Below are 144,179 nucleotides of genomic sequence, written 5' to 3' on the forward strand. Positions count from 1 at the left end.
CACACTATTTTTTGGGGCGATTCTAATTAAGGTTGTGGGATAGACGCATTTCTGGTCCACGTTACCCTGATAAGACCTAGATGCTACCACCATTGAGACTTGAGTTCAATAAATAATGCGACCGTAGGAAACCGTCACATCTTGTCCACGTATCTGTGTATCTCTGAAGGTCACGCCTGACACTGTGCATGGTTCCCCCAAGCCCCCAGAGCCACGGTAGAGCATTGAAGCAGCCATTAGCCTAGTGGTTAAACATGGAACTGCAGTTTAACCGAGTTAAACGCTACTGCGCGTGCGTATGCTAACGTTAAGGCTACTGTTTACCCTAGTGCGCCTGCTCAGGCCTCGGCCAGTCAAACATTTGGTTCTTAGAACCGCACGTGATCCGCACCTACCAATCAGGGCGCTGTATTTAGGTTCCAAAACGGCTCCTCCTGTAGTCTTCCGGGTGCTTCAAACGCCACTGAGCCTGAGCAACTTGCATTGAAATGATAGCTGGGGGCAGGGCTGGTCCGCTCTCTATTATATATACTAGAAGCTGGGCCGCCCTTCGGGCGGCCCAGCGTCTAGTCGGCGACCTGGCCAACTCGGAACAATGTAAATAGGGAATGAATGCCCCGCCCTTTAATGCAAACCCCATTATACCTGTTTTCATAGGACCCGTTTTGACCATTTGTCTGCCTGTGTCCATTTTTGCCCATATATGGAGATATCTGTATCTGTCTGTCGGTGTCCATTTTATGTCCATATATGGAGATCACTGCAGTTATAGTTCTGGGTCCATTTTATGCCCATATATGCCCATATATGGAGATATCTGTCTATCTGCATCCATTTTATGCCCATATATGGAGATCTCTGTATCTGTCTGTCTGTGTCCCTTTTATGCCCGTATATGGAGATCTTTGTGATTCTGCATCCATTGTATGCCCATATATGCCATATATGGAGATATCTGTTTATCTGCGTCCATTTTATGCCCATATATGAGATTTCTGTCGCTTTTTCAAACAATCGTGGGTCGGGTCGGGTCGAGGCCGAGCACTGCACTACCTGCTGCGGTGGGGAACGCACGTGCCGAATTTGAAATAGGGAATGAATGCCCCACCCTTTAATGCAAACCCCATGAATGCCCCACCCTTTAATGCAAACCCCAATATACCTGTTGTCATAGGACCCGTTTTGACCATCTGTTTGTCTTTGTCCACTTATGCCCATATATGAAGATCTCTGCACACACAGTACCGGTTGCGGAAAACTCTGATGTCAGACTTTATGCCCATATCTGGAGAACGCGCGTGCCGGTGGGAAGAAGGGTTCTCGAGATACGCGGATTACATACATACACATTCACAGAGATTTTGTGTTGACTCATGTGGCGTACGTGATGTCAGAGCCTTTTATGAAGTGATGTCACAATGACTCAGCGCTTGCGCCGATTTCCTCCGGAACAGCCTGATGTCAACAATCAGCTCCGCATAAGGAGATTCCGAACGTTTCGCGCCGGTTTCGGAAAACCGCGAGTCGGGTCGGGTCGAGGCCTGGCACTGCACTCCGCGCGGCGGCGGGGAACGCGCGTGCCGAATCTGAAGCCGGTGGGACGAACGGTTCTCGAGATACGCGGATTACAAACAAACAAACAAACAGACAGACAGAGATTTGTCGCATTTATAGATAGATATATACTATATATACTCTATGGGTTCCCCTGACACATCACTGTGACATCACAGGTGATATCACAGGTGACATCACCTATGTAAAAGTCCATGTATAGGTATTCCCAGAATCCCTGTTATGCCCAAATATATGAAGATCCCTGATGTCATCGATATACATCACTGGCCAGATGGCCAAGACATGGCCCATATGTGTGGCTGTTTCAGATAGGGATCTCCATGTATGGGCATGAAAGGGATTGTATGTTGTGATGTCATGGGAACCACTCTAACAGAATCACGTTTATGCCCATATATGGAGATCCCTGATGTCATCAATATTAAACCCATATCTAACAGGACTTCATATGAGAATGCCCATATGGAGGAAGACAGCCCATATCTGTGTTGCTGGTTCAGACAGGGATCTCCATGTATGGGCATAAAGGGGATGTGGGTCAGTGACGTGACGCCCCAAAAAATGTGTTTTTAAAAAAACTTTAAATTGCAGGCATAAAAGTTATTTACTTTTGTTCTACTCACTCTCAACCTTATGGAAATACATTTTGTTTTTAGATATTTTATTGGAATCAGACTTTATTCAGCAGTTTGTTGTACTTGTGCCTAAAATCGTCATATGGTGTGACATGAAAATAATTGTTCATAAAATGAAAATGGAGTACATCTTTCTTAAGTTACTCACTTTATCAAAGTCCTTTATCATAACTAACCAGTGATCCACTATAGTTTTTTGAAAATTAATTATATCTGTATATTTTTTTCATAATCGACACTCTGTGTGAGGCCCATGTTCATGATCTTACAACATATTTTAAATGTATTCTGTCAAAACTTTCTCTAAAATTACACAAATATTTGTGACTTCCTGATAATATTCTCTATGTAATCCATAAACATTTGTTTGGTTTAATCATTAATAAAGGTATGATTTTTCACTATTTGGAATGTCACACCAAATGATTTAGTGTCACACCGTATGATCATATCTTCATGTGTCAAAGCAAACTGTGTTTTAACCTACCTATTAGTGAGTACTGAACTTTACTGATTGATTAAACAATTACCCAGGATAACATGGCCTTAATATTTCTGAACAGGATATTATTGTAGGGATAAGAAAGAATTGTAGTAGTAGATGGATGATGAGGATGTGCACAGGAATGCTACGCACACCTAAGTCTTCTGCCGGCCCACGGCAGAAGGATCCTAAAGAGACAATAAGGCGCATAGCCACACTTGGAGCCAAGGCAACATTTTATTAACACCAATTAGTGGAAACAGAACTCAGCATTCAGGTAAATTGCTTTTTTCCGAAGTCTCCTGAACTTGAACACAGCATTTTGTGTTGAACAAATGTAATTAGGAATCATGACATTACACCACATCTCCACTAGCTAAAGAGTGCTGGGTTGCGTAACTCCGAAAATAGCTGATCTACAAGCTCTCGCAGCACAACGTGTTGAGAGCTTGTAGATCAGCTATTTTCGCTAGTTTTGTCTCGGGTCCTACCTTAACACTGTCCACTGTCCAGTCCAGTGAGTGAAAGTACAAAAGTATTAGATCAGATTAGATTATACATTTAGACTGTATTGTACATCAGCCAGTCGTATTTGGTGAGGGTAGCAAACCGGCTGCCTTGTTGCGGTTCTGCTATGCCACAGACAACCTCCTGCTCTTCGTAGAAAATGCAGTCTCGCCCCTTTGGCTCCTCTCTCCTTGCTGGGTCATTGTTTAGTTTCTCCCTGTACTTTCTCGTTCTCTCAGCACTTGTCATTTTCCAGCTGACAAAAGAAAATGGAATGTATAGTTTAAGACAAAGAGAAAATATTGTTTAGATTGAAACAATATGTTAAGGTTTCTGTGAAGGGGTTTCTGCTCTGTCTGATGAATTTGAAGTATCACTGAATGAAGCTAAATTACATTTTATGTAAAAATGTTTAAAACAAATGTTTAAATGTACAAAAGAAACATGGAACTTTGTTATTTATTGTTATATCTGTAGTTAAATACAGTATAAATCATATGGTGTGACAATCAAGTCATATGGCGTGACAAGCAGACATGTCACACCATTATGATTAAGTGTCACACCATATTACGTTCTCTGCATTTAGGTTTACCTTGAGGCTACTATGTACACATTAGCATGCTAACAGCCTGCTAGCTATAACAAAGCAACCTAGATCTACATGGAAATATGACCAAAACATCAAATAACTTAAGCTTTTTTTAATGAAAAGGTGTCACACCAACAGACATCCAAAGTGGTGAGTTTGTCAAAGTTTCAACAAGATGGCATTTCATGAAAATGTTAAAATCATAACTCACCTCAGACACCTGTCTTGCAGTTGTGCTGGGAGTGCTGAATAGCCTTACAGAAGAAGGACCTCTCTAGCCAATAGGTGTCCAAATAATTGCCTGTTTAATTTGTCCAAACTAGTGTCACACCAAATGATTTTGGTTTGGGGGACAAAATGTTTTTGATCAGAAATGACTGAAAACATTATGCTTTGACTTTGAAAAGATATAGGCTCACAAATAGACATTTTTTTAGCCTAAATTAATTTTCGAATGATTTTTAGCAATTCTTTTTCTTAGTTTTATTCAAGTTCCCACTTTGAGAAACAAGGTCAGGACAGTCACACCATATGAGTTTTGCCATGTTTGGTTGAAAATTCTGAAGAAATGAGGAATGAAATGTTTTAATCTTGAGTAAGTTCACATAAAGCTTAATGTCCTGCACAATATTCAGAAGGTTTTTGACAAATATATGTTTTATTTATACATGTTTGACACCGAGGACAGCGAAAACGTTACGTCACGTCACCCACTCATGTACCATATCATGGATCTCCATACATGGGTACCAGGGGTCTCCATATGGGTAACTGGTCCGATATGCATCACTGGCCAGATGGCCAAGAATTGTCGCCGTGAGGCGACTTACTCACAAATATTATTGAACTCAGGTCTCCATAGAGTGAGTAATCAATAGGGGGAAAAAAATTATATTATAGGACGACTCTGTAAAGTCCAGAGTAAAAGCCCAAAAGTTGAAAGGAGGCTACTCATTATGTCCCATTTCAAATGTGTGAAATGTATAAAAAGAAAAAAAATGAAAATCAGCAGATCTACAAGCTCACAATGGCTGACCTAAATGTATAACAAGGATGAGGTCGTTAATGTTTTTGTTTTTTTCCGCAAATGGCAGCAAACCGCTCCATTCCCATTGGCAGAATCCACCCTCATAATTATGTAGAATAAAAGTGCGATGTGATCCCTGTCAAGTCAAGTCACCTTATTTGTATAGCACATTTAAAAACAAAAAACACATATTTAAACAACAAAAAAACTATAAAATAATAACAAAGTACAAGAATCATAGCAAAAAAGGTTCAAAGAGATGTAGCCTATAGTCGCTTATTTTGGGCTTGTTTTCTGGCAACGTATGCTAATCTGGCAACACTGATAGCCTACTGCCGACACGAGCGCGCGCGCACACACACACACACACACACACACACACACACGCACACACGCACGCACGCACGCACACACACACACACACACACACACACACACGCACACGCTGGAGCTACACGAAGAGAACTTTCGCTGGACATTAGGAGGAGGACGCGTGGCTCTCCTCTCCTGATGCGCAAACCAACCGCGCAAAAACCCCGAAACAATCCATGTCCTCTCTTTGAATGAAGAAAGTCATGGAATTCTGAATGGAAAAGAAGGGATTTCCAGTGGTCATTCTTTCTATGTCAGTGATGGTGGTGACGTTCATATTCAATACAGGATATTTCTGTGTCGTAGCCTAATTACAAATTACAAAACTATAATAATCGGCGCCGTTACATCGCGTGGAGTGTAAATTGACAGTGCTCCTTCGTTGTATCGACACGAGACATGGATCTGTGGGGAGTTTATTTGTTTCATCTCGTAACTTCAGGTACGTAAGCCTGCTATAAAAAAAAACTCTTTTGTTTTCACATGTCTAAAAAGTCTAAGCCTGCTGCCTGATGTGTGTTTGTGTGTGTAGGCTAATTATCCACGATCCACCACTATCACAGTAGCCTACAAGACCGCAAGCTTTCAAAAAGCTATTCTTGCTCAATTTGAATTACATTATCCCAACAAAATATTTCATCCCTTTAGTCCCTTATCTTCAATCTTTAGTCCCTAGACAGATTTAGCTTTGCCTTAAATTTGGGTCAAGACTATGATATCAGAGGTGATTTTGACATTTGCTATGTGAAGTAAAAGTCAAGACTTGATAAAATGCATAGCCTTCTTGATTGAATAAGGTGAATTGATAATTATGAAGTGTCATTAATTAAACCAGTACTGTTTCCGATCTATCAATTATGAGTTATTCTACGCGTGTAGCCTATAGCAGCCCATATTACTTACACGCACGGCCTCGTGCACAGTTGTAGCCTAAGTAATAGCCTAATCCCATTATTGGCAATTTGGCATTATTGGTTGTGCGTGCCTTTCGTGTTCATTTGTGTGTGTGTGTGTGTGTGTGTGTGTGTGTGTGTGTGTGTGTGTGGGTGTGGGTGTGGGTGTGGGTGTGGGTGTGTGTGTGTGTGTGTGTGTGTGTGTGTGTGTGTGTGTGTGTGTGTGTACGAGCGCGCGCGTGCGTGCGTGGTGAGACACGCGCGGTGTGTCTGAGCGTGACACGTTCACGCTCAGACACACGCAGTTATTGCTGCCATTACAATATAATCTCATTTTCTACACACACACACACACACACACGCACACACACACACACACACACACACACACACACACACACACACACACACACACACACACACACACACACACACACACACACACACACACACACACACAGGCTACCTGCTGTATAGTTTTATTTATTAACCTTTAGCCTCCTATAGAACTAGCAAACTGTTGCACTTGCAGATCGTTCTAATCATTCTGCCATTATTTTTGCACATCATTATCAGTCTCATTTGTATCCACCAACTTCTTGTTTATGCCCCAACATGACTGGATATAGGCCTAAAGGTTTTGTACAATTTGTAGCAATATTGTAGAAATATGACACCTTAAAATTGTCGAATGGTGCCCATATGTCCCTATATTGTGCCCACCTGTTATCCAGAGCCGATTCTGGGCCCACGGGGGCCCTAAGCATGATTTTGCTATGGGGCCTTCCTGCGGGCGCGAGCGTAGCGAGAGCCCCTCGAAAAAATAATATAATTTTTTATTGTTTTTTAATCAATTTTATAATGGGTTTAATTCTGGGTTTTGTATATAAATAGGCCAAATTGCAGAATCGTCATTCTAAGTTATTAACTCGGTTAAACAGTGACTTACACATACAATACATGCAGCAAAATTGGACTTGTTGCCTACCACGGCACCGATTGTTCTAGATATAATGAAGAAAATTAAATCTACAATAAAAATATAATATATCCTATAGATATAGTTATATGAATATAATAATATTTAGGGACTTGTATTTAATATATAGGCCACAGGCATAGACAGAGACAATGCATGCTGTGAGCTTGTAGATCGGCTATTTATTTTTTTACACACAGTAAAAGATTTTGCTTAAAATGAAAGGGTTAAATTGGAGTGGTTACCATGGTTACTGTGTGTCTAGTGCACGGGCAGTGCTGTAAAGTAACTAAGTAGGCTACACTTACTCAAGTACTGTATTTAAGCACAATTCATTTTCAGGTTCTTTTACTTATACTGGAGTATTTCCACATCTCAGCGGCAAATATTGTACTTTTACTCTGGACTTTTACTTGTAACAGAGTATTTCTGCATTGCAGTATTGATACTTTTACTAAGTAAAACATGTGAGTACTTTTTCCATTACTAGTAGTCTACATGGACACGGGAGAGAGAACGTGCAGAACCCTGCGGTCATAAACCGATTCTCCGCTTTGAAAACTGCGCTTTTTATGACTTAATTACTTTATGACCAGCCTTACACAGAGGCGGAGAAGCCAGAACAGCAGCAGCAACGTGGCTACATCGTACAACACGTGGCTACATCGTACAACACAAGTTACAACTGACAGGGCAATTTGAATGTGTGTTTCTGTTTACCTGATCGCTGTTGCTGCAGTTCCGTTTGACGCTTTTTCTTTCTCTCATATCCAGAAAGATAAACGTGCATTGTCAAAGCGAAAGTAAACAAACACTAGACTCTGAAAGGGGGGCGGGGCGGAAACTCCCAAAGATTTCCAGAGTCAAGAAATGTGGTCTCCTTTTTCTTTGTGGCCAATGGGACAATGGCAAAGAGCCGTGACAGCCAATCAGGGACATGGTTAATCAGAGATGTGTCATTCAGGCTAAGATGGCAGTAGCGCTGGTGTCAAAAGACAGTTTGGTGCGTTCTTTTCTGCAGAGAGGAGGGGGGCGGTGGGGGCCTTTTTGGTCGGGGGCCCTACGCAGACTGCGTAGTCTGCCTATAGGGGGCGCCGGCGCTGCCTGTTACCATCATTTCAATCAATTGCAGCTCTGCTACATTGGGTGGCATCTGCATGGTTTGTTCCTTAATGGCAGCAGTGAATGAAGTTGGGGTATTGATTTAGTGTCTTTTATTCTATTGATTTAGTGTCCAGGCAGGGCATCCAAGTGGAAAAGTCTTGAGCTCTCTCTCATATTGAAGCCCTCAGTCCCGAGTCTTGAGCTCTCTCTCATATTGAAGCTCTCTCTCATATGAAGCCCTGCTTCATCTATACAAGGCAGTCGCACAAAAGTAGTGAAAACAGCAGATCTACAAGCACACAACGCCTCGCCGTGCGAGGCGTTGTGTGCTCGTAGATCGGCTGTTTTCACTAGTTTAAATCATTTTTAAAATGGTTTTGGACAAGGTTTCCACCCAACAATGTAATGTTACTCATGTAATTGGCCCACTGGCTTGTCACTTTGTCACAAATCTTTAAGTAGCAGCAGCGCTATAGAGAGAGATCTCTCTCTATAGCGCGCAATGAGGGCCTCTCAAACTCTTTTTCCCGGGCTGAATCAGGGGCCCAGCACGTCCCTGTCTGACACATACTGTAGGGCTGGTCGCTATGAATTCTAATCAGTATCACGATTATTTCAAACTTTTGCCTCGATTAGCCTACTAATAATGAGAACCGTCTCTAATATAGTGAGAATAGCAGTTACCAAATTTGTACACTCTCAGAGTTACAGATCTGTAAGGGTCCATCGGGAACCCCCTCGAGGAAACCTGAGGGTCCCTGCGTGGACCCCACTTTGAGAAACACTGTCCTAGATTTTCTGAGAGGTGCCAGCCGCGCCAACAAGTGACCGAGTGTGTATGAGCAGGGCAGCAACAGCTGCAGCCACCCAGCATGAGATGAGATTTAGCCCACTCAGACCCAAAACATTGAGTAGTTGGTTGTCATTGGATAAGATTTTGTGTGTGTGTGTGTGTGTGTGTGTGTGTGTGTGTGTGTGTGTGTGTGTGTGTGTGTGTGTGTGTGTGTGTTAGTGATGCGCGGTGCGGCCCGCGACCGCGGTCCCCCGCGGTCAGCCCGCGGGCCGGGTTGAGCTGGGCCAGGAAATGTACACTTTATTGGCAGGGCGGGTTGAGGCGGTCTCGTTCGGTCTATAATGCGCACCAAGTGTCCTTCTATGCTCGTCAGCCAAACTGGTCCGTGTCATGTAATTCTAATTAAGTCCATTACTTCCTGTAAGTAGACTTGAAAATAAAACCGTTGCCTAATCATATTATGGGAGTTTAACTATCTTATTTTGAAATCCACCGACCACCGCTTGGGAGGAAGTGCTTCTGCTTTGTTTGTTTTTGGCTACTTGACACAGCCTATCTTCAGCTTAATGTAAACAGAAGACAGAACCCAGAACAACTCACGTGTGGACCAGTTTGGATTGTACAAGCTTTTGACTAAACTAAAGTTCATATTATGATATGAAAACAATGCTCCTTTGACTTAAACAACGTAGGCCTACACCCTTTGAAAGTTTGATAAACTTTGCACCTCCGCAGCAGATATAGGTAAGGAGCTGGTTAATTACCTTTTGCAGGTTGGATGCTGTCGTGCTGCGGTGAGAGCATAGATTGTAGGAAATAATATTTTCTCAACAAATTATGTTGAGAGGCGTAGAGCTGTTGCTTTGGTGTCTCGGCGCGGTGCGCCAGTGACTAATAGGCTTGTGACTCGATCCTCATCTCTCTGTGATACAGTAGTTGTGTTCCGTGTGTATAGTCATACTCATACAGGAGTGTTATCAATTAAAATAAGCATGCATGTCGTCACTCGTCATGCCGTCATGTAGCTAATTAACGGTTCATTGCTTTTAAATGTTCGAACGATATTTTTGCATGGCTCTCTTGCACTGCACTGTTAGGCTATGTGCTCTAAATCAATGCTCAACGTTTCTCCTTTCTGTTTTTGCACAGCTGCCTTAAAAATCCACATTCAAAGACGTATTTGACATGTATTTAATGACAGCGGGCCGCGGGCTGAGCTGGGCTGTGAAAATTCATGCGTTGTTGCGGGTTGGGCTGGGCTGGGTCAGATAATTAAAATTGCGGGTGTTACTTGTGTTGGTACCATAGGAGACGGGCAAAACGTTGACCAAAATAACAATTCTTCTACATTCTCTAATTGTGTAGACTTGTGATAAAGTAAGAAATGCAGATGTTTAACAATAATGTGACTGTTGAGGGTGTAAAATTAAAATGAAACCAACTCTGGGGTCCATTTGGTTACCAACTCTCCATCATTTAGCTGGGGACCACCTGGAACACCCTCAAGGACCACTGGTGGTCCCCGGACCACTGGTTGAAAACCACTGCTCTAGTTCATATAGCTTAATGAAAGTAACTCAAGGCACCGCTCATTTTGTGATATTTTTAATTACTGTACACACACAGGTATACTCATACCGTCGCAAGTTACTATGAAAAGCTCCACCGGCTGTCCCTCCATCAGTCAGTCCCTCCGTCTGTCCGTCACGTCACGTCACGTCACGTCACGTCACGTCACATCACGTCACGTCACGTCACACTTTTGCACTACTCTTATCTCCGCCACCGTTGTCCCTATCCATGCTTTGCACGCACACTCCTTGGCTGGCAAATCACAACCTCCGCCCCTCATGGCCCTCTTCTAGCACCACCATCAGGCAGATTTTGGCAAAACATATTTTTGGACACTGCTCCTACTGATTTTGGCCTAAAATCACACAAAGCGGCATCAACATGGATTTGTCCCATTTCCCATATTCCCTCCTGATTGGCTATGATTGCCTTCTGTGTATGCGACTGACGGTCGCTTATCTCCCGATTGGGGAATCTTACTGGTTATGCAAGTTATGGCATCGGAATCGGTACCAGGAAAGGAATACAATGTACATCTCGATGAGAAATGAGCCAATATTGATTTGAAGTCATAATATGTCTGCCAGCCGTGTAACCATATGGCCCAGTTTGCAGTGTGATAACGTCCTTTTGGTTGTTGATGTGGGCAGGGATGTCGCACCAAATTCTGGGCCCTGGGTACAAGGATTCACTCACATTTTATGCTTTAACTATTGAAAAATAGCAGATCTGCAAGCTCACAGCGCGGCACCGAGTGCCGCGCTGCAAGCCTGTAGATCTGCTATTTTTGAAAAATCGTGAAAATGTATGCAAGTCTTTGAATATTGCAAATCCTTCTAAGGTTTTTTAAAAAACCTGTTTCTATGTCAGTGGAGCTCAAACCTTTTCATGTGAAGGACCCCCAACATGAAATGTATTTGGCCATGGACCCCCATCTCAAAATATTTAGTTCCAGGGACCCCCCAGAAGCTGTTACAAATGTTCGCTTAAAAAATACATATATTCAAAGATTTGCACACATTTTCACGACTTTTCAAAAATAGCAGATCTACAAGCTCGCTTTGAGCTTGTATATCTGCTATTTTTCAATAGCTAAAGTATAAACTAATTAAGGCCCCTCCACCTTGGGCCCTTGTAACTCAGTCCCACTTTTCCCCCACCTTGTGACGCCCTATAGATGTGGGTCATGACAGCTGGCCACAGGCTACCTGCTCAACAGAAGCACGCAGGCGGCAGCAGGCTGTGTGTGTTGTTGCACATACCGGTAACCTTCCTTTCATTCACTGCCCTCCCTTGTCAGAGCAATGAAAGACGCGCAACACACTGAGTGGATGGACATGAACGTGGATTTTGCTTTGCCAATCACCTCTCTCTTTCTCTCTCTCTTTGCTGTTCACACACACACGCACGCACGCACGCACGCACGCACGCACGCACGCACGCACGCACGCACGCACGCACACACACACACACACACACACACACACACACACACACACACACACACTCATTTTAGGTTAATCAGGCACGTGCACACATAGACATCAAAGGGGGCTTGAGCCCCTGCCCTTTTATCCGTCTGTAAAAAAGTGCCCTCTCAGGACCATGAATGCAGTTTTTACTCTGGTGAAAGAAATGTATATGCCCTCTTTACATGCCATACCTGAAGGCAGCATTCAAGAGAATTTGCCTTGTCCAAACTCTCCTGAACTTGAATGCAGCATCTTATGTTGAAAGAATTGCCCTCTTTGTGTAGAAATTATGCCTTTCTCCAGTATTGGCTTGATTATGGTAGATTATGTGGTATCGCCGAAAATAGCCGACCTCCAAGCTCACAACGCGCCGCAGCTTGGAGGTCTGCTATTTTCTATATTTTCACCAAAACGCCCTTTTAGCAATTTCAGCCCCTACCTCGCCAACATTCTCTGCATGTCCCTGAGGTTGATAATGATGGATGTTCTGAAATGGATTGGCAGCATAATAGGCCCATACTGTTTCTCAATGTAAGGGTCTGGGTCCCACTCTCAGAGTTAAAGACCCTGTAAGGAAGTACGCTAACTCTGTATGAGTTGTAAATCACCCAGCCAAATTAGGCGGGGACCTCTGAACGCAGTGAAATAATTATTCTAGACAAAAGATGGTGGTGCACTCTAGGGTATACGCAGCATGGGGGGCGCTCTCCATTCCGACATGCTGCCATTCGGCACTTCCATAGAGGTTAGGGTTAGGGTTAGGTATAGGGTTAGTGTCGGAATGGGGGGATGTCGGAATGGCAGCATGTCGGAATGGGGGGATGCAATTCAATTCAATTAAATTTTCATGCATAAAGGTTACGTGCAGGCAGAGCAGGGATATGTACAATGGTTTTTAAGGTGGTTGGGTTCCGATATCCTTCTCCTATCACAGCAGCTCACAAGTCTTGCTGCTGTGTTTGCACTTCACCCATGGGGGTTTTTCATCATTGGTCATGTTTTCAAACTCTCCTTGGGTGCTTATGATCTGTGGGAAGTATGTGTCTCTGATGTCTTGGTACAGTGGACAGGTGGTTAGGAAGTGTAGCTCAGTTTCCACATTTTGTGTGCAGTGGGTGCAAAGTCTGTTTTCTCTAGGGAGCCAGGTATGCCTATGACGTCCTTTCTCGATATGTGGGGATGCACCCACGTAGCATGACACACTTGCCAAAATATGTTGAAGGTGAAAAAAAGAAAAACTAGAAGCAGTGCTCTTCCGAGCACAGGTCTCCACCAGGCCAGGTGTCCTGGTGGTGCTACTGTATAATAGGCCAATGTAAAAAGGGTGGCATATGTTCTTCACCTTAGATCTTTCATGGCAATCGGACGCTGCATGCATGATTTGAAGCATTGTGTTCCAAAAATGTGTTTTGCTAAAGTCTACCTGCTGGTGGCGTTATAACAGGCCAATGTTAAAAAGGTAGCATTTGTTCCTTGACCTAGTGGGAATATGTGTGGCAAATGTCACGGTAATCGCAAGCTGCGTTGATGATTTGAGGCATTTTGTTCAAAAACGGAGCAATCCTGCAAACTTTGGAAGCTAATATTAGCTACCTTCGGAATCTCAAGTTTCGCCACTAAAGACGAACAAACTGGGGAAGAAAAAAATAAATACAAATAAAAACGAAAGAACTTCATGCCTTCGTTGCACAATAACATTTAAGTCCAAATATATATGGTTGTGTTGTTGCCCTCATGTAGACGTGTCAGCGTGAGCCCCTGGTGCACATTTATCATGCAGATAAGATCAATGCTTGCTTGGGCTCTGTGTGTCTACCCTTGCCTGGGATTCGTTTTGCTTTCTCATAAAGGTGGGACATGAAATGGATTCAGAATGTGACTCCCCCCCCCTGCCCCTCCTCCTCCTCCTCCTCCTCGTCTGACTGAATGCATAATCTAGCGTTCTGTTAGATTAATGTCTTCCTTAAGACCTCCAGGCCCAGATAGCAGATCACCCATAGCTCATTGTCTCTAAACCAACATGCCGTAGGAAAATGACCTGAGACGCACGGTGCATGGGTTCTCAAACTCCTCCATGTCAAGAACCCCCAACTTATGTATTTGACCCTATCTGAAAAGGCTTTGTGCCAGGGACGACCCCCCCCCCCCCCCCCCCAGAAGAGAAGAAAATGATTTCGATATATAATTCTAAAATTCAAAAATAGTAGATCTGCAATTTTTTTTAAATAGCCAGGATAAAAATGGATAAAGTGGTTGAAATGATTGTGATGCTAACAGCACATTTAGCCGGGGACCCCCTGGAATCCCCTCCCTTTTGACTCATTGTGAGCTTGTAGATCTGCTAATTCAGTTTTATTCACTAATTCTTTATTCATTTATTTGTACAATCTTTGGGAAATTTGGGGTAGGCAATTCTTTCACCTTTAATGGCATGCCCAGAATAGGGATGCCATTACATTTTCCATGCAGTCTCTCTATGTCATGATCAAAACATTTTACAGACGAGTAAACCCACTCATATGTCACTAGCATGATCATTATATTCACATGATGGAACTGCCAAAGAAGGGACAGATGCATGATGGACACTTAATGACGCAATTATTTCCCGCGGGGTTGACAATATCTCTGAAGTCCCATCGTTGTGTACGCCCCATGTGCACAACTTGTGTACCGCTTTGAATTGGAACTGATGCACGGATTGGTTGCCACGTTCCGGGTAGGCCTACACTAGGATGTGAGCCCCTAGCGCTGTTCTTATTAGCATATAGTAGGCCTAACTCTTCAAGAAAGAAAGAAAGAAAGAAAGAAAGAAAGAAAGAAACGCCTGAATACCAGACTCCTTTGACGCCATAAAGCCCACATCAATTAAAAACATTATAAGCATGTGTTTCCAGAAGCATGAGGAATACCTTGTATCACTCTGTGTGATCCCTGTTAAGGCCATAATAAATTATATGTACAGTGCAGAACAGTAAGGAAAGAAAGAAAGGAAAAAAATGAAAAGAGAAAGTAACTCAATCAAAGGCAGCGGCAAACAGACAGGTCTTTAGTTGTGTTTTAAAATAAATAAGAGTGGCAGCAGACTCAGGAGGTTTCTGGGAGCTTGTTCCAGATACGGTGCATGAAACCAAATGCTGCTACCCCATGTTTATTTTTGGTTTTAGGGACAGAAACCAGGGCTTTCCCAGATGGCCTGAGAGGTCTGGATGGTTCATGATATCGTAACAAGATCAGAAATGTATTTTGGCCCTGAACCATTCAAAGCTTTACAGACCAACAGTAGCATTTTGAAAACAATTCTTTGACTAACAGGGAGCCGGTGTAATTGTGCATTCAAACCTGAAGAGATTTGTTTCTAGTCGCTTCAATCGCTTCACTTGGTCGCGGTCATCATTGAAAAAATTATGTCCTGTTAGAAACGAGGCTAAACACCTGGAAAGAATGGAGTCCCAAAACCAAACACCCAAAACATTTCCATGTCTGCGGACAACATCAACGCTGATTGGATGTCAGGACGCGATGGGTGGAGTGGAGGGGAAGCAAAGGTCACTTCAGTTGGAATTTTCCAGCTGGGGCGAAGATACCGAGGCGACCGTTAGCGGCGTTCGTGTCGCCACGCTTCGTTTGTTCGCGCCGCGGGTCATCTCGTCTTTGCATTGACTTGATATGTAATCACGCCGCTTGAACTATCCAGGTTTTAACACACCAATATTAAATGTATGAAAATATTATTTTTTACTTGAGTTGTGAACCATAATAATTGTTACGTGACCCACAAGTGGGTCCCGACCCACTGTTTGGGAACCACTGGTATAGTCTACTGATGATGAATGAACAGGTGAAGTTTCTTTGTGGAAGCATACGCCTTTTAAAGAACCATTTAAGAACCCATTATTTTGTCTGTGTGTAACCGTATCAATATTATGTGAATGGGAGTACCATTACCTCCCTGGAAGTGCTGTGGGGTTAAAAGCTTTACAGACAGATAACATGGCTTCTAGGCCTAGATTCCCTTCCTGCCGTCTGCTTCTGTCTCTTCTCCAAGGGCTGGAAGATGTACTTGATTTTATACCTAACCACTTAAACCCCAGCATCCGTATTGTGGTGAAAGCTTTAGCTGAAAATAGCAGATCGACAAGCTCACAATGCGTTGTGTTGCGACGCGTTATAAGCTCTTGTCGATCGGCAAAAGCTTCCCCCGCAATAACAGGAAACAGAAAATACACTCGGAGGGACTCTGCTCAACCATATAGGGTTTAAGTGGTTAAAACTTTGACTCGATTACGATTAACAAACAATATTTTTGTGGAAATGGTGAAAATAGCAGATCTAATAGCTTGTAGATCGGCTATTTATATTATGCATTTGTGTACGCCATCATTGTTTAACAGACTAATTGAGTTAAAAAAAAATTAAGTGGGTTATTAGTTCTAAATCTCAGTTTTGATATTGTCTGTCGGGTTCATCATAATGTCCAAAACTGTGATTTTCAAGGATTCAATTAAAAAAAATTGCAAAAGTAGCAGATCTAAATGTTCAAAACGTGCCAAGTTTAGACATAGATCTTCTGCCACTTTTGATGCTTTTGTGTGCGTGATCAAGTACGACATTCATTTACAGGGGGGACGACAAAAAGTTAGAACACGGAGATAGGAGTTTTCTGCCCGGCAATAGCTAGATATTTTTGGTCAATTTTATTTCCCGCAGTGCTGCTACTGTAACAACAATTTACTACTGACTATAGGTGCTGCCTGGGGAGCCTCCAGTGGTCACTATTAGTTCCTACAGTACTTTATGCTGTGTTTGGGGCTTTTATGTTTTAGCATTAGGCTATTAGGCAGATGATTATTATTGAATCATGTCACAATGAAAGGTCAGAGCCATCAAATTGACTGACATTTTAGATGAATGGCAATCTGCCAGCTGAACAGCAAGCCTTAAACCTCAATAATTAAAATCAAAGGCATTTTTAAGAGCCTCCGACACTGGTGGAAAATAAGTAACCAAGTACAGTACATTTACTCAAGTGGTGCACTTCAAACTGCACTGTGTAACTTAAAGCTGCACTGTGTAACGCAAGCTTGTCGATCTGCTATTGTCTGCGAAAGCTTTCCCCACAATACGGATGCTGGGGTTTAAGTAGCTAAATAATTGTGAGTCAGTAGTCACTGAGTTGTTGTTCCAGTTATGGTGCAGTTAGAGACAGCTGAGGTAACAGTGATTTATTGAGTGAATGGACCACCCAAGTTCTGAAGTTAAAGACCCAACGCATGACCGTACCATATACTGCCCCCTGTTGAAACATTGTCATCAGGTTTACCCTATAGTCTACTACACAGTACCCAATATTTGTGTTGATTAAGACACTCACTGTATGATGGAAACTGAAGATAGGTATACCAAAGAATGATCGAGTTTGACAATTGACTATTTTGGACAAAAATATAAGGAAAGGAAGGGAAAGGAAAGGAAAGGAAAGGAAAGGAAAGGAAAGGCTAAGAAAGTACAATCCCAAATCTTCAGGATACTGCATTATTCATCCATCTAGCTGAATACATTCTGGTATGGACCTTGTTCTCAAAAGACCAGACACTGACTTAATCAATTTCTACAACTGAAATCCAGCTTGGGGAAAGGTATTCATTTTGAGAATTTATTGCTTTCCTGAGCATTAATTATTAACTTAGTTATGTTGAAAACATCTATATTGTCCATTTATTCAGACCATTATGACGGTAGACTGTACCAAATACTTTACCCCCACTCTTTTTAGAGCATATCTGTGGGGAGAAAAAGTGTATTTTTATACCAAAAGGCCAATCTTAATTACTTCCTATGTACTGCAATGTACCGCATGATGACATAGGCAGAGACTTCCCCCCTCAAGTGTTAGAAGGACAATATCAGTCACCAGAACTGAGGGTGTTTTTATAATCTATCATGGTTAAAATGGCGTTTGAAGTTACGATGGGTTTGTATAGGAAGGGGGCGTGTCTGAAATGCATATGAAATATGTTAATACTGTATGGGGTGCTCACAAAAGTCTTAGATGTTAAAATAACCACACACACACACACACACACACACACACACACACACACACACACACACACACACACACACACACACACACACACACACACACACACACACACACACACACTGACTCAATAAGAGAGTTGCTACTATTGTTAACCCTTCTGTGGGATATATAGACTAATTCCATTTGTGATACTGTCGTTAGTAACTGACAATTTTGTGATTTGGAGGGCGATCGCGTACTCTCAGTTTGCTAAGGTTGATAGGTAGGCTGGTACACTGTCAGACACCACATCACAAATGGATCTCCGTCCAACATCAGATAAAAAACGTGATACGACACGAGGAGGACGAGGTAGGACAAAGATGAGACACACAGCTGGCTGTTGGGAATATTGAAGTGGCTGATCTGATCTGATCACAAGTGGGCAGCTTAAGTGGACAGCTGCGTCCCGGAAACGTCTCGGGATCCGATCATTCAGACCAGTCAGAGGTGGTCAGGGACACACGGCGCAGTTTTTGTACACCGGCGTTGTAATGTACAACAAAGTATAATACAGTAGCAGCCTAATGCAGTGTTTCTCAACCACCTTTGGTGTGCCCCTGAGAAGAGTCAAGTGTGTCCCTTGAAACTGCCTGAAAGCCAGTATTGTATTTATCATTTAAAAATCACACTCGTGTGAACTGAGCGGTGGTGTGTGTGTGTGTGTGTGTGTGTGTGTGTGTGTGTGTGTGTGTGTGTGTGTGTGTGTGTGTGTGTGTGTGTGTGTGTGTGTGTGTGTGTGTGTGTGTGTGTGTGTGTGCCCCCTGTGTGTGCCCCCTGTGTGTGTTTGTGTGTGAGTGTGCCTGGCCTATGCCTGGCCTATCCTGAACAACAGCGCCCCTCCCTTAACATGTGTGGTCAGAAAAGGTTACTGCAGGGCCAGGCTACATACCCGGAGACAGACAGACATACAGACAGACAAACAGACAAACAGACAGACAGACAGACAGACCCACACACACGGCCACGTATAGGAGCGTTGTGACCACCGCTCAAAAATTAAACTAGTGAAAACAGCCGATCTACAGCCGATCTACAAGCACGTAGATCTGCTGTTTTCACTACTGTTGTGCGACAGCTTTGTATGATGAAGCAGGGCTTTACTTTGCGAAGAAGCGTACACATTTGAAACTTGGAGATACAAGGTTTCTCCCCGACAGTGGCGATATTTAAACCCTTGTGTTATGTTGGGACATGAAAAGTGTGCCCATGCAGAAAAAAGGTTGAGAAACACTGGCCTAATGTAGATGGTATTTAGAACAGATGCCAGGTTCATTTGTTGACCTATACTTGCATCCTATAGTTTTATAGTTTCAATTACAGATTATGATATTATAATGTTTAGACCGATGATATTCGGTCTATTCACCTATGATCCTAGATTATGTTTTCCTTGCTTACTGTAAATCGCTCTGGATTAAGAGTGTCTGCTAAATGCCTACATTGTAAATGCAATTGGTTCAGTGGTTAATCGATTTTGTAGATTTAATAAAGAAAGAAAACCTTCATTCTTTGATATGAGAAAAAAGAAACCTGCTTTTAGATGAATCGATTAACCATTACGGGGAAAGATGAAGTCAGTTATTGGTTCTAAATATGGGTTTCGCTATATTTTCGTTTTGACCACTTAAAACCCAGTAACCGTATCGTGGGAAAGGCTTTTGCAGGAAAAAAGGAGATTGGCTATTTTCGGTGAAAGCTTTCCCCACAAATAACAAAAGACAAGGGCCAACGCAGCCACATAAACACTGTTATTTGTCGATGTCAGGCAGAAACCTCGTAGTTCTATACTTTAACTTTATTAATGTTTTTCCTAATATAATACAAAGGAACCGTTTGGGACATAATATTCAACCTGACATCCAAGGATTTGTTGAAACGACTGTGTTTCTTGGCCTATAACTTTGGTGCTTCTTTGAAGTCCCTCACGCAGAGAGACCCTTAAAGGGGAAGACCACCCATTTTCAATATTGAACTATGTCATATAACTTAGAGGAGTGGTGTGGAAATAGAAAACAAGTTCCCCCCCTTCTGTGTTGCCTAGAACTGGAATATTGATTGCGACCGTAGGTCGCATCTTACTACAGAAAGCTGCTCGAGGTGTCCGTGCGTCCGTCAGTCACACCTCACACGTCACACTTTTGGCCTGCTCATATCTCGGCCACCGTTGGCCCGATCCATGCCAAAATTTCCACACAAACTCCTTGCCTGCCAAACTACAACCCCAAATGACCACCCCAACGGAGCTGCTCACGGGCAATTCCTGGGGACCACCCACTCCTGGTGCTCCAGAACGGATGCAAAAGTGGTGGCGCCCCCAGTGGAGGACCCCCTGCCACTGCAGCTCACATAAAATGCCGTAACTCAGGCTAGGAGCGTCCGGGAGAGCCGGGGCCAGTACCTATTCCTCCGCCAAGGCAACGCGGACAGCCCACCCCTCATTTCTCACATGGCCCTCTTCTAGCGCCACCTACAGGCCGATTTTTAAAACACATTTTTGCCCACTGCTCCTACAGTTTTGGCCCGAAAATCACTACACAGTATGTCTACACTCATGTCATCAACATGGATCAGGAAGTTTATGGAATAAAAAATGTTTGCCCTATTTGTGGAGATAAGTGACCTACGGTCGCTTATCTCCCGATTAGGGAGTCTTACTGGTTTTGGGGTTTGTATTGTAAAGTACAATGGTGTGATGTCATCAAGTTGTACTTTACAATACAAACCCCAAAATCAATCCTCCAGTTCTAGGCAACACAAAAGGGGGGGAACTTTTTTTCTATTTCCACACAACTCCTCTAAGGTATATTAATGACATAGTTCAATATTGAAAATGGGTGGTCTTCCCCTTTAATGAGCAGTGGGCAGTAACTAAGTATATTTACTTAAGTAATGTACTTAGCACAATGTTGGGGTATTTGTACTTTACTTGAGTATTTCCAATTTCCAATACTTTTACTTCTACTCTACTACATCTCGGATCCAAATATTGTACTTTTACTCCTTTACATTTATTTGAAAACTTTGGTTACTAATTACTTTGCAGATAAAACAGACATAAACCATTTTAGCCCTATTTTATACTTTGGCTATTTGAAAATAGCCGATCTACAAGCTCACAACGCGCCGCAATGTGACGCGTTGTGAGCTTGTAGATCTGCTATGTTTTCAAACATTTGGTACTTTTACTTTTGGTATACTTTAAGCACATTTTGATGCCAACACTTTCATACTTTTACTCAAGTACATTTTGAATTCCAGACTTTTACTTGTAACAGAGTATTTCTATATTGATACTGTTACAAGCGAGTACTTTTTCCAATGGCGTCACAAGAGGGGGAAAGTGGGACTGAGTTAATAGGGCCCAAGGTGGAGGGGCCTTAGTAACTTTAGCTATTGAAAAATAGCAGATATACAAGCTCACAGCGCGGCACTCGAGCTTGTATATCTGCAAAAGTCGTGGAAATTTGTAAAAATCTTTGAATATATGTATTTTTTAAGCGAACATTTGTAACTCAAAGTTTGCCCCTGGGGGTCCCTGGAACTAAATATTTTGATATGGGGGTCCGTGGCCAAATACATATCATCTTGGGGGTCCTTCACATGAAAAACTTTGAGCACCACTGACATGGAAACATGTCTTTCAAGCATTTTCACGATTTTTCAAAAATAGCAGATATACAAGCTCGAAGCTTGTATATCTGCTATTTTTCAATAGTTAACATTCATGGGGGGCCCGCAGTGAATCCTTGTACCCAGGGTCCATAATTTGGTGTGACGCCCCTGACTTTTTCCACCACTGGTTGAAAGAACTGTGTTTCTAGGCCTATAACTTTGGTGCTTCTTTGAAGTCCCTCACCCAGAGGGACCCGGCCTTCTGATGAGCATGCAGCGGTCATGTGATGGTGTGATGTGGCAGCAGGACAACACAAACTAACTTCCTTTAGTATGCAAAAACTGTTTCCTCTTCTGCTTGCCTCAGGAACATTTCAATTGGATACAATTGTGTGTGTGTGTGTGTGTGTGTGTGTGTGTGTGTGTGTGTGTGTGTGTGTGTGTGTGTGTGTGTGTGTGTGTGTGTGTGTGTGCGTGTGTGTGTGCGTGTGCGTGTTCAAATACCGTATGTTTATTTTGGGGGTCAGGGGGACTTTGATATTCGAATATTCGAATATTCGAATATTTGGTGAATGCCCTAGTGTGTGTTTGTGTTTATGAGAGGACGGAGGCCTGTCAAGTTCGGTCTCAATGTCACACAACAACAAAGATTGCGACTGTTATCTCCGGACGGAAACAAGTGACATTAGCACACCGTTGATGATCAGCTTCTTTGTAATGGCATGCAATCTACTTATCGGCACATCGTCCTTGTCTCACTGAGGGCGGGTGAGAGAGTGACGCGTCCCATCCGCTTCCTCTCCTCTACCTCTAAACGTGCTGGCTGAGCACCTTGCTGCTGACCACCAGGGTCCTGACGTCCACTGGTGTGTCCAGCCAAAAGGACATTACAGTATGTTGTTCTACTGCAGTGGTGCTCAACCTTTTCAGGCCGCGACCCCCCCCCCCCCCCAATAATCATATTTTAACTGGGGACCCCCTCACCCTGAAGAGCACTAAGAGTTGAAGCATTGCTTTTTGTATAACACGGTTCTATTGTGAAAATAGCAGATCTACATGCTCACAGCGCCTCGCATGAGCATGTAGATCGGCTATTTCACAATTTCTTCCTCTAATATTTGACAATTTGGCCAATGTTTAATTTGTCATTTTAGAGGTATTAAAAAGTCCTTAAATTGTCATTTAGAAATGTGCAGACACCCTCTATTCACTTAAACTTTATGTTGGTTTGTTTACTGTTGAGTGAGAAAACAATGTTGCGCATTAAGTTAATCATCTGGGGTCCCTACCCACAGGTTGAGAACCACTGTTCTACTGGACTGTACAGTGGTGTACAATGCATTAAAAAAACTGAAGAAAACATATAATAATAATTATAATAATAATTATTGCACTGGTTCTCTATGTGTGTGTATGTGTACAATGAAAAGAGAAAGCCTATATCTATATCGTACATCTATCTATAGAGCCCATATCTCCTGAGAGGGTTTTGTTTCTCTCTGCCTTTTATCGTACCGTATAAATATAATATTTATTCAATCAAAATTCAATGAAGATATTTAAATGGCACAGGATTGCATCATGCACAACTCCCCCCTTTCCCAAGGGGTGAAACAAAAAACTGTCTTTCTTTCTTTCTTGTCATTTTTGAAGCATATATGCACAGTGAAGCACAGGAGAAATAATTGATTAAAAAAGCGGACGCAAACATTGATGTTGATGTCATAACAACATACATACCGTATCGATGACGGGACCTGTCTTGTACAGTGGCAGCTACTGTATAGTAATGTTAAAGAAACAATGCAAATATAATTGCTCTTCACACCATGATGGCTGTCGGGAAGAAACCTCGTACCTCCATATTACTTCCTTTTTTTATATATACTCGTTGTACATGGCCATATATGGGCATATCGGGGGAACTAGCTGTTCTGGAAAGTCCTTGTGCAACTGTCTGTGGAGAATGTGTGGAGAAAGAGTGCAAACTGACTGTGAAAAGTGGACTGAGTAACAAATCAAATGGCAGGTGAGGGGAATTTGGTAGTAGAATTTGCCAAATCAAACTAAGGCTGGGGTTACGATGGCAATCAATTGACTCATTAGGGCCACGGCCAGAGCCTTTTCTGACGGTTCTGGACAACCGCCTAGCCCAGTGGTTCTCAACCTTTTCAGGCCGTAACCACCAAAAAGAGAAAATAAATGAATGAAAAAAGACCATTACAGTATCAAAAGGGTGATACTGTCAAACAGGGTGGGGGGGGGGGGGGGTCTCCAGTTCAAATATGTTTATTTTAAGGGTTGCCCAGTTTAAATATGAGTATATTTTAAGAATACATCAAAATAGCATTAAAAAAACCACAATAATACATGCCTTCAACACATAAAATACAAAGGAGACAAAGGAAAAACGGCGGCAGTGAATGACACCTCAAATTCGATGGGGAATTCATTTAAATGTACCTCACACTGTCACAGCAAAACAAAAACAAAGGAAAACGGGAGCTGTGTTCGTCAAACGACAAGTTGTGGTAAATTGAATGTAAGAAACAGGCTTTGAAATGTGACAGGGAACGGGCGCTGTGAACCGCCGGCAGGGTACTCTCTCTCTCTCTCTCTCTCTCTCTCTCTCTCTCTCTCTCTCTCTCTCTCTCTCTCTCTCTCTCTCTCTCTCTCTCTCTCATTAGCATAGTGATGAAGTGCTAACCCTTCCACAGGGGTCCCGTCCCCCCGCCACCCCCCCATGTCACACTGAGGACATAACGTGTCCTCCCAGCTGAGCCACTCAAGGGCCATTCCAGTGTTGGGGGGGGGGGGGGGGGGGGGTCTGTGACAATGACTGACGGGCACTTTCACTGATGACACTCTCTCAGTGGTGGACCCCCCCTCCTCCCCCCCTACTGAGGTGAAAGTATTCAAATGTTACAAAGTATTCCAATATTACAGACATTATTTAATGGCAGATCTACACGCTCACAAGAAAAATAAACGGTGTGAAAAGTTACACATTTTTTTGGAAGAACACAAAATCTTGTAACGTAATATTTTCAGAGGGGTCCGCGGACAAATACATATTAATGAAGGCAGTCCTAGACATGAAAATGTTTGACAAGCACGGGTTTAAACAACGTCAGGAGGCAATCCCAAATATGCAACTACGCTTACTTTACACAAACAAGCCCCCCCCCCCCCCACACACACACAAAGGAAAAAAAATACTACCAATATTACCAATACTACTAGCTGCACTATCACTTTCAAAATGATAGCATTGTGAGCTTGTATATTGACTATTTTCATAACTTTTGCGTGACTACCGCAAACTGGAGGAAGCACTCGTTTACAGAAAAGAAGAAGGGGGAAAAAAAGAATGTTGAAAGTTGAATCGTGGAGATAACAGTTTCTACAGTGCATGACAGCTCCCCGAGTGACACTGAATCGGAGCCAATAGGCAACTACCAATATTTACATGTGATTTTTACTGAAAAATAACGAAATAAATGTAATAAAAACAATGGAGGAGTTTCATCTTTGAGACAAAGGACCTTTCAGCTGATTGCCTCCACAATTTGCTTCCATGTAGGTAAACAGGTCGCAACATGGCAATTCCCATAATGTGTGTTGTGGTAGAGGTGATAAATCTGGAAGGCAATTGAGTTGATTTGTTGGCTTTATGGATTCCCAGAAGCATTCCTGCACTTAATTGAGTGTAGTGTATAGTCAACGTGTGCCCTTATAGATTGTTTTAGTTGCCTTTTCCTGTGGATTTTACTGTGTCTCATTTTGTTTTGTTTAATAAAGCAAAAGGGAAATGTAAAAAAATAAAAAGGCAGTGGATCGGGCAAAACAGTGAGGACATGAATAACAAAACAGAGCTTTAAAAATCAACTAAAAGCAAGAGTGAAGAAATAGGTCTTGAGCTGTGTTTTGAAGCTATCTTCAGAAAACCTTAAAGCATAAAGTGGATAACTTAGATTGAAATCCACAGACAAACGCTATTTTCTGGCGTGTCATGTTGTGAGCTTGTTGAGCTATTCTCACCAAAGATATTCAGTAAAACAGGGGGCCAGTTGTCTGGATATAAAATGAAGCAAACACGGAACTAAACATTCCTATGATTGACCGCTAGTTGCGCTGTTATGGTACCAAAAGCAACATGTTCTCCATAGGATTTCATTAATTTCCCCCGAACTTTCCTTACCTTAATAAACATTGTCATACATACTTTATGGTTCCTGTCGCTAGTTTAAAGCCTCGTTTCAATCACCATGATATGCGTTTTGTGAAAATATGGTCCAATTTATGTTATAATTGATGTAGGGTATGCTGTAGGAGTGGCTTGTGATCATAGGCTTGTGATGATTATTCTTTGTGTGCTTTATTTTCGGCAAGCTCAAGACAACGTCCCACGTATCCCTACGGTTGCACGTGACCGGTGGCAGCCAATAGCATTCCTTGGGTAGTAATGGGTACCATGATGGCGACACCCATACAAGGGCAAAAAAGCGTAATTTTCGCAGCATAGAAACCAATGGGTTCCCACCGTCCGTATTTTTTACAGTCTATGGTAGGCTATAGAATAGAAGACATGCTGGCTTCTATGGAATCCCAATGAGTCAAATCAGTCGTGTCGACGGAGAACTTTAATCCACAAGGCTAGTGTGTGTGTGGTCATCATGTGGCCAGTGGTGTGTTCTAGGCTTTTTGGAGGGTCCCTCCGCAGGCTCCGGCTCCCACACACACGCACAATGTCACTGAATGAAAAAAACTGCTAAATGTGAATTACTTCGAAACTCCAATGGCCAGCGGTCATTATCACCTCAAGAAGACAATAGCCACACATAAACCTTCACCTCAGACGCCACATTATCACAAAAAAAGGCTATTTGAACCTAAAAGTTTACATTCTTGCTGCCCCCAGCCCCATCTCATGCGTATCAGATATGCTTCCTCGGATGGTTACTGGGGGTTATACGATTTTTGTAAAAGTTCTTTGACGGCATAATACGTATAGCCTATAGTATAGTCATAGTGTAACACAGAACACACCACGTGCTCCCCATGTAGAGGTCACACACACGCGCACACACACACACCAACCAGAGAGGAGCCTGTCAATCATGCTGCCACACAGGGAGGACATGCTGATCTGCAGCGGATCAATTACATGCCGTCATGCTGTCAGCCGGGAAACCTTGTATGTCCAAAACCGATAGTTATCAGGAAGAAAAGGGGGAGAAAACGAGACTGCGTGCCAATGTATCGAGTGTAGTCATTATTATCATGGATTATAGCAACGTAAAGTCTCACCACAGAAAAATCTGTTCAATGTGTGATTTGTGAAAGTGTGAAAGGAGCCCCCCACACTAGCGTGTTACCTAAACAATTAACACAGGCTATGTGAAATGAGGATGTTTTAGTACTATTGTGCCTGCTGTTCTATACATACTGCCAACCAGGCGAAGAAATCACAGACTGGGGCTTTAAAATGTGGCTTTTATAAAGCATGGTCTGGGACCACGTTGGGGTTTTATGGAAGATGCTTCGGCACACATTGCCAGATTGACCACTTCAAATGCTCCGACCTTAAAATATTAACAGAAAGTAGCCTATCTACAAGTAGGGATGGGACGATATGATAATTTCATATCAGGATTATTGTGACCAAAGAAACCGCGATTTACGATATTATCGCGATAATCAAAATATCCTCAACATCCATCATCCTGTGGCGGAACATTTGCCAAAAAACAGCAGATCTACAAGCTCACAACGCGTTGCAATGCGACGCGTTGTGAGCTTGTAGATCGGCTATTTTTTGACCAAGAGATTTGGTAGAGAGTGAAAAAAGACCAGTACGTATATTATAAGTACCTTTTACTAATTTTAGAGGGTTTAAGTGGTGAATTGATCCCAGGGCATGATGGAGGACGATATCACGATAAATTAAATCTCCACAATACGATTATCGTATTCCTATCTACAAGCCGACACACTGAGAACTTGTAGGTCCAGCTACCGGTATGTTCGCTGTGCAACAACAGCAACAACATGCTTCCATAGCAGACATGATGAACTTGAAGTGACTTGATATGGAAAACTAAATAAAATGACTGAAATCAGTCTGAGAACTGACAACTTTAATACATATATTATTTAGTCCCCAGCTCTTTTTAATACATTTTGGTCACTGGTTCAATATTTATAACCCACAGACACACTTATAAACACTTTCAATGCAGAAAATATTTTAGAAAATTGATAAAAAAAATTAAAAAAAATGAATAAGACCGAATGCAGGCAGACACACGTAGCCAGATTCACCATCACTTTCAAAATGATAGCGTGTGAGTTGGTATATTGGCTATTTATTATTGACTCTCTTTCACTACAGCAAAGTAGGAAGCGTTCATTTACAAAAAAAAAAAAAAAAAGAACAGACAGACCAACAAACACAAAAAAGTTTAATTGTGGAGATAAGAGGTTTCTACATGACAGCAATGATGAGCTCCAGCTGAGTGACGCTGAATCAGAGCATCACAAGAAAGGTCAAGCCGTGACCAGAGAGATTTACTACACTTGGATGAGAGGCAGAGAGAGATGTTTAAGCAGCGGATCTCAAACATTTTCATGTTTGAGGAAAAAAAAAAAAGAAAAAAAAAAAAATCCAGGGACCCCCATAAAGGAAAATGTGCGGCATTAACCATCAACACGTTTTCCACAATTTTTCCACAATTTTTCAGGATTTCTTTTTTTTTTTTTAAGTTTCCAAAATAGCTGGATTCGTCAATATGTAAGCTCACAGCTTGAGCTTGCCAGATCAGCAAATTAGGTGATAAGTATCAAATCGGGTCAAAGTGGTTAAACTGTTCCTCATTTTTGCTAGGGACCCCCTAGAGTCCCCGTAAGGACCCCACCATAGAGTCCCTGGACCCTTCTTTGAGCGCCACTGGGCTGGCAGAGTGACCTTGAGTTACTACTGTCTGAGTAATGAAAAACGATCGCATGTTAACACAACTACAGTACTAACATGAGTACTGGCTTTAAGAGCCTTCTCCATTATATTGATTCTTTGGAAACAAGAAGGTCTTGGCACTGGATAGCTATGTCTAATTGACTATTCAATTTCCTGACAGGCCCCAGACCGTGACAATATAGGACATATACACACACACGCACGCGCGCGCGCACACTCACACGCACGCACACACACACTGGGTCTTACAAAGGACCGGCACACATCAGGGCTGCTGTCTCAGTCCCCGATTAGATAGATGTAGATACCTTTATTGATCCCACGGGGGGAAGTCAGGCAGTAAAAGGTGCAGATACAGGGCACAGAAGTGCAGTAGTTGCAGAAGAATAACATCACAATAAAGACACGCTCAGAGTATTAATACAAGTATACAGACCTATACGATTCAATTCAATCTTTATTTCAGACTCAAGGTCCATATGACAGGCTACCGAATAAAAAAATAAACAACCAATAAATAAGATAAAAAACAAAACGAAAAACATAAAATCAGTCCAACCTACGGCTAGCACACATGTCGCGCCAACGTCTCCAAATCATGGAAGAGAACACAATAACATTGTAGTCAGACCTCGTATCTCCAAGTTTCAAATGTGCATGTTTTTTTGTAAATTAAACTTCATTATACAAAAGTGCTGCACAAAAATAGTGAAAATATCAGAAAATATCAGATAATATATTCACAATTATTAATCGTTTTCAAAATAATAACAGGAAAAGGAAGGTTTGGGATGTACAAGGTTTCCACCCGGCAACGACGTTTTCTTTCTTTCTTTTTTTTTGTTTGCTGAGGGCTTTCCAAAATGGACCCTTACAGGTCTGTAACTCCAGCGAGTGTACAAATGAAACCAAATGGACCCTTATGGGTCCATTTGGTTCCATAACTCAGAGTTATGGTGGTCCTTGAAATAAATGAAAAGTTTGAGAACCACTGGTATTGTGGTTGATATTTCTCTCAACTTTTCCTTGTGACATAGTGTATCTTGGGGAAAGATTTACTGTACCTACCTATACGTGCGCCCTCCCGCTACGTAGCGAATTCTCTCTTCCTACCTGACTGGGGATGTCAGCGAGTATAGGCTACATGAAAGGGAGATAGGGATAGGTTTCCTAAGAGAAGTTAAGCAGAAACATGTGACAAATATAAGGTGCTAGAGACAACAGTGACAATGTAATTTATATAGGGCCGAATTCACCAAGCAATTTACGTTCAAATTGTCAACCAAAATATCCATTCTTTGACCCCTTCAGAATGAGACAACAGGGAACAAATTATACCATCAAATATCCTTGTTTGACAGTGCTGGTGGGTGGTTTATGGTACAATTTAGGAATGAAGCCGCGGGCCGTATATCATTTCTCATGGGGCCGCATTTGGCCCCCGGGCCGCACTTTGGACACCCCTGGCTTAGGGTTAGGGTTAGCATGAGGTTAGGGTTGGGGTTAAAGTTAGGGTTAGGTACCGTCGGACAATGGGACGTCGGAACAATGACGCCATGATAACAACCTCTCTCTGAGTCTAAATGTTGTTAAGACAAGATAAATCATTGCTGATTTCTTCAAAGATAAAACTGAGGAAATCACATTCTATTTCCAACTGTTGAAATATTTGACAGTTTTATATTTCTTGCTATAATTCCTACGTCTAAATCACCCTCACATGGTCTGTGAACACCAACTGCCCTCTCTCACCCCCACGACCCGGGCATCAATATGCCGATAGGCCGGTATTCCGACACTAAAACTAACTCTAACCCTAACCCTAAACCTAACCTCAGTAACCGTGACGAGTAACTAACCTGCCGACGCTAGTCGGAACAGTGGCCCGTCGGCATATTGAGCGGACCCCCACCATCCTCTCTTCTCTGTAAAATCAGGATTGGCATCAGACCCACACATTCTGGCATTGGTCAGGCTCTAAAAAAACGGACATTCACTGAACAGATGACACAACTATATGTACATTGCTATTGTTTAATATGTAATGTAATCCTGTACCACACACTGTTTTATGTCTGAGTGCATTGTGTACACAGAGTCTATGTACAGTTTAGGTCTGTAGTGTTTGTCTTTTGTGGTTTTGTTTTCAGATGGGTGTGTGTGCTTTATGTAAAGGACGGAGACGGGCCAGAGGACAAGTAGTTCAGTGTATTATAATCACTTTACAATACAACTGAACCTGAACTGGATCATATCGTGGGATAAAACTAATATTTATATATCCCACAATTTTTGTAACCCATTATTTTCACCCGGTGTCAATTGTCTATTGTAATCCTGGGCGCTACACTTCCTCTGCCAACCTGGGGAGAGCAACAGACTGACCTCATGCTTCTATGCGTGAGGAGTCTAAGCTGCTTCTTTTCACCTGACATGGGGGAGTTTCCCCGGTTGGACGTAGCGCGTGGAAAGAACACGTTATTCCAGCCAGTTCCTTTCCCCTCCATCAGGCGCCCTGGCTGGCCAGGGAGAGGCAGTATAGGTACACGTGGGACACATGCAAACTACACACAGAAAGGCCCTTTTGCCAACCCCACCTATGGGGTATGGGCACTGATGACTTATTCTAGCTAGGTGGCAGTGCCACCGACTGCGCCACCGTGCCCGCAATAACATATTATCTCCATATTATTCTGTTTGTGTTATTTCGTAATTAATAACTACTTGATCATACAACAGCGATATCAAAAGTGGCAGATCCACAAGCTGGACTTTGGCGTTTTTGGCATGTAGATCCGCTACCTTTGCCATGTTTGAATTGGAATCCTGAAAAGTAACCATATGAGGTTAACGCCCGACAGAGACAATATGCATTTTTAATGGCTGTTTGTGTAGATAGATAGCCATGATTAAATTAAATTAAATAATTGGCCAATGAATCCCGAAGCAAGCCAAACAAGCCAATGCATTCTCCTCGGTTTCTCAGGACCTTAAAGCAGTGTCATTCTTATACAATTAACAAAGTTGTCTTTGCTGCTATACACTGGCAACAAACCATGGCAATGGCCTAATTAATCTCTGCTGTAAAATGCAACGCACGTCCTCTCCAAACAAAGGCAGCGCTTTGAGCCAGACATAACTGAAAGCTGAACAATAATGAGATAAGTGGCTTCAAATAAAGGTGATGATAAGACATCTGAAAACACTCGGTGGCAGACCAATTATCCTTGGCAACGGCCGACGGGCAGAAACCGGCTATCTCCATTATGTAAACTTTTGTCTGTATTCTATGGCAGTGGTTCCCAACCTGTGGGTCGGGATCCACATGATTGGGGGGAGAGGGGGGGGGGTTTCCTAGATGACAATTTAAGGTCTTTTCAATACCTCAAAATAATAATTGCGACCGTAAATCACAGTTTACTATCAGAACTGCCACAGCTTGTCCATATCCGTCCGTCCGTCCGTCCATCCGTCCGGACGGACGTGTACACTTTTTTACGGTCTATGTTTGCCGCTCTGACATCATGTGGCTGGCTTCACTGTGATGTCGCACTAAAGGAATAATCTATGCCCATATATCTAACAGGACTTCATATGGGAATGCCGATATATGGAGGCCATATCGGCCACATACCACACTAACGGAATCCATATATGGCCAAGACAGATGGCCAAGACAGCCCATATCTGTGGTTCTACAGACGGGGATCTCCATGTATGGGCATAAAAGGGTATGATGTCAGATGTCATAGACATCATAGGACTTTCACTTAATGAATAGGTACAAAAAGGAGTTCCTAGAAAAGACTACGCTTATTTCCACAGGAAACCATTTAAGTATCTCATATAACATTGAATGACAGACGAATAGAACACAGTACTATGCAGTAGATATGTAAATAAAATAAAATGAAAGAACAAAAAAAAAAAGAAAACAGTAAGTAAGAGCTTGGGACTAAATAATAACTCCATTGGATCCATTGGAACACACATTATTTTTTTGTCCATTTCCTGAAAAAGTAATGGTTTTGGACATACAAGTTTTACAGTCGTCAATATACAGCCTGTGTTTCCAGAGTGACTCAATGCACTGGTTGAACTCTGTGGAAACCCAGAGGATGACACGTTTAAATGAGAGCTGCCATAATTAAACAGCAGCAGTGTCAGAGTCAGCTTTCATAACAAGCGTTATATACAGTTCACGCCCCCGTCTTCCTTTGTCTGTGTCTCTGGCATCCATGAGAACTGGCTTGATGATGATGATGATGATGTTTTTTCTCAGTACTTTTTCTCTCCGAGGAGGGTTGTGGTTAGAAGACAAGAGACCAAGACATAGAGTCGGGACAATGCCAGGAGAACCAGTCAGGGAAAGCACATTTACAATACTAACTATAGTCTATAGTATATGTATAGTATTATAGTACAGTAAGCCTATATTTAATCAATAATTGTATACAAAAACAAAGTCCTTCAATAACATAATAGTCTCTGTTGGGTTGAAACCTCATATGTCCCAAACTGTTACTTTTCAGGATTCAAGTTCATAAACAGCAAAAGCAGCAGATCTAAAAGCTCGAAATGTGTTGCTTTGCACGGCATTTCGAGCTTGCAGAGCTTCTACTTGTGATACTTTCGGGTGATGGTGTAGATTAAATTGGCCATTAATTACAAAAAAATAACAAACAAACAAAGTCAGAATTTGGAGATTAAGTATACAGTAGCAATGATAAATAAAACTAAGACTAAATATATCAACAATTTCTTCAATAAATATAAACTAGACTAAAATGTTAGGGAATAAAGAGATCCAGTAGAATGAAACACTAAGACATTTTATTTTTGGTTGCGCTCAGATGTTGCTCTTTGAAAATAGCAGATCTATAAGCTCAGCTGCGACATGTTGTGAGCTTGTAGATCGGCTTTTTTCAGCATGAAATCAAGTGTAAAATCAGCCATTAAGGCGACATCAAGGCATGCCAAAATACATGTTTGTAGTCAAAATCAACTGTAGATTTAGTTGACAAAATTTTCATGATATTTATTCGACTAAAACCAGTAAGACTCCCTAATCGGGAGATAAGCGACCGCCAGGTCACATACACCGCTTTGTGTGATTATAGGGCAAAATCTGTAGGAGCAGGTGTCCACAAATGTGTTTGAAAAAATCGGCCTGATGGTGGCGCTAAATGGGACAGATCCATGTTGATGCCAGGACTCTAGACATACTGTGTACCGCTTGCGTGATTCAAAATAACGGCGCAGTTCGGCCAGTGGAGACGCCCCTCTCGTTCCGCTTGCCTCTGATTGGCCCGTGGCGGCACCCGGGTGGGGACGCTGTCATCTCTGTCAGGCACGTAGCGCGTTACTTTATTAACCCGACACGTTATAAGTTATCTTGAGTATGACAGTAGTTCGGGTTTTAATGTTAAAGTAAAGGCGAATTCGAATAAGCTTTAAGGAAATGCTGAGTATGAACGTTAATTCACATTTTATGGTTTCCTTAATTGTTTCCTACAGCCCATGTTTTACAACTGTATTACATTTTTGGCTTTTGTAAATAAACAGTTATATCTTCTAAGTTATGTCTGCATTTTCTAGTGGTGAACAAAACAAGACATGCAGTATATTTTTATCTTTTCAAAGTGTGTTGTGAGCCGTTTTCACTAATTCTAATTTCTCTTTTGTACCATGCCAACCCATTAAAAAACACCCAGCACAGAAGATAAATAAAATGAGAGGCCTTTCAAAGTACAAGTGTCAAGTTTATTTTGAGCACAGCACAAAAGTGTCAAGTGCAGGCTTAGTTATATGCGTGCGTGTAGTTAAGCTCTATAGAGTATAGGGGCGTCTCCACTGGCCGAACTGCGCCGTTATTTTGAATCACGCTTACCGCTTTGCGTGATTTTTGGGCAAAATCTGTAGGAGCAGGGTCCAAAAATGTGTTTTGCAAGAAATCGGCCTCATGGTTGCGCTAGAAGAGGGGCATGTGATAAATGAGGCAGCCAAGGAGTGTGTGTGCGAAGTTTGGCATGGATAGGGGCAACGGTGGCGGAGATATTAGGGGAAAAGTGTGACGTGACTGACAGACAGACAGACAGACAGACAGACAGACAGACAGACAGACAGACAGACAGACAGACAGACAGACAGACAGACTGACTGACTGACTGACTGACTGACAGCCGGTGGAGGTTTTGATAGTAACTGCGACCTGACGGTCGCAACTAGACTAAAACTAAAACCTTTCAGAGGACTAAAATATGACTAAGACTAAATGAAATGTTATTCAAAAGACTATGAATGAACTGAATCAAAATGTGCTGTCAAAATTAACACTGCTTAGTTCTACCAGCACCGGTCAGAAGCATGCAGGTGGGATGGGGAGCAGAGCTGGTTGCAGATATGATCTGGTGCATGATTTAATAACAAATCATAAAACTCTTTGTTCTTTATCCATTATGTCATTATGTGGTCTGGCCTCTATATAGTGCCAGTCAGTAGCCTATCAGCCAGACAGTACCCACTTAAACCCTAAATATAGGCCTACTTTGATGACTGGTGTCCCCAGGCGTCCATTTCTTCCCCCTTTTTCCAAGCTTTGTGAGATCAGCCATTTTTGGACAAATGTTCACTTGTTTTGGCCCAATTTTCATCTCCTCCCTTTTTTTCTGCCGATTTCCAAGCTCTGTGAGCTCGCAGATCGGCAATTTCTTTGGACAATGTTCAATTGTTTTGGCTGAATGTTTGTCTGTTTACAGTGGTTTTCCAAAGTGGGGGTGGTGACTGCCAGGGTTCTTTAATGGAGTTCCAAATGGAGGTCAGGTGAGGTCTGTAATTCTGGGCTGTGTTTTGATTGTCTTAAGTACCAGCTCTTATGCCTTAACTTAAAGGAGTAGTTCATCCCAAAATGACTTTTTTTTCCTATCGATTATTCAAGCCGTGGAGATTTGAGTTCAATAATATGTTTTGCTGTTTATCGCATTCCTAAGACAAAAATGTTACTATAGTATTTCCCCCCATTGATTCCGGATGGGGACCCAAATGCATTCGGGTCCCCATCCGGAATCTTATGATTGTTTTAGGAATGCGACAAATACAAACAAATATTTGAACTCAAGTCTCCATGGCTTGAGTAATCAATAGAAAAAAAGTCATTTTGGTGGTGAACTACTCCTTTAAAGGCCTGTCCGTACTGTCTCCGACCACCAAACTTTTCGTCTGAGACTTCGGACTTTCCGACGTGCAGCTTTCCGAACTCTTTTCAGAAGATGCGAGTGACGTCATTTTGTAGTAGAACCGGACCTTTCTGTCGAAAACTTTGGTGGTCGGAGACAGTGTGGACAGGCCTTTAAGTTAAGGAATAAGAGCTGGTAATTAAGAAAATCTAAATACAGTTCAAATGGAACCTCATGGGTCCATTTGTACGTTCTCAAAGTTATGGGGGTAGCTCCTACTTGAAATGAAAAGGTTTTGAGAACATAGGGATTCTATGGGTTTATGTTGCTAGATGTACTAGACTGACACTCCACCTTGTACAGGGAACTGGAACAGTAAATACAGGCATGTGAAAGTCATGTTGAATGTGATGATGTGAATGTGGTCAAGCTTCTTCAAACAGCAGGTTAGTTTCATTGAATTGCACAACATGATAATCACATGCTGTCAGTTGTGAAAAGTACATTTAGCAATTTTGAGGTAGCCTACTTTTACTTTACTGGAATATTTCAAATTTTCAGTAGTTTCACTATACTTTTAGAGTGGAAGAAAGTGAGACAAGAACTATATTCACATCACACTAATTGTACTCAAAAGACTAAAACGTAAAATCATGTGCTGTCAAAATTAACACTGGTTGAGCAGCACTGCTATGATACCAAAGCTAGCTCATAGCCTGAATGCAAGGCACGTCCCTTCCCTGTGCAATGTGTGCATGCAGCCTTTCAGAAGGATCCTTGGTGTGACCACATATTTTAAAATGAATGCCTGCTATCAACACTTACAGTACGTGGAATTACCTCGATAAGAATCAAACTGCAACGCAATGCGCGTGAATTGTGCCTTTCCTCGCCACACTCGTCCTCGGCTTTCAAGAGCAAATGCTACAGGAGAAATAGATGCACGAGATAGCCTTGAATTTAGACTCAAAGTATGACAAGTCAAGTATGCCCATTTAGCCAAGCACCCCACTGGAGGTTTGGAACACATCATTGTTGTCCAGGTGGAAACCTTGTGTGTACAAAACCGTTTGTTTTGTATTTATCATTTTAAAATGATTTAGTGAAATTATGCACACACACAGCGCCTCGCAACGCGAGGTGTTGTGCGCTTGTAGATCAGCTATTTTCACTCGTTTTGTGCGTTGTGTAAGTTACGAAAAAACATGCACATTTGAAACTTGGAGATACGAGGTTTCTGCCCCACATTGATGGTGAGTGCTGGGTGCTGGGGGAGCTATTTATGATGAGAAAAAGAGAAGTGGGAATATAAACAACAACAAAAACAACAACAACAAAAAAATCTTCTTGGATTGGAAAAATTGATTCTTGGTGGATTTCTTAGTAAGCCCACAGCACCATTGACGGATATTTGATTATTATTATTATTATTATTATTTTTTTGCATTTTTCACAAGTTAGCAACAGCCCCATCTGGTGTAAAAAACAAATGAATCACGGCAGAAGCGGAAATTGTGAATTTACGTCATCGGAAAACCGCCGCTCCATCCGGTTCCTGATTATCTTTTTCATAGAATCACCTATTTCTCCGCTTCCGTGTCTCAAACGGCGATAACTATGGATTGCAATGGGCAAAATCTTATCCAACAATAAGAAAAAATGTGGGTCTGAGAGGCTAAATCTCATCAATGAAATACAGGTATAATTGTCATAAATATGCTATTGATTGCCACGGATCTGAAAAATGCAGTGGGCCATCCCTCATCCATGTCTTATTATGGTGCCCTGCACCTTACACGTTTGGGAAAATGTATAGGTTGTAAACAATGGCAAGGAATTCATGAAGATGGTTTATTCGATGTGAATGACCTTGCCATCTGCCACAGACAAAGTCTTATGGCTAAGTAATTACAGAGTGAGCAGTACATCAGCGTGTGCGTGACCTTTTGTTCCGTGCAGCATCACCATATGTTACCGCTGTAACCTCAAACAGGTGTTGCTGGCAGGGTTAGAGGGCATGTTGGAGAGTACTGAGGCAAGTAATCTCAGCTAGCAGCCCCACCACTAGGGATGTAACGATATAGTAACTGTATCGAAATATTGTTTTTAACATAAAAAATCGAAGTATATCGAAATGAAAACAGCTAAAATCGAATCGTATCATTTTATTTCGTATCGAATCGGCAGTGCAAAGAATCGATTGTATCGATACTACCTACTTGGGCATTGTATTTAGCATTTTTAAGAGGACATTTACATTTTTAAAAGGAGGGGTTTAATTACTTTTCCTTTCCATATAGCTACACTGGTCTATCGATAAATGTGTGTAATCTCTGGGTTCATGTCAAGGTGCAGGTTTGTCAGTATACAATGTCCATGTATTTGGCAGATAATCACTGTGTTTACTTATTTATATCCCTAATAATACACGTTTCCCTTAAAAACCTGCACTATCCACACCTTTCACACAGATTTAATTTCTTTGCTAAATAGTTACTATATCGATTTTAAATCACTGAATCGAATCGTATCGTATCGCCATGAATGAACCAAAATCGTCCATGTATCGTATCGTCAACCATGTATCGTGATATGTATCGAATCGCTATTACAATGCATCGTTACACCCCTACCCACCACCTCGCTCATATGCTGCGCTCATGTCTCCGAGCCAGGGGGAGGACTGGGGTATCTGTCATACCGGTCATATTCCTGGTGGGCCGATCATTAGTGGGGAAAATTAATACAAAAATAATAATAATAATGAATACAAGCTTGTAGATATGCTAGTTTTGATAAATCGTCAACATTGGCACAAATCTTTGAATATAGCTTTAAAGCGAACATTTTTACTAAAATCTTTGCTTCTCGGGACAACATATCGTCGTTGTCGGGCGGAAACCTTGTATCTCCAAGTTTCAAATGTGTACGTTCTTTTGCAAAGTAAAGCCCTGCTTCATCATACAAGGCCGTCGCACAAAAGAAGTGAAAACAGCTGATCTACAAGCACACAATGCCTCGCGGTGCGAGGCGTTGTGTGCTTGTAGATCGGCTGTTTTCACTAGTATAAATCATTTTTAAAATGAAAAATGCAAAACAAACTGTTTTGGACATACAAGGTTTTCACCAGACAACGACCATATATTGAGATGGGGTCAACGACAGCCAAATACAGATCATAGAAACATAAGATTTCCAGAAAACTGAAGACATTTGTAGAATCAACCTCACTTCTAAGCATTTAGAGGTTTAGGACTTCGGGTTGAAGCGATGCCTGATTTACAGGCTACTATAGTTGCACACCAGTGTCACACACTGAAAATAACCGATCTGTAAGCACATTCCAGCGCGAAACATTGTAAGCTTGTAGAATGGCTATTTTCGGCATTGTTGGGGTAAAAAAAATGGTTGTCCTAAAATGTTGATGTTCTCAAAATTATAGTAACTAGCCCTTACCCGTTCAAAGATATGAGCTCCAAAATGATGTGCAGTGTGTGGGTTATGGGATGTGCACTGTGCACACAGTATATGAGGGATGGAAAGTAACTTTAACTGGTGCTTGCATGATGTAGGAGCATCAATGTAAGAAACCCGTTTCGTTTAATGGCTACAGACCTGCCTGCACACACACCCCCCCCCCCCGTGTGTGTGTGTGTGTGTGTGTGTGTGTGTGTGTGTGTGTGTGTGTGTGTGTGGGTTTGTGTGTGATTGTGCATGGCCTGAACAACAGCGCCCCTCCCTTAACATGTGTGGTCACAAAAGGTACTGTAGGCTAAATAGATATAGATACACCATAAAAATGCTAATATACAGCATACGATTTGTGAAAGTGACAAACGGGCTTCACAGTTATGTCAGGTGTGTTCATATGCTGATGGTGATGCGATTTCAGATCAATTGCTCCAGCCACCGAGGAGAAACGCTGTGACAGACAGACAGACAGACACTCACTCACTCACTCACTCACTCACTCAGACATTCGCAAAATGATGTGCAGTGTGTGGGTTATGGGATGTGCACTGTGCACACAGTATATGAGGGATGGAAAGTAACTTTAACTGGTGCTTGCATGATGTAGGAGCATCAATGTAAGAAACCCGTTTCGTTTAATGGCTACAGACCTGCCTGCACACCCCCCCCCCCCCCCCCCCCGTGTGTGTGTGTGTGTGTGTGTGTGTGTGTGTATGTGTGGGTTTGTGTGTGATTGTGCATGGCCTGAACAACAGCGCCCCTCCCTTAACATGTGTGGTCACAAAAGGTACTGTAGGCTAAATAGATATAGATACACCATAAAAATGCTAATATACAGCATACGATTTGTGAAAGTGACAAACGGGCTTCACAGTTATGTCAGGTGTGTTCATATGCTGATGGTGATGCGATTTCAGATCAATTGCTCCAGCCACCGAGGAGAAACGCTGTGACAGACAGACAGACAGACAGACACTCACTCACTCACTCACTCACTCACTCACTCACTCAGACATTCGCAAAATTATAGTATAGATAGTAGTAACAAACATGTGTGTGTGTGTGTGTGTGTGCGCGCGCGCGAGGCTGTGTGTGTGAGTGCGTGTGTGTATATTTCTAAAGGAAATATCAAGTGCGGTCTCATTAAAATGCAGACCATGCAATCTGTGGGGGCAATGGATCAACCTGCTGAAAGAAATAACAATGCTGCCAAAAACGTGGAACTGAAGCAGGCTTTTCTCACTGCCCCGCACGTTCCTTCCTTTTTGTTTTTGCTGCTAAAGCAGTTGGTTTTTTTACACATTTTTACCCATGAGGTCACGGCTACACGTCGAATGTTTTCAAATCTCGGTCAGCAAACTTTGCGTATACTTTGAACAGGAGCCTTTCTGGTGGTGTAAAGTAACTAAGTACATTTACTCAAGTACTGTACTTAAAGGCCCGCTGACACCCCCCGAAATTATAATAGTACGATACAGTAGGTCACGTGGTCTCTCTGAAAACGGTCTGAAATAGTCTGAAACTCATGTCACAGTGTAATCTGCCCCTCGCCCCCCCAACAACAGCTGACCAGTACAGTAAGTAGTCTAAGTACAGTCAATTAATTTGATTGGCTTATAATTGTGCATTCCCACAATGACATCATAAAAATATTAACTCATATTTTAACCCTTTTTGTGCCTATCCCGAACAAGTTTGGGATTTTTTCAATCCAATACAATGTTTTTTTTTGCTATTTTACTTACCCTGAGCTGCTTGTAGAGATGTGGGTGGTCCTGGCTCGTCCTACGCTTTCCAACGAGTGATTCTAGATGGTCCGACGATTTATTCCATTGAAAATGGTTTAGAATAAAGTTTAGAGCCCCCCAAAAAAACTCAATCTATACTATGCCTATCCCGATCTAGTCCGGGATATTTAATAAAATGAATTAATTAATCGGAGGCCTCAACGAAGCCCCGGTCTAATTTTCCATCCATGCCCCGGGCCGCGATTCTGTTTACATCGGCCCGTAATCTGGCAACGCCGCCGCCCCGCACCGCCGACTCCAATACAAACTCACATCTTTAGAGACCTTTTTCTCTGAACTGTGTTCCCAGGGCAGCGACAAATTTTTTTTGCATCTAAAATAGCTTCAGATAGGGCTTCTAAAAAATAAAGAAGCTAATAGCTAACTGTTAGCTAACTTCCTCCGGTCTTCCTTCATAACAGTGTTTGCAGTGAAATCCCAAGCCACTGCTGCCTGTGTAGACGGAAGTTAGAGCGAAGGCCTATGCAGAAATGTCTGGCACTCTAGCGGCACCTTGTGGCCCCTGGCATTAAATCAGTTAAGATGACTTTTTAAAGTGGCAGTACCCCTTTAGGTGACAGTACCCCTTTAAGTAGGCCTAGGTATTTTCTACTTGCGATGTACAATATTATCACAATAATCAAAATCCATTATCCTGGGGCGGAACATTTTCCAAAAGTTGCGACGTGTTGTGAGCTTGTTGATCGGCAAGATAGAGAGTGAAAAAAGACGATATCAAGTACGTATATGATACGTTCCTTTTAACTATTATAGAGGGTTTGAATGGTACCGGATATGCAGCTCGGCAAATAAAAGGTGAATTAATCCCAGTGTGTGACGATATCACGATAAATTTAATCTCCACGATATGATTATCGTGAGTGTTTTTTCTTTTTTTTTTTTTATCACAACCCTAACCCTAGTACCGTTTAAGTACAGCACTTACGTAAATGTACTTTGTTACTTTACAGCACTGCATCCAGAGACAGGTGCCCTCTAGCCTGGTTCCTGTCTGCTGAACTGCTAATGGCCTGTTTCCTTTCCTTTGAATACAAGGGAGAGATCAGGCAGCCTTCTCATCATCATCAACATCATCACATCTATACTATAATTTTGCGAATGTCTGAGTGAGTGAGTGAGTGAGTGTCTGTCTGTCTGTCTGTCACAGCGTTTCTCCTCGGTGGCTCGAGCAATTGATCTGAAATCGCCTCACCATCAGCATATGAACACACCTGACATAACTGTGAAGCCCGTTTGTCACTTTCACAAATCGTATGCTGTATATTAGCATTTTTATGGTGTATCTATATCTATTTAGCCTACAGTACCTTTTGTGACCACACATGTTAAGGGAGGGGCGCTGTTGTTCAGGCCATGCACAATCACACACAAACCCACACACACACACACACACACACACACACACACACACACACACGGGGGGGGGGGGGGGGGGGGGGGAGAGCCATTAAACTTAACGGGTATTTCTTACATTGATGCTCCTACATATTATCATGCAAGCACCAGTTAAAGTTACTTTCCATCCCTCATATACTGTATGCACAGTGCACATCCCATAACCCACACACTGCACATCATTTTGGAGCTCATATCTTTGAACGGGTAAGGGCTAGTTACAAGAGTTACACAGTACTGTACAGCCGTGTTTCTCAACCATTTTTTCTGCACGGGCACACTTTTCATGTCCCAAGAATCCATGGGCACACCAACATAATACGGGGGTGTAAATATCGTCACTGTCGGGAAGAAACCTTGCATCTCCAAGTTTCATATCTGTACGTTTCTTCACAAAGTAAAGCCCTGCTTCATCATACAAGGCTGTCGCACAACAGTAGTGAAAACAGCTGATCTACAAGCACACAACGCCTCGCACCGCGAGGCGTTGTGTGCTTGTAGATCGGCTGTTTTAGTCACTAGTTTAAATCATTTTTAAAATGATGAATACTGGCTTTCAAGCAGTTTCAAGGGGCACACTTGACCCTTCTCAGGGGCACACCAAAGGTCCCCAGGCACAGTGGTTGAGAAACACTGCTGTACAGTACAACACTACTTGATGAATCGGCAATCAAGCACACAACGCCTCACACCGCAAGGCTTTGTGTGTTTGTAGATCTGCTATTTTCACTAGTTTACATATATTTGTTTTAATGATAAATACAAAACGAACGGTTATGCACATACAAGATTTCCACCTGAGAATAACAATATGGAGGCTTTTTGGAAGAACAAAAATGCAGTGGTGGATAAAGTATTCATATTTTTACTTTAGTAAAATACTGAAATGTAGTATTGATACTTAACACATCGGACGCCCACATGGTTTTGTTGTCTTAATTTGCTGGTGCCCATGGCAACGCGTCATTTTACCTACCGGCGAGAGTACTGTCGAGAAAAGTAATCCGAGTAAATGTAATCCGAGTATGTCCTGTTTATTTCGCGAAAATCTTTTCTTTCAGTCAGGACCGTTTTTTATCATTTCTAAGCCACAGTGTTTGTGTTACGGCATGTAGAAGAGGCTGCCGTTTTGAGAAAAAAATGAAAAAAGGAAGAGAATCCGGAGAAAACAGCATTTTTGTGCAGCCGCTAAACAGGAAGTCAACGAGACACACAGCGCGTCCGGATGACGTAATTGCGCGCTGCATGTTGGGAAATGGAGTTTGTTTCATCACCGCGGTAGCCAAGTGCAGTAGCTACAGTACAGTATAGTTTACTGTACAACGCGTCAAACGCGTCGTGGGCCTCCAGCGACATCAAAGAAATTGACTTGTAGACACCACGTGGGCATCCGATGTGTTAATACTTACTATTGATACTGTAATACTGTTACAAGTAATGGTCTGGAGTTAAAAAAGAGTAAAAGTACAAAAGCTTTGCTGCCAAAAATAGAATGTATGCATTATGCAGAATGTACCGTTTCACAAGTTTATGTATAAAATGTGTACAAATCTTTTGAAAATAGATTGTAGATCTAGGGTTAACCCTAACCCTAACCTTAACCCTAACCCTATGGCTGAAATGCATACTGTAGGCCTATGGTTGAAGTGGTTAATGTATGTTTTGTAATAATAATCAAAATCTACAAAGTAACTAGTAACTAAAGTTTTCAAATAAATGTAGTGGAGTACAAAATAAAAGTACTGAAAATTGGAAACACTCCAGTAATGTAAAAATACCTCAAAATTAGTACAGTACTTGAGTAAATGTACTTACCGGTAGTTACTTTACACCAGTGGTTCTCAACCTTTTCAGGCCGTGACCCCCAAAATAACCATATTTTAACCAGTGTAAAAAAACATCACAAGGATGCAGCTGGGACGTATCATCAGTGATGTAGCCTGGGGTCGACGGGTGTTTCGGGTCTCGCAACATCATACACCCTCGCCCAGGTGACCCAGCCGGGGTTGATCAAGTCCCGACTTACGTCCCAGTAGCTATCCACGATCAGTCCTATTAGGGAAAGACAGGGTCACTCAATGTGCAGCACCGGAACTACTCTGCCAGGATTGGGGAGCCATTCTGGCGCGTGGAAGAACTAGGCTCTATGGGTTGACTCCTGGCCGGGCTCCTCCTACGTCTTACCAGGTCCTCTCCTGCTCTCACCAGGTTCAGAACCTGTGCGTTGCACCAGACCCCAATCCAAACATTCCATTCAGCTGCTGCAGTTGAATGGCCCTCCTAAAGGCCTCACCGTGGATTTGTTGGGCTTCTTCCTCACGGAAGACACAGGCTGGGGCGCTAACCCAACCTGCTCCCGGGTGCCGTCTAAATTCCGGCCGTCAACCGAGTCTCCGGTGGTCACCAAACTATTCCTGGTTGTCACATAGTCTATTCCTATGAGCCACTATAAATAGAACTAATAGTGTAAAAAACATCACAAGGATGCAGCTGGGACGTATCATCAGTGATGTAGCCTGGGGTCGACGGGTGTTTCGGGTCTCGCAACATCATACACCCTCGCCCAGGTGACCCAGCCGGGGTTGATCAAGTCCCGACTTACGTCCCAGTAGCTATCCACGATCAGTCCTATTAGGGAAAGACAGGGTCACTCAATGTGCAGCACCGGAACTACTCTGCCAGGATTGGGGAGCCATTCTGGCGCGTGGAAGAACTAGGCTCTATGGGTTGACTCCTGGCCGGGCTCCTCCTACGTCTTACCAGGTCCTCTCCTGCTCTCACCAGGTTCAGAACCTGTGCGTTGCACCAGACCCCAATCCAAACATTCCATTCAGCTGCTGCAGTTGAATGGCCCTCCTAAAGGCCTCACCGTGGATTTGTTGGGCTTCTTCCTCACGGAAGACACAGGCTGGGGCGCTAACCCAACCTGCTCCCGGGTGCCGTCTAAATTCCGGCCGTCAACCGAGTCTCCGGTGGTCACCAAACTATTCCTGGTTGTCACATAGTCTATTCCTATGAGCCACTATAAATAGAACTAATAGTGTAAAAAACATCACAAGGATGCAGCTGGGACGTATCATCAGTGATGTAGCCTGGGGTCGACGGGTGTTTCGGGTCTCGCAACATCATACACCCTCGCCCAGGTGACCCAGCCGGGGTTGATCAAGTCCCGACTTACGTCCCAGTAGCTATCCACGATCAGTCCTATTAGGGAAAGACAGGGTCACTCAATGTGCAGCACCGGAACTACTCTGCCAGGATTGGGGAGCCATTCTGGCGCGTGGAAGAACTAGGCTCTATGGGTTGACTCCTGGCCGGGCTCCTCCTACGTCTTACCAGGTCCTCTCCTGCTCTCACCAGGTTCAGAACCTGTGCGTTGCACCAGACCCCAATCCAAACATTCCATTCAGCTGCTGCAGTTGAATGGCCCTCCTAAAGGCCTCACCGTGGATTTGTTGGGCTTCTTCCTCACGGAAGACACAGGCTGGGGCGCTAACCCAACCTGCTCCCGGGTGCCGTCTAAATTCCGGCCGTCAACCGAGTCTCCGGTGGTCACCAAACTATTCCTGGTTGTCACATAGTCTATTCCTATGAGCCACTATAAATAGAACTAATAGTGTAAAAAACATCACAAGGATGCAGCTGGGACGTATCATCAGTGATGTAGCCTGGGGTCGACGGGTGTTTCGGGTCTCGCAACATCATACACCCTCGCCCAGGTGACCCAGCCGGGGTTGATCAAGTCCCGACTTACGTCCCAGTAGCTATCCACGATCAGTCCTATTAGGGAAAGACAGGGTCACCCAACCAAAACAATGTTGCACATTAAGTTAATCATCTGGGGATCCCCCAAAATAATTTGGGGAGCCCCCTGGGGGTCCCTATCCACAGGTTGAGAACCACTGCTTTACACCACCGCTACAACATACACACTGAATCGTGTTGGTTCTTCTGGACCCAAAGAATGGCATCCAGTGTTACAGTATACAGGTTTATTCCTCCAGACTCAGAGTCTATGAACTTGGATGAGAGGAGGTTTTTAGGGATAGTGCCGTGCCAGTGCTCTCATTAACGGATAAATGTGTTTTGAACGCAAGCGGGATGATAAAACTTGAGAAGGAGCTTAGAGGTGAAAGTGGCAGGCTGGGCTATTTTATTATGATAAGAGCATTATAACCCTCCAACAAGCCGTGAGGGAGAAAAGACAAGGCAAGGCACCAAGCTAGGTTTATTGCCTCCTCACACTGAGAGGTTAGGAATCTATCAGCCAGTGTAAACCCACCAACACCACACCCTGAAAAATACATGTATTGTATCAGGGACGTGCAGATAATGTTAGAGAGCCAGGGGCTGAAACTTCTAAAGGGGCCTTTTGGTGGAAATGTAAAAAATAGCAGACCTCCAAGCTTACAACGCGCCACGCTGCAACACGTCGTGAGCTTGGAGGTCGGCTATTTTTGGTGCGTGGTGCCACACTGAACTAAGCATTATCATGTCAATACTGGCATGTGGCATAATGGCATGGATTTCTACACAGAGAGAGAGCAATTCTTTCAACGATGCTGCATTGAGAGTTCATGAGAGTTTGGACAAGACAATTCTCTTGAATGCTGCCTTCAGTTATGGCATGGAAAGAGGGCAGTTGCATTTCTTATACCATAGTGAAAACTGCTTTCATGATCTGGAGAGGGCACTTTTTACAGATGGGTAAAAGGGCAGGGGCTCAAGGCCCCTTTGATGACCATGTGTGCATGTGCCTGTATTGTATGCAGTGGTGGAAAGTGTTTTAAACAAGTGGTTCACCCCCCAAAAAAATAATATTTTCTATCAATTACACACCCCATGAAGCCTTGAATTCATGGAGATCACATTCCTAAGCTAATAATTTTATTTGATGACCGGCAGAGATCGACTCAAAGACTCAGTCTCCAAGAGTCTCCTACCGAGTCTCCTCGGTTATCAAATTATTTGCTTATAGGAATGTGACGAAAACAACAACAAAATGTTGAATTCATGGCTTCATGGGTGTGTAATTGATCCCTGATGTCATCAATATTAAGCCCATATCTAACAGGACTTCATATGCGAATGCCCATATATGGAGGAAATGAATGAAATGAAACGAAGAACAGCATGAGGTATACGTACCGGTACTTCTATGGGCCCTATAAGTCAAAAAGAGACAAGCTTCAACAAAGATAGATCGGAGACCTGCGAGTCATCTTGGATGCTGATCTCAATTTTCAAAACATCAAGGCAAGGTGACAAAGACTACAGTATTATATAAGAAACATAGCCATACTAAGAACCTTTTTAACACATAAAGATGCTGAAAAACTGATAGACGCTTTACTGGCCCCTTGGCCCGCAGTAATCTTTTTTTTTTATTGGCCTGCCCAAGAAGTATATTGATAAACTCCCAAGATATGCAGAACTCTGATCTTAACAAAAAACAATAAAAGCGAACACACACCTTTTCTTGCTCTGTGCTGGTTTCAACGTTACTAAGGCTTGTTAAACACTTTTATTGGTTGTCAAGAATTGAACTGAACTGACCAAATTTGTATTCCTAGCACAATTTTGTGTTACAACACGATTGTCCATCAACCAGTAGCCCTCTCGAAGTGGCACTGCAAAATAAATAAGGTTGCAACAGTGGGGGGCATGGGGTGGCAGGGAATGGCAATTTCCACCCCCTGGGGTTCACCTCAAATTCAGCTGTTTTATGCAAGTACCTCAGAAGGTTTTTGCCCTGAGGGCATCTCAAATCACGATGGTCTTAATGAAGATTATGAACTGTCAGCCTTCCTTTGAAACCCACAGAAGGACACTTTATTGTCTATTGCCTTATGTCTACAGTATACTCATTGTATGTTCTCTTGTTTGCAGTAATGGCCATTCATTGGACACCTCAAACACGCTGTATGGACTGTCACCCTGACCTGAAGTACACAATTGATTTTAACTTTAAAAAACTGTTTTAAAAAATTGTAAAACTTGTAACTTAAAAAATATTTAAAAAAATTGTAAAACACTGTTCTAAAAACATCCTAAAAATATTATGTGGTGGTACCTTTTCTATGTAACTTTGTATTCACTATATGGTATACTGAAAATAGTATGGTCATGTGATATGTCATGTGACTCTCTATCCTATAAAAGGAAGACAATGACTAATGATTTTCACCTGATGAAGGCCAGTTGATGGCCGAAACGTCGTCTAACTTTATGTTTTAAATAAACACTGTGGAGCATTGAGCTGTGTGCGGACTTCCATTCTTTAATCTCATCTCAAATCACGTCTCACCATCTGCCTCTGTTGTGACACACGTTATAGAACGGTCTTTTCTTGTTTGTAACCTAAATCTGCCAAAATCTGCCTCTTTCTGCCTAATTGGTTGTCGTTAAAGGTGTATATTTAACGTTTTTTATGTATTTTATTTTATTTTTAATAGCGAAAATAGCCAATCTACAAGCTCACTATGCGTTGAACTTTTAGATCAGCTACAGTATCATATTTTTATTATATTTGCTATTTTCTTTCTTTCTTTCTTTCTTTCTTTCTTTCTTTCTTTCTTTCTTTCTTTCTTTCTTTCTGGGCTTTTACCCATGCACTTTCCTCCCCGTTATGCCAATGTATTCCTCCCCACACACATCTGTTTGTTGTCACTGCTGTTGTGTCCTACTGGCTCACCTGCCAGTGAGGAGACCCCACCGGGAGGATGAGGAGCCTTCTTTCTACTCCTCCCGTCCAACACTCCCCGCTGACAGGTGCTCTTTTTCCCTCTAGTCTACTCCAAACCTCTTTGGCGAAAATAATGTTCTCCTCAGAATAGGGATGCTGATGCCGGGGACCCCTAGGAGGTCCTCATAGTTACTACAGGGCCACCAGATCTTTGTGTGATAGTAACCGGTTTTACATGAACCACTTGAATCCGGTGGCCCTGTAGTTGTAACCCGGACCCCCTGTTGAAGACGGCCTGGGGCAGTGGGGGCTCCTCACTTGGGGACAAAACAGAAATCTTAGGGGAGGAATTCATTAATTGGCACAACGACTAAATTGGGAAATATAATAGACCATAATAATGCTTTGATGGCTGATGTCAGGAAAGAGCTGAAAAACAGCATCATAAAGTATAATAAATGAAGCCAATACAAATGAAAGTCTCGGAAACAACAAAGGAAGGCAAACCATCTATCGTGCAGGCAGTCAGGGACTACTTTCTTTTAGAAATTATTCTTGTGATTAAATTGATATAAACTCAGCACAAAAAGAAAGGAAACTTGACTTCCATTTTATCTCCCCTTTAATAATAACACTTTGTATTGTGTTTTATATAATTTTTATCATTGATTCGATTACAACGAGATACAGCTTGTAAGCATCGGGCATTCGAGGCATGAGCTACACAGACACACGTGTGGGTAGCGCTGACCAAAATGTTGCCAAAATGGCTAGCAATACTGTTCTGCTGGCATTTACTCTCATTTTGGGCTTCCCTGACACTGAGCTTAACAAAGTGTAGAAATGGCAATTTTTTTTATTCCTTATTACTATGGGAGAGTGCAATCATTCAATGCACCAAGCAACAAAGGTGAACTCCAAAAGAACAGTATTGCAGGCCTGCCAGGCCATTTTGACATTTTGGAGGGGCGCTACCCACACATGGCTGTGTTGCTCATTCCATGAATGCCTGATCCTTACAAGCTGTACCTCGTTGTAAAGGTGACAAATCTCCGATAACATTGATATCAAACACAATACCATTTGGCATAATTGAAGGGGGGATGTAAAGGACCGAATGTTGGCAAATGTTGGGTCGGCGCTACTCACACGTTTGGCTGTGTTGCTCATTCCACGAATGCCCGATGCTTACAAACTGTACCTCGTTGTAAAGGTGACGAATCAATGATAAAAAATTATGTAAAATACTTTGGTGTAAGTTTCCTTTCTTTTTGTGCTGATTTGGATACGTCTAAAACTTTCATGCTGTCAAGAAAATTATAGATGCTTTGTGTCAGCCTGAACAAAGGCCCCTTTAACTGTGATCACAGTATATACCCTGGTCTGGAGTCAGTTATTGCAAAACGTTTAAGTTTCTAATATTTTATACTGTTCTAGGCAGAAAAGGCAGTGGAGGATTATTATTCACGTGGTGTGTTTGTGTTGGATTGTGCACTTGACCTAGGTGTCGACTTGTGTTCATGTTAGCCTTTTACAAAATAATTTAGGTTGTGTGTGTGTGCGTGCGTGTGCGCGTGTCGCTGTTCTTTCCCTGAGGTGCTGAAATGTGTGCATTTGGCTACTTCTTCCGAACAACACATTTACTTGTTTATTTGGTGGCTGTGTGGAATTGAAAGTAGGTATTTTAATTGTTTTTTAATCGACTCTTTTCCCTAAAGAAAGGTCTTCTTTTTGCTGAATGTTTTTCTTTTCCCAGATTTTTGTATTTTATTTGTGTGCCTCTTGTTTTTTAAACCTTGTAGTAATAATAATGAAAGCTTCATGTATATTGCAGTACGCTGTTGTTTCTCCACTGCTTTCCATGACAATGAAGGAATTTTCCCCAAAGGTGGAAAAAGTACTCAAATGTGTTACTTATAGGCAAAAGTATCAACACTGCAATGTAGAAAATACTCTGTTACAAGTAAAAGTCTGGAATTCAAAATGTACTTGAGTGAAAATACAAAAGTATTGGCATATAAGTACTCATTATGCAGAATGTCCCATTTCACATTTTCAAATGTATACAAATCTTTTGAAAATAGCAGATCTACAAGCACAAAATGCGTCCCATGGCCAAAATGTATATAGGGTTGAAGTGAAGTGGTTACTGTACGTTTTGTAATAATAATACAAATCTAGAAAGTAAATAGTAAATCAAGTTGTGACACTCTTGTACGATGAAGTAGGGCATTCATTTACCCAAACCCGTTGGTTCTCAAAGTGGCGTCCGTGGCGTTAAAACAGCAGATCTACAAGCTTGCAAGATCTGATATTTTTGAGCATTTTAGGGAAAAATTATTATAATAATAATAGGTACTTTTGAATTCTTTTTACATAAATACTCTCTCATGGGGGTCCCTGGCACAAACATTTTCAGATGGTCCTTTGGTGGTCCTTGATGTGAAAAAGATTGCGAACCGCTGCCCAAACCCACAAAACGTTGGCTCACTTTAACACAGGACTGTGTGAATACACTAATAGGACACAGTCTAGAGTCATGTCATCAACATGGATCTTTCCCATTTAGCGCCACCATCTGGCAGATTTTTTTCAAACACATCTTTGGACACTGCTCCTACAGATTTTGCCCTAAAATCACACAAAGCAGTATCTCTAAAGTCATGTCATCAACATGGATCTGTCCCATTTCCCATATTCCCTCCTGATTGTCTAAGACTGCCTTCTAAAGTTTGTGTATGCAACATGGCCGTCGCTTATCTCCCGATTAGGGAGTCTTACTGGTAGGACAATGAAAAACACAACGTAAACATCTTGATCGGATCAAATTGAGTCTCGCTGGTGATGTGTACCTCATACTGTAGGTCGTGCAGTGCAGTGTTAGGGCACGGATTCTGCCAATGGATTTCAATAATGAGAAGCAGTTTGTTGCCATTTGCAGATTTCTGCAAAAAAAGAAGAAGAAAAAAAGAAAAGAACGCTCCATTCCCATTGAAATGCATTGGCAGAGAGAGAGAGAGAGAGAGAGAGAGAGAGAGAGAGAGAGAGTATCTGGGCCGAGCCAGCATCTCAGAGGACAGATGGTCAGCTGCATACTGGAGCCAGTGATCCCAGGCCCCTCTGCTCCGTGGCTGCACGCATGCATGTGTGTGTGTGTGCGTACGTCAGTTTGTGCTAGCCTGGGCAGAAGCTGGGATAGGCGCCATACATCACCAATGCAAATGAGCCGCTTGATTTGACATTTCCAATAAGCTCGTCTCAGTGTACCAGTGGGTTTAGCCAATTAACCATGTCAGTAATCAATGCCTTCCGAGCCACGGTCTTAAAGTCCTCGAGCTTCCCTGCCACATAAATCACATGCAGATTAGCTGATCGGTTACCCATGGGCGGCGCGCTGACTTAATGGCCCACTTCAGGAGAGATAAAAATTAAAATGGAACTTAATGAAGTCGGCGGCAGGATCGTCACTTCTACCTACAGTACCTATCCACACGTTTCCAGCGTCCCGCCGTGCATTGCGCAGAAGACAGGCGGCAGTTCCGGCTCGCAGCTACGTTGCAGCCGAACCGAGCACAGTGTGACGTAATCGTAATCCCGACCGTCATTGACGGTCCCAGAATACCTGGATGTGACCCGCTCACATTATTCTACAGTAAATTCCTGCGTAAACAGGTGGATAGTCTAAAATACCTATCACACTTTTTTTAGAGCACCCCTTTAACCACTTCCACCATGACATCCCTTTTTGGCCCACCATTATATAGGTAAAAAAGTTAACAACTTTTTTTTAAGCTTTCAAAATGTAAATTCATTATAATAATTTAAAATATATATATCTGAATTTGTAACATTTTCAAAATTAGAGATACTAAAAATCCTATAGCAGATCTACAGAATCATGACACATTGTGAGCTTATGGAGTGGCATTTTTGCCATTTGACATACGAAAAGGGTATTTCAGTTTTCAGTTTTTATTGCACTTTCTTAATGCTCTCTGTCTTGTTATGAGCCTGGCGTCATAATTGACATGTTGTCTATGTGTAATGTGCTGTAAGCTCTCGTTGGATGTCTCTCTCTCTCTACATGTGTACATGCCATGTGACTAGGTGGTGGGGAGGCACTGCCAGATAGACCATACATTACAATCTAATAACCAAAGGTATGATAATAAATATTAAATCAGTACAAACATCAGCAATAGCTGATCTACAGCCTTGGCCATGCCAGTCTATTTAGAATATTATTTCTATTGTAAAATAGAAGTAATATAGGCATTAATTGGTTCATATTTGTGGCAGGTCACTTGAAAAAGGTCACAAAAGCTTGAAAGAGTGGAGACTGACTGTCCAAAAGTAACTTGTAAAAAGTGGGACTGATGCTCAGACTAAAAAGCTGCACCTTCTTTGTTGTGAGACATATTTAAGGGATGTGGGAAACGCCTCTGACGGTGCAGACAGAACCTTGGCCTCCAAAGGAGGCCAAACAGAGGCTCATTAAGCTCCGAAGCTGTCTGTGCTTTTTATCCACAGAGACAGCACACAGCACACAGCCCCATCGTGACGCCTTATATAGGCTCCACTCCTTGCCTCTTATAGGATTTCTGGGACACCGCTGGCGCTGAACGTATGTGGGGTTTGAGGGTTTCTGTTATTGCGAGGAAATCTTTCGCTGGCGGATTGAGCTCCTATTTTCCTGCAAAAGCTTTCCCCACAACATGGGGTTTAAATGGTTAGTTTTTTTTTTTTTTAAAGAGTACTTTTTACACTTACCAAACGGATGATGAAGGATGCAGCCTCATACACAACACAGATTTTTATGACAAAGACATGCAAGATGAACGACTTACAGTAACTGAACTGTTTTTTTTTAATAGCCTTCCCTTGGCCTTACAGTATGTATCATACACAATGATTATTACTACATTAAACATAAATGTGCCCTCAAAACCTATGGCATTTAATTACTCATGTGGGCTATTTCATTGTTTGCTTACATGCACGAGGGCAAGTGAATTACACTGCAGTTCAGGAGGCAAAACAACAACTGAATTACGTCTTATCAGCAGCCACAGGGTATAAAGCTGTATACCAGTCAAGCCGTGGCGCCGCCACACCGTTTCTCACTGAAATTAATTCCCGCAACTTTTAGAGTCCACTAGGAGCTCCCTCCCCAGTTAAATCAAATCAGTCCAATTCGTTGGGTTTGGTCTAGTCGTTGCTGAAATTAAAAAGAATAACTGGAAATGCTTGCATGCACACACGGAATAAATTGGATCAGTGTCTGGGGAGAAATCTGTGATCTTTGATGTGCAACAGAGCGAATGCAGGAAGTGGCCCGGTGGCGGTGTAGCATCCCAACATACCCATAATTCATTGAAGCTCGCGGTAAACATGAGCATGGTGGGAACTGTAGTCTTCTCCTGAGGAGAATGTTTGAATGACAGCTCCATCACTACAAATCACGCATCATGTGCACACGCACGCTCGCACGCACACTCGCATGCATGCTCGCACACACACGCGCGTTCACACACACATAATATATAGTCTCGTGAGGGGAATTCAGTTGCCCAGAGGAGGCACAGCAGTTAAGGTTACAGTTACAGGTAAAGAGAGAGAAAAATTTAATTTACTTGTGTACAGCAATACAAGGCATGAAGAAAAAAACTAGAAGCATCAACAAAACTGAGCAACGGAAAACAGAAGTAAAAACAAATAACTTTATTTTACAGTCAGTGCTTCATAAGTGTCTCAAGGTATCTCGTCATAAGACAAATAATTAAACCAAACAACAGTGCCGTGCCAATCAAAAAAGTGTCCATTTGGACAGTGGCAGAAAAAACTCTGGCACAAAAAAAAACCCTACCCTAGGAATGAATGTCTTTGAGGTCAGACATAGACATCAAAGTTGTCAGTTTATTACAAAACCCTACCTTTTCAGGGGAAAAAAATTACCTTGTTTGTATAATAATGCTATACTATTGATAAAATCCCAGTGTTTTGCCAATCGTTAGTGATCAACTTGTCGTTGGAACATCATGAATAGGCTACAAATTATACATTTTGTTTGTGGAAGCCAAACATACATTTTATGTTTGGCTTTCAGGCTTCCGCAAATAAATTGTGCACAGGGAAGATTTGACAAATAACTTAAATAATTCAATACATTTACTCTAGAAAAAGACAATAAAGAATATGAATAACGGAAATAGCCAAGCTTGTAGATCTAGTATAAACATGGAAATGATAGACAATTATGAAGATGAAAAAAAAAAATGGTGATGTATCCTGACCTCTCCTCCCTGCTCTCTTTCTCTGACCCAGTGATTTGACAGCACATTGTGATGTAGTTTTATTCTTTTGAATAGAATTTCATCCATAGTTTATTTTGGAGTAATTTCAAGTCCGCCATGCATCTCTCTACGTCCTGTCCTGAAATGCGTCCCGTAAATAAATGCTATTGTTTGGGAGCTTGTCAATCAAGCTAGCCACGCCTCTCCTAAGAGCATACCCTACTTTATCATCAATTTGAAAATAAATGGGATTTAACGAACCACGTAATTTATGATGGTGATTGAAAGAAGACTTTAAACTAGCCACTGGAAGCATAAAGTATTTATGACAATGTTTATTAAGGTAATAAAATCAAGTGTAAAGTTCAGCAAACACATCCACCTTAATAGAGAGTTATTGCTTCTGACACCAGCAGTGGGGAAACTGTGAAAACAGCTAGCCTGGAATCAGACGAATCCGCCGGTGCCAAATAATTGCCCATGGTGGATTTGGGTCTGGCTCCGCTCAATTGTGAATCCATTTCTTCACCCCGAAGAGTTGGGTGACCAATGCAGGGCCCAGTATTGGTCTTATACCAATTGTGTCCCGAGCACTTTTTTAACCCGCCCCTTGGAAAAGAAACGTCCATATTGAAGTACCAGAATCATATCCACACAGTGATATAGTCTGGCTATGCGAGGCTAGAAACTAGCGGCCATTCACATGAACTGCCACTTCCTATATGGCCTCAACCTACAAGACGGATGCTAGCCCCTTGCTCACAAACGTGTTGCAGCGCGGCGCGTTGTGAGCTTGTAGATCGGCTATTTACTTAATTAACACTTCTCTCTCTGTCCCCCACACACACACACAGCTCTGTTGGAGGTGATCCTGGCCGGCAGGGACTGCCTGGTGGCCGGGGACTCGTGCTCCAGTGACGAGGCGTGCAGCCCGCGCCTGCGGACCCTGCGCCAGTGCGTGGCGGGCAACGGCAGCATGAGGCTGGGGCCCGGCGCCCGCAGCCAGTGCGCCAACGCCGTGTCGGCCCTGCTCTCCAGCCCGCTGCACGGCTGCCAGTGCAAGCGGGGCATGAAGAAGGAGAAGAACTGCCTCAGCATCTACTGGAGCCTGCACCAGTCCGTCATCCACGGTCCGTTTTAGTTGGGGGGTATAATACGGTGGTGGCACCTTTACTTAAGTAAAGGTGCGCTGTAGAACTATTCTGTTACAAGTAAAAGTCCGGGAATTCAAAATGTAAAAATGTAAAAGTACAAAAGTATTGGTATCAAAATGTACTTAAATACTCATTATGCAGAATGCCCCATTTCACAATCTTTCAAAGGTAAAAGATCTTTTGAAAATAACAGATTTTATAAGGCACAATGAAGCAACAGTGTGAGTTAAGCAGAAATGTCAGCATGGGTCAAAAACCCCCGTCTGAAAAGAGTGAAGATGTGTGTTAAAATCTGCGATTTGTGAAACAGCGTGAAAGGATCCCCCTCCACACACACTAGTGCTGTGTGTCATAAAAGATTAGCACAATAATAATAATAACCTAGAACTAGAAATGTGCAAGTCTGGGAAATTGCAAGTGTGGTTGCACTGACGCGAGTCGCGAGGAATCCGCTGGGAAATGAATTCCATCTTACCATTTATATTATATATTGTGAGGTCAAGTGAAGCATGACCAACCTGCCTGATTGAATGTTATATTGTCCAAGATATCTGGCCTTACAACCCAGATAACTAAAACAGTTAAAAGGTTGACAAAAAAATAGGTTTATGTGGAAGGAAGGCACTGGAGCAAACACAGACTATTTAAGCCTTTGTATTATTACAGGGTAGGGCATTAACGAAAAAGTAGACAAGTCGACTCAGTCGACTTCATTAAACAAGTCGACTCCCACCAGAGAAAGTCGAAAGTCAAAATAATACTTTCTATTGTGAAAATAGCAGATCGCGATGCGAGGCGTTGTGAGCATGTAGCTCGGCTATTTTCACAATTTCTGCCTCTATAATTGACAATTTGGACAATGTTTAATTTGCCATTTTAGAGGTATTAAAAAGTCCTTAAATTGGCACTTTAGAAATGTGAAGATACCCTCTATACACTTAAACTTTATGTTGGTTTGTTTACAGTTGAGTGAGAAAACAATGTTTCACATTAAGTTAATCATCTGGGGACCCCCCAAAATAATTTGGGGTTGTGTATGATGTGATGACGTCATCAAACGATAAAGTCGACTTCAACTCAACTTTTTACTGAGTCGAGTCGACTTGCAAAAATCACAAGTCGTTAATGCCCTATTACAGGGTGCAGGCAAGAGTGACAACGTTTCGATGCCAATACATCTTCGTCAGACACCCTTCATGCATTTACTTTAGCTGGCATAATAGTTCTATGACCTAGAACAACAATGTGTCGCCCATAGCGACCACACTAACTATGATGTTTTGGTAAAATACAGCCAATCAGTTGAAGACATTTCAGATTGAGGCTTCGTCACCTTTGCTTTTATGAAATATCTGAGAGATGTAGGATGTTCTGGAAGATTGAACATGCATTCTATTCCTAGTTTGACCAAATACTATTTTTTTTAACTTTGTTTTTTATTAAAGATTGCACTTTCAAACAACAAATTACAGGGGTTTACATTATATACTTTCTTATTTTACATTTCTCCTTTTTTGAATTTATACAATAACCATTTTTCCCATCAATAATCTTTAATCTTAAAACAACAAATAACCACAACAATATGCTATCTACAAGCTGACAACACAACGCGTGGTCGGTGCATGTCATGCCTTCATAGAAGACATGCTGACTTCAAAGGGGGGCTGTTCGTAGTAGGGCATTAACGACTTGTGATTTTTGCAAGTCGACTTGACTCAGTAAAAAGTTGAGTTGAAGTCGACTTTATCGTTTGATGACGTAATCACATCATACACGACCCCCAATTATTTTGGGGGGTCCCCAGATGATTAACTTAATGTGAAACATTGTTTTCTCACTCAACTGTAAACAAACCAACATGAAGTTTAAGTGTATAGACTAGAGGGTATTCCCACATTTCTAAAGTGCCAATTTAAGGACTTTTTAAATACCTCTAAAATGGCAAATTAAACATTGTCCAAATTGTCAATTATAGAGGCAGAAATTGTGAAAATAGCCTCGCATCGCGAGGCGTTGTGAGCATGTAGATCTGCTATTTTCACAATAGAAAGTATTATTTTCGACTTTCGACTTCCAACTTTCTCTGGTGGGAGTCGACTTGTGTAATGAAGTCGACTGAGTCGACTTGTCGACTTTTTCGCTAATGCCCTAGTTCGTAGCTACAGTGAAGTCAGTACTGCACTATGGGGCTGAGACATGGACCCTCACAGCACAACAGGAAAGGGCTGAGTCTGAGACTGAGGGAGAAGGATGAGGCAGGCACCCAGAACTAGAGGCAAGCAAACTGACACTATGGGAGCCAACATAGGGAAAAGCCAGGAAAGGCAAGAAGCGCACCAACGACACAGATGCACTGCGGCACGACAACTTAGCTAACAACACTGTAGAGACCCTGATGTTAGATAGGGGAGTGTGGAGGGCAGCGAACCAGGAGTCCCGAGTCGGTGTTGGCTAGACCAGTGGTTCTCAACCTGTGGGTTTTTGACCTTTGTTCAAACATTGGCCAAATTGTCAAATATTAGAGGCAGAAATTTTGAAAACAGCAGATCTACATGCTCACGCATATAGATCTGCTATACACAATGGAACAGATCCAGTAAAACTTATGTAATGCCAACTTCTACAATTCCAAGTGCTTGTCAGGGTGGGGGGGGGGGGGGTCCGCAGTTGAAATATGATTATTTTGGGGGTCGCAGCCTGAAAAGGTTGAGAACCACTGGGCTAGACGACACTCTCACATCACATGGACTTCTATGGAATCAACTGAAATCAGTTGTGGCGACTGAGAGTTTTAATCGGTGCATACTGTTGTGTTTTACTGTTTCAGGGCTGAACCTGGTGGAGAGCTATCCGTATGAAGCAGTGGACAGAGATTATGACTATGTCCGCCTGGCCTCCATCACCGCTGGCAAGTACACTCACACTTCTAGTACACTTAGATTCGAATGATTATATGGGGTGTGTAATTCAGAGAAAATACGTAGTTTTTTTGGTCAAACGACTCCTTTAATAATAGGCTTAGAATTATTGAATGCTTTAGCTATTGAAAAAATAGCAGATATACAAGCTCACAGCGTGGCACCGAGTGCCGCTCTGCGAGCTTGTAGATCTGCTATTTTTTGAAAAACCGTGATATATATATATATATATATTTTTGGCAAGTCTTTGAATATATATTTTTGAAAGTGAACATTTGTAACTCAAATATTTGCTTCTGGGGGGTCCCTACTCCCTGATACAATATTTTGAGATGGGGGGGTCCCTGGAACAACATATTTTGAGATGGGGGTCCGTGGCCAAATACATGTAGTTTTGGGGGTCCTTGGCATGAAACATTTTGAGAACCACTGACAAAACAGTTATATAAAAAAAAACCTTAGAAGGATTTAGAAGACAGAATCGGGTCAAAATATTCAAAGATTTGCACAATTTTTTTTGCACAAGATTTTTCAAAAATAGCAGATATGCAAGCTCGCAGCGCGGCACTCGGTGCCGCGCTGTGAGCTTGTATATCTGCTGTTTTTTTTAATATTTAAAGCATAAAATATTGCGTAATAATGTGTTCAGGCCTACAGGTTAAAGTATATTACATTAGCTCCATTGATCAAAGTTGGAAGTTCTTGGAGCACAATCGATTGATGATCGTTACCGTGAACACACTCTGAAAATGCACACAGTCCACCCATCTGACTCAGATGAGCGGGCCATGAAAGCTTTTGAATATTTCAAGTGAGCCCTGATTCCAAAAAGGTTGAGAACCACTGTTCAGATGCCTTCATCACACTTTGCTGTTTTTCCACTCTATGCTCCCATTTTGGAATGGTGTTGGAAAAGTACTCACATTTTATACTTAAGTAAAAATATCAATACTACAATGTAGAAATACTCTGTAAGGGTGCCCTCAGACCAAAATATGGTCGGCAGTGGATAAACTCTTCTGGTGCGCGGCTGGCAAAAAACGCAGAGAGCATATTCCGTCCCAAAGCCAGTGACGCCCCTGTCACTCACTTCCCGCACCGCCCTCCCTCCCTGTAGCCTGTTACACTAGCGTAGCGATCCTCATCATATTTTACGTGTCAACTCTATAATGGACAGGCGAAGGGTACTCGCCCTTGCTTTATTGGAAGGGGAGATGCAACAAGCTAAAAAGAGAAGAGTTTGGGTGCATGAGACTCTTGATCAAAACAAAACATCTCCCAGTCCCTTCCTGATTCTCGGAATGTTACGCCTTCGACTCACCCCATTGGACAGAGGGGGAAAACCAGAATCTGCGTGGAGAATTTCTTTGCTCCAGCATAAACGCAAGGTCTGCGCGGAGCGCAGATATCCTCCACTGACATGAAACCGCCGCCTTCTCATTGAAATGCATTGGCGGAACGCGGATTCCACTCTCATAGGTATTTTGGTCTGAGGGCAGCCTTACAAGTGAAAGTTAGGAATTCAAAATGTAATTGAGTAAAGGTACAAAAGTATTGGTATGAAAATGTACTTAAAGTACAAAACGTACTACAAATACTTGTAGATCTGCTATTTTCAAAGGGCTGAAATGTATATAGGGCTGAAGTTATTAATGTAAGTTTTGTAATAATAATCCAAATCTACAAAGTAATTAGTAACTAAACCGTGATTGGAGTAAAAGTATAATATTTGGATCCGAGATGTGGTGGAATAGACGTAAAATTATTGGAAATTGGAAGGACACAAGTAAAGTACACATTCCTCAAAATGTTACTTAAGTACAGTACCCAAGTAAATGTACTTTACACCACTGATTTTAGGACATCTCATCAATCAAGCAAGCATTCATGACTCCAGATGAAAAATGTCAGTCCTAATACCTTTTTTCACTGATGAAAACTAAATGAAAACAAAATAAAAAACTAAGCTTTATGATGACTAAAACTAAGACTAAATATATCGACAGTTTAGTTGACAAATAAAACCTAGTCTAAATGTTAGGGAGGGACTAGTGGAGAAGAGAACTAGTAGGAATAAAAGACAAAGTCATTTTATGTTTGCTCGCACTCGGAAATATCAGGTTTACAAGCTCACAACATGTCGCAGCGCGACACGACTGAAATATAGTAAAAGAAAACTAAATGGATTTTTATTAAAAATAGTGTGACTAAAACTAAATCAAAATTTGCTATCAAATCAACACCGATACAGAAGTTGTTTTTTTTTTTTCTCCGGAAATTGGCACCAGAGTACTCCCAAATTAGATAGCAGAACAGAAAGTGTTTATCCAGACCATCGTATTCTGTCTTAGAGCTTTCCAGAGCAGAGATATGTGATTAGTGAGCTAGCTAGGTAATACTCACAGGGATAGCTGCAGTTCCCCAGCCAAATAATGACAAGCAGTGGCTTCAGTTCAGCAAAAGCTAGGGTATGGCAAAGATGGGAGTCCTCATGGAAAAGAGACATTTTGTATAACACGGTTCTATTGTGAAAATAGCAGATCTACATGCCCATTGTGGGCATGTAAATCGGCTATTTTTACAATGTCTTTTACAATGTCTTTTTTTTTTTTTTTTTTTTACACAGGTTTCTACGGTTTCTTGGGCTGGATATGGCAGCCTGGAACAGTTGTTCAAGTGCAGCTAAACTTAGCATGTTAGTAAACGTGCCACAATTAACAATAATGGGAAAAAAACATACAAATGTGAAACTTGGAGGTACAAGGTTTCTGCCCGACAGTGACGATATGTTGGCTATTGCAGTTGTAAGCTCACATGTTTGTAACATTCGTTTAGTAAAACCTTCTCTGCTGGGCGGTCCATGGCACAAAACCTTTTCAGATAGGGGGTCCACAGCCACATACATATAAATTTGGGGGTCCTTGACTTTATATTATGCTAATGGTCCATGTTGTGTGTTCCATGGCATCACTCTGAAGAACCATGTTGGGTTCCAGTTGGCAGATATTTGTCTGTGTGTACCCAGCCAATCAGCGACAAGCCTGCCATTGGAAGCTTCTACGGTTGTCCACTTCACAATGAAATGATAAGCACACAGCTTTTGAATTGACATGCCAGCAAAAGCCTTGATTAGAATAACTGGGACTGGCAAAACATTAGTGTAATTTTTCATCTTTTGTTTCATTATATTATATTATCAAAAAAAAGGGAAAAAAAGAAAGAAAGAGGAAAAACTCTCCCTAAGGTACTCTACCCTCTGTTTAATGAGTGAAAGCTTCATATTGGATTTCCTCAAATAAATCCAAATTTTGCCAAATGAAACTTTTAAAGGACAACTCCAGACTAAGGCCGGATTTACACTGGCAGCCAAATCCAGCCTGAATAAGATCTGTGATCTCTCTCTCTCTCATTCACAAAAGAATAAAATAAATATTATATATAATATATATATATAATACTCAATCAATCAATCAATCTGAATCTGAAAAGTCTAAAGTGGAATTTCCCCTTGACCAGGAGTAGATATTAGGCTTTTTGCTTGTCAGGCAGATGCTCTGAGCCACTACTTGCTACATAATTATACTAGTAGACGCCTCAGGGCGACAAGCGACCTCGAGGTCGCGCCATGTCTTGGCCGTCTGGCCAGTGATGTATATCGGACCAGTTATATATGGACATCCCTGTACTGTATATGGAGATATACTGTGAGACCCCAAACATGCTTACTCAGTTATTCGTTATGTGAAAATTCTATGACGTCTATCATATCTGACATCATACATACAATCCCTTTTATGCCCATACATGGAGATCCTGGTCTGAACCAGCCACACAGATATGGGCTGTATTCCATATATGGGCATCAGAGCAGTGTAAGCAGAGTGGCGACACGCTTTGATCTCGCCACAGACCGGAAGTGGCTTCGCATGGAGCCTGTTCTCATTCTTAGCAAGCCTCTGCTGCTCTTCAGCCCCGTCCGCCCCCATTATAATGTCTTAATACGTCTAAATAACGTCTTTTTCACCCTTTTAGTAATGTTGTCTACCTTGGAGAGGCCAAGCTGTGACGGTTCTGACAGTAAACTGCGACCTACAGTCGCAACAAAATGTCAAAATTATTGTGCAATCAACATGCTAGTCTGTCAGATGTGACCTTGTGGCAGTTTAATTCACAGCAGTGGCAGAGACTAAATCAAACAGAGACTTATGATGACAGTATGCAAAACAAAATGAAAATAAAACACATAATTGAATGCAACAGTGAGACTATTGACAGTAAGATAATGCAATTGCAATCTGCTTAAAGACACATTTATAGTTTTAACAAGCTGTTATTAATGTAATATTTCCTCCCAAAACTTATCTCTCTCTCTCTCTCTCTCTCTCTCTCTCTCTCTCTCTCTCTCTCTCCCTTCTTCTCATGATCATAAAGATGGATTTGCTGTCAACTAGAGGCATGCTGTAATCTCCTCACGTAAAACAACTCCTTTGCTTCAGTCTCCGGTGCCAGAATGATTACACTCCTCATGCCCTGAAAAACTGAATGTCACTTCTCAAACACTTTTCCCCCTACAAAGGTTATCTAAGTCAGTGGTTTTCAAAAGTTTTTTGTCTCAGGTCGACCCTCTAAAGAACTTTTTCATCCACGGCACCCCTGAATGACATTGTTACTTGATAATACCTTACATTTGTGTCATATTACGGTACAAAAATACGTAAATCTTTGCCTCTAAGATACAGTATGTCGCGAGGAAAACTTGAGAGAACATCTCTTTCCATTAGGGCATATTTCAAATCGTCATATCTCCGAGTTTCAAATAAAGCCCTGCTTCATCGTACAAGGCTGTTGCACAAAAGTAGTGAAAACAGCCAATCTACAAGCACACAACGCCTCGAAGTGCGAGGCGTTATGTGCTTGTGGATTGGCTGTGTTCACTAGTTTAAATCATTTTTAAAATGAAAAAATGCAAAACGAACGGTTTGGACATACAAGGTTTTCACCCGACAACATTTAACCACTTGAACCCGAGCATCCCAATTTGGGGGGAATATTAACCAAAAATAACCGATCTACAAGCTCACAACGTGTGACACGTTGTGAGCTTGTAGACATGCTATTTTGGCGAGGAGATCGCACAAAGCAAAGGGCAATTCAGGTCCATTTGACTAAGTATAGACGGTTTACAGTAAGTATTCTGCCGCAACTTAAGTGAAATCTATTGCCCTACCTTTAAACTAGGGGAATCATTTTGGAGGTGCATGGCACCGGTGGTTCTGGTTGCCTGATTTTCTTCCGCTCCCGACTGGATCGGAAACCGGGGTGGAGGTTGTGGTTTGCCAGCCAAGGAGTGTGTGTGCAAAGTTTGGCATGGATAGGGGCAACGGTGCCGGAGATAAAAGTAGTGCCAACAGTGTGACGTAATGTGACGGACAGACGGAATGATGGACTGACTGACGTAGGGACTGCAGGTGGAGGTTTTCATAGTAACTTGAAAAAAGTGGATTCCAGGGACTCTGTGGGCCCCTTTAGGGGGGTCTAAATTGACCCGTACAAGTCTGTAACTCTGATCATTTTGTACACTGTCAGCGTTAAGGGGAGACCTTGAAATTAGAAAGTTTGAGAAACACTGCTTTACACCAGTGGTTCTCAACCTGTGGGTCGGGACCCCCGGGCGGTCCCCAAATTATTTTGGGGGGTCTCCAGATGATTAACTTAATGTGCAACATTGTTTTCTCACTCAACAGTAAACAAACCACCATAACGTTTATGTGTATAAAGGGTATCTGCACATTTCTAAAGTGACAATCTTAGGACTTTTTAATACCTCTAAAATGAAATTAAACATCGTCCAAACTGTCAAATATTAGAGGCTGGAATTGTGAAAATAGCCGATCTGCTATTTTCACAATTGAACCGTGTTATACACAATGTAATGCCTCAACTCTTAGTGCTCGTCAGGGTGGGGGGTCCCCAGTTCAAATATGATTATTTTGGGGGTCGCGGCCTGAAAAGGTTGAGAACCACTGCTTCACACCACTGAAGAATACTACTCTCATACAATCTCTCTCGCTGCACATCCAACAGACTCCGAGGTGGCTGGCGCGACCGTGAACCGCTGCCTGGACGCGGCCAAGGCGTGCAACGTGGACGACGCGTGCCAGAGGCTCCGCACCGAGTACGTGTCGGCGTGCATCAAGCCCGCCACCAGGCCGGGCAGCCCGTGCAACCGCGCCAAGTGCAACAAGGCGCTGCGGCGCTTCTTCGACCGCGTGCCCGCCGACTACACCCACGAGCTGCTCTTCTGCCCCTGCACGGACACGGCGTGTGCCGAGCGGCGGAGGCAGACCGTGGTGCCCGGGTGCTCCTACGAGGGCACCGAGCCCAAGCCCAGCTGCCTGGCGCAGATGCGCACCTGCAAGGACGACTACGTGTGCAGGTTGGTATATTATGCGAAATAAGTGTACATGCATAATTGATCTATTTTACATCTCAGTATTATGTTTAAGTCGGTGGTTCTCAAACCCTTTCATGTTGAGGACCCCCCACCCCCCACCTGGCACAGATCTTGTGCCAGGGATGTCCACAAGCAAAGAGGTGAGTTGAAAATATATATACATAGGCACATGCACATATACCGTATGTGTACACACACACACACACACACACACACACACACACACACACACACACACACACACACACACACACACACACAGATATATATATATATATATATATATATATATATATATATACTGTATGTACACACACACACACACAGTATACTGAAAGATTTGCACACATTTTTCCATATTTTTCTAAAATAGCAGATCTATAAGCTCATATATGGCGTGGCACAAAGTGACCCGACGTGAGCTTGTATCATATCGTCGTTGTCGGGCGGAAACCTCGTATCTCCAAGTTTCAAATGTGTACGTTTTTTTTCGCAAAGTAAAGCCCTGCTTCATCATACAAGGCCGTCGCACAAAAGAAGTGAAGACAGCAGATCGGCTGTTTTCACTAGTTTAAATACAAAACAAACAGTTTTGGACATACAAGGTTTCCACCCGACACCGACGATATCATCCCCATGGCGCCATTGATTAGGCGCTACTATGGAGACACAAAGAGTCTCCTCAAGTTAGGAATGCGACAAAGACAAAAACAAATATCCATGGGGTGAGTAGTCGATAGAAAAGCAAAAAAGTAATTTGGGAGGTGAACTATCCCTTTTAAGGGTTGTTTTAACCTGTGCATGCGCCTGCTCCCGCTCCAACAGACTCTCCGCTCCAAATACCTCTAAAATGACAAATTAAACATTGTCCAAATTGACAAATATTAGAGGCAGAAATTTTGAAAAAAAAATAAAAAAAATAGCCGATCTACATGCTCACAACGCCTCGCAACACAATAGAACCGTGTTACACAAAATGTAATGCCTCAACTCTTAGTGCTCGCCAGGGTGGGGGGGTCCCCAGTTTAAATATGCTTATTTTGGGGGTAGCGGCCTGAAGAGGTCGAGGACCACTGTCCTATAGAACAGCCCAGGGAGAGCCAGTGTTGGAATAACACATTAACTATTTAGCGCAGATAAAGAGCTAGATGGATCAGAGTTATCTCTGCCTGGTGGTCATTACTCCTCGCCGGCCCATTACACTCCCAGGGCTTTGATAATGATCCTGATCCTGGCTGCATATGGAGGCTTGAAACATAATGTGCTCTCAATCACCATCGCTTTATAGTCCGTCGACTCCACTCTCTGCGTTGTACCGGACGTAATTTTGACAAAATAGGCCAGTGGTTTTCAACAAGTGGTCCGGGGACCACCGGTGGTCCTTGAGGGGGTTCCTTCCAGGTGGTCCCCAGCTAAGTGACGGAGAGCTGGTAACCAAATGGACCCTTATAGATCTTTATATGTTGAGAGTGTAAAATCCATGCATTGTGAGCTTGTAAATCTGCTATTTTAAGAAGAGTTTTATACATTTGAAAACTTGAAATGGGACATTCTGCACAATGAGTACTTTCTACTTATGGTACTTTAAGTTAAGTACATTTTTAATGGAAGCCAATGATTCTTTTTTTTATATATTTTATTTTTTTGGCTTTAATGCCTTTATTGATAGTATACAGTAGACTGACAGGAAATGGGGAGAGAGAGAGATGGGGAGTGACATGCGGCAAAGGTCGTCCGGATCGGGAATCGAACCAGCGACGCCGCGGCAACCATGCCTATGTGGCGGTGCCCATGTGGTATGCGCCCTGACCAGTAGGGCACCGGACGCCCCAGCCAATGATTCTTTAAGGGATGGTGTTTCTCCATGTTCCCATGCACTGATATTTTTTTCCTGCACCAAACCAACGTCCAGATTCATGAACAGTTTATATCTGCTGCTATGCTCACACACCTTTATGTCTATATGTGTCTTTATGTCTCAGGTACTTACGACACCGAATAGATACAGTATACTATTTCTTTTCATGCACTGTTTTCTTTTACGCCAGTAAAAACCTATAGAGTTGATTCTGATTGTGATTGTGATTCTAACAGGTCTCGTCTGGCACAGTTCCAGTATGACTGTCACTCCTCCGAGTCCTCTCCCAACGGATGCAAACAGGGCAACTATGGAGCCTGTCTGCTGGCCTACACAGGGCTCATAGGTACGTTCTATATGTCTGCCAGGGGCGCTGGAACTCCCAAATCCCAAGGGGAGCTGAGCCTGGAGGAGTGCGAAAATTCACGTTTTTTATCCGGTTTTGGGTTATTTTTATTGCGGTTTCGGGTGCTTATTCCCCGCACAACGGTGTAACAAGGAGCTATATAGTTATTTTAGCACACAGTGCAACACACAGCACGCATGCACACACACAGTCACTCACGCACACACTACAAAATCGGGTATTATTTTGTAACAGTTTTCTACTGTTTTTTATTCCCCATATACAACGGTGTTAGTTTGCAACAATGAGCCTATAGACAGTTTCTAGTTCTCAAATAAATAGACTTTGGTGTGCCATCAAAGCGGGATTTAAATTTGACTTCCCTTCTGACCGGAAGTGGCAAGGTGACCAGGTGATTAGGTCACCATCTGGAAGGGGGTGGACATACAGTCGTCGTCGTCGTCGTCCCCCCTTTCTGTCAAATGTGACTTCTGTCCGAAGAAGTCACCCGTTTGCTATCTTGGGAGTGAGAATGTGTTGATGGAAATACTTCATTGGCTAATAAACCCTTGAGTTTAACTATCTCATCTAGGGATGTCCGATATTATCGGCCGATATTAGCATAAAAAACGCAATATTGGAAAATATCGGTTACGGTAAAAAAAAAGAGAAAAAAAAAAGAAAAAAACGAATGTGCTGTATGTGCGAAGGCGATTGACAAATGTGGAAATAGTACACATATTACTCAGTGGCAATACCACAATAAATGCTCTGTTACAAGTAAAGGGACTATATTACAAGTACAGTACTTGAGTAAACCACTAGGCCTATGTGGAAAAGACGATTGAGAAATGCCGTCAACATAGATGGGAAGGTTTTGAGTAAGGCAGTGATAGGAATCAATGAATAAAGATAAATAAATGCTGAGAAGAAACAGAAGGAGAAAGGGAATGTAGTCATATTGAACCACTGCCCCTTGGACTAAAACAAACTACATAAGCCCCATTACAACATGCATCACAGGAACACAAGCTGTGTGTGTGTGAAGTGTCATTAATGAAAAGTCCAGCTTTTAGTTTTTTGGGCGAATGGTTAGTAAAAAGCCCACAACAGCTGAGTGGTATAGGTCTAACATAATGCATTTGGAGAGAGAGAGAGAGCCTGCAAATGGTGCCCCTCAGCGCAAACAAACACTTGGCATTTTCATTCCTGCCCTGTATTTATTAAGGCACTTCAAATCCTCTCTCGACTCCGCTGGAGAGGAAAACAAGGGAAAAAGAAAAACCTGGCAGAGAAAAAGGCGAGATGTCAAGCACTTGTGTGACCTAGAAAAAGAAAAGAGAAAAACTGAAGTGCAACAAAACACCTTCTATCGATCAAATGTCTCTGTTCAAGCTCCAAAAGCAGCAACTCACTGAACCTCATAATCTCCGCCAGGCTGGAGATTAGCTCTCTGCCCCCGTCCGTCCGTCCGTCCGTCCGTCCGTCCGTCCGTCCGTCCGTCCGTCCGTCCGTCCGTCCGTCCGTCCGTCCGTCCGTTTGTCTGTCTGTGAACAACTCAACTTTTTCTTTTGATCAAATTGACAATGGGCAGATTACAACTTCAACATCCCCAAAAGGATTCAAAAGAATGGCTACAATAACTGGATTGAAGGGTACATCCACGATATTCAAGGTAAATTAGTTTGCAATGTTACTGTGTACAAAGACTTCCTACAGTATTTTTGAAGTGTTGCGTCGCTGTCGTATTAACTTACTGTGGAAAAGAGAGGAACGCCCGCACACTGTTTATCTGCTCAAGAAACTCACTTTTTATTTTAGGCAACTGCAACAATACAAAACAAAATGACAGTAACATAAATACAAGCGCTCGACTATCTTTCACTACACAAATGACCTTCTATAGAGGACCTTTTCTAATAGATATGCTTTTGCCTGCTGCTTGAAAGACCTCAGATTGGTTGTCAGTTTGACACTGGTTTCAAGGCTACTCCACTTTGTAGCTCCTACTATGTAGCTATGATGCGTTCCGAAGAGCACACTATAATCTAGTTTTCCCCTCTGTGTTATTTGTGTGAATGGGCCAATATGATGTCGTTCACACGTTTCAGGAGACACAGCATTGAGAAATGAACTGCTGCAGCGTCTCAAATGGGGGATAAATATTTAATGTTGACAGGCGTGGTATGCTTTGTTGCTACAGGAAGTTCGATAACCCCCAACTACGTGGACAACTCCACGTCTAGCGTGGCGCCGTGGTGCTCGTGTTCGGCAGCCGGGAACCAGAGGGACGAGTGCAAAGACTTCCTGGGACTCTTCACCGACAACCTCTGCCTCCGTGAGTTACTGATGCCCATAAACGTATTCTACCGCCTCTGAAATTATAGGTACCTGACACCCACACGTCTTCTACAGTACCTCCTTTGACATGCATGTACTGAAGCTCATGCACCGTCTACCTCTGGCTCTGTGAGTTACTGACACCCATATCTACTGTGAAATGTACTTTTGGGATGAAAGTTGAACTACAAAATTAGCCAAAACAAATAGCGACTCTGTGTTGTGACTCACAACGCGTCAGCTTTTAGATCGGCTATTTTTGGCAAATGATTTGGTGTAGACCGAAAAAAGCGGCCCAAGTATAGAGACAGGGGGTTCAAGTGGTTAACAAGTTGTATTATATTTTAATACACAGCTTGGTTGATCTCTGATTGGTTAATCGCTGAATTCAGCGGTGTGTTATTTCTGGATAACGACCGCTCCCCTCTATCATGTTGTATCCATCATGAGAGCCATGTAAACTAACACAATGTAATTTAGAACTAAACATTTCTCTGAAGAATGTTTTTGGAAACATTTGAAGCAAGAAATACAGAACCGAAAATGTATTCCATTTGATCAAAACTTCCTTGGGTCAATTCATGAATTTATACATGAAGTAGCAGGGTAATCAGCGGGATAACTGTCGGGTCGCTGGTCATTATTGAGAAATAAGTCCTTCACATTCACATAAGTCAGTTATAGAGCCACCAGGAGGCCGATATTTATACATAATTATGACAATTATGCAAAAGATAACCACAGTTATCTCAAATAATTGTGATTAGGCAATTATGTAATAATTGAGACAGGCCTAAACACAAGTCTCTTCAACATAGTCTTCAGTTATCTTGAAGCAGAGCGAGATAACGCCATGTTGTTCCGCTTCTGTTTTTACAACTCACCTTGAGGGGATTCATAATGATTATTGTCACCAGGTTATGTTTTGGCTGTAGGTTATTCTTTGTGTGCCTGTGCGTGCGCTTGCGTGCGTGTGTGCGTGTGTGTTTGTAGACATAATGGCAACAGCGCTCAGAGTTGGCGTGAAAAGCAAAGTACTTTGCACTTCAGGGTCAGCACTGCTTCCATTCTCTGTGACCAATAAGATAACGTCGTCCGTCGGGTGAAAACATTGTATGTCTGAAAAACCGTTCCGATTTCTTTGAATTTGTATTAACCTTTTAAAACTGTGAAAAAAATTAAATAATAATGATAGTCGATCTTCAAGCTTGTGGATTTGCTATTTCCTCTGCTTTTGTGTGACACTGTTGTACTGGTTGATGAAGAAAGGGCATTCATCTATATGGAGATACTACTATTTCTGTACAACAGCAAAGAATTTACAAATAATACACCAAGGAATGTACAGTAAGTAACTCGGGTCGGGTCCCTTTAAATGAACGTGCACGTTTGTGCACACGCACGCATGTCAATGCACGCACACTTTGGCGCCCCATATATATACAGTAGGTGTTATCTTCAGGGCATTTTCGTTGCCACAGCTATGCTTCACAAAACAATTGACTGAATCACTCAACGATGGAGGGTGTAAATAAGCAGAGCTCTTTATTCATTCAAAGCTGCCAAACACACCATACTGTTGTTCTTCACCTGATCCACTGTAGGCTATAGCAAAAACATTACAATTACAACCCCAGAATGTGCGTATCTATCTTTGACGAATGGCCATGGTTATAAACTGGATACTCCACAGTGTCAGGGTTTTGGAAGAATAATGGGCAGAGGTGATGAGAAAGAGCTGCGCTTCGCCGAGTCCATTTGTGAGGTTGTCACTGTACAATATCTGAGAGCCCTGTGGGTCACAATTGGTTACAGGCATGCACAGGGGTGTCGCACCAAATTCTGGGCCCTGGGTACAAGAATTCACTGCGGGCCCCCCATCGATGTTCTTCACAGAGGGAGGGGGTTTAACCCATTTAGACACATTATTATGCATTATTGTGTGATTTAAATTTAGAAAAATAGCAGATCTACAAGCTCTGAACTTGTAGATCTGCTATTTTTTGATAAATTGTGAAAAGGTTTTTGAATATTTCAAATCCTTCTATGTTTCTATGTCAGTGGTGCTCAAACATTTTCATGTGAAGGACCCCCAAAATGACTTGTATTTGGCCACAGACCCCCATCTCAAAATATTTAGTTCCAGGGACCCCCCAGAAGCAACATTTGAGTTACAAATGTTTGCTTAAAAAATACATATATTCACAGATTTGCACAAGCTCGCAGCGCGGCACTGTGAGCTTGTGTGTGTGTGTGTGTGTGTGTGTGTGTGTGTGTGTGTGTGTGTGTGTGTGTGTGTGTGTGTGTGTGTGTGTGTGTGTGTGTGTGTGTGTGTGTGTGTGTGTGTTCTGAACACATTGACAGATCTGCAGCAGAATGCACATAATGAGAGCACCTGTCAAACGTGCGTCAGGTGTGAGTGTGTGATCAGACGGTTCATTATCCTTACAGCAGATACAGGCAGTTGCAAATGAGGCCATAACAAGACAGACATAAAAAGGATCTTAGGCTACTGTTACAGTACATGCTTCCTGTACGTCTGGCTAGGGAGGTCCTGGAAATCTCTGGAAGTCTGGAAATCTCTTCATTCCGCGGCCGCCTGTGCTGTCTTATCTGTGATGGGGGCGCTATTGAGATAAATGAGGGTAAAGTATACAGAGTGAAGAAGAAAGTCCTGCCAGTCAGAGAATTGAATGCATGCAGTGAGTGAGAAACAGAGAGGGGGGGAGAGGGTGACATTGCAGTCCAACTTCTAGTAGGTGAAGTTTATTTGGGCAACACATGCATGTAGCCATGCACACACGAACGCACGCTTAGACAGTCACCCACGTAAACGAATGGAAACACATACACATTGGGTGTAGGTGATGGGGTCGGCAAAAAGGTTTGCTAATAATATGGGGTTGTGAGATCAAAAGGTTTGAGAACCCCTGCTCTAATAGACCCCCAGGTGTGGTTATAATATGCAAATATGTCGTCCGTGTGAATGTTTGGTTACTTCCTGAAAGCTGAAAGCCTCAGAGTCAAAAGGCCCAGTTAAATTACACTGATTTAATGACATCATAAAATCAACCCCTCCCCTTTTTCCAGACAACAACACTGTGAGTGTGGCTAACTTCAGCTATAGGCCACATAAAAACATAATTTTAACACTTTCTGTACAAAAAAGAAAAAGAAAAAAGAAAAGTTGGCTATAATCAATATCATATGATTATGTTGTAGGGGGGAAATCATGGCACAATGTCTTTAAAACACTATATATTCTGATCATTGCTATAGAGTGTTTGTTCTATAACAGGGGTCTCCCCTGTCTCTCAAGCGCTCTAATAAACAGAAAATAAATGTGCAGGTGCGGGTCGCCAAGAGAGGAGCCATTCATCAACTTTTTATAGTTTCAATGTGAATGTCAGCCTCTTTTCTCAGCCATTGCTACGCATTTCCCCTTGTATATCCTGCATCCTGTATAGCAGGGGTCTTCAACAGGGGGTCTGGGACCCCTAGGGGGTCCTCAGAGTTACTACAGGGGGTCCTCCAAATCTTCCAATCCTTTTTATATTAACAACTTTAAACCTAGTGTCCATATTTTGAGAACTGTAACAGAAAATAGCAGATCTACAAGAGCTTGTAGGTCGGCTATTTTCGGCAAAGAGGTTTGGTGTAGAGGGGGAAAAGAGCAGACTAAGGACAGAGTAAAAAATCATGTTCATTAGGTAATGACGGCTCAAGTGGTTAAATATCTGAAATCACAAATTGACATGATTCCAAAATACACTGATGATTGTGCTGTCAAACAATGAAACTATATGGAATATATGATAACGTTGTGGGGGTCCCTGCTTCATCTCTCTCTCAACTAAGGGGTCCTTGGCCTGAAAACGTTGAAGACCCCTGCTGTATAGGTCCGCTCTCCTGATTGGCTGAGAGACAGTGCTGCTGGTGTTACTAAACAAACACTCTACAGCAATGATGATCAGAATATATAGAGCTATTTCACACTTATATTTTAACAAAGTGACACCACTTTCTGCACCTTCTAACCGTGTTAGAGCTCCTTTAACTTTATCTTCCCGTGCGAATCCTCACCCTTGATGATCTGCACGCGTCGCCTCCCCAAAAAATCACTCTGTGCAGAGTGAATAATTAATGCTCTCTTTACTATTGACTTTCTCTGTGACAGCCTTTTTCATCCCGACTGTTTAAATAAGGACTATGTTCTCTCCCCGCGGGGCGGGGAGGTAAATCCTTTGGCCGAGAATCCTCGGGGCACCCTGCCCTCAGAGAGAGAGAGAGAGAGAGAGAGAGAGAGAGAGAGAGAGAGAGAGAGAGAGAGAGAGAGAGGGACACAGAGCGACTTCTTATAGAGTTGCTTGGCCGGTGACCAGCGTTGCCATGTCTGCTTAATATTAGCGACTTAGGGCTTGTTTTTCAGTAAAGTTGATTGTAAATATTGATAATAGGTCTATAGATTTTTTTTCTCCTCAAGATGTGTTTTAAAATAGCAGACATACAGTATACACTAGTATAGGTTTGAAGTGCTCATGTGGCCTATAGTCGCTTCTTTTGGCCTTGTTTCCATCAACCTGGTTGCTTATTTCTCTTGCGAAATCTGGCAACACTGCCGGTGCCAGTGCCGGTGGTCTACGAGTCAAAGAGGGGATGTGGGGAGAGAGAGAGAGAGAGAGAGAGAGAGAGAGAGAGAGAGAGAGGCAGGTGCAGTAGTTAGAGCTGAAGGGAATACTGAGCGTCTCCGTTCGTCTCCTCAGCTGACCAGTCCAAACAGAGCTGATGTGGCGCAGTGTTCACTAAACCTACAGTTGATTTTGTCGATTTGGCGGGCCTTGATGGCGTCATAAATGCAGATTTTACAGTTGGCTGCATGCAGACCATGGTTTCTCAAACTTTCAAATGTCAAGGTCTCCCCTTATCTCTGACGGTGTACAAATGGAACCAAATGAACCTGTCAGGGTTCATATGGTTCCATTTGTACACTTGTCAGAGTTACAGACTTGTATGGGTCAGTTTAGACCCCCATAAAGGGACCCACAGTCCCTGCCAATCCACTTTGAGAACCACTGATGGAGACAATAGCCAATCTACGAGCTGTGAGCTTGTAGATCGACTATATTCAGAGCGCAACACCCGAGCACAACCAAACATAAAATGACTCGCGAGCTGCGGCCATTAAACAAATATCTGTGCCGATCCAAGCATCTGGTGATGCTGTCTGTCATTTGCAAATCAGGGGCGATCAGCGTCCCTTTCAATGCGATGCCGTCAAACAACCGCGCCAGACATTTCAAAACAACAATGAACGGCGGTAGCGTCGTGCGATTGAATCGATGTAGTTATTTAAACTATTGAGGGATGCGCATGACATAATCGTACCTGGAAGTTCTGCGGGAACGCCTACTGAGTGGCAAAAAACAGAGTCAGTAGGAGTCAGTAGGAGTGAGGAGGAGTTACTTTTGCCACTCAGTCTCAGGAATAACAGCTTTAAAGATGGGGTGCCATGATTTTTTCTGCCCTAAAACATGATGATCAGGTATTATGATTTTACAAGGAGGAAGATTTTTTTCTCCAAAAACAAGTGTACAGAAAGTGTTAAAATTATGTTTTATGTGGCCACACCCCACCCGGTGGTCTATTACAGTAATGTTAACTCCATAGACACATACAAAAAGAAAAAGTACAAAACTATGGCACCACCACACACTTTGTGGCGACAGGTTGTAGAAATATCGACCAACGTACTTTTACAGCGTCTGGTTAGATGGTAGCAGCCGATTAGCAACTTTTGCTGATTGATTGAATACTTTATTAACAGTTTACAAAAAAGGATACGGTTGTACAATATAAGGATAACACAAAAAAGCCCTGAAGGCTTGTTTTCATTGCGGTCCTATGTATTCAATATATCACGAGCAGCTACAGCATAGCGGACCAGTGCATGGGTGTATGAACCGGAGTGAACCAATCGCCGAAGAACCCCAGAACGGCTGCAATGGGAAGCGCTTTCAGATTAACGGAAACGAGACGAGGTGTGATCAGGACGTCGATAAACCTTGTTTCACTTGTATGATTTCTATTCTGTGTGTGTGTGTGTGTATGTATGCGTCTCGCCGAGCAGGGAATGCCCTCCTGGCGTTTGGCAGGGAATCAGAACAGCACACCACCAGCGCCACTCTCGGGCAATCCAGCACGCCCAGCCCGGCCCGAGGAGGCGAAGTCAGAGAGGAGGAGGAGAGCACCACGTTCTCTATGCGCTACAACAACGCTGTGGAAACCACGCAGACCAGCCTGGACACCACCATGCCGCCACAGGTAGTGCTAGCGTCAGGGTATTAACCACATTGACACAGCCTGTAGTCAATTGAATTATCTTAAAAAGCGTTTGAGGCCCCCGACATTTTGGCTGCCGCGTTAAGTGGTCAGATGGTTGGGCCGCGTGCATTTTCAGAGCATGTTTGATTTAATGATCAATCAAATGTGTTTCTGCAATGGAACTAAAATTAACACAGTATTCCTTTTCATCAACATCGATTCACCCGTTTCTATACTCCCAATACTACCCAATATAAATCACTGCAAATAACCAAAGTTTTGAACAAACATGAGAAAATTATCATTCCACTGCTCTGCCACCAAAAGGTGGAATGCCCCGGCACCCTCCATTAAAAGGATGTAAATCACTGGTTTCTTTCAAAATTGGAGAAAAAAAAAGCAAATAATTGTTCCATCTCCTTCTTGTGTACATAATGATGTTTGTATTTGTACTATTGTGTTAAATATGTAGGTTGATGAATTGAATACACAGGACCCCAATATAAATAATCTTACTAGTCTTACTGTACCATGTGCTGTTAACATTTTTGACTAATAAAGTATTCAATCAATCATTCAATCAATTAATCAACTATTCAAAAAGCAATCAGTCAACTGAGAACTTGAATCCAGTTAAGAACCACAAAGTGATGCCCCCTTTGACCTCACCCCTTCCTGTCCTCCAGGCACGTGCACACATAGACATCAAAGGGGGCTTGAACCCCTGCCCTTTTATCAGTCTCCCTTTTATCAGACCATTCATGGTCTCCAGACCATGAATGCAGTTTTTACTATGGCGACAGAATTGCAAATACCCTCTTTCCATGCCATACCTGAAGGCAGCATTCAAGAGAAGCCTTGTACAAAATCTCCTGAACTTGAACGCAGCATTTTATGTTGAAATAATTGTCCTCTCTGTGCAGAAACCAAGCATCGAAAATGGCCGACCTCCAAACTCACAACGACGCGTTGAGAGCCTGGAGGTCTGCTAATTTCGATATTTTCAACAAAAGGGCCCTTTTAGAAATGTCAGCCCGTCTCTCTAACATTCTCTGCACGTCCCTGCCCTCCTCTTTCCTAGACGATGGAAAACGAGCCACTGTGGGACAGCTCCACCCTGCCGTCCAACATCCTCCCCAGCTCCTCCTCGTCTCCTCCCGCCCTAAAACCTCGCGCCGCCGGCTTCACCGGCCTTCTGCTGCTGCTGCTGCTGCTGGTGTTATGTGCCCTGTAACGGACGAACAGTAAAGACTGCCGGGCCCCCGTTGTGCCGTATACCGTACCACCTCGCCAGAAACAAAGCAGATGGGCGGATTCTCTGAGTTCCCGGGGGGGGGAAAGAAAATGCCAAAATGGAAAGCCTCGGCCCCCCTTCCTTACCATCTAAATATGTACAGCTGTTTGTTTCATTGTTTGTAACTTGTTTTCCAGTGGTCCAGTCGCCGTTCCCTGTCGGAGTGCGATTCAGAGAGACCAAAGGGCAAGATTGGATTCAATCTGTACACGTGTACATTGCTATCGCGGGGGTCGAGTGGAATGAAAGTATGCCGCTTCATGTGGACTAAACCCAAGCACCCCGCTATCTGAACCACAATTCCATTTTATTTTCCACAGTGAATTATGAAAATGTAAAAACCCGACAATGCTATGATACTCATGAGACACTGTGTGTGTGTGTGTGTGTGTGTGTGTGTGTGTGTGTGTGTGTGTGTGTGTGTGTGTGTGTGTGTGTGTGTGTGCGTGCGTGCGTGCGTGCGTGCGTGCGTGCGTGCGTGCGTGCGTGCGTGCGTGCGTGCGTGCGTGCGTGTGGTTATCTTGGAAAGATTCATGATATCAGAACAGAGGGCTCTTATCTCAAAATGTGTGGTGTCTATTTCTGTTTTCTTCTTTTCTTTCTCTTTTTTTTTGCGGAGAAAGAGGTCGGAGGAGCCAAGCGGTGAACTTTGTCTCTATTTTGTACTTTTGTGCTCAAAGTGATTGGAAAAGCCCCTCGAGGATATTGGACTTTTAATGCTACTGCCCTGGACCCGACAGAGACGACCATTACTGGAGCTGATCAATACTGGAAATGGTGGAGTGGGAGAGAGAGAGAGAGACAATGGAGCTGTGGCTCGATCACTCAGCCGCCCTGGACTAATACACAGAAGAAGCTTCCAGAATATGCCGTCTAGACTGAAGATATGTGGCAAGTCGGAGGATGCATGTCAAAGCCCTGGGGGGATAGCAGTGGTGCACTGTAACCAAGTACATTTACTGGAGTAGGTACTGTACTTTAAGGGATATTTCACTTTCAAAAAACGTTTTTGTCATTTTATCGTCTAATCAGGCTTTTGGGAACACCCAGGACAGTTTTGAATTTCTTCATTCAGTATTTAGATATTTGATTTTCATTTCACCCATTTTGCCCCCTTCCAGGACCTTCCTATACAAACCCATTATAATTTCAAACTCCATTTTAACCATGATAGATTCAATGAAAACAACTGTCCTTTTTTCTGGTGACTCCTAACACCCTCCGAATACGTGAGCAGGCTTTTTTTTTTTTTTTTTTCCGATAACTTTTTAAATGTATTTTGTATAATCTTTTATTGTATTTAATAATTTTCATTTACCCCCAAAAATTATAGAAATCAATTAAAAATGTTAACGAAAAAACACAGACTGCTCACGTATTCGGAGGGTGTCAGGAGTCACCAGAAAAAAGGACAGGTGTTTTAATTGAATCTATCATGGTTAAAATGGAGTTTGAAGTTATAATGTGTTTGTATAGGAAGGTCCTGGAAGGGGTAAATTAATATCAAATATCTAAAAACTGTCCTTGGTGTTCCCAAAAACCTGATTAGACGATAAAATGACAAAACGATTTTTTTGAAAGTGAAATATCCCTTTAAAGGATTAATTCACCCCAAAAAAGCGACGAATTTTCTGTCAATTAAACACGCCTTGAGTTCATGGAGATTGTGTTGCATTCCTGAGTCAATAAGCGGGTCATCAGTCAATAGGAGACTCTTTAAGCCCCTTTTCTACTACGAGGTGGAACCAGAACTTTCCAGAAGCTGAACCCATTTATTTATTTTTGTTTGTTCTGGTTTTGTTTCCATAGACAAGGTTCTGGGAACCTTTTTAGGTCCTGGTCTTGAGGTAGTACTAAACTTGAGTTCTGGGAACCCTGCATGGAGCTGCTGCTCTCGATTCTGGTCCTTCCCGGTTGGGTCTGGTTATATGGAAACTTAAGCAGAACTTGGTCCCAGAACTTCTCAGGTTCTTGAAAGTTCTTGGTTCTGGAAAGTTCTGGTTCTAGGTCTGGTTCGGCCCTGTAGTGGAGATGGGGCTTTTGAGACTCTGCCAGTCATCAAATTATTGGCTTAGGAATGCAACAAACTAAAATCGCCAGGAATTCAAAGCTTATATTGAATGTGGCTTATACTGTATGTATTTGGCTGCCGACCCCCATCTCAAAATATTTCTTTCCAGGGACCCCCAGAAGCAAAGATTTGAGTTAAAGGGATATTTCACTAAAGAATATAAATAAATATACACATTTGAAACTTGGAGATACAAGGTTTCTGCCCGACAGTGACGAAATGTAATGTTGTCCAATCTGTATGGTAGAGTATGTGAATTTGTATCTGATGGTCAAGATTCAATTTATCCCCTGAGCGAGCAGGCCAGCTCAATTATCTCATTGGTAAAACATCTCAGCACTTGCACAGGAAACCGGGTTCAAGTCCAGAGAAGAAGAGGAAAGTTACATTACAGTGTTGCTTTAAATAAATTAAGTAATGTTTGTTTGTTGTTATTGTTTTTTGTTTGATCGGCTATTCTTGTGAAGAAATTTGGCGTTGACGACGTACCTAAATAAGTGGTCCAATAGAGAGCCAGCGCTCGTCCAGTTTATCTGTTTCAGAAATAGCAGATCTACAAGCTCACAACTACGCCTGAGCTTGTACATCGTCATTTAAAAAATAAATACAAATTATATGTGGTGGTTCTGGTTTTAACCCATTCAGAACGGGTACACATTATAGTGTATCATTATTTTATGCTTTAACTATTGAAAAATAGCAGATATACAAGCTCACAGCGCGGCACGAGTGCCGTGCTGCAAGCTTGTAGATCTGCTATTTTTGAAAAATCGTAAAAATTAGAATTTTGACCGGATTCTATAAGTGTCTTTTGAATCCTTTTAAGATTTTTTGAAAAACCCATGTTTCTATGTCAGCAATCTGGGCAGCCATCGTCAAAGAAAAGGTCCTTTTCACTTAACTGGAGCTCAGCTATTCTGTTCTTGAGAGACTACTGTGTCAGTGGTTCTCAAACCTTTTCAAGTGAAGGACCCCCAAAATGATATTTATTTGGCCATGGACCCCCATCTCAAAATATTTAGTTCCAGGGACCACCCAGAAGCAAAATTTGAGTTACAAACGTTCGCTTTGAAAATACATTATCAAAGATTTGCACACATTTTCACGACTTTCTCAAAAATAGCAGATCTACAACCTCGCAGCGCGGCACTCGGTGCCGCGCTGTGAGCTTGTATATCTGCTATTTTTCACTGGTTGAAGCATTCAATAATTCTAGGCCTAAATGGTTTTAATGGAAAAGTGATCGGAAAACCTCACAGAAGTTCAGTGGTTCTGTATGGAATGTTCTGGGTTAACCTTCATAGTTGCGAAGCATCAGAGCGAGGCGAGGAGCAGCGCCGAGCCTGTCTGAGATGAGACACTATTTATGTGGAGGCGTTGTTCTTATGCGGTACGTGAGCCGACCTGCTGAAAATAAAAATAAAACACTTCTCAGATCATGACATTTACATGCAGACTTATTTTTAACTCAATAAGACCAATTATACAAATGTCAGTTTTCTGAAAAACACATGTTGCTATATCAGTGGTGTTAAAACTTTTTCATGTCAAGAAGGACCCCCACAATTTTATGTATTTGGCCGCCGACCCCATCTCAAAATATATTTTTCCAGGGACCCCCAGAAGCAAAGATTTGAGTTAAAGGAATATTTCACTTAAACATAAAAGGATGGCACTATGAGTCACCAGACCAGAACCAAGGCCTAGTGTTAGAATCATTATCATATGTGTGGTCTGGTCTTGACCTTTGGAATGTATGCATGCGCTAATACAAAGTATACCAAATATTTTTGATGCTCATAGTAACCTTAGGAAGTATTACGTTGTTTTTTTATTAGCATGTGCATTCCATACATTCCACAAGGCTGGACCCATAGAGGGAATATACAATAGATGGCCGACTGCCCCGCCCCCAGCTATTAATTTCCATGCAAGTTGCTTAATGGTGTTTGAAGCACCAGAAGACTGCCGGAAGTAGCTGAATTGGCCCCAAAATATAGGCCAATTTTGCGGAAGTGTTGAGCACCGAACAGGCTCACTAGGGTACATTACGCAGAGTAGCATTAGCATGTACGCACTCGCAGTACGGTTCAACTGCACTCCCAGGTTTGACCACCAGGCTAAGTCTGCTTCAACGTTTAAATGATAAATGCAAAACAAACGGTTTTGGACATAAAAGGTTTTCACCCGACAACGATGATATTATAGACAAACACACTCTGCCACTTGTCGGAGCGTCTCAAAAAGAATAATGTCCCTCAGAGATATGGAATGCTGCTTCTTCTTCACATTTTCTTTTTTTTATAGTCTCTTACTTTCTTTGCCTTTACTGACTGAAATGCTATTTTCAGAGGAGGTGATAAGATGATGTACAAAGAAGTGGCTGTAACAGCGTTCCAGAAACAAACCGGACAGAAACAGTCTGCACGTTCTACCGTGGTTCTGGGGGCTTGGCTGGACCACATGTGACATCATCAACTTGCAACGGGAGCGGGTCCTATTGAGTGAAAGTCTTCTAAAATAAACACAATATTGATGGTGTTTTTTTATTTCTAATGTTAGTTATAGAAGGCAGTTGTAATGTATTCAAACATATAATAGCTGGGTCATTTATGGCACTTCCGTGACCACGAGAGCGAAGGTCCGTTTCTCAATGGATTTGTCATCTAGGAGGGTTATTACCAGTAAGACTCCCTAATCGGTAGATAAGCGACCGTCAGGTCGCAGCGTGATTTTAGGCCAAAATGTGTAGGAGAAGTGTCGAAAAATGTGTGTTTGTAAAAATCGGCCTAATGGTGGCGCTATATGGGACAGATCCATGTTGATGAGATGAGTGTAGCCATACTGTGTACCGATTTGCATGATTTTAGGGCAAAATCTGTAGGAGCAGTGTCCAAAAATGTGTTTTAAAAAATCGGCCTGATGGTGGCGCTATATGGGACAGATCCATGTTGATGACATTAGTGTAGAGCAAGTGTGTACTGATTTCCGTGATTTTAGGGCAAACGTTGTAGGAGCAGTGTCCAAAAATGTGTTTTAAAATCGTCCTTAAGGTGGCGCTAAATGGGACATATCCATGTGGATGAGATGAGTGTAGACATACTGTGTACCGATTTGCGTGATTTTAGGGCAAAAATTGTAGGAGCAGTGTCCAAAAATGTGTTTTTCAAGAATCGGCCTCATGGTGGCGCTAGAAGAGGGCCATGTGAAAATTGGCATGGATCGGGGCAACGGTTGCGGAGATATGAGCAGGGCAAAAAAAAAATGTTTAATAACCCTCCTAGATGACAAATCCATTGAGAAACGGACCTTCGCTCTCGTGATCACGGAAGTATCGGATTTGCCCCAACTAGGCTTATTAGCCAGGGATCCTTTTAAGTGGTTAACCAAACAATAAAGAATATTGCTTTGGTGAAGTGGGTGTATATCCGGACGAGAGACCTTACAGAGCCCAGCAGGAGGAGGAGGAGGAGGAGAGGGTCTTTGCTGGTTTCAGCACAAGTAAGTCAAGGATGCACTGCTGTGTTTCCGTCAAGGTCTGGTGTACCGTCGAGGGGATATGGACCCATTTGAAAACATTAGTAAATAGTTACTTTGGAGATTTCGATTATTATTACAAAACATATATTACCCACTTCAGCCCTATATATTTCGGCCATTTGAAAATAACCAATATACAAGCTCACAATGTGTTGCGATTGTGAGCACATTGTGAGCTTGTAGACCTGCTATATTCAAAATAGTTTTCTCCATTTTATACATTTGAAAACTTGTGAAACAGGACATTCTGCAGTTTGAAACTTTTGTACTTTTACTCAAGTATTTTCTTTTTTATTCCAGACTTAGGGTGCCCACACACCAAAATACCCATGAGAGTGGAATCCGCATTCTGCCAATGCATTTCAATGAGAGTGAAGCGGTTTCATGCCAGTAGAGGATTTCTGCAAAAAACGCTCCCTTCTCATTGAAATGCATTGGAGGAATGCGGATTCCACTCTCATAGGTATTTTGGTCTGAGGACATCCTTATACTTGTAACAGTATTTCTACATTGCAGTATTGATACATTTACTTGAGTACAAAATGTGAGTAGCCTACTTTTTCCACCACTGTGATGATGGGGTGACTCCTGAAACGCAGCACCACAGGGACTGACTATGTTCACGTTTCACAATCGCTGATTATAGGAACGCATTGTGGTGATGAATGAATGGAAAGACCCCGGACAAATTATCAAACTCTAGAGATCGTCATTCCACAAAAAAATAAAAAATAAATAAAACTTGCATAACATTGCTGTCGTGCAGAAAGCTCTTCTATTTCAACTTTTGTTTTTACGTATTTTTTTTAAAATTATAAATGAACGTCCTACTTCGTTATAGAGTTTCTCACAAAGTAGCCTAGCAAAAGATATGTCACATCAAAACATCTTGTGAACATGTACTGCAGTGCAGATCTGCTTTTTTTTGCTATACAGAAAGTGAGAATCGTTAAGTCTATCTGTGAGTTTTATAAATATTGAACCGATGATAAGTAGGCTATTATCGACTGCCAACATTGTTTTCTGACTTACTGTATGTCGTTCCCTGCCTCGCTTTCTGAGAGATTTTCACTATAACCTTTGAAAAATCATAGAATATTCTGTGATGCGCACGGGTGTCCTGGAGTTGGGGAATAAGAGATGATGGGGGTCCACAGCCAAATAGGTCAATTTGGGGGTCCTTGACATGAAAAGGTTTGAGAAACACTGGACAAATTATAATTGGATCCATTTGAATGCAGGTTTTTTTCTTTCCATTTCCTGAAAAGTAAAGCTTTTGGACACATAGGGTTTCTGCAGGACAGTGACATTTAATGTTTGTTTTTGCCCTGAAATGGCTCTTAAATATGGAGCGCCTCAAGGATAAACTTCCATCTGATGCGCACACACACCCAGCCAAGAATTTGCATTGCTATCATCTCAAGTCTATGAGTGACATTTGCCCTGCTGGTTTAAACTTTGGAGTATACCAGTTGAATGCCAGAAATAGCCAATCTACAAGCTTGCACTGCAGAGGTGCATTTTGAGCTTGTAGATCTACTATTTCCACTGCAAGACACCAGAGCGGAACCTAAGTATGAATCAGTAAATCAGTCTGTTTTTTTTGCTCTGACTGCCACACTACCACTAACACAAAACATGACGGCACTTTTCCTATTAAACTGTATTGTTTATTGTTTGCTTTTCTAATCATTTCAGAATTATATCTTAATTAAAGTGAAATGCCAGGGGCATCTTGATGGATTATTAATAAAATAAAAATAAAAAGAGAAAATTGAAAACGGATGAGAGTGAGATAAAACAATCAGTACAAATCCCCCAACTCTTTTTGATTACTTTGCCAAACTGATATTAAGACAAATAATAGATTTATATGAAATAATGAACAATTTGGCACTTCTGACCTCATCCCAAATTGAATGAATATTACACTACATAATGCAGAGTTTTCTGATAATTGGCTCAGAATTAAACATTTGAAGGTCATTAGATGCATTGATATAAAAAAAGCTCCATTACATTTGCTTGTGAATATAGTAATTTCAAGATTAAGAAGAAGACAATAATATGAAGGTAACGTGGTCCATGGCTATTCATGGAAACATGAATAGCTTTTAATTCAGTATTGTACTTTATGAACTATTTTGTATCACTTAAGGACACGGATGACCTTGAAATCTGCAACAACAAAAATCACACCCAGTGTGAAGGGAGCGGTGCCTTTGATGAGTCCATTTCATTAAAGCTACAACAAATATCAATTAGAGGAACAATGTTAAATCTCTGTCCATTCATTTCAAGGCTACTCAACAGCGTCACTTAGCGGTAGATGGCAGTTGTGGGCGTTCTCATATCAGACCGTGCTCATACAAACATATCATCGTTGTCCGGTGGAAACCTTGTATCTCCAAGTTTAAAATGTGTACGTTCTTTCGTAAAGTAAAGCCCTGCTTCATCATACAAGGCCGTCGCACAAAAGTAGTGAAAACAGCTGATCTACAAGCACACAACGCCTCGCGGTGCGAGGCGTTGTGTGCTTGTTGATCGGCTGTTTTCACTAGTTTAAATCTGTTTTTAAATGATAAATGCAAAACGAACGGTTTTGGACATACAAGGTTTTCACCCGACAACGACGATATAGATAAAACACACTCTGCCACTTGTCAGAGCGGCTCAAAAAGAATAATGTCCCTCAGAGATATGGAATGCTGCTTCTTCTTCACATTTTCTCTTTTATAGTCTCTTACTTTCTTTGCCTTTACTTTACTGACTGAAATGCTATTTTCAGGGGAGATGATAAGATGATGGTACAAAGATGTGGCTGTCACAGCGCTCCAGAAACAAATAGGACAGAAACTGTCTGCACTTTTACGACTCTCTAAAAACATACCATTTATTACGGGCTTTGAATATCAAAGATGAATATGTTTTTTTTTTTTTTTTTTTTTTTTCTGTATTCATACTGTGAACTTATTTCTTTAGGGCGCAAACTCGCAATGGCACAATATAAAAATACGCTGCTGCAAGTCAAAAGAACAGTATTTAAAGTTATACCATGTAACTTTTTTTATAAAACAAATCTTAAAATGGTCCTAGCTGTTAAATCGCTAAAGTTTTAGAACCCCCACTCCGTTATTTTCAGCTTCTAAAGCCTTCTCTTTATATGTTTTCTATGATCCCTGCCCGGGACCGGTTTTCGCGGAAAAATTGCGTCATCACACTACCGGCCAATCACAGCGAGGGTTATACACTGCTGGCCAATCACAGCGCAGAACATACACTGCCGGGCTCTCTGGTGGGTTTAGGAAACACGCCTTCAGGAAGTACACTGCAGTGTTTACACTGGAGGAGTCTAGCATGTAACTCTCCAACCGCTGCTCGTAGAAGGACACGGGAGACCTCATTGAAAGCGTCTCGGCGAGGCGAGGCGGACGCGGTGGTCTGACGGCCCGGTCCGCGAGCGAAAAACGGACGAAAAAAGCAAACGCGACCGCGGTTTGCTATACTGCTACAGACCACCAGTTGAGCAACTTACACAGTATAGCTTTAAAGTATCAGCATCGAAATATAGTTACAGTACCATCCAAACTAAATGTAAACCCATTTTTCAAATAAGGCATTTTAATTTAGACAGCTTGATTCAAGTCTCTTTATTGGAGAAGTTTGTTTATAACATTTCGAAGGCCTTTTACAGCCGTTTCATCAGGCTATGCATTACTCCTTTTGTTTTGTTTCCCGTTTTGATTAATGGCAAATACTTGACCTGTGTTCCATGAAAACTTAACTCACTTATACAGTAGGCGTCACGCTATCTCTCTTGTAAAATCCCCCACAGCTGTGTGTTTGTATAGACCTTTGCTACTGTAAATGGATCTTCTTCTGTAATCGGTATGATACATGTGGGGAGGATTAATGTTGCAAGGCATAGTCTTAAAAGAAAATAATAATAATAATAATGTGGGAACCTGCTTTGATATAGGCTTCTCTTAAGACAGTGCTTCTCAACCTGTGGGCCGGGTACCGCTGGTGAGCCATGAGGGTATTGCAAGTTGGACCGCAAGGGTACCGAGACTGTAATGGAATATATTAATATCCAGGCACATGCACACACAGACATCAAAGAGAGCTTGAGCCCCTGCCCTTTTATTACCTGTCTGTAAAAAGTGCCCTCTCCAGACCATGAATGCAGTTTTTACTATGGTGAAGAAATACAAATGCCCTCTTTCCATGCCATACTTTACCTGAAGGCAGCATTTAAGGGAATTTGCCTTGTCCAAACTCTCCTGAACTTTAATGCAGCATCTTACGTTGAAATAATTGCCCTCTCTGTGTGGACATCCATTCCGTACGTCACATCACCAGTATTGACTTGACTGATTATGAGTTCAGTGTGGTATCAAGTACCGAAAATAGCCGACCTCCAAGCTCACAACGCGTCGCGCTGCGTTGTGAGCTTGGAGGTCTGCTATTTTCAATATTTTTACCAAAAGGACCTTTTAGAAATTTCAGTCCCTGCCGCTCTAACATTCTCTGCACGTCCCTGTTAATATCCAGTCAGGGTGAAGATTGAACATTTATCGAAGAAGATTCAGCAACAGAAAAACAGCGTACAGCATCAGAGCTCTGGCCTCCATGGCCAGAGCTTGGGCCCTGTGGGGCAGAAGACCTTCTTGAACTGTCATATGGAACACCTTTTATACACCAAGATGCTCTCCCTAAATGGAGATAAATATAAACAGGCTATACTAAGTGACAGTATAATAAAGCTGACTGGTCAAGTTAGCAATAGGATATCCAACAGTTAACCGTTACCGTTTAACCCAGGGGCGCCCAAAAGGTAGATGGTGATCTACCAGTAGATCACAAAGGTTGTGCAGGTAGACCCCATGACATGCCCCTAACAATAAATATAATTTAAATATAAAGAAATAATATATCATTTGATTGATTGACATCAAGAAGTCCTGTCCCTTCACAGCTTCTAAAGTTGTCAAACCCCCAATGCAATGTTTTGTTTTCAGTGTTACAAAGAACCCCGAAAACCACTTCTATACAGAATGGGATGAAGACTTTTTCCCCCCCACTATTTCCTATTCCAAGTGCATTTTTCTCATATGCATTCTGCAAAGGTAAAAGTTTTTGGGTGGGTAGATCACATTGAGCTATTCATCTTAAAAGTAGCTCTCAAGTCAAAAAAGTGTAACCGTTAAAGACAGGGTGAAATCAAAAACATGTTTTTCACACTTTTAGAGCATATCTGTAGTGATAATATGGCCATACCTAACACTAGATGCCAAAAAAATAGAAAATAAACAATTTTTGTGTATATTTATATCAAAGGTCCCTAAATAGGCCATTCTTAATTACTTCCTGTGAACAGAAATTCAAAAAGTGATGACATAGACAGGTCCGCTTGCATATAAATGAACCTTTGATTACATTGACCTGTTTGTTTCCCATTGCTGGCTCCCATTACTCCCATTACTCAGATTTTAAATCCCATCACCTGAAGGGCTGGTCCCCTCGGATAGGTTCAGAAACACACAGGCTTCCTTTTCAAACTGAAACTTCAAAATAAAATACCCAAAATAGTCATTTCATTGGGTCTTTAAGAAATTGGTTACTGGTAAACACTAAAGGCTAATGGTGACCGTTTGAGGGGGCAAGTCAACAAGCGTGTCACACCCTGGTCACCAGTTTATGTGTAACACATGTAACAGCAATTATCTGCTACATGTTGACCGAGAGACAAGCTTCATCAGGAAACAAACAGCGAAAAATGCTCTGATTGGATTTTTCTAAAAAGACCCTGTCACCCGTTGAGGCGAGGTGTCGAATTGAATCCCAATTTAAAGAGGAACAAAAGAAAAGCTTAAATCACAACTTGCTAGTGTTACGTGTTGATGAGAAGTGGAACGTTAAATCAGCCATCTTACATACACAGAGTAGGCTATGCTCGACAGACACACTGCAGTGCAGACCCGGCAGCTGGCTGTTGCGTATCTCCATGTGTTTACTGTTCACGGTGAACTGGGAGTCAGTTTGTGCAATTATTTACTATAAATTTTGACTAATATTAACATGTTTCCACACGGGAGTTGATCTGTTCTAATCTAGAGTTCCCCTTTAGATAGAAAATAAATCATTTAGAACTGATTGGCATTCTAAAATTACCAGTACAGGAGACGGGGAGAACCCTTTCGGAACACAATTGATCATTGAAACAGGCCTAGACTGTACAAAGAAAAAGGTTTGGAACCACTGTGTTAGATCTCTGTGAGAGTCAGAAGCAATGCTCCATGAACCCCCCAGAGGAGAACAAAATACTTTTATCTTTTATGTGAACATGTGAGACTCCTGCAGATTCCTTGAGTCTGCTGCAATGCCCCCCCTCCCCCCTTCTCCCAGTGAGGAGACCAAAACAAAACAGACTGTACTTTTATATTAGGAAGACAGTGGTGTAAAGTAATTTACTCATACTGTACTCAAGTACAATTTTGAGTATTCTTTTCCTTTACACTTTATTCTGTATTTTCAATTTTCAATACTTTTACTTCCACTCAACATCTCAGAGACAATTATTGTACTTTTGCTCCACTACAATTCTTTTGAAAACATACACTTAAGGTTTAGTTACTGGTTACTTTGTAGGTTAGGTTTATTATTACAAAACATATAACCACATCAGCCCTATACATTTCGTGATGCGACGCATTGTGAGCTTGTAGATCTGCTATTTTCAAAAGATGTTCATACATTTGGAAACCTGTGACACAGGACATTCTGCATAATGAGTACTTTCTACATTTGGTACTTTAAGTTTACATTTTTATGCCAAATTGCCTATACTTTTGTACTTTTATAAAATGTTAGTACAGAATTCCGGACTTTGACTTGTAAGAGAGTATAGGCCTAGTTCTACATTGCAGTATAGAGTACAGTGAGGACAACAAAACAGAGTACTTTTATCTTTTATGCGAAGATGTGAGACTTCCTCCCTCCCCCACTCCCTCCAGTGAGGAGAACAAAACAGAGGTACTTTAATGTGAGGACGGGTGATTTTGGGGCCATCAGTGAGATGGATACGTCGGGGACTGCACAGGGACACGCTGTGAAACACTAGTCTGACAAGAGGGAAATGCTGCGCCGTTTCTCTCCCTGTCGCGCTGTTCCGATACACTTCTATGACTGTGGTGGAACTGAGTGAGTGCTATTTTTGCTGTTATATGTAAAACATTTAAGTTGGACAAAATGTTGCCAAAATGTGGCCATATTTTTCAAAATATGGAATGACTGACTTCTAACATCATACAGTAGATGTCTGCCGTCATAGACCACATGAGACTGATATGAGCTTAATATTGATACACCAGAGATCTCCATTCGGTATATTGGATGTGTATTCATCAGGGATCTGATGTCATCAATGATGTTCTGACATCATTGTGATGTCAAAACAGGTCAGCTACAGTATATCCTTCTTGCTGAGCTGGGATGAGGTGCCACGCATTGTGACGCACGCACAGGATCTGAAGGTTTGCATAGTAAATGCGACCTACGGTTGCAATAAGTACAGTAGTCTAGTACATGTACTAAGATACCTTTCACCACCACTTTCACACTTTCACCTCTATGGCCTGGCTTTGTGCTGCATGGCTCGGGGTTCAGGGGACGGATCAATAGAAGCAATCGACTGTTGCTCCGGGGCGCTGAGGCCTCTTTGCCATTCACCATGTGTTGGTGTCGCATCACTTACCTGCATAGTGTTGCTGTCAGGCAGAAACCTCTTATAACCATATTGGAACTTTGTGGGGCTTTTTTTATCAGCGTCACACAAGCATCAAATGATGCCGATCCGCGAGCTTGTGGATCTGTTACTTTTGATGGTTTTGAATTTGAATCCCGAAAACTACAGTTTCGGACGTATGAGGTTTCCACCCGAGAGGATATAGGCCTTCTGTACAGTTTTACTACTCATATTCTGGCATTCTGCAAGGCCCCAGCTGGCTTTCCACCCTCAACACACGTCTCCGACGTCCGTGGTTTGCGAGGTGTAATTGGAATTGATTTTGCCTGCTAATTGCTGTAAACACTGCGACAAAGGTTGGTGAAATATGTCAGTGTAATTTTCTCTATGTTTTCCTTGGTAGAGCGATGGCTTGCTGTTAACAAACTGCACCGTGGTTTCAGTTCAGGGGAAAGAGTGATTGAAAGTCATTGCTAACTAAGAACAAGTGAAGTCTAAAGGGTACCGTAGTCCTGACATCAATCCCATGACGGCATGGCAGTGGCGGCCATCTTGTGGTTTCACCGATCCAGAGCCCATTCATTTCATATACTTACATATTCAATTTGCTTTTTTTTTTACATCTCCGAGTCTACTGAATTAATTAATGAATACCTGGCAGACGTTAAAGTATAAACTGGTCTGGTGCCACGGCCACTTGAGGGCGCCAAAGTCTGTAAGCCTTGCCAGAGCCACTCCTATAGACCAGCGCTGTAACATACAGGGACTCACGTAGCAGTGACGTGCGTTTTCACGTTCCTGCGTGTCATGAAAATGACCCGGATGAAGTTAGCTACAAGATAGCCATATAGGCTATCACTCATGTTAGAAGCCCGATCTTCGGCGATTTAGCCGTAAATAAACCTTGTCCGCTTCCATAAGAGCACAGTTCAGAGAAAATGAGCTTCAAAGATGTGAGAATGCATTGGATTCGGCAGGTCGATTCGGCGGCGCGATGCTCTCGTGGACCGATGTAAACAGATCGCGGCCGACAGCCTGGATGAAAATTTAGCCTCAGGCTTCGGTGAGGCCTCCGAGTGTTTAATTCATTTTATATAAAAAGCCGAACTAGTTCGGGATCGGCACCCCGTGAAACGTCGCGTGTAACAGATTGTTATACAACAGGTAGTTCCAGCGAAGCAATCTGATTCATTGAAATAGCTTTCTTCTACCCGTGCGAATAATGAGCATTAACACACAGGCGAAAGAGCTCCTACACTATGCTTGCGGCTACACTAGCAGTTTCCATGTGAGGTTCAAGGACATAGTAGCTAAATGTGGCATTAAAAATGTACACATTTCTACTGAATATCTTAATTACAATGAAATGAAGTTGACTGTTGTATAATCGCAATATTACACTTCAGGGATAACTCACACCCTCTTGTGTAATATTGCTAATTATCTCCCTGCTCTTAAATGGTCGTCTGCCAATGTGCTGAGTAGAGAAAAAAAGGTTTCTATCACTCAAAGATTTGGAGGACCCCCTGTAGTAACTCTGAGGACCCCCTAGGGAAATAGTAGAAGCTCACATCTATTTTCACTCATTCGTTTTCTAATGTAGTTGCTTTGCTCGGCTTCATATACAGCTGCAGCTAAACTAATGTAAAAGGCTCAATCAGTGGAGGTCTGTACACAGAAGACAGATGGAGACTGCTGAGCATGCCAACCCATCCAGCCCATAACCTTGCTCCTTTTCCCCTCCAGGCCAGGGCAACACATTGCTTGTTCCAGGCTGCACAGCTTTGGCTGCACCCCCACACTGATGGAGTACAGTACAGTGCACGGCTGGAACCAGGATCTGAACTGACATGTGCACACTAACCCCCACCGGCCCGTTGTCTTCACAATGTCTCATTTCGTCTCTGTCGGGTGGAAACCTCATCATATGTCCAAAACTGTTACTTTTCAGCATTCTAATTCAAAAGCTTCGTGACTCGTTTCGAGTTTATAGCTTATAGATCTTCTGCTTTTGGGTGCGCTTAAGAAGGGGATTCATTTACATGAAAACACAAAAAGAACGATTCAGCACTAGACCAGAAATAGTGTCACCGTCCGTCGGGCAGAAAACCTCTTATCTCCGGATGTTATACTTTTTAGGTATTTTGTTCTCTCCACACAGTAATGCTCCACTTCATCATACAGTGTCACACAAAAGGAGCAAATGTAGCTCAAGCTTGTAAATATGTTATATTACTAAAATAATAATAATAATGATTTGTGTATTTATCTATTATAATTATGGCACTGACTGGTGTTTCACTGTTACTCTGTGATAGATTTTCACAAATGAGCTGGGTCAGACGAGCCTTGGGCCGGCCCAGTTAGGGCCGGGTCTTAATTTTCAGGCCTCTTGTTTGTACACCTCTTTCTTCCACGCACGCACGCACGCACGCACGCACGCATGCACGCACGCACGCACGCACGCACACCACAGACTATCAGGATGCAACGCATTGTGAGCTTGCAGATCTGCTATTTTCAAAAGGCTGAAATGTATGTATAGAGCTGAAGTGGATAATGTAGGTTTTTTCTAATGATAATCAAAATCTACAAAGTAACTAGAAACTCAAGTTTTCAAATAAATTATGTGGGGTAAAAGTTAAACATTTGGAGTGGAGTAGAAGTAAAAAAGTATTGGAAATTGGAAATACTATGTGCCGCGAGATCATTTGATAATATTTGGAATTTATTTGGACACTTGAAAAAATATTTAGTATAATTTTAAACCAAAGTGGCTATTATCCCAACGTTTTCCTCGCAACATAATCACTAAAATATCATCACTTTCGGGCAGAAACCTTGTATCTCCAAGTTTCAAATGTGTACGTCTTTTGATAAAGCAAAGCCCTTGCTTCATCTTACAAGACCGTCGCACAAAACGAATGAAAACAGACGATCTACAAGCACATCGCGAGGCCTTGTGTGATGATTGTAAATCTGCTGTTTTCACTAGTTTAGTAAATTTTTTAGATGATAAATAGAAATCAAAAGGTTTTGGACATACAAGTTTCCACCCGACGACGACGATATGCTATAAATATATAAAGGTGCTGGGAGTGAAAATTATAATGTAGGGGTGCCTCGGATTAAAAAAAATATTTATGGGGTGCCCTGAGACAAAAAGGTTTGGGAACCCCTGCTTTACACCACTGTCTGATACCCGGGGGCCTCCCGTCCCGGGGCCTGAATAGACCACCACGCTGCCCCTGAGAGTTCAACTTTCAACTGTTCCTTCTCTTCCTACAGCAACTTACATTACTCCAGCAAAAAAAAAGAGATTACACAGTGAGCTTGTTGACATTCTGTATACAGTTTCAGCCATCTAAATGGGAGGTAACATATGGTGCTGATTTACCGCTACCAGAGATGTGTTGCTGCATCGATGCCCTTGAGTCGGCTTGCATTGCATAAACAATGGTGGAAAAAAGTACTCAAGCTGTTTTACTCAACACATTTACTGCCAATGGTGGAGATCTATGTCATGTCTGTATTTTAGTGATTCCGATAGAGTGCTCTCCCGCAACACAACCGGATTGCGGGGATCTGCTACTTTTGATGCTTTTGTGTGACGCTGTAGTATGATCAAGTAGGATATTCCAACACATTCTCACCCCTAAAGCGTCATACAACCGACGCATTGTGAAGTACTGTACTGCGTTGGACGATAGACGCTTTTGGATTGCCTACTGTTTCACGGGTTGGACGCATTGGGTGCTCTAAGAAGAAAGAAAAAAAAAGTAGTTCCCGAAGCGGAAAACGATACCGCTTTGAAGGGCTTACTGGTTTACCAGCCACCCGTCGCTACCGCTCACGCCACTATAAACGACGGAACTGTGCCGTCTCAGGCGCCCATGAACCCCGTGAGACGCCGCCGAGGGAGCGGTAGCGACCGAGTCGCCGCGACGAACGGTGTGAACGGCGCATGAGCCGACTCAGCGGCGTTACCGAATTATGTGCCGTTATGGACAGAATAGTAAATTTTGACCAGGGGACTGCTTCCGCGTCCGAATACGGCTCAAAGAAGGGACTACGTTATCATCCACGTTGTCAAAGATAAAAGCACAAAAAAAAGGGAATTTCCCAGTCGTCTGGTTAGCTCAGTTGGTAGAGCATGGTTACGCAAATCCAGAGACCGGGGTCGATTCCCCGTGACGGCCGTCATCGTAAAATATTCCAGTAAACACATGTCGGCGCATGCGTACTAAGACTCTCCGTTCTCGTCCAAAAAATCTCCGTTCGCGTCTGACCGTAGACGCAGTAGGCGCTCCCAAAGCGTTGCACGGGTGAAGCAGAAAGCGAGTTGGGAACGCTGCTGTCGTACCGACAGCAATGATATGCCTTTATGTGAGAAAAAAAGTTTTGAACAATATGATACTAGCCTGTATACCTATACGTCTAATACATTGTACTGATGTAACCTGAGTCTTGCCCTTGCACGATGCGTACAGCCTCTACATTCGCTGTGTGTGTGCGTGCGTGCATGCGTGTGTGCGTGCTTTCCTTCATGCATGAGTGAGTGCTCGCTTGCTCACGTGCGGCATGGGCCCTCAAGCCCACCTCCACTTCCATCAAGTGTTCATTTTGACAGCAAATTTCCAGAGTTTTTTCTTTTTTTTTTTTTTTTATAAAATAAGTTTTAGTCATCAAAGATATTTTAGTTGTAGTCAACTAAATATCATAAGATTTTAGGCTACAATATACAGCGCTTTCAGTTTGCAGTTCAGAACTGGACCGGTGTCCCATTCGATCCAAAGACAAGACAAAATCCTCTGCCTGGTTGCAGCTTGGGTCACAGCCCGATATACAGTTTCACAAAACGATTAGAAACTATATACTTTAGTATGCAGCATATGGCTGCCCTTGACTTAACCTATTGACTGCTAACATGGTTTTTCGACAGGTCGTTCCCTGCCACGCTTCCTGAGTTGAAAAATCATAGAATATGGAGCTCTCAAAAGATGAGCACGGATGTCCTGGATTTGGAAATGGAAAGCTTTTTTTGTTTCTGATTACGTCATCGACATGTCAGGTGACCTTCCGGTTACCCCGGAAATAATTGGTGACCCATAAGCTAGCGAACAGCGCCATCCAGTGTTAGGTCATCAAAGTCGTTGGTGGCAGCCTGGACTATTAGCCCTATTCACGGCCCGCCCACCTACTTCCGTTTCTCAGTATCCCCCGGGTGCTGACTTCAATTTAGAAGGGGAAACTATACTGGACTTAAAGCCAACAAATCATTATTTATAACGGTAAAGTAAATTATAATGCTTTGTGCCGTTTACTATCTTGTGTTCTTGATCATGCTAGCCGTATTTTATACTTTACTATTCGGAAATTGCATTAAATTTGCGATTTCTGTGCTAACTCTATAGGCTTATAGTAGGATTTTCCCCTTCAAAACGGGACTTCAGCACCCGGGGGATGCTGAGTGGGCGGGTCGTGAATAGGGCTAATAGGGAATAAGTCTAAAATACACTTTTTCGACAGAAAAGAAAATATTTCACTGGGAGGCAAAATCTGGTCAATTCCATTGACAAGATCTGTAGAGGGTGCAGTGGAACTTCTGGTGAGATATTTTATTTTCTGGCCAGACGTGAGGTGGGGGGCTCCAAGTGTTCCCACTAAGGAAAGTAATCTTTCAACATCTTAAAACCATCTTTGTTTTGTGAGTAGTGAAAGTGTTTTTTTTTTTTTTTTGACTACAGGCGAGCAGGCGAGAGAGGCTGAGCAGCCTAGGCTACCGCGGCTGTGAGCGCAAGGGCTCATTGGTACTGTAACTTAGCGTTAAGGAGAACTCCTAATGCTATGGAACCGGTGTAAAGGCAGATTGTACACATGTCTATGTGAATGGACGGGTGTGGATTGAGGGGCGCATGCAACACCACCCGGTACCAAGATCATAGTGATTATGTGGCCAATGTGCTTGCTGTAGCAGTCGGCTTAATACCTGAGCAACGTCAGAAATCTCTTTAATTTTTTTACAACCAGATGCGGTCGATCCATAAAAGAAATGTTGAAGCAATCAGAGCCAAGCATAATTGGACCACAAACCTCTTAGCTTAACCATATTTTAATGATGGAATACTAACTTGCTCTGAAGTACACGGAAAATTACTCATAGAAACATTTGTCTTTGATTGAGATACTTTATTGCGACCGTCAGGTCGCAGTTACTATCAAAGCCTCCACCGGCTGTCTGTCCGTCCCTCCATCCCTGTCTGTCCGTCACGTCACGTCGCACTTGTGGCCCTAATCTTATCTCTGGCACCGTTGCACCTATCCATGCCAAACTTTGCACACACACTCCTTGGCTGGCAAACCACAACCCTCCGCCCCTGATTTCTCACATGCCCCTCTTCTAGCGCCACCATGAGGTTGCTTTTTGCAGACAACATACATGCGACCAGACGGTTGCATATCTCCCGATTAGGGAGTCTTATTGGTACCTAAAAGAAAATACTGTAACATTTTGGGTTTCATCAGCCAGTCAGACTAGTCTCAGACTGGCATACTGGCAGGTTACGATTTCAAATCCCAAGACAAGGGTGGGGGAAATCCTGAATGAGTTATGTTCTCCGTACCGTGGCCTAATGTAAAGCAACCCTTGACACATTTTAATCCCATTAAGGCCGGGAACGCATCTGAGTCACGTAACCACTTGAACCATCATTTGTTATACTTTGGCTATTCAAAAATAGCAGATACAGACTGATGTTTCAAGTCTTCAGGCTTCACTGCTCTTTTTCTGAGAGCAGTGGCACCGCTATGAGCTTGTAGATCTGCTATTTTTGAGAAAAAGAAGGAAAAAAATGGAAACGTGTGCTTAGTTTGAATATATGCGAACATTTTTAACTCAAAGCTTAAAGCCACAATGTTGCTCCAGCGGTTCGTTTCCCTGTGCAGGAGGAGACTGGATATGCCTATAGTGCAGCTCCCAGGAGTGAATGTGTGAAACTCTATGAGTGTGAAACTGTGAGCTGATGAACGGAGAAATGCCGGGTTCAGCAAAAGAAAAAAACCCTTCCCTTCCCGGGAAGACAAAACAGCTGTGCTGCCTCCGCTTTTCCCTGAGTAAAGGATCTGTGCATACTCCTCCCATGTCTGACCACTGATCACAACCCTAGAAACACAGCAAAAGGTCCTCAGTGTTTTAGAGTTATGGTTTTGAATGATTGGACGCTTTATCAGCCAGAAATGTAAATGTAGTGGACTGAGTAAGTCAGTCCACTAAAAGGATAACACACAAAGGTCCTGGGGACTTCAATTGTGGTCCATGTATTCAATTAATCTATAGCGTACAAAAAATGTACACAACAAGACACGTTATAAACAAATACAAAATAAAATATGTACAAAAGAGATGTGAAATAAAAAATGTATCTTCTCTTTTGGTCTCCTGATACTGTACATTTGTTCAGGACAATTTCAAAAGAAACCAGTGTCAAGGCATTCCACATTTTGGTGACAGAGTATAGAATGACAATGTTCCCATGTTTGTTAATGTGGGTGCTATCAGATCATGGTTTATGTCAGGGGTCTTAAGGGTACGGGACCGCCAGGGGGTCCTCATAGTTAACACAGGGGGGCCACCAAATCTTTATGTGAGAGGAACTTCTTTTTACATTAACCAATTGAACCCTAGCATCTGTATTCTGAGGAGAACATTAGCCCGAAATAGCAGATCGACAAGCTCACAACGCCTCGCGCTGCGAGGCGTTGTGAGCTTGTAGATCTGCTATTTTCGGCAAATAGGTTTGGTGTAGAGGGGAAACAAGAGCAGACCAAGTACAGAGTGAAAGGTCAAGTTTACAAAGTATTAAATGTCTGAAAACACATTAACACGAATCCAACAAACTCTGATGATAATAGTGCTGTCAAACACGTCTATGAAGCCATCTACCGGTACATCTATGAAAAGGTTTAATCTTCAACACAATGTTATACAGTATGTAGTGGGGGTCCCTGCTTCATCTCAGTCTCAGCTAAGGGGTCCTTGACATGAAAAGGTTCAAGACCCCTGGTTTATGTGTTAAAGTGTCCCCAAGCAAGATACTCAACCCCTAACTGCTCTAGACTCTAGAGACGGTGTTACCGTGCATTTACTGTATATAGTGCCTTTTATCCAAGGCGCTTTACATAGATTGTGTATTACATTCACCCATTCACACACACGTTCATACACCGATGGTAGAGGAAACCATGCAAGGCACCAACCTGCTCATCGGGAGCACAGACATAAAAAGGTAGACGCCTCTTCCGGCTCTCTGGTACCCGTCTCGCCTTGGTGGGCATTTTTGATTGACATGCTTGGAATTCTTCTGTGTGCGTAACAGACAACAAGGTCGGTAGGCAAATCAGAGGCAGGTTTGAATGGAAAAGTCCCGGAAAAGACGTGTTGTGATTGGCCAGTAGTTTTTTTTTGAGTGGCAGCCTGCCCTCGACACTTCGTCTTTTGTGCCTATCAAGTTGGACGGGTCGCTCCAATCAACTGCAGCGGGTGGACGAGGTATCTAGCTTTTTATAACTGTGATCGGGAGCAATTCGGGGTTCAGCGTTTTGCTCAAGGACACTTCGACTCGAGCTGGGAACCTTCCGGTTGCCAAGTGGCCACTCTACCCCTGGGCCACCACCGCCCTGATCTGGACGGTAAAGGTCCAGATCAGTGGTTCTCAAACGTTTTCCATGCCAATTAGCCACGGACCCACATCTGAAAAGCTTTTGTACCAGGGACCCATTGTTATTAAAACATTTTAGCAAATTTTGCTAAGGGGACCCCCTGGAACCCCCTCAAGGCCTCCTGGGGGTCACCAGACCCCACTTTGAGAACCACTGCTCCAGAATGTAGTGTTGAGGTTATATCCCATTATTCCCAAGATGTGAATTTTAGAGAAAGGGGAATGCGTTCTTGGATTGTGCCATTCAAGACGTCTGAAAAAAAATTAAATACACACACACACACACACACACACACACACACACACACACACACACCACACACACCACACACGCACGCACGCACGCACACACACACACACACACACACACACACACACACACACACACACACACACACACACACACACACTCTTTTATCTTTGTTGCGAATGGATTTTGTGTTTGTATTGAAGATTACCTCTTCCCGCAGTGCACTACAAACCAACTTGTGGAGCAGCCACAGTGCACACAGCATGCAGTCTATTTCAAAATGAATAAATGCATGAAGTATTGAAGAGTTTCGATTTCATCGTTGTTACACCTGTAAACCTGTGATGTTGACAATAAGTTGGAGGTGAGGTTTTGTCGTGGCAAGAATTATAAGTATACCTTCAGTATGACCTGTCAAAATCCCACAAGGGTACATTGGAATGAGTCAATATATTTATTAGCAAACGTGGAGAGCTCTCGGAGACTGTCTCATGCAAAGGCGGCCTCCAGGATAGGAGACGTGTTCCTTTTATGCACAACAAGAGAACACAAATAGATGGAGGCTTGGTTGGTGGACATTATCCATTTATGGCTGAAGTATATCTGATCAGACAATAACGCATAATAATTTAGCATAATATCAACTATTGTAATGAAGTGTGGAATTTGAGCAAATGGTTGTTTAAGACAGCCTCTAGTCCAAACCTCTACCAAGGCAAGACGAGACCAGATTAGGCTTGTTTGTGTTTCAACTGAGTTCTAAATCCTGCTCTTTGTTTAAATGGCCACCTGGACCCTAAAGTCATAAAAGACAGTGAGACCCCAGGATATATGTTGATAAGGGCGTCAACAGAGCAGCTGTTAAAAGCTTGTCTTGTCTTATCTGGGAACACATTTCAAAATACAGGGTAACCTTATACTAGTTAAATAATCGATAAGTTGGTGAAATGTGGTTAAACACATAGTTGAGTTAATCATATCCTATCTGTGATGATTCTGTGACATTCAAGAAGAGACTACATGCTGATCTTGTCTTCTTGACATACAGTAATTCTTAAACTGTAGTACCTTTAGCATTTAAGGTTTACACTCTTTACATTGTCAGATGCAAACACATGTTTAAGGGTTTTGGTTTATATACATGAGACATATACACATTGAATATTAAAGTAGACATTATGTTAAGAGACATTTACATTACATTTGCTTGGAGTTAAAAATAGTGAACCAAGGAATAGGTCATAAACTGTGCCTGCCCCCCATGCCCACAGGCAGCGGAAAACTACAGGGCACCGACAACCCATTCTATTTGTAAGCAGAGAGACGGAGACAGTTGTTTGTGTTTCAGATTAGCTGATGACCTATGACATAGGGGTCTTTGACCCCTCCTCTGTGTTTGATCTGAATTGTACTTAAGGTGATGGCAAAATGTAACTTAGAAGAGAGACCCCGCGAACGGCGGAGGACTGTCGGAAAGGCTGGTAGCTCTGGCTTCAGCAGAAATGCATTACCAATACTCTGTCAATAAATGGACCAGGAACAACTGAACAACTCTGCTGCTTTCATTCATCTTTCCTCTCAAATCCTTCATGGACCTTTAGGTATTTCAGTCTAATAATTCAGTCTAATAGGAGAAACAACAGAATGGAACCAAAACCCTGATTTACAACAGAATGATGCCGAAACCCTTATTGATGGGTTTTTTTTTTGGGACTCCACACAAAAGAACTTCGGGAGGACGCGAGGAGGACTTTGATGTGATGGCGTTCGGTTGTTTTGTTCCTTTTGGACCTTTTTTGGCTGTGAGTATATTGGCGTGAGCTGAGGACAGTCAGTTTGAGAGTAGGCCCTCGGTCATTTTTTATGTCGAGATGTTTTCTTAGTCACTCTGGTGTTAATGTTTCTAGTTACTCCGGTATTAGACCTACGTTTTGTCTAGTCACTCCTGTGTTAGCCAATTGTTAGCGTAGGGTTTAGCCATTTTTTAATTGGGGATTTTAGGGGGTATTTTCCATTTTTTCTCCTTTGTTTTCCTTTTTCGTTCATTCTCTTTGTTCAATGTTTAAGTTTCTGATTGTTGTTAAGCACAACTGAGGGCTGCTAACTCCTAATTTATCAGTGAGGCGATTTTGGTTGTCTTTTCTGTGAATTTACCTATTTTCAGCAGTTCCGTTTCGGCTAGAATAATTTGAAACTTTTTCATTGAACAATCCTTTTCCCTTCTTTTTCTTGTGTGTGTGTCGGTTGTCTGCTACTAGGCTGAGTGTGTATGATAGAGGTTTATTCTTGTCTAGTTTGTAGAGGGGTTCTAGTCTTTGTATGAATGTGTGGGAGAAAGAGTGTGTATGTGAAGGGGTTAACAAGGGCCACAGCGCACATAGGCTGCATATACAGTATGGTCAGGGGTTTATAGGCTACATTTTGGGGTAACTTGTTTTTATTAGGGGTATTGATTTGAGTTGTCGAGATATATTTGTGATATCTCGAAGAGGGGAGGGTATAGGTATAGGTATAGGTATAGATCGTAACAATATCATTTATTTATTGGGATTTATTGGGATTGTAAAGGAAGTATCATAAATTCATGTAATGGGGTTTTAATGTGGGATAAACATTTTGAAGACAAAAGTTAAACGTTAACGAAGTAATTATTCAGTGGGTAACTAAAAGTAATAGACAGTAGACTAATTATTCAGTAGGTAACTAAAAGTAACAGACAGTAGACTAGGATATCTATCTTGATAATTTTATTGGGATTTCAAATTTAAGGGGTTAACTTTCAGATTAAAAGTAGGGGTGATCACATTGGGAACAAATGGTCAATGTTTGTGTATGAGTGACGTTGCATCTGTGAGTGAGTGATTGAGTGGGAAGACTGAGTGATTTTAGGGTCTTGCTCTTTAAGATTAGGCTCCTTGTGTGAAAGTCTTGTAAGAAGTTAAGCAGTAAGAGACAGCCTGTTACACTGGGCTTGTATGTAAATGTGTGTGTGTGTGTGTGTGTGTGTGGTTGAAGACATTGGCCCCCAATGCAAATGAGTGTGTGTGTGAGTGTGTGCCTGCGGGGACATACTGTGAGTGACTGACCCCCGACCTGTGTTTGTGACCTGTGAGATCTGATCTGAGTGTGTGTGGGTGATATCTGTGTGTGAGTGAGATCTGAATGAATGTGTGATTGACTCTCTCTCTTTATCTTTCACTTTCTCTACTATTATTACTTTTGTAAACAAGACACCATCACTTTTTTGTCTTCGTTCATTTTTTACTCATTTAGTTTTAAGATGGATTCTGAGAAAGTTATGACGCCGGCAGAGGTCATACAGGAAAGTAGCACAGTTTTTAATGGTGTTTTAGAACTTTCTAAAAAATGGGCACGACGTTGGCAAGATATCTGGCTCGACCAGGGAACATTTGAGATAGAGCGCATTAGGAAAATGCAAATTCTGGTCAGTACGTATAGAGCAGGTCAGAAAACAGCAAAGCGGACAGAGAAGCGTCGTGTTGAGTTGGCCGTCTTGGCAATGTTTTTTAAAGAGGCAAAGCGGCTGATTAGCTCTGCTACAGTATGCGAAGCAGCTCCACCACATGAGACCTCACATCTGTCAGCACGAGAAGAGTCTCCATCAGGAGAGGAGAAGCAGCAAGCTACGACCGCAGCAGCTGCAGTATTACCTTTTGGACTGAGCACCAGGACGAATCATGGAGAGGAGGAGTCAGCTATGACACTAGCAGATTTACCTGAACAAAGCAGAACAGGCCGCAGCCTGCACAAGAGAAAGGTGATGATGACTACAGTGAGGAGAGGAGCTACGGACCGACACAGTGATGACAGCAGACACCACAGTGAGGAGAGTGCTCACAACGGTGACGACAGAGGACATTGGCGTGCCCGCCATGTTGGCAGGAAGTGCATAGAACGTTCCTGTCTGCCGGACGACACCAGCTCAGCAGAGGAAGATTCTACGGAGTCTAGAGTGGACAGAGACAGTGACAGTGACAGCGATGATGAGGAGAAGAGAAACCTTTTTGAAACTTTGATCGCTATTGGCAAAAAGTTGAAGAGACACCAGAAAGCTTGTGTCCGCTTGACTAAGCAATTGAGTCAGCTTTCAGCGGCAGAAACTGAGCTAACAATGACTTTTGATGACATTTTGAGGAAGATTAAGAAGTCAGGTGTTCACCGAAGAAGTATGACTGAGGAGAGTCGAAACCTAATGAACCCTCAGGAGACGAGGAAGCGCAGAAGAACAGATGACGACCACTGTCAAACTACCAAGCGTGTCATCAGAAGAGCAAGCACACCACAGAGCAGGAGTCCTGAACCGAGACAGGAGGATGAAAGGAGGTCTCAGTACCCTGTGAAACAAGCACCAGTGTTCCTCAGAGACCAGATTCTGGACTATAAGCCATTGTCAAGCATGGAGGTTCTACACCTTGAGCGTCATTTGCCAAATCTTGAAGAAGGAGCTTGCGGATGGCTTACCAAGTTAGAGAAGCTTGTCTTGGATATTCCATTAGCAATGGGTGATTTTAAGAGGCTAGTTACACGTGCTACTGGACCCACTGGAGAACAGGTGTTGACTGACATCTTGACCGAAGCAGGACTTACTCAATTTATTGAGAATGGAGAATATGACGCAGTCCCTTTCGCCGAGCACAGGGGTGTGCTGGGCCGCGCTCTTAGTGTCCATTACCCTTGGAATAAAACATTGGATTCTGTAGTTATTGACCCACTACGAGAGGATGAGGATCCCAATAACTACATTTCCAGAGTGTACGAGCAGTGGGCAGATTTGACAGGAAGAAATGCTACCCGGAGTGACATTGATGAAGCCCTGGTTAGATCAAAAATCATGCAGGGACTACCAGAAGCGATGACATCTGGGCTTGAGCTTGTACCGGAACTTTCTGCAATGAACATTAAGTCCTACACGAAACAAGTGGCACACACTGTGAATTTAGTCCGTAAGAGAGATGCCAACGAGAAGTTGCAGGCTATGACTATAAAAAGGAAGTTGCAAGAAGCCCAACTGGCAGAGATCATGGAGAAACGACGACAAAAAGAAGGAAGTCAGCCATTGCCATGCGCTGAGCCTGTCAACTACCCGCCCACCGAACAAGTGGTGCCGCAGTACGCACCAGTTCCGGAGTATGATGCTTATCGATCAAACCAGTTCCAGAGACTACAACAGATCCCATCGTATTATGCCGGATGCTACACTTGTGGAGCGATGACCCATTTCACGAGAGACTGTGCAGTGCGTCCACCTTTCCCACGGCAGCAGAGACGACGAGGGAAATTGAAAGCACCCTGTTATATCTGTCACAAGAGAACGCATTTTTGGAGACAGTGCAACCAAAGAAAGGAACCGCTTCTGCCTGGACCACAGCGTCCACCTTGGAGATTAGCTGCCCAACAGAAGGAGATGGAGCCAACGAGCCGTCAGATGGGTCTATTCTACAGACAAAATTCAAACAACTGGAGGGAAGTTGATTATGGAGAGGATGACTATTATCCCCTGGAACAAGTGCTGACAGTTTAATTGCCCAGACACCTACAGTGGAGGCAACCGCCTGAGATGAAGATGAGAGGAGCACCCTATGCCCCGTCCGCTGTCAGAAGAAGTGCCACACCCCGTTTCCCTGAAAGAAGAAAGATGACAGTTCCTTGCCGCCTTCCCGCCCCCAGTGTCACTGTTGACACAACGATGCCATCTAAAGCCCCCTTTCAGTGCTATCCTGTGGCACGTGTGTCCTTCACACTCTATCCCTATGCTCTATCTAATTTCTAACTCTCTAACTATCCTTCTTTCTCTTTTTCCGTCAGTATGGCCAAAGTAAAGCGCATATATTTTTGTGTGCATTTTGTACATGAAGACAAAGAAGAAGATCATTTTTCGCGTTTTTCCTTTTTTTAAGTTTAAGAAAAGACATTCATTTTGCGTTTAGTCTCAGGAAAATAAGTGTGTGTCTATGATTTTACAGGTACAATTCCGTAAATTCCCCTACAATCATGGCAGATAACATTTTGGCCATGCCCAAAAAAAGGTGGATAGGAATACTTGTTTCTAGTTCGGTGTGTATGAATTTTACCATGTCTGGCTTACCTTTGCATTCATGAACGTATTATTCATCGGCATCCTACTACAGGCGATGATCCAAACTACATTGGATTATTATGTTTCTGTTAATTTATGGACTCCCATATAGCTCATATACCTTAGGTTTATTCAAATATTTTGACGTTCTAAGTTGTGTTGTAGTTGTTTCACTGCCCAGAGGGGACAGCCAACTGCTATACAATTTGACCATCCTGTTAGGTGTTTTTATTAAGATGATGATGACGATCTTGTTTTATTCAATAGTTTTGGGGTTGTTTAGTTAAGTAATCATGATAGTCTAATTGTCCCATAGTTTTTACTGACCATAGCGACAGTGAACTGTGTTACAATCAGATTACACGGATGGATTGATGGAATCATTTTTTGGAACAATGTAACTTTAAGCTGTAATATGTATGTAGACCAGTAGTTACCATGTATGTCTGATCAGTTGGGTGTCGAAATATATTGTCTATATTTCGAAGAGGGGATGTGAAGTATATCTGATCAGACAATAACGCATAATAATTTAGCATAATATCAACTATTGTAATGAAGTGTGGAATTTGAGCAAATGGTTGTTTAAGACAGCCTCTAGTCCAAACCTCTACCAAGGCAAGACGAGACCAGATTAGGCTTGTTTGTGTTTCAACTGAGTTCTAAATCCTGCTCTTTGTTTAAATGGCCACCTGGACCCTAAAGTCATAAAAGACAGTGAGACCCCAGGATATATGTTGATAAGGGCGTCAACAGAGCAGCTGTTAAAAGCTTGTCTTGTCTTATCTGGGAACACATTTCAAAATACAGGGTAACCTTATACTAGTTAAATAATCGATAAGTTGGTGAAATGTGGTTAAACACATAGTTGAGTTAATCATATCCTATCTGTGATGATTCTGTGACATTCAAGAAGAGACTACATGCTGATCTTGTCTTCTTGACATACAGTAATTCTTAAACTGTAGTACCTTTAGCATTTAAGGTTTACACTCTTTACATTGTCAGATGCAAACACATGTTTAAGGGTTTTGGTTTATATACATGAGACATATACACATTGAATATTAAAGTAGACATTATGTTAAGAGACATTTACATTACATTTGCTTGGAGTTAAAAATAGTGAACCAAGGAATAGGTCATAAACTGTGCCTGCCCCCCATGCCCACAGGCAGCGGAAAACTACAGGGCACCGACAACCCATTCTATTTGTAAGCAGAGAGACGGAGACAGTTGTTTGTGTTTCAGATTAGCTGATGACCTATGACATAGGGGTCTTTGACCCCTCCTCTGTGTTTGATCTGAATTGTACTTAAGGTGATGGCAAAATGTAACTTAGAAGAGAGACCCCGCGAACGGCGGAGGACTGTCGGAAAGGCTGGTAGCTCTGGCTTCAGCAGAAATGCATTACCAATACTCTGTCAATAAATGGACCAGGAACAACTGAACAACTCTGCTGCTTTCATTCATCTTTCCTCTCAAATCCTTCATGGACCTTTAGGTATTTCAGTCTAATAATTCAGTCTAATAGGAGAAACAACAGAATGGAACCAAAACCCTGATTTACAACATGGCTCTGTATGACCTTGCTAGATTTACAAATAGTTACTCTGACAGGCTATGCCAACAGGTTTGTTTACTAACTGTGACGTAACTAGACCTGCATAGTGGACAGATGTCCTCTTAGGCCGGAATCACACATATGCGTGAGACATCTTCTCCGTATCTTCTGAGAATGAGGGGGAGGTCCAATGCATTATCTATCCAAGTCACATGGTTTCATGTCGTTGCCGTGTCTCTTGCTCAACCGAAGGCTGTCTTTTGGCCAAAGACACGGCAACGACAAAAAAACACGTGACCTTCATTGACAATGAATTGGATCTCCCCTCCTCCACTCATTCTCAGACGATACGGACGCGATAGCTGTCGCAACTGTCTGTAGCATGCCTCAGTTGAGGCTCATAGTTGCACGAGTAAAATATATTAAGCCATAGCTATAATCAAGGACAAAACATTGCAGTATTATCATATCTGACATGACAGTTTCCTGCACAACTCAGGCTTACATCCACACAAACCCCACCCCCACCCCCAGCAAGATAAGATATGTTTTTGGCCATTTCTGTGTGGAGTTTGCATGTTCTTCTTCACGCAGTAATCCTGGTCTCTATACTGCCTCCCCTACTTGCCTGCATGGAGGGGAAAGGAGCTGGTTGGAATAACATGTTCCTTCCACCCGCTACATCCTACTGGGGAAACTCTGGCGCAAAACATTTTCAGAAGGGGGTCGGCGGCCAAATGTATATCAATTCGGGGGTCCTTTCAACGTTTGTGAAAGTACTACTACTGCCGCAAGAGTGCAATGACAAGACAGCCATTACAACACTGTAACTCCCCAGTCCCACATGCTAACTAATAAGCCTGTCTAATTAAATAACTCATCACAACCCAGTCTTCACTTTGCACTGCATCATGGGAAAGTCAACAGAAAGTCAGCCAGAACAGTGTTGCCTGAAGTTTTACCACTTGTCTTGAGCCCCATTACATCAGCTATTCGTACAAATAGCTGATCTACAAGCTGACAACGTTTCGCAATTGTGACGTGTTGTGAGCTTGTAGATCTGCTATTTTAACAACACAATCACGTATGGTAACTTGGGGAGCTAGGTCCCTGGCACAAAATCTTTTCAGATGGGAGCCTTTTGTTACCACCGCACTCTGATTTCTCTGGTGCGATATCCTCTTGGATCAACAACATTCTAGGCAAAGGGTCACACACAGTGGCCATTTTTCACCCAGTGCCAATTGTCTAATGTAATTATTTGTGCTACACTCCCTCTGGACTGATCTCATGCTTCCTTCTATGCATGAGGAGTCCAAGTCGCTTCTTTTCACCAGACAGGGGGGAGTTTCTCCGCTTGGACGTAGCGCACGGAAGGAACACGTTATTCTAACCAGTTTCTTTACCCTCCATCAGGCGCCCCGACTGCACTACCGACTGCGCCACCATGCCCCGGCATGAAAATGTTTGAGATGTTAGCAAGCCCAAATAAGCTTGTGGCAGTTCACCCTGCCACTGATACACTTTTTTAACAAACTTAAGTGTATTTCCGTTTTCCCCCCATATTTTTTAACTGACATTATTTCACAATACTGGGTTGCACTTTATAGTTTATTAATTTGCAGAGAATGTGTGTATTGATTTGTTGATTGATTGTAGACTCCCTGGTAGGGAGCCTGTTAACCACACCTGAGGTCAATTAGACCTGATAACCTGAATGGTGAACCATACCAACTCTGGGTTTGGATAAATTGGGAAATTTGGGCCTCTAAGATATGTGTAATTGTTTGAGATATGTGAAGTACTTATTTGAGCAATGTGATACTTTGTGTCAATGATTTATATTGTCTTTGGACATGGTTATACTGGTTCTTATGTGAATTGTGGAATAATTATCAATTCAAGATGGTACAGTCCGGGGGCGGGGTTTAGCCCATTTAAAGGGACCTGCCACGTGTACTCAGGCAGTCAAGGTAGGGCTGTAGAGCAGACCTGTTGCCAATCTGGCCAGTTTGGTTGTAAATAGTTTTGTGCTGTATTATTAAGTTTCGAACACCATTACGTGGACACTGTTTTTGGAGCGGTGAAAGCGCTCCCAATAGACAGGTATGTCCGTGGGTATGTCCGTGGGTGGGTGGCTGGGTGGCTGGCTGGCCGTGTCCGTAGCCTGGCAATACCTTGAGTGGCCACACACAACACACTAGTTAAAGGAGGGGTGCTGTTTTGTGCAGGCCAGGCACACTCACCACTCACTCACAGGCACAGTTTACAGTTTACAGTTTAGCAACACACACAGGGTATAGCTGCTCAGATTCACCGCTCCACTTCGAACCGAGGTTTGATTTTTGGAAGGTGAATAAACACAGCTTGTGTTTTGCTACATTGAACTCTGGCTTCCTATTTTTGAAGATTTTGCATTATTTTGAGTTCTTTAGTAGTTTTTGAAGGTTTGAATCAAGTGCCCTCACTCGTGCAGAGTGTGACAAAGCTACTACACAGAAACAACCCCCCACCCCCACCCAAAGTCGCTTAATAAGCAGGCTTGGCAACACTGGCCTGAATCCTAGGGGGACTCGCTCCCATTAGACCCATTTTAACAGCAGCCCCATTTGACAGGTAAACACAGCTGAAGGAAATTAACATTAATTGAGGGTGTGTGATTCATTTAGGTTACAGCATGGACTGCAGCTCCTGTACGGTTTACACTGAAATGAAAGACACCCACAAATAATGTCATTAGCTTCAGCTGTGTTTACCCACTGTCAAATAAAAAATGGTCGTCGTACTACTACTACTACTACTACTTATAATAATAATAATAAAAATGTTTCTTTAAGTGTTTTTAAATTATGGATTTTTCTCTAATATTTCTGAATTTATTTTTGAATTATTGACCCAAGAAATTGGTCCCGGCCCATTGTTTGAGAAATCTCATTTGATAAATAATCTGGGCTATGGCTCTCCCTATTGCTGGGAAAAAGCACTGCAGCCCCTCTCCATAAGGTTATTTTCCAGGCCTGACCAGCAGTGTCGAATATGGCCAGGCGGTCAAAGTGTCCGAAGGGATTCAATAGCAGTTACATTTTCCTTTTCTTTAATATATATATTTTTTGCTTGCTTTTGCCGTTGTTCATATTACATCTGCATCTTCCAACTTGTAGAATAGTGTTACACGCCCCACTTTGGTTCCCAGTTCAGGGCAAGAAAAAAACAAGCCTTTTTTGGTTCCATTAATTTCTTTACCAGCTCTTATGCCTCATTCACACATACAGATATATAGTTGAACGTTTTGCTTGGTAATTCAATGTAATCTCAATGGAAACCAGCTTTAAAGGCTGGATTCCAAGGACAGCCGACACGCCCAGCCTTTAAAGCTGGTTTCCATTGAGATAACATTGAATTACCAAGCAAAACGTTCAACTATATATCTGTAGTGTGAATGAGGCATTAGGGTTCTGAAGCAATTAATTTTCAGCGGAAACACTGTACTGGTTAAGAATTTACGTAAAAAAGAAAGGAACCGTTTCAACCCAGGTGGAACAGGGGCCTTTGAGAATCATTGTCCACAACAACAGCTAAATAGTTATCAGTGATGGCTTTTTTCCTGTGTGTGTGTGTGTGTGTGTGTGTGTGTGTGTGTGTGTGTGTGTGTGTGTGTGTGTGTGTGTGTGTGTGTGTGTGTGTGTGTGTGTGTGTGTGTGTGTGTGTGTGTGTGTGTGTGTGTGTGTGTGTGTGTGTGTGTGTGTGTGTGTGTGTGTGTGTGTGTGTGTGTGTGTGTGTGTGTGTGTGTGTGTGTGTGTGTGTGTGTGTGTGTGTGTACTGCAGGTACTGTGTCATTTCATGCTGAAGTAACGTATCATGTTGAGGCACTCGCAGCTTGGCAGTGGGCAGTAAAACTGTCTGTAGTCATGGAAACTCCATGGGGAACAGAGTGCTAAAATAAATATGCATTATAGGTCTACTGTATCATGAAAAGTCAAGTTTTATGCAGATGAAGGATTAGTGCATGTTCATCATCATAAGAATGATACTTTACTTTCAGAATGCAACAGAGGTCATTATGGGTCATTATGATAAGGCATTATTAAAGTATTTTAGAAATCAACGATGCAGAATGGGTTCGCTTTAATCTGAGGCTGATGGCACGCCATAATGTTTCACTTTAGTTGTTTTCGGTTGTCAAAAAGAGCCATTAGTGAGCCCATACGATTTCAGCCAGGCTCAAAGACTTTTAAAGGACAACTTTGTTTTTTTCATATTTTAGATAAGGGTTCATATTTTAGATTGTAATTAGAGAAAAGTAAAGATGAGTGTTAAAATGTTTTCCTTTACTGCTTTCTATCGTTTTAGAGATTTTAATTACTTTGATTTCAGTGGGTGGGGGCTTGCCTGCAAGTGGCTAAATATGTCTTTTTAGAAACAATAAGCCCATTCTCAAGATGCACCACAATATTTCATGGGCAGATTTGACTAATGGGGGCTAGTAGTGTTACTGTAAATAGTAACAAATAAATCGCCGGCTTATTGTGTCTAAAAAGACATATTTAGCCACTTGTACGCATGCCCCCACACTGAAATCAAAGTCATTAAAATCGCTAAAGTGATAAGAACAAAAAAGCCTTTGGTTTGGAGCGTCTGTGTCCCAGAATAGTCAGATACCTCACAGCCGAGCCACCTTGATCTAAAGTCCTCCTTTCTTTGTGGTACTTATTAGTGCCACCTGACTGCCTCTTGGCACCGCTCTCTGCCAGCAAATATGTCACCCATCGGCATCATTATGGCTCCATTTCTTCTGGAGACCACAGTTCACCTCTGTGCACCGTTTTGTGGGTTGTCTGTGTGCGTGCGTGCGTGCGTGCGTGCGTGCGTGCGTGCGTGCGTGCGTGCGTGCGTGTGTGGTTGGCTGACTGACAGGTGCGTTTACACGGACACCTTTCTTCCAATCTGATCAAGTGTTTACATGTGGTGAGATCAATCCGATCTGATGTTTGCTTGGGTTGTAAAAAGGTGTAGACATCCCCTCTGCACCCGATTAGAATTTAAACTGGGTTGGTCCTGATTGGGTTTATTTAGGTGTATACATGGAGAATTTTAATCAGGTTTAACTGAGTATATATACTTCAAAATACCTCAAAACGGTACAGTACTTGAATAAATCTACTTTATTTTAGTATTTTGATACCAATACTTTTGTACTTTTACTCAAGTACATTTTAAATTCCGGACTTCTACTTGTAACAGAGTATGTCTACATTGCAGTATTGATACTTTCTTCCCACCACCAGTGTTTTAAAGTAACTAAGTAGGCCTACATTTACTTAAGTACTGTACTTAAGTACACTTTTGAGTTATTAGTACTTTACTTGAGTAATTCCAATGTCCAATATTTTTACTTCTACTCCACTACATCTCAGATCCATATTGTACATTTACTTCACATACATTTATTTGAAAACTTTAGTTACTAGTTACTTTGCAGGTATAATATTATAAAACATACATAAACCACTTTAGTCCTCTTTGGGTATTTGAAAATAGCAGATCTACAAGCTCACAACGTGTTGCAAACATTTCGTACTTTTACTTTTGGTGCTTTAAGTACATTTTGATGCCAATTCTTTTACTCAAGTACATTTTGAATTCCGGACATACAGCGTATGTAACATTGCAGTATTGATACTTTTACTTAAAGTAAAGAATGTGAGTACTTTTCCCCACCTCTGCTTTAACCAGTGGGAGACAGAGCGCTCAGGTCAACCAAAGCCCAGGGTCACTGATTACCTCATTGTTGCTCATTAACCCCCGAAGGCGCCGCGGTTGACCTCTTGGTAAAAAGCCTTCTGTATCAGTTACACCAGATCCCTAAATGCCAGCTAAAACTCTGACCTTTGAAATCCAGCAGGAGTGTGACGCCGACGTCTAATCATGATTAATTGGGATTGATGAAGTCAAAACAGCACAAAACACGTGTACCTTTAAAAATGAGCCTCGATTAGCTTTGTGGGAGAAAACCAGTGAATATGTAGGAAATATTTAGGAAAACAGTGAAGGATTCATACATTTTGAATGATTTGAAATATGTATAACGAAAATGGGGTCCCTGTTGGTGCAACATCTTTTCAAATGTTTGTCTGCGGCCAAATACATTTCAATTTGGGAGTTGTTGTCGACATGGAAATGTTTGAGAACCACTGCTTTACATACTGAAAGTGGTGATAATGGATCCTACTACCATTCAAGGATTCTGCCTTAAACCTTTATTTTAAGGTTGAATTTCTTCCTCCCATTTCAGTTTGCAGTGAAAGGGAAGACAAACGCACCACAATCACAAACTAATTAAATTCCAACCCTTTATGATGAGGCAAATATTCATAATTCCAGGGCATTGGAGGTCAAATTAGCGAACGTTAATTAAATGTCTCCTGTTTTGTAGGTGAATGAATAAATTCACTTCTTATTTTTTAGTAAAAAAATAAGAAGTTATCAAGGAAAGAAAAATGGCACCCAGAAAGAAGTGCACTGTCCGCCCATCCCGATGCGGGGAAATCGCGCTCTTTCGAATGACCATCATTTCGATCGGAGGGTTAGCGACTCACTCCACGGAGGTTAGGGAGGTTAGGGTGAGGGTTAGAGTCGGGTGTCGAAAAGATGACATGTGATAACAGCGACACGCTCCCTCCCGATGCATGTATGGATGTCGAATGTTTATCCATTTATAAGTTGACTTTTCAAAAATAGCAAATGTACATGCTCACTTTGTGCTGCGCTCTGCAAACTTGTATATCTGCTATTTTCGAAGATATTTGAAAAACATCTAACATGTTTGGATTTTATTATTATTTTTTCAATGGGGTCCGCTGCATGACTTGAGAACTACCGCTGTAGATTGATGCTTCCCAAAATGGTAAATATGTATATTTGTCATTTCACTAATGTAGTTGCATTGCTTGAGCCCTAAAACCTATAGGGTAGACCAAAACCAGCTTATCTCTCTCTCTCTGGAACGTTGTGCCGTTAAATGTGTCTATCAGTTGCTTTGTAGTATTTTTAGGCCCTGTCATCGGCCGGCTGTGAGGTAGCTACACATCCCAGCCCCACACAGGGCAGAAGCCCTGCTACACGCATGTACACGCACACACACACACACACACACACACACACACACACACACACACACACACACACACACACACACACACACACACACACACACACACACACACACAAGCCTATAAAGGGGGCCTCCTGGGTGTCACGGCAACACACTAGAGGGATGGAGGATGTGTTATGTGCACAGAATGTGCTGATGGGGTAACATCTTCACCTTGCACATTGTTCAAAGTCAGTAAAGGTTAACCACTTGAACACCAACATTCTGTATGGATCCACCTCCACAGATTATACCAGTGTCAGTCTACCTTATGGGGATTATGCTGTCGACATGCACTGACATTTTGCACCTTAATCCCATGTACAACGACACCGACTTGTGTCTTTTTTGCGAGTTTTTTTTAGCACCTTAACTAACGTCCATAAATATATCATGCACAGTATACATCTGCACAGCTGCTATGCCATAAGCAGTGATGCATTGGTGATGCAATGTTTAGGGGGGCGCTCTTTTAATGATGTCACGCACACATTGCTTAACACCTACTACACAGGAGTTAACAAGGCCACGACAGGCCAAAACTGTCATATTTGAACTGGGCACCCCCACTCTTACAAGCACTTGGAATTATAGGCGTTACATTTTGTTTGACTCCGTTCCACAGATAAACACTGTGAAAATAGCTGTGGTGATGTCACTGTTAGCTAGGCAGCCCTAGTATGAGACAAAGACTGAGTTGATTTTTTTTTTTACATATTATAATGAGCTTTAGTGAGGACCATGAAGATTGTCCTTAAAGAAGTGAACTCAATTTGACCCTGAAATGTGGCGGTTATTTATAGAGGGAGGGTCGTCAGAAATTACCTCTCCTCCTCGTTTGGGGATCCAAGGGTTAAAAAAGAATGCAACTATAGGCCTTTGTCCTTAAGGTAGGCTATTATCCACAAAAATGAAAGCAATCATCTACCTTCGTATGTAATCTGTCACCAATTATGTCACCGACACGTGCTGTCTCTGACTGAAACACCTTATACAATACAGAGAGACAGAGAGAGTATTCTCACTGTACACTATAACCTTTGTATGTGACAAGTGCTAATTCACACTATCCTCAGTCCAAAAAAGAGAGACAGAGTGAGACAGGCAGACAGAGTGAGAGAGAGAAAGTATTCTCACTGTACTGTAATGACTATTTTTCTATTGATTACTCATGTCATGGAGACTTGAGTTCAATAATATTATTTTGTATTTGTCACATTCCTAAGACAAAAATGTGATAGTAAATTCACCCCCATTGATTCCGGATGGGGACCCAAATGCATTCGGGTCCCCTTCTGGAATCAATGGGGTAAATGTATTGTAATAAAATTATTGTCTTAGGAATGCGACAAAAACCTAAAAATATGATTGGACTCAAGTCTCCATGGCATGAGTAATCAATAGGAAAAAACATTTGGGGGGTCAATTACTCCTTTAAAGGTATATTCAGTGATTGCATTTCATTCAAATAAAAATATAATTGGAACATTTTCCATTCATTCTCCTCACTAGAATGTGTGTGGAAGGACTTCCACCATGGCCCGTGTTACGAGCATAGCTAGATTCGGTTTTCAGAGGTGGCCAGCCAGTCCTCGACCAATCAGGGTAGAGTATGGCCGTAGTTATGTTATGATGTTTAGTTATGATGGTCAAAATAAAAGTTTGAGAACCACAGTCGCTCTGAATTAAGAACGTCTGCTAAATGCCTAGATTGTAAACTACTGAACTCATAAAAGCCACAGTCTCGTAGTAAATCAGAATCATACATATCCTGAAGCTGGAGACGTAGGCCTAGCGATATTCAGTGATTGGGTCTAATGATCAAAATGAGAACATTATAATGGTGTAAAAAAATCTATAATCCACGCTGTAAGGCCAGTAACGAACATGATGACCCCCGGCCACTTTCATTATCACTGAATACACCTTTAAGTGACACCTGCTCCTACACATTTTTTGTTGCCTATGTTGTTTTTAATTATTTTTCTTGAATGCATGGTTATTTTAGTGTTGTAATTATGATAGATCATCTTGTTCCTTTGTTTTTTCTTTGGAAATGTGTTGTTTTTATTATCCTGTCATTTGTTGTGCAGCACTTTGTGGCTTATGTCTAGAAAGGTGCTATATAAATAAAGTTATTATTATTACACACTTTTTGTATATTGTTGAAGTTTGACTTCACTCATTTTCAACCCATCTTCATATAGGCCTAATTGGTCGTCCTCAGTAATGCTCATCATAATATGGTTCCATTGTGTCTCTGTCTGTGTCTGTGGAGGGCTGATCATGCCAACCCGTTTATTTCAATGCAAAATCGATCTCCTGTTTTAAAAAAAAAAGCAAAAGCTTTCCCCACCCACAATACGGAAGCTTGGGTTTAAGTGGTTAAGGCTTTAACTCCTTCACTAGGCACGGCACCTTTGAGATGATTCCAATTATCACCTTGTGGTAGTGTGTTTTGCCATATCTCACAAATCAATAAAGCTAACCTAAAAGACAATAATCATAATTTTATAATAATGTCCGACAGCAGTTTCCTATATGGAGACATAAAGAGTCTTCCTTTGTGTCTCCATGGGAAACGGCTATCGGTCTTCAAATCATTGACTCAGGAATATGACAAAATGAATGGGAGCCCCCCACAAGATTTGTATTGTTAGAATATTTGTGTTGTTAGAATATTTAAACAAATGTTCATCACTTCATATCAAGACTTTGAAAATAGAAAATCTACAAGTTCACAATGTGTGGCTGCTGTGGCATCGAGACATGTTGTGAGTTTGTAGATCTGATATTTTCAAATAGCCGATGCACAATATAGGTTTAGGTTTGTGGCCAATAGTCGCTTCTTTTGGGCTTGTTTTCCTAGACCTGGTTGCCCAATTCTCCCTCGAAATCTAGCAACACTGATGCTTTTCATGTTCTGCTCTGTAGAGAGGTGCAGTCCCTAAAATAATTGTCATTCTGAGGAAAACACAAGGCATAAATAAAATGTAAAAAACAATCAAAGAAATTATCAAGAGTAGAGGAAATAGATTTAATCTGCTAGTTTTGGTGATTCAGATGAGTGATTAAAGGGGAATACCACTCATTTTCAACCCCCCCCATTCTATGTTGCCTAGAACTGGAGGATTGATTGTGGGGTCATGTGATCAGTGACATCATGAAGATGTACTCTGTAAGCCAAAGAGGTTTTGGAAAATATGGTCACTCTATCCTCATGCTAGCCTCGTACCCGCCCCTCTTCCAGAAACCATTTCATTTGTTTCTTGCAAGGAGAACGGAAGTTGGTCGTTTACTAGGCTATCCTCATGCAGGAGGCTACTACACAACTCACCCAGCCAACGTCCTTCAAGACGCAGGCCGTCCACAAAGAGACTCCATGTCTTCAAGAAGGAATGGAGACTCCAGGTGACCTCTGTGACCTCCACCAAGAGCAGCGTCGTGACTAAACGGCTTTACGTGACAACTGCCGTGACAAACGGCACCCAGGCGCCAGTGTTTCAGAAGTGGGCCGCTATGGATGTGGCGGGGGCCCCGCCGCCCTGCGGTGCTATGGACGCGGTGGGGGCCCCGCTGCCCTGCGGTGCTACGGGGGCCCCGGGACCCCTGGCCAAACGCCAGCTGTCCATAGAGAGCCCGGCCTCCAACCTGAGAGTGACGAAGAGGATTGGTGTGACGAAGCAGAGGCACAGAGAGTACGGAGGCCAGATGAACAGTAGCAGAGTTGAGTGACTGTTCTTACTGTAAGTGTGTGTGTGTGTGTGTGTGTGTGTGTGTGTGTGTGTGTGTGTGTGTGTGTGTGTGTGTGTGTGTGTGTGTGTGTGTGTGTGTGTGTGTGTGTGTGTGTGTGTGTGTGTGTGTGTGTGTGTGTGTGTGTATTTTTGGAAACAAATATTGCATGTTTGACTCCACTACATGCCTAGGAAAGGTAAAAGCACTTCAAATGTAGTGAAAATAGCAGATTTGCAATGTCAACTAGATCTGCTATTTTCACGATTTCCTATAAATGACAATATTTCACTATTACCGGTATATGTTTTGAAATAATTATATATTTGTTTGTTTCAGTAGGAGTTGTGTCCTTTCAGCCATTGTGGCATTAAACAAACTGCATCACTGATATATTTTTGTGTATATGGTATGTTGTTCTGTGCTATATGGTCATGTGTTGACCATTTTCCCCCTGTTGAACTGACTGTGAAGATAAATATCCCATGAGGGGACAATAAAGACTATTAATTATTATTATTGCATTTTCATAATTTGTGCACATTGATAAGCAGAGGGACGTAAAGGACGGAGGTCAGGGGAGAAGGATGGGAGGACAAGCCCAGAGCTCTGTGTCTGTCACAGGGACACACAGAGAGGCAGGGGTCACAAGTAAAAGGAAAACCAAGAGGGAACTCTATGCCGGTGAAGAGACTTTCTCCGCAGTCGATAGACATGCCATCAATGCTGGAAAGGAGGTGAGTGTCTCCATGCATGTATGTCAAATAGAGCCCGACCCATGGCACATTTTGAGGTTCCGATGGTGATCCCGAGTCCTCGAGTCTACACCAAAGTGGGCGCCGTGATGCCAGTCCAGGGGTGCCGCAGAATAATCTGATATTTGGAATTCATCAGTCACTTCACAATGCTTAGTAAAACAGACCTGATTTGCACTGTACTTGATGAGTTATTTTTCCATCTACGGACAACTCTCTTCACCAAACATAGCAGATCTACAAGCTCACGTAGCATTGCTAGCCGCTCCAATACGTGGCTGTGTATATGCACAGTATGTCCCGCTCCTATCTGTATGATTGGACAATGTGGGTATATACATCATCATCATACTGTACTTAGCGTGCTACTTGAACCCACACTGTTTCTTCAGATTTGAAAAATTTAAGTATTAAATATAAGTAAGTAAAAGTCGGAGCTTACTCGAGCGCCACACCTACCATCGACTCCCTGCACTAAACACGCCGGTCGGTTGTGCTCTAATGTAATGTTCACATCTGGGGTGGTGAGTGTGGAAGTCAAACATCACCGTGATTTGATCCTATGCTGGTTATGGGTGTGTTTCAGCTTGGTTCCAAAGGGGTGGTCTCCCTTCAGACCATCACCCAGGCCATTACAGAGGCAGCCCGCACTGAGCTGGACACACTCCGGGCTATTTGGATCTGGCTGTGTCATTACATTGGTAATGTGAAACTATCTCTCCTGCTCTTTACCTGCTTTTTGAAGCGGTGAAAACCGCTTCCAATGAGTGGCTTTGTGTGTATCGCGCCCATATATGGTGATTTTAGTCCAGAATGAACAGGCTTTTTCAAAAACAGAATGTCCGTTTAATTACCATATATGGTGATCTCAGTCCAGAATGAACAGGGTTTTTCAAAAACACAATGTATGTCACCTCATGTCCATATATGGTCACTCCAGGCCAGAATGAACAGGTTTTTCCTGTCCCGTACGTGCAAAATATCAGTCCAGAATGAATAGGCTTTTTCAAAAAGCAAACTGTGTGTCCCATGTCCATATATGGTCATTTCAGTTCAGAATGAATAGGCTTTATCTGTCCTGTACGTCCAGAATATGTGTGCGGTGTCCCTCCCGGTCAGATGAATGGATACTTTGAGGATTGGTCAAGCTTCACATGATAATTTGGCCTTCAGGTTTTATCTGTCTTGTACATGCAATAGGTCTCACCTATTGCAGCAATGACAAATAGCCGCATAAGAGCAAAAGTAAAGGCACAATAAGAATATACAGATGCTAACAGAATGGTAAAAAGGAGCATTAAGGCAGACAAGAGTAAATACATTGAAAATCTAGCAGAAGTTGAAAAATGTAGTAGGCCACAAAGATAACAGAAACTGAAATAATTATAGAGGGATGCAGTTGACAAACAACTAAGAGACCAGCAAGCAGGATTTTTTATATATGTTTTTAAAACCTATTATACCGGCTGTCGTACCGGCTCTCCAGACAATTCTATACTAAGATTCACCGCTTCACTTCGAACCGAGGTTTGATTTTTATATTCTGGGCATGTCATAATAGGTGAACATTTGAAAAAGAACGAAAAAATGCATTTCGTCAAAAAAGTAGATGTGTGTACATTATTACCCATTTCAGCCTAGTATACATTTCGGCCATTTGAAAATAGCCGATCTACAAACTGCAGCTTGTAGATCTGCTACTTTCAAAATATTTTTTATACATTTTATATACATTTGAAAACTTGTGAAATGGAACATCTGGCATAATGAGTACTTTCTACTTCTGGTACTTTAAAGTGCAATTTGATACGAGAATGTTTTACTATGTTTACTATTTTGAATTCCGGACGTTTACTTGTAACAGAGCACTTCTGCATTGCAGTATTGATACTTTTACTTAGATAAAACATTTTTCCACAACTGAAATCATCATTATCCTGTAGTTCAGCGTGAGTTCACAGCTTCACTGTGTCCCTCATCAGCAAGCTGCAATGTTATACATGGATTCTTGCCAGGCTTTTTTTTTTTTTGGGGGGGGGGGGGGGGGCTGAAGAATGGATGCCAGAAGATGCTGAAGTGATTCATTTCCTGATGACAAAAATGTTGTCATTATCATCATCGGGGAGTTAATCAATTTCCTGGTCTGGCTAAATACACACTGAGACAGAGGTGTGTGTGTGTGTGTGTGTGTGTGTGTGTGTGTGTGTGTGTGTGTGTGCGTGCGTGCGTGCGTGCTTGCGAGCGTGCGTGCGTGCGTGCGTGCGTGTGTGTGTACAGATTATGATGTGAGCGGCTACTTGGGTCTGAGTGACAAGCTGTGCACTCCAGAGGAGGTCATCAAGGCTGGCAGGGCCGTCTGCTCCGGGTACTCCAGTGTCTGCCTGCACATGTGCACGTAAGTCAGTCAGTCAGTGGGTTCCACTGCCCAGGCACACTGGCTGAGCCCTGAGAGACACAGCCTGGTGTGCCCTGGGATGTTGTGACTTTGGGAACTTTTTGCTGTTGGGCAGAAACTTCTTATATCCATATATTTAACTTTTTGTTTTTTCATTAAGTTTTTTCCAGACAGAAATGTGAAACAGCATGAGTAGCCTAAAGTAAAAAACACAAGTTTAGTCTAAAGGATTACACCAAAAAGGTCCTTGTTTCCATTGGGGTCCAGTGACTTTGCAAAAGCTCATGGTCGAGGTTTTATTGATTAACGTTTGGACTCATATGTCTTCTTCAGAAAGAGATTTTGAGTTTTGTGTGCCATGGTCACAAAAGGTATGTACCGTAAACCATTGCAGTAAGTGAATCTTGACTAATAATAATAATACCGCATTGTTGTCTACTTTTGTTCCCAGTCATGTTTAATGTATTTTACCATCTGTTTTGTGCGGTAATAACAACAACACACAAGGACACAGCTCAGTGGGGAGTGTGTTTGTTTGTGCTAACAGCCCCTTTTGTCTCCCAGGGAGGCAGGCATCGAGTGCAGAGAAGTGCCTGGCCACGGTAAAGGCATCGGCTACAGGCAAGGCCAGAGCTGCCAGAAAACCAAGTCGTCCCACATGTGGAACGCGGTGCGTCTAGAGGGCCACTGGTACCTGCTGGACGCCTGCTGGGGAGCTGGCAGGGTGGACATGGACAAGAAAACCTTCATCAAGAGGCCAGTCTGTCTTAAAGCCCCTTGCATGCTCCGTCGCACCGCTGTGTAGCGCTATATGTGGACTACTCGCCCCCCCCAATGATTCCTGCATATTTGTCATCAAGGACGATGATACACGAAAGAAAGAGTATATTTGTATCAAGGCATATCAGGCATAGGCATCAGGCATAGTTTTACTGATGTTACTTTAAGGAATACGTTTAGGTTTAGGCATAGTTATACTGAGGTTACGTTTAGGAATAAGGTTAGGTTTAGGCATAGTTTTTCTGACGTTACGGTTACATTCAGGAGTAATAGGTTTAGGCATAGTTTTACTGAGGTTTCGTCTAGTTATACGGTTCGGTTTAGGCATCGTCTTACTGAGGTTATGTTTAGGAATACCTGGTGGCGACCGCTACGAGGTCGGCGGATTTGACCCGGGGTGAGCGGTTTTGTGGCGATGCTTTTATACTGTAATAAACACAGCACAACACTTCTCAACACACACCTTTTAGATAAGATAAGACAAGATAAGATTAGAGTTTAACCATGTATGGCCTACTTGTGCGTAAGCGGTGACCGGCATCAACACTGGCAATGCCAGTGACATCACCACTGGCATCACAAGGAACGCTGGTTCCTCTTTGGCTGTTAATGATGACGTTGCTAGAAATGCTGGTCCCTGATTGGGCACCCACAGCTACCTACGTACCTACCTACCTAACATACTGTATCTAGTTTATCCCGAGGGGGAACTTCAGTTTCAGCTTCACCCGCCCACAGAGGAGTGTGTAGGGGGGAGCAATTAGGGGTTAGGTGTCTTGCAATGTGTCTTCGACACATTGCTGACCTGGCCTAGAATCGTACCTGTGACAACCAGGGGCTCTGGTTCCCCAGGCGAGCTCACTACCATTCAGCTAAGGCCGCCCCATACCTACGGTAACAAGTCTGTTCACCCTCTCGGCCGTTCGCCCTAATTTCTTCCGCCGGTCTCACACTCACTGCGCTGACCGCTTGGTGGGGCTGTACTGTACTTAACTGTATAAAAGTACAATTTTGAGGTGTTTTTATTTTACTTTACTTGAGGATTTCCAATTTGCAATACTTTTACTTCGACTCCAATAAATCTCGGATCCAAATACTGTACTTTTACTCCACTACAATTATTTAAAAACGTAGGTATTAATATTAGGTTTTAACATTACGCCAGATAGATGCCCAGTGCGAACGGCCAGGAGGGCGAGCGGTGTGGTATTCCTTCCTACCTACATAAGCAGCCGAATGCAGTACTAGCGCTCTGCTGGCGCAAGCAACTAGAAGAAGTAACTATAATTCTGGGAAATTGCGGTTGTGTGGTTGCCCTGACGCGAGTCATCCGCTGGGAAATGTATTCCATCTTACCTGTCCTTATCACTATTTGAACGGTGCTAACCACTCCTGGCTTGGTCCCGCGTCATGGCCACGGTCACACTTGCCAAGCTTCGCGGCTCACTTCACGCTGTGAATTGTATTGTATGGATATCCCTGATGCCATAAGTACAGTATATGCATGCTGCCCATATTGTACATGTAGATCTCTGTATCAGTCTGTCCCCGTCCCTTTTATGCCCATGTGAGATGTCTGTATATCTGTCAGTCCTTGTGCATTTTTGCATTTTTTGTGGAGATCCCTGATTGCAAATGAATTCCGTCGAGATCCCTGATGTCATTAATAGTAAGCCCATATCTTGGAATGCCCATATATGGACATACTGTGTCAGTCTCATGTGGTCTATGACGTCAGACATCTATGATGTCAGCCATCTGCATATTTGGAAAAATAGAGACAATTTATTCACGAATAAATGTATATAAATTAGAATAACATACAGTATCTCCAAGCTAAATGCAGGCAGACGAGTCCTGATGAAGCCGGTCGATTTGACATATGGCCCAAGTGCGTGACACCAAAACATGTGGGAGGATCGAGTAGCTAGGGTTGTTCGATGTGGCCTAAAAATAAAATCTCGATTTATTTCTCAGAAAAGTCGATTCCGATTTCGATTTTTTGGTAAAAGAATAATACATTGTTTCAACTATGTTGTTTTCATTTAAAAAAATGCAAGGACATGATTTTTTTTTATTATTGTTTTTTTTTTTTTTTTTTTATATAGCCAAATAGCAAAATCTAATGTGGTGAGCCCTGCTCAGTCTGACGTGCGCTGCACGTGCATCAAAGAAATTACACATCAGAGATAAAGTAGTATTAATTTGGTGTCGGACCTTGTCGTCCTGCTTTAGGAGGACCGGGCTGTGCACTTTTTGCCCCGTGCAAGGCTCCTATGAGTAAGAATAACCCTAATTAAAGTGAAAATCGATTTTACGATTTCTTATTTTTTAAATCGTCCAAAGGAAAAAATCCCGATTTCGATTAAAAATCGATTAAACGGAAAACCCTACGAGTAGCGCGGAAAAATAAAGTTTATCCGGAAAAATGGAAAGAAAGAAAAAGGTCGGACAAGTAGATACTATAGTCTGGGCAACCACAGTAAAAAATAAGCTGTGCTATTTTGACAGGCTGCCAACACTAGTGAGAGAATAACTTTAAGGGCACATCAGTCAGGCTGAGTATTCCAAATTAAGCCTGAAATTATTCATTAACTGATCAAACTGTTTTAGATCAGTGGTTCTTACTGTGCAATAATGAAGTGGTTCTCAACTTATGGTTCCCCCCCAGGGGGGGTCCCCAAATTATTTTGGGGGGTCCCCAGAGGATTAGCTTAATGTGCAACATTGTTTTCTCACTCCACAGTAAACAAACCAACATAAAGTTTAAGTGTATCTGCACATTTCTAAAGTGACAATTTAAGGACTTTTTAATACTTTTTAATTGCCTCTAAAACGACAAATTAAACATCGGCCAAATTGTCAAATAATAAGAGGCATAAATTTGCGACGCATTGTGAGCATGTAGGTCGGCTATTTTCACAATACAACCGTGATAGGCTACAAAATGTAATCAAAATGTAATTCCTCAGTATGATTATTTTGGGGGTCGCGGCCTGAAAAGGTTCTGAACCACTGTATCAAATCCTGCTTACACACAGAGAGAGACAGACTGAATTTCAGGCATTGATTTTTATTTTATATTTTTTTAATTTTTATTGTTTTGATTTCTGTGTACATTAAAGGTTGTTTAAAATAAAATAAATATAACCAAATGGATTACTTAATTTACAAGAAGTCTACACAATTAGAGAATGTAGAAAAAGTGTTACTTTGATCCATGTTGGCCTGTTATCTCTCCACCCACATCTATACAGCCTGGAATTTGGGACAAAATCTTATCCAACAACAACAATATATATATATATATAAGTTTTGGGTCTGAGAGGCTACATCTCATCAAATGGTGGTCCGTGGCTCAAATACTGAAAAAATAACGGACCTTGATATGAAAAGGTTTGAAAACCACTACCTGAACTGAGAATTCGGAAGTGCACTTTGACGCTGATTGTGTTCAATTGTGCTGCAGGTACGATGCTTTCTACTTCCTGACCGACCCAGAGGAGTTCATCAACTCTCACTGTCCAGACCAGGAGCAGTGGCAGCTGCTGGACCCTCCTGTCCCGCTGGAGGAGTTCCAGAAGAGAGTTCTGAGGACCTCCCACTTCTACACCCTGGGCCTGACTCTGCTCCTAAACCCAGAGCACTACAGTCTGGTGACAGGTAAACATCTCTATGTCTGTGGTGATTTTCAAATGTTTTGGAATTAATACGAGTCTGCCTGCTTGCTCAGCTTACTCAGGTAAATTAATCTTAAATATCAGGTCAAAGTTTGTGAGGCACCATCTAAAAGTCTCAATAGAAGAGCAGGGAGATACGACACAAAATTCAACCACCCCGATAGTATGAGTAATATTTAATTAACACACTCTACCATACATGTTGGACATAATTCCTTAAAAAAACCTTTACATAGTTACAAGCAGTGGTGTAAAGTACATTTACTTAAGTACTGCACTTAAGTACACTTTTGAAGTATTTGTACTTTACTTGAGTATTTCCAACTTCCAATTCTTTTACTTCTAATCTTGGATCCAAATATTGTACTTTTACTCCAGTACAATTATTTGAAAACTTTAGTTACTATAGTTACTTTGCAGATATAAATTATAATAATACAGAAATCACATTAGCATTTGAAAATAGCCTACAAGCAGGTCATGACGCGTTGTGAGCTTGTAGATCTGCTATTTTCAAACATTTGTACTTTTACTTTTGGTACTTTAAGTACATTTTGATGCCAACACTTTCATAATTTTACTCAAGTTCATTTTGAATTATGGACTTTTACTTGTAACGGAGTACATCTACAGTGCAGTATTGATACTTTTAGTACAAAATGTGAGTACTTCTTTCACCTCTGGTTACAAGTATTTATATTTGTTTTTAGATATTTTTTGGCTTTTTCTGCCTTTATTGATAGTTTACAGTGAGTGACATGCAGGAAAGGTCGGCAGAAACGGCAATCCCACCCATGACACGTCATGCTGGCATTGAAGTCAATTTTTTAATACAAAATTTTCCATGTAAGAGAAAAATTTAAGTCCTACTGTTTGGTGAATACATGAAGAAAACTGTACGTCCACGTTTTCATCCAGCAAATGATCTCTGGATTTTATTCCACAGACAACGGTGAGGCCGTGGTGACCATGAAGCTCAGCCAGCCTGTGGACTTCACCTACCAGATCACCCAGAGAAATGCTCCTCAACCCCCCGTGGAGGACAGCTGTCCCTGTGGTCTGCTCACCGTGGCCCAGGACACCATGAGCCTGCGGCTGCTGCCTCACGCCAGCGGCACTTACGACGTCATGATATTTGCGCGTCCCGTCAATAACTCATCCCACGGGGTCTTCAGTTGGGTTTGCTCCTTCCAGCTGGAGTGTCCGGAGCCCAGAGCGAGCGAAGAACTCCCCGGAAACCCCTTCCTGAGCTGGGGGCTGCAGAGGAACGCGGAGGGCCTCGGCGTGACCAGATGCAGCCATGGCTCCGAGGTGGTGCTGGCGGCACACAGGTCTTTCCGGTTGGATCTTCAGACCTCCAGGCCGCTTACGATGCTCTGCGAGCTGAGCCACAAAGACCTCGAGCCCTCCGTGGCCGAGAGGTGCCTTGCCACACAGATCCGACCCGACCGCCTTGTTTGCCACGTGCTCTGTCCGTATCCGGGCTACTACCGCTTGTCCGTGTTCGTTCGGGACTACGACAGCCCCCGGGGGAGCTATCAGAACGCTGGGAACTTTCTTTTGCACTGCACAGGAGGAGGCGCGGTTAACCTGAACTACCTGTTCCCGTCCTCTCTCAGTTCGTCTTGCGGACCCGGGACTCGGACCCGCGACGCCGGACTGTGTAAATTCAGCCACACAGGGGCTGTGGCGAGCGCAGAGCGAGGTGGATGTGACATCACGTTTGAAAAGCAGCGAGCGGACCTAGAGATCCAGGCTACGCTGTCCAAAGACCATTGCAGCAAGACCCCAACCTATCCACTGTCCAGGTACGTTTTCTTCACCTTCGACGGCAACAAAGTCACCATCAGCGTGGTCCTTCCCGAGCGCGGGCTTTACAAGCTAAGCATTTATGCAAAATCTCCCAACGACCAGGACTTCAGCCCAATGTGCGACTATATACTTAAGAACTCCTCTAAGGGGGGTTCGCCCCTGCCCCCGTTCCCACGCACTTACAGCGCCTGGAGAAAGGGCTCTGTGTTATTCGAGCCGCGCGGAGGCCTCCTGGAGCCCAGGAGCTGGGTGCGGTTCAGGGTCAGGGTGCCTGGGGCTGGGAGGGTGAGAGTGCTGGGTCTGGGTGAGAGGCTGGCTGACCTGCGCCTGAACAACAACAGTCAGGCGGTGTGGGAGGGGGACGTGTTCACCGGAGCCAGCGGGACTCCGCTGAAGCTGCTGGCTGCCAGCGGCAGAGAAGGAGCAACCTCCTCCAGCGATATGGCCGTTGCCATGAGCTTTGACGTGCTGAGCAGTGGCGGAAAGTAACAAAGTACATGTACTCAAGTACTGTACTTAAGTACAATGTTGAGGGGCTTTTATTTTACTGGAGTATTTCCAAATTACAATACTTTTACTTCTACTCCACTAAGATCTCAATGTATTGAGTACAAAGGACTCCAATGTAAAGAATCCATAGTGCTTTCTTGGGTTTAATTCCTAATAGTAGACCTTGTATCTGAATTGTACTGTCCTGTGCTTTTCCAACGCGAACTGCTAATAAAGTATTCAATCAATAAGAGGCATATATTGTACTTTTACTCAAATGCAATTATTTGACAGCAATTACTTGCTTTCTAGATGTAAAATGTATTACAAAACATAATTACCACTTTCAGTCCTATTTTGCATAATGTTTGTACACAAGTATATTTTGATTGCCAATACTTTTGTACATTTAAATGTTGATTACTGGACTTTTACTTGTAGCCTACCAGAGTGTTTCTATTGCAGTATTGACACTTTTACTTACGTAAAAAGCAGTACTTTTTCCACCACTACTTGCTCAGCAGAATGACATGTAAAGATGAGGCATGCTGTTCAGCAGAGAGAGATAGTCCAGGCGTTGCGGGCAGTATGTTGATGGAATCGTGCACTTTATGACAGAAGCCTGACATTTGGCACAGTTAGAACATGCCATATGGAACAATTTTGGGTATAGGGCCATCGCCCAGATTTGTCTTGGGGAATCTTGTGGGAGCCAATCAAAGTTGGCGTCTCATGGACTTTACAATACAGTAAAATAATACAAAACATAAATATGCTTAATGTACCATGTGAGGGGTCAAACATGGGGTTTGTCATGATTCTGAATCCAATGCAAGCATTTGTTTTGCACAAAAAAAACATTCCTTGGGCTAAAAACGGCCCCCATAAAACTATGGTTTAGTGATGAGTCGTCACTTTTCACAGTTTTGTGGGGGCCGTATTTCGGAAAGGAATGTTTGTCGTGCAAAACAAATGCTTGCATTGTATTCAGAATCCCGAAAAACCCTATGTTATGTTATCTTTTCAGTGTCGGGTTATTTGCAATGAGTCAAAACATTATGCTGTGTTTAGCGGTATTGGTTTTGTCCACGTTGAATTAATGCTTCAGATACAACATGTTTCAAGGAGCTAGCAGAGAGAATATTAAATATAAACCTTTACTTGAGGTGAGGTTTAGGTGAAAATACTTCCTAGCAACTACACAAAGCAAAAGCCTTGGAATATAACATCTGGGTAAATAGACATACATTAATAATGTATAGATGCGATGTATTATTCCGATAGATAGAGGATCAGGACTTTGATTGATCATGAATGAATAAAATAAAATACACACTCAACTCCCCGAAATCTGCTGCTGTCTCTTTCATAACCCTGTGTTATCTAAAGGAGAACATTGCTCTTACATTTAATGTGGTTGCCCCTGCAAGGCAACCAGAAACCAGACTATAGTACTTGTCCGACTTTATTCGATCTGCATGTGCCTTCCTAGATAAACTTTATTTTGAAGCGCTACTACAACTACTAGGCAACTGCCGAGGCTCAGCAAGAAGGTAGCAGCTAGGAGGATGAAGCTGGCCGGCCACTGCCACAGACATCGGGAGCTCCCGGCCAGCAGGCTGGTCCTGTGGGAACCGACGCGCGGGCATCGATCACGAGGACGTTCCGCATTAACGTATGTGGACGTCCTGAAGAAGGATGCGGGAGCTGAAAGCTCTTCGGAGTTGGCCGGGTGTATGGAGAACCGGAACGACTGGAAGCTCGTCTGAGGACGACCGAGAGAGACTACTCACACAGTTTTGGTGGTACGCACTTGGGCATACATACTGTATGTCAAATCGACTGACTTCATCAGGAATCGATTCCTTGCATTTTGCTAAGAGATACGTTACTTAGTTTAATTTATAAATGTATGTGTGAATACATTTTCTCCATTGACTTTAATTCAATATTAAACATTTTCCAAATATGGAGATTTCTGACATCATAGATATATGACATCATAGACACCATGTGACACAATATGTCCACATATGGGCATTCCAAGTTATGGGCTTAATATTGATGACATCAGGGATCTCCATACATGGGCATAAAAGGGACAAGGACGGAATGGTTAGCATCGCTCAAAAAGGAACAAAGACTGACATATACAGAGATATTATTAACATATATAATACATACTAACATTATTTATTTTTTTCTGAGACTTCACCGTCTCTTGAAGATAACAATTAGAATTAAGCTTTCATTATGGCAAAATCTCGATATCCCAGTGGTCAGGTTAGGGTTAGGGTAAGGTTTAGGCTTTGTGTTAGCATTCACCAGGTAAGCAATCACCTGCGTCGGCAGGTTAGCGTTCACCCGCGCCGGCAGGTTAGCCTCGGACTACTGGGACCTCGAAACAACGGGACATCGAAATATCAATACGCGGCCTTCATTATGTATAACCATGCAACAAATTAACATGGCAGGTATTGAGCTCTCTCTGTTTTGTTCCACAACACGTGTTAATGTTCTGCAGCTGTTAATTAGACTGTATAAATTCAACCATGATTTTCCTTTTTTTTCTGGGATTTTTCCCATTAATGATAATGAGACACACTGCTGAGACACTGGAATTGTCATCGTGCACTTGCAAAGAATGTTTTTTTTGTAATTATTATTATTGCATTGCTGGAATAACAATGAAAGCAGGGACCTTGAAATTAGTTATTCTATACAGCTACTACAGCAAACCTATGCATGTTCTTTTGTGTGTGTGTGTGTGTGTGTGTGTGTGTGTGTGTGTGTGTGTGTGTGTGTGTGTGTGTGTGTGTGTGTGTGTGTTGGTAAATGTGGTTTAACGGGACAATTGGCCTGAATACACACCACACTAACAGGACATTTTGGATTAGCAGGACAGGACTGGTGTCCTGCTAATTCATGGACAATTCTGAAATAGCAGAAGTGTTTCTATTGGTCTAGAGAGCCCAAATCCACCTTTTTTTTTTGATGTCCTGTTAATACACATACACCCGACTTTTTTGTGTCTGAACAGCGCCCCCATAGGTTGTGTAATGCTACTGCATGTTCATACACAAGCTCATGAATATTCACACACAGTGTATGTTTTGAAGCACCTGATTGGCTGGGTGTCAGAGTCCTGTTAATGCACATACATGTTTTTATGAACATTTCAATGACATAGCATTTTGGGTGAATAACTTTAGTCATAAACACTCTTCAGGGGTCTGCCATTATAATAGCAACACCACAGGCCCCATGTGGCCCCCAGGGGCCCCTGGCTGCCATAAGCACACCGTTGCTCCGATCCACACTAAACTTGGCACAAACACCGTTCAGGGGTCTACCATTATAATAGCAACACAAGGGGCCCAATGTGGCCCCCGGGTGCCCCTGGCTGACACAGGCACACCGTTGCTCCGATCCGCACTAAACTTGATTGCACAAACACCGTTCAGGGGTCGGCCATTATAATAGCAACACAAGGGGCCCAATGTGGCCCCCAGGGGCCCCTGGCTGCCACAGGCATACCATTGCTCCGATCCACACTAAACTTGATTGAACAAACACCGTTCAGGGGTCGGCCATTATAATAGCAACACAAGGGGCCCAATGTGGCTCCCAGGGGCCCCTGGCTGCCACAGGCACACCGTTGCTCCAATCCACACTAAACTTGGCATAAACACTGTTCAGGGGTCTACCATGTTGGTGGTTTGCCACACCATGGGCCTGCAACATGATTTGCATAACATACAGACAATGTTTCTTAATTATACAAATTTAACCAGATATTGCAATTGTTGTATTGTTATTTTGTGTAATAATTAATCAAAACGTCCCAAAAAATCACGTTTATATTAATGTCCATTTTCCAAGTTTGCAAGCATTTTAGCTCACTCCAAGGAGGCTATGCATATTTTACAAACCACTCATCCAATTGACTGTACATTTTGTGGTTCTTACATGTTTCTATTTTTCATTAATGAATTGCATTTGTTTTCTTAATGAAAATCTTGGCCGGATTTAAAAGGCATTTTTAGAATCGGCCCCAGGCCTAAATGGATTAATGCAGTGGTTCTCAACCTTTTCAGGACACAACCCCCTAAATTAATAATAATAGCAGATCTACATGCTCACGAGGATGTAGATTGGCTATTTTCACAATTTCTGCATAATATTTGTCAATTTGGCCAATGTTTAATTTAAACTGTCACTCTAGAGGTATTAGAAAGTACTTAAACTGTCACTTTAAAAATGTGTAGCTATACAAGTGATGACCATGGTAATCAAATGGCTATTCGCATAACAGGTTTACCAGGCAGGCAGTGAGTGGTGGGCTTGCACATACCCCCCTATTCATATGGATAGGCTACTTTAACACCTACTGTAGGTTTCCAGCGGTGACTGTATGTGCATTGTGCGTGTCTCAGGCTACCTGGCTCCATTACTGTGATAGATGAGATTTGTTCAAAGCAAACTTTTAGTTAGCACGCACACATCTAAAGGCGCTCGTGCATGTGACGTCAATAAATGACCGTCCGCCCTGAAAAGAAAACCCCAAAGCACCACTGGTAGCAGCTCTGCACAGTCATGTATGCTGATCAGCGTAGCTCCTATATACAGTATCACATGACCACATCATGACCATGACATCATGTACAGTACATATGAGTTTAAGTTAACTCCGACATACAGGAGTAGGCAGGCACCCAGGCACCATTTTTACCCTTGGGTAAAAATGCTAATTAAGTTCAAGCCTACAGATCATTTTGGTCACTTTATCAATCAGGCTTTTATGAACACCCTGAACAGTTTTTAATATTTATATATTTGATGTAAATGTTATCTTTCCCCCCAGGCTCAGGGCCTCTCCACATACACACCCATTGTAACTTCAAACTTCATTAAAAACACACACTATTTTTTTCTGGTGACTCATACTACCCTCCTAATACGTGAGCAGGCCGTGTTTTCTCAATAACCCTTTTCATTTATTTTTAATAATTCTTTGGGAAAATTTGAAAAATTAAAATTATTACAAATAAATGAAAAATTGTATCGAAAAAAAACATGGCCTGCTCATGTATTAGGAGGGTAGTATGAGTCACCAGAAAAAAATATAATGGAGTTTGAAGTTACAATGGGTGTGTGTGGGGAGAGGCCCTGAGCCTGGGGAGGCAGACCCATGCAAGGCAGAGTTTTTTTAAATGGAATATCCCTTTAAATCCCGATACTGATTCTAGAATTATTCCTCTACACAGTATTACACAGTATAGGCAAATTTCTTGTGTTACGAATTGTGTGTACATCTTGTAGATCAGTGACTTCACTAGCCTTCAGATACAGTATATGACACCAAAGTAGCTTACTACAATTCTAAGGTCAAATTATTCTAAATAAGCTTGTGACCTTGACCTTTTATCACTGAACTGTACTGTCTGTACTGTACTGTCTGTACTTTTACTGTACTGTAAAAACAGTGCAGTAAAAGTTTGTTTATCGGTGATGACACTGATTGACAAATTGTAGCATTCCCTGTGGGATCATAAAGCACCAAATAGAGTGTCTCGTTTGGCTTGAATAAAGCATAGCCTTATTAGCCTACTACCAAGGTTGTCCCGAATATGCCATTTCCTCATATGTGACACAATGTTACTATAGTCCGGCCAGTTTGTGCAGTATTTTGATGGAATCGCGCACTTTTTTGCCTGAAATGCTCGGACTACAATCAGTCTAACCTGCTTGATTCCTCCAGACTCAAATCTAATCCTCATCTCCTTGCTTGAGGGAGCAGGGATTTAAAGTTCCTTGAAGTACACAAGTTCCTTGAAGTACACAATAAAGAGGAGCTCAAGTGGGACACAACGCACGTGAGGATAAAGAATTTGCAACTATATTGCTTTTATCGCCTGAAGAGGTTCGGAGTCTAGGCTACTGCATCCTCAGGCTGGACTACAATAGCTCCATTGAGAGTGTTCTGTCACACCTGGATTCGCCCACGAGAATTATTAAAGTTATATCACTGGATTGATCCAGACAGACAAACAGTCTTTTAATTATATAAAAGAAAATAATGTGTGAATTAAATCAAACAAGCCACCTGTCCTGTTCTCTGATTGGCTGTAGCACGTCTCTACTCTCAGTGCTGTCACAACCCATGTTAGGCTTTTAGGTTATAGGACGGCAAAAGGATCATCTGGGCTAGCATGTTGCATTGTGAACCGGGCTTAAGAAATCTGTTATACAATCCGGGATGAGGTGCGTGTGTGCGCGTGTGCGTGGGTGCATCCGGCAGTGGTAGGTCACGTCAGAAACAGTGGGTAGGTAGGAGTCTATGGCATCTCAGTGATGTCATGATGACTCAGACATGCAACAAATCGGTCATATATCTGCACAAAAAGGGGTAAATTGCCCCCATTGATTACGGAAGGGTACTTTAGAAATCTGAAGATACCCTTACACTTAAACCTTATGCTGTATGTTTACTGTTCAGAGAGAAAGCAATGGTGCACAGTCATTTAGATAATCATCTGGGGACCCCCTCCCCAAAATAATTCCCTGACCCAGAGGTTGAGAACCACTGCTTTAACTAACCAGAACAAAAAAATAAGCCATGTGCATAGATTACACAGATTATGAGTTCCATTTGGTTCCATTTGTATATAGTCACTAGTAAGACTACCCTAAGCATAAAGTAACACGTAGGATTTACTTTCACACATATTCACAGTATGTAAAGCCTTGCCTTGTACAGACTGCATACAAACAAACCAACTGACTGTGGGGGGAGGGGCAGCTTCTCACTCACACAGTTTTGAGTGAGTGCAGTGAGGGAGATGGGGGATGGGGGATGGGCAGGCAGCACAGGTGAATTTGATCAGTGGCTGATTGCATTGCAAGCTAGTAATCAGCAAGTGGGCTACAGTGGAAAGAATGAGTGAAAGGGTTTCCCTGCACAAGGTGAAATCTTTGAAAAGAGTGAGAGCTTAACTCAAATTGGTTAACAATCGGCAGACAAACAGGCAGGCAGGCAGATAGACAGACAGACAGACAGACAGACAGACAGACAGACAGACAGACAGACAGACAGACAGATAATGTTAATTTAACCTTGCATCATGAGACTTAGTGTTCATTTGGTTCCATTTGTACTGTCAGAGCAGTGTAGATGTTGTTGACTAAAACTATGACGAAAAGTATTTGCATTTCTTTCACTGACAAAAACTAAATAAAAACTAAGCTGTGATGACTAAAACTAAGACTAATTATATTGACAATTTCGTCAACAAAATCAAAACTAGACTAAAACGTTAGGGAGGGACTAGTGGAGTAGAGAGTCATTTTATGTTTGGTTGTTCTCAAGTGTTGCGTGCTGAAAATAGCAGATCTACAAGCTCACAACGTGTCGCGCAACGCGTTGTGAGCTTGTAGATCTGCTATTTTCAGCACACAACCAAGTGTAAAATCACTCATTACGATGCCATCAAGGCCTGCCAAAATACATTTTAGTTGACTAAATGAACTGTAGATTTAGTCGCCTAAAAATGTATGATATTTAGTCGACTAAAATTAGACTAAAACTAAAACTCTTCAGGTCACTAAATTATGACTAAAATTAAATGACATTTTATTCAAAACTAAATCAAAATTTGTTGTCAAAAACAACAGTGTCAGAGTCCCTGGGCCTGAACAGTGGTTCTCAAAGTGGATTCCAACCTGGAATTCACTTTGAGAACCACTGTGTGAACAGAATATGAACATTTTTACATAACAGCATGGTAGCAATATCAGAATAATGATAGTTGACAAAGTAACCATCTTGGTGGTGCCGGTGGTGATAACATTAATATCCAAAGAAAACATTTGCCTTGTCATGGCATGTTCGGGGACATCATGAGCATTTAGCAATACAAAAGATTTGCATTCATTCAACCTTTATTTAATTTCTTGAAAAGATCAATTGAGGGAGATCCTCATTTACTACTTTATTGAAAATAGATGTTTTGATTTATGTAAATGTGGGGGTTTCTGGACTAACGCTGGTATTAAACATAATTCTGGAAAAAGTAGCCTATTTATACATTTGCAGGCAACTGAATAATGGGGATGCAGTAACGCACTGTAGCTTATGAGATACTGCAAATCAATTATCAAATTATAATTGCCATAATTATTCCTTGCAGCTACAAAAATGATGTCATACAACATGTAACTCAACATTAAAGTAGGGCTGGGTGATAAATCTCAGACCTGACTTTCTTTTTTTTTAAGATTCGTTTTTTGGGCTTTTTATGCCTTTATTTGTTAGGATAGTAGACAGACAGGAAATGGGGAGAGAGATGGGGAATGACATGTGGCAAAGGTCGTCCGGATCGGGAATCGAACCGGCGACCTGCATACCTAGACTTGTGGATCTGCTATATTTTAAAGATTCACTTAATGTTTCTTCCTGTGCATTTACCCGCTGGAAAAAACAATGTCATTGCTTAATTGCAGTGCACTTAAAACTGACCCAAAAACAACAAATGTATCGATAATTTATACCTACAATCGACAGGCTGCAGTCTAAGGCAGATTTTGGTTTCGGAAAATGATTTGAAAAATGCTCCCTTCAAATGTTCTGGGTAGCTATAATCACTGTAGCAGGTCCCCCAGCAGCAACGTTTCACCATGGCCGTAATAATGTAATATAAATGTTTTTGATATTAATTTGCCTATATACCAGTAAGACTCCCTAATCGGGTCACATTTATGATCGGCTACTTTTGACTATTTTCCCATATTTTTTTCCCAGGGGGTCCGTGGGGAGCCCTGGCGGTGGCTGGGCCCCTGGGTACCCCCTGGGTGCTGGCCCCGTCTCTCCCGGTCGATGGGGGGCCAAGGTACGGGCTTTTTAGCGGGTTATGGGAGCCAACTTTGGGTGGAAGTGTTTTGCTACGCTGTCGTCCAATCCTCACAGTTAGGGAGAGGGCTTTGCGACAGATCAATCATGCAGTAATCATGCAGATCTACAAGCTCGCAGCACGAAGCATTGTGAGCTTGTAGATCGTTATTTTTTGGCAAAGAGATTTGGTAGAGAGTGAAAAACTACTGTATCAAGTACATATATTATGTACCTTTTACCAATTATAGAGGGTTTAAATAGTACTGGATATGCAGCTCGGCAAATAAAAGGTGAATTGATCCCAGTGTATGACAGAGGATGATATCACGATAAATTAAATCTCCACAATATGATTATTGTGAGTGTTTTTTATCACGATAAACGATAATATCGTATATTGTCCCATCCCTACGGTCTGAGGTGCTTTGGCGGTCTTCCCCGAATTTTGTCTGATTACAGCGGGGCAGGGCTACATTCCTGTGTCCTACAAAAAATAAATGTTGAACCTTGTTCATGATTGGTGTGTTTTTCAGCTATAGTTTTTGGTCTTATAACCCTTCCAGTAAATCTCTTATGAAAATCTCTAAAGAAGTCAAGAATAACAGACGAGCTGTAAAGTTAACTTCACAAAGCTTAAGTCTATTGACCCCTCAGTCATGACATTTTCAATGTCCCCCTTCGACCAAGATGGATGAAAATGCTAGTTTGTTCACTGCAGAACTTTATTAACAGTAGCTCAACATTGAAGATGTTGAAATCACATCTCTCAGCCTGTTCTCAGGCCTGCTAAGTCACACACAGTAGTCATATTGCATTGAATTGTAGTTTACCATCTCAGTGGCACCAACAACACTTAGTTAGTGAGCTTTGTATCGATGTCATTCCAGTCCTGCATGTTTACTGGCTTATATTCCACTTGTATGGTTGATCCTGAGGGCAAGTCAGGTGTTGAAACAGTAACACACCACTGTAGGCAAGAGACATTGACCGAAGTGCTGTACATGGTGCATAAATGACAAACAGGCCTACCAGTAAGACTCCCTAATCGGGAGATAAGCGACCGTCAGGTCACATGTATACACAAAGACGGATGTAACTGGCATTGGTTCCTAGTTGTGTGGACAATGTATAGTTTTGGTTGGCTCAGAGAATGTGGGGTGTACCGATTTTTGTGATTTTAGGGCAAAATTTGTAGGAGCCGTGTCAAAAAATGTGTTTGAAAAAATCGGCCTGATGGGGGCGCTATATGGGACAGATCCATGTTGATGACATGAGTGTAGACATACTGTGTAGCGATTTGCGCAGGAAAATTAAGGAACATTAAAAGCCAGCGAAAAAACAAATGTGTCTTAGGAAGAGATTTAAAAACATCAATAGAATGCCTTGTTTGTGTTTAGCTATGTCACATTTAATCACATTTGACCCTTAAATACCCTGCAGTGACATATTTTCATGTGTTTAATTGCAGCTGTCCTGTTAATGTAGTTAGTCCTGTTAATTCACATGGGCGGAGCTTTTAGAACCTAATTATCTAATGTCCTCCTAATGTAGGATTTTGTCAGATTGTTAAAACTTGAGTTGTGTTGAGTTTATTCAACTTTTGAAGTGAAATATGTGTTCTATGGCTCAAAATAGATTTTTTGACATGCTCCACATATTAGTAAAGCAAGTGGAAAGTGTTGTCCTGCTAATGTTGTAAACCGCAGGTTTGAGCTAAAGGGTCCTGCTAAACCACATCTACCAGTATAGGTGTGTGTGTGTGTGTGTGTGTGTGTGTGTGTGTGTGTGTGTTTGTTTTCGTGTTTTCAATGAACACATATCGTTGCTGTTGGGCAGAAACCTCTTATGTTTTTTTTTTGTAAATTAATGCATCAAAACATGACGCGACGTGTAAACAGTTTCGAACATATGAGCTTTCCAAGAGACGATCATATAGTAAACATCTCATTTCCAGTCCTCCGGTGTACAAAAGAGTGACATTTTCACATGATGACTAATCGAATTCCAGTTTTGCTCTCAGGTAGAAAAGAAGAGACCTCCTTAAAGAGATCATAAGAAAAATGGGACAGCAGCTCATTCTCAATTGAGCTGCTAGAAAGGACATTACATTCAGTAGAGCATTGCCATTGAGCCTTCTTTCACAGACAATGATACTACAGCCAGCGCAGCCAAAAGTAAACAGGGCCCTTGTTCGCTGTGTTGTTTGCTGCATGCCTGTATGACAGTGGTTCTTAAACTTCTTTTTTTTAACTCAGGGCACCAAATAACAGGCGCCACGGCACCCCTGAATTAGGCACTGTATTTGTTTTAATTGCGACCGTAGGTCGCAGTTTAGTATCAAAACCTCCACCGGCCGTCCGTCGGTCGGTCACACGTCACACGTCACACGTCACACGTCACACGTCACACCTTTGCCCTGCTCATATCTCTGCATCAGTATGACATCACACCACATGTGTACACAAACCTTTGTGTACGTTGCTGTGGCAACAGTCTGTTGTTGCTGGTCTGTTAGTGTACGTTAGCAACCACCTTAGCAACCATGGTTTTACCCTAGCAACCAACTGTTTACCCTAGCAACCAACTGTTTACCATAGCAACCATGTTTTTTTACCCTAGCAACCAACTGTTTACCATAGCAACCATTTTTTTACCCTAGCAACCAACTGTTTACCATAGCAACCATGTTTTTTTTCCCTTAGCAACCAACTGTTTACCATAGCAACCATGTTTTTTACCCTACATCCCTCCATATATGGAGATAACCGACGAATCTCACTAAGTCTGACCTCACAAGCCCCATATTTGGACACGAACAACATATAACTCCATATATAGAGACATAGCTGCTGACATCAGTATGACATCACACTGCTGACATCAGTATGACATCACACCGTACACAAATTACCCTTATATAAGACCGGCATTATCTACCGACAGATTGTGGAGATAAGCGACCAACGGTCGCTTATCTCCCGATCAGGGAGTCTTACTGGTGTTATGCCATATTACGCTTTGTAAATATGCTAAGCTTTCCCCCTAATATCCAGTATGTCATGGAGGAATATCAGTTTCCAGACTGAAAATAACTTTATACTTGACGTTTAACGCCTTGAACCCCAAGAGGAAATCATATACGTTCATAGCCGACCTACAAGCTTGTAGATCGGCTATTTTTTGGTGACGAGAGTTGGTGTAGTTGGAAAAATAATTCATCGAGTCCAGTGCAACTCTGTTTTTCTAAGCATAGTGGGTCTAAGTGGTTCAACTGAAGTGATAGTTATTAATTCCAAATATAATATTCAGTGGCACCCCTGGACTTGCGTCAAGGTACCCACTTTGAGAACCACTGCTGTAAGGCATGCTTTAGGGCACAACACATATAACAGCCTGCATACACTGTGCGCGCAGCTTCAGTTTTGACACAAATAGCCTAAAGGATAATGAATGGCACATTGGAGAGAGCACTCGTGACTTTTGTGTGACTATAACGTTGTACAAAAGGACAAAAGCATTGGCATCAAAATATAACAAAAGTACCAAGAGTAATGTCCCATTTAATTCAAGTTCAAAATGTATAAAAACGATTTTGAAATTGAAAGCAATGGCTTGTAGATGAGCTATTTTCAAATAGCTGAAGTATGTATGTATGTACTGTATGTATATACAGTGTATGTGTCTGTGTGCGTCTGTGCAGAACTGCAGATAGATGGAGTTTAATCTAATATATTTTGTAATAATAATCTAAATCTGCTAAATAACAAGCAAATGAAGTTCTCAAATCATTGTAGTGGAGTAACAAATACCTCAGAGATGTAAAGGAGTAGAAGAATACAGTATTGATAGTTGGAAATACTCCAGTAAAGTAAGAATACTTCAACATGTATAAGTAGTATTGGGTAAATGTTCTTAATTACTTTCCACCACTGCCTACAAGCTCAGAAAGCTGTGTCGCATTGAGAGCTTGTACAGACCGTAAATGACCGTAGTCATTTCTGGCCCGCAAAACACTTTGGTGCAATGGAGCAAAGAAATAGTGCCTGTTTGTTTATGAGCCATTTTTTTCATGAAATTCAATCTCCTGACCTGTTGTCTTGAAACATCGATCATTGAGTAACTATGTACAGTAGGCAGTGTGTGCGAAGCACTGAACAGACCGGCCACTTTTGCTGCATGTCCTCGAAGTTGTGTCCAAATGGAAATAGCCATCTTTAAAATCTATGTATTGATTGATTGATTGAAGACTTTATTAGAAGTTTGCATAGGACAAGGTAGTTTCATGACAGTACAGTTCGTACAAGATCAACTAAAAGGATAAACACCTCAAGAAAGCTTTTGGGCTTGTTTCAATTGGGGTCCTTTTAAAATGAAACTCATATAACATTAAATGACAGACAAATAAAACAGTACTATGCAGGGGGGGGGAAACTGTTGTAAAACACAATCCGTAGTAAGGGGGAGGTAAGGATGGGCTTTGTTTTCTTTTACCAGTTTCAAGTAGCAGCCGCCTCTAAGTGGCTTTTCGGAGCAGTTTTAAAGGAAGGTAGGGATTTACACTCCTCAAGGCCTTCAGTAGACTAAGGGGTCTTCAACGTTTAGGTCAAGGACACCTTAGCTGAGAGAGAGATGAAGCAGGGACCCCCCACTACATATTGTAGTATAACATTGTGTTCCAGATGAAACAGTTTTATAGATTTGCATAGATAGATGCATAGACTTGATTCATCCCTCAGTTTTGGATTGCCTGGTAATGGTTTTGTATTTTCAGATATAACTTGAATTTATAGAGATCTTCTCTATAGCAAATAAATACATAATGCCGCCTTTTTCTTCCATGCATATTTGTTCAACCATGACCAAACTCTTCACCAGACACTTTCTTGGCTGTAAAACAATTTAAACAGCACGTGGTACTGTAAAACTTTAAGGCTAAAAGGATAACACAAAACAAGTCCTTGGGACTTGTTCACAATTGTGGTCCTTGGTGTTCAATTCATCAACATAGTATAAAGAATTAACACAATAATACATGATGGCATCAACAAATACAAACACTATGTACAAAGAAGAAAAGGGAAGAACGGCGACAATGAATGACACCTCCTTTAAATGGAAATTTGCATTTACCTCCCCTTGTGGTCTCCTGAAAGGTGTTTTTTCCAAGCCAATTTTGAACGAAACCAGTGATTCACCCATCCTTTATTAATGGATGGTGACAGGGCATTCCACATTTTGGTGGCAGAGTAGTGGAGAGATCATGGTTGCTCCCTCATGTGTATGTGGCTGGGTGTCACTCATTTAGTCCTGACCTGACCTCAGAGATGGGCGGCAGTGGCTCAGGGGTAGAGAAACCGTCATTAGAACACGGAGGGTTCCCGAAGGGTTCCCAGTTCGACCCCGGACTCCCCCAGAGTTAGTGTCGAAGAGTCCTTGAGCAAGACTCTGAATCCCGAGTTGCTCCCGGTGAGCAGGTTGGCCTCCTTAAAGAGATCATAAGAAAAATGGGACAGCAGCTCATTCTCAATTGAGCTGCTAGAAAGGACATTACATTCAGTAGAGCATTGCCATTGAGCCTTCTTTCACAGACAATGATACTACAGCCAGCGCAGCCAAAAGTAAACAGGGCCCTTGTTCGCTGTGTTGTTTGCTGCATGCCTGTATGACAGTGGTTCTTAAACTTCTTTTTTTTAACTCAGGGCACCAAATAACAGGCGCCACGGCACCCCTGAATTAGGCACTGTATTTGTTTTAATTGCGACCGTAGGTCGCAGTTTAGTATCAAAACCTCCACCGGCCGTCCGTCGGTCGGTCACACGTCACGCGTCACACGTCACACGTCACACGTCACACCTTTGCCCTGCTCATATCTCTGCATCAGTATGACATCACACCACATGTGTACACAAACCTTTGTGTACGTTGCTGTGGCAACAGTCTGTTGTTGCTGGTCTGTTAGTGTACGTTAGCAACCACCTTAGCAACCATGGTTTTACCCTAGCAACCAACTGTTTACCCTAGCAACCAACTGTTTACCATAGCAACCATGTTTTTTTACCCTAGCAACCAACTGTTTACCATAGCAACCATTTTTTTACCCTAGCAACCAACTGTTTACCATAGCAACCATGTTTTTTTTCCCTTAGCAACCAACTGTTTACCATAGCAACCATGTTTTTTACCCTACATCCCTCCATATATGGAGATAACCGACGAATCTCACTAAGTCTGACCTCACAAGCCCCATATTTGGACACGAACAACATATAACTCCATATATAGAGACATAGCTGCTGACATCAGTATGACAT

The 144,179-nt window shown here is 42.3% G+C and overlaps 2 protein-coding genes across 2 annotated transcripts; both read left to right on the top strand.

Annotated features, from left to right (window-relative positions):
* Positions 1–5,594: 5,594 nt before the first annotated feature.
* gfra4b (GDNF family receptor alpha 4b) lies at positions 5,595–78,139 on the top strand (the record flags this gene model as incomplete). Its single annotated transcript, XM_080746106.1, has 8 exons — positions 5,595–5,637; positions 56,366–56,641; positions 59,496–59,576; positions 65,671–66,022; positions 68,135–68,244; positions 70,448–70,582; positions 76,712–76,905; positions 77,987–78,139. The coding sequence occupies 8 exons, from the start codon at positions 5,595–5,597 to the stop codon at positions 78,137–78,139; spliced, it is 1,344 nt and encodes a 447-aa protein (XP_080602232.1).
* A 41,515-nt stretch (positions 78,140–119,654) lies between these two features.
* Positions 119,655–128,978, top strand: LOC308302508 (kyphoscoliosis peptidase-like; the record flags this gene model as incomplete). Its single annotated transcript, XM_080746764.1, has 6 exons — positions 119,655–119,804; positions 120,409–120,523; positions 122,100–122,217; positions 122,782–122,973; positions 126,467–126,660; positions 127,624–128,978. The coding sequence occupies 6 exons, from the start codon at positions 119,655–119,657 to the stop codon at positions 128,976–128,978; spliced, it is 2,124 nt and encodes a 707-aa protein (XP_080602890.1).
* Positions 128,979–144,179: the final 15,201 nt, after the last annotated feature.

This window comes from Nannobrachium achirus (assembly GCF_963921795.1).
Source record: "Nannobrachium achirus genome assembly, chromosome: 17".
NCBI classification, from domain to species: domain Eukaryota; kingdom Metazoa; phylum Chordata; class Actinopteri; order Myctophiformes; family Myctophidae; genus Nannobrachium; species Nannobrachium achirus.